Source organism: Bubalus kerabau, chromosome 9 (genome assembly GCF_029407905.1).
Source record: "Bubalus kerabau isolate K-KA32 ecotype Philippines breed swamp buffalo chromosome 9, PCC_UOA_SB_1v2, whole genome shotgun sequence".
Classification (NCBI taxonomy): domain Eukaryota; kingdom Metazoa; phylum Chordata; class Mammalia; order Artiodactyla; family Bovidae; genus Bubalus; species Bubalus kerabau.
This window is the reverse complement of record NC_073632.1, coordinates 42,104,024-42,230,139: the sequence shown is the minus strand read 5'-3', so window position 1 is coordinate 42,230,139 and position 126,116 is coordinate 42,104,024. Positions and strand designations below refer to the sequence as shown.

The window sequence follows — 126,116 nt, the reverse complement described above, 5'->3', positions numbered from 1 at the left end:
TTAAGTCAAGTGCTCAAATACTGTTCTTAATAAAGAAAGGCAATGCCAAAGAATGCTTAAAATACTGCACAATTGCACTCATCTCAAACGCTAGTAAAGTAACACTTAAAATTCTCCAAGCCAGGCTTCAGCAATACCTGAACCATGAACTTCCAGATGTTCAAGCTGGTTTTAGAAAAGGCAGAGGAACCAGAGATCAAATTGGATCATGGAAAAAGCAAGAGAGTTCCAGAAAAACATCTATTTCTGCTTATTGACTATGCCAAAGCCTTTGACTGTGTGGATCACAATAAACTGTGGAAAATTCTGAAAGAGATGGGCATACCAGATCACCTGACCTGCCTCTTGAGAAACCCGTGTGCAGGTCAGGAAGCAACAGTTAGAACTGGACATGGAACAACAGACTGGTTCCAAATAGGAAAAGGAGTACGTCAAGGCTATATATTGTCACCTTGTTTATTCAACTTATATGCAGAGTACATCATGAGAAATATGGGCTGGAGGAAGCACAAGCTGGAATCAAGATTGCCAGGAGAAATATCAATAACTTCAGATATACAGATGACACCACCCTTATGGCAGAAAGTGAAGAAAAACTAAAGAGGCTAAAAAGCCTGTTGATGAAAGTGAAAGAGGAGAGTGAAAAAGCTGGCTTAAACCTCAACATTCAGAAAACGAAGATCATGGCATCCTGTCCCATCGCTTGATGGGAAATAGAAGGGGAAACAGTGGAAACAGTGTCAGACTTTATTTTTCTGGGCTCCAAAATCACTACAGATGGTGACTGCAGCCATGAAATTAAAAGATGCTTACTCCTTGGAAGGAAAGTTATGATCAACCTTGATAGCATATTCAAAAGCAGAGACATTACTTTGCCAACAAAGGTCCGTCTAGTCAAGGCTTTGGTTTTTCCAGTGGTCAGGTATGGATGTGAGAGTTGGACTGTGAGGAAAGCTGAGTGCTGAAGAATTGATGCTTTTGAACTGTGGTGTTGGAGAAGATTCTTGAGAGTCCCTTGGACTGCAAGGAGATCCAACCAGTCCATCCTAAAGGAGATCAGTCCTAGGTGTTCATTGGAAGGACTTATGTTGGAGCTGAAATTCCAATACTTGAGCCACCTGATGTGAAGAGCTGACTCATTGGAAAAGACCTTGATGCTGGGAAAGATTGAGGGCAGGAGGAGAAGAGGACAACAGAGGATGAGATGGTTGGATGGCATCATCGACTCAATGGACATGGGTTTGGGTGGACTCCGGGAGTTGGTGATGGACAGGGAGGCCTGGCGTGCTGCGGTTCATGGGGTCGCAAAGAGTCGGACACGACTGAGTGACTGAACTGAACTGAACTGAATACCTCTGTGGTTAGACTCAGTATTATTAGGAAGATTGTTAGTTTTGATTCATTAGTTACTTGTCCTTCTCTGATGAATTTGAAGTTTTTAAATAGTTTATGTGCCTGAACAGAAATGACAAAATATCAGTAGTGTTTTTCTACTTTTATGTGCTAACTTTTGTGCTGACAGAATTACAATTAAATTCATTGGTTAGAGCTCTGGTAATCTCAGATATTTTAAAATGTCAGGTTTCTACAACTATTGTTATAAATTTTGGGGGGAAATGGCATCTGCAGGTTTTAGCCTAGAGTCATTTATATCCTGGTATCAAAAGAGATTTTAAAATTATATAAATGAATGTGTTTTAATACTAAGAAATACCCTTATTTCCTTTATTTATATAGTTGAATAAACTTTTCTGAGATTTATAAAATAATCACATTATGTTTGTTTTTTAGAATTACTCCTGGTCTCCAAATTTGTAAGATTCTTTTAAAATGTCTCATAATCATCTGGCCACTACCCAAACCCTCCTTTAGTTTTGTACTGTGGAAAGACATTTGACCATCAAATAGATCTTCTGTTTTTATGAGGCATAAAGTGAAAGTGAAGTCGCTCAGTTGTGTCTGACTCTTTGTGACCCCATGGACTGTAGCCTGCCAGGCTCCTTCATCCACAGGGTTTTCCAGGCAAGAATACTGGAGTGGGTTGCCATTTCCTTCTCCAGGAGAGCTTCCCAATCCAGGGATCGAATCTGGGTCTCCCACATTGCAGGTGGATTCTTTACTGTATGAGCCACCAGGGAATCCCTATGAATATATATGGTTCCCTATGAATATATATGGTTCCCTATGAGGACCATGTATCTAAGAAAATGGTACTATCAAAATAGAAATTCTCAAAATAATTTCAGTTTCATGTATCATATAATGAAGTAATGAAAAGAGACTAACAAATGTGTTTGTATCTGAAACTACAAAATAGAGCTATCTGATCACCCTCCTTTTGATGTATATTATCTAGATTATTAATATTATTTTACATATATGTATGTCATTGTATTAAAATCCACACTATTTTCGAACAAAAAGATCCTTAGAGATCTTCTACACCGGAACTTCTCAGACTGGAGTCACCTGCAGAGCTTTAAAACTTGCTTAGAGTAGGCATCCTGTAACAAATCAAAATTTCTGGGATAGGGCCCCAGGCATCAAAGGTTTAAACATTCCCCAAATGATTCAATGTGCAGCCTAGTGTAAGAATAAGTGGTCAAAGCCAGTAATTCTCAAACACACTGTGCCTGAGAACCACCTGTAGAGTTTGTTAAAACATGGACTTCTGGTCCTTACTCCCAGAATCCGGGCTTGGCGCTGACATTTTAAAAAATCCCATGGTTCCCAGAGGAGAGGGGATAAATGGGCAGGAGAGATAAATTGGAAGATTGGGATTGACATATATACACTGTACATATAAAATAGATAACTAATAAAGATTTACTGTATAGTACAGGGAACTCTACTCAATGCTCTATATAGGAAAATATGCTAAATAAGAGTGGATACCCACTCCAGTGTTCTTGCCTGGAGAATCCCAGGGATGGGAGAGCCTGGTGGGCTGCCATCTGTAGGGTCACACAGAGTTGGACACGACTGAAGTGACTTAGCAGCAGCAGCAGACATATGTATAAGAGATTCACTTTGCTATACACCAAAACTAACACAACATTGTAAATCAACTATACCTCAATAAAATAATTAAAAAAATTTTTTTAAGTCCCAAGTTCCATGTACTGAACTGTATTCCCCACCACCTTATATATTGAAGCCCTGACCCTATATGACTATATTTGGAGATAGGACTTTTAGGAAGTAAAGTTCCATGAAGTCGTAAGTGTGGGGTGATAATCCAGTAGGACTTGTCTTAAAAGAAGAGGAAGAGAGAGAAAGTTCTATTTCTCTACACTTGCATGCGCCAAGGAAAGGCAATGTTGAGGTTATAGCAAGAAGACAGGAAGAGAGCTCTCACCAGAAACTGAATCAGCTGGCACCTTGATCTTGGACTCGCCAGTCTTCAGAACTTTGAGAAATAAATTTCTGTCATTTAAGCCACCCAGTCTCTGGTATTTTGTTGTGGCAGCCCAAGCTGACTAATATACCACGTAATGCTGATGCCAGCAGTCCATGGGCCACATTTTGAGTCCTGCTAGCCTAGGCTGCATTCCCCAGAACTTGTTTTAATTTGCCTGAGGGTACTGCAGGGTGTCATTATTTTTTAACATTTGCTGGGTGATTCTAGTGTATAGATAGAATTGAAAACCACAGATCAAGCCCAGTTTCTTCAACTTATAGCTAAGGACACTGAGACTCAAAGAGGTTGAGTGATTTTGCCCAAGTTTTAAATGCTGAATTTTAAATTGCTGAAATTTTCCAAATTTATAGGGGAAAAAAAGAAAATTTATTCTGGGGTCACACTGCTGGCATCTGAAAGATTTAGTCCTAGAACCCAGTACTCTCAGTTTCTAGTATTAACCCATTCATTTTTCCCCAAACAACATTAACATTTGTTTAATTCAGGCAGATCCACTTTCCTTTTCCATGATAATACAATCCAAGAATGTTGTAGTCTATACTCTGAGTCTGCTTAATAACAGTTGCTGTTTGTTGCAACATGCTTAATGACTGAATAGAAGGTGAGATCATACACACACACACACACACACACACACACACGTATATGGGCTTCCCTTAGTGGATCAAGCAGTAGAGAATCTGCTAGTAATGCAGGTGCCATAGGAGTTGAAGCTTTGATCCCTGGCTCAGGAAGATACCCTGGAGGAGGAAATGACATCCCACTCCAGTATTCTTGCCTAGAGAATACCATGGACAGAGGATCCTGGTGGGTACAGTCCATGGGGTTGCAAAAGAATCAGACATGACTAAAGTGACTTAGCAAGCACGCATACATGTATATGAATATACATGTGGTTGACCTTCACACAATAATATTAATTTGCTCATCGTGAACAGAAACACTGGTACTGTCCTTCTTGTATAATAGCAAGAAACTTAGAAAATTGACTTGTGCAATAGAAAGATGAAAATTTAAGGCTTCTGAATGCCTTAAAAATCCCAGGTATAATGTGAATAAATTGCCAAGATGAGTAAAAGTTTACTGAAGATTTCACCCCAATGACAAAAGTTTGGTTTGGTAACAATTGCAAGTATGTGGTACTGAGCTTACTTTGCCTAAATCTCAGTGGAAAATTATATCATGAGTAACCTATAGCATCAAATTTAATGATGATAAATGTGCTATTTGGAGTAGACATTTGATTTTTCCCTAAAATAAAGCTTATTTCTCCTTATACATTGACATTCTCTTAGTGGAAAAAATGAATCTTGACATTTTAAAATAAATTGTCATAGTTCATGTGAAATATGAGGACCTCGAAAAAAAGAAGTTAATTGTGCTTTTTTGGTCAATGATGCAGCATGCAGAAGTGGGAGAAATGAAGCTTGGCTAGAAACCAGGAGGACTGACGTCTCTTCCCATCCCTATCAGTAATTAGCACCAGGAACTGTAACAATGACCACTTACGTTAACCTCAGTTTCTTTGTAAGATGAAAGGGTGGGTATTATTCCAAGTTTCTTTTTACCTTCATTGTATAGATCATAAGCACCTCTAAGGAACAGTGCTTTTCTGTCAAACTTTACTTGGGTTTTTAAATTTTGTTTCCATTTGTCCACAAAGAGTAAAAATGGCCACTCAAAATTTGCACCATTCTAAAATAAAAACTTACACAGAAGAAGAAACAATCTGTATTCTTTGGAGTCAGGTTAGAAAAAGATGTTGAAAAATACCATTGGATCACATCAGTTCAGTTCAGTCACTCAGTCGTGTCCGACTCTTTGCGACCCCATGAACTGTAGCACACCAGGCCTCCCTGTCCATCACCAACTCCCGGAGTTCACTCAAACTCAAGTCCATTGAGTCGGTGATGTCATCCAGCCATCTCGTCCTCTGTCGTCCCCTTCTCCTCCTGCCCCCAATCCCTCCCAGCATCAGAGTCTTTTCCAATGAGTCAACTCTTCGCATGAGGTGGCCAAAGTACTGAAATTTCAGCTTTAGCATCATTCCTTTCAAAGAACACCCAGGACTGATCTCCTTTAGAGTGGATCACATACTTAGCTTTAATATCAGTAAACTGTTAATTATTCCTCATCTAAAAGATGCAATACATGAAAAGCAGACAAGAATTTCATTACTTCATACAGTTAATCTCACCAGTAGAAGAAAAAGCCTGAATAGCCTGGCTATTGGAATTCAGTATTTATAATACTTGGGCAGCAGAGATGTGAAATGAACATTACAATCTGAAAGCAACTTCACTAGTTCAACCAATATTGAAATCAAGTATCACTTCCCCAAATTGCATATCCAACAAATGTATTTAGAAATAAACATATTAGTGAACTGATATAAATGAAACTGATCTTCACAATATTTTATATAATTATTAAACCAGGAGAAGCATGACAAATAAACAAACTTATTTTTTAAATCTAATGCTTCGTTTGATTCAAGTGCCCATTACCCCTGTAGAACAGTGGTTCTCAAGCTTTCTCTACACTGGAGTCATAGGGCTTTAAACACTGAGTTATTATGCTTTGATTGGTACAGGCTACAGTCTGGCATCACAAGTTCTAAAAGCGCCCCCAACCGGGTAGTTCTAAAGTACAGCCAAGTTGGGGAACCATTGTTGTGGAGTATTGGTTCTAACTTTGGCTGCATTCTGGAACCATCTGTCATCTTCAAAAGAATATGGAATGCCTGGACTTCGTCCTAGAAAGAATAAATCAGAATTCTGAGAGTAAATCTGAGCATTGGTGTGTTTTAGGTCCTCCCCTAAAACAAATATTCAGTTCAGTTCAGTTCAGTCGCTTAGTCCTGTCCGACTCTTTGCAACCCCATGAATTGCAGCACACCAGGCCTCCCTGTCCATCACCAACTCCCAGAGTTCACTCAAACTCACGTCCATCGAGTCGGTGATGCCATCCAGCCATCTCATCCTCCATCATCCCCTTTTCCTCCTGCTCCCAATCCCTCCCAGCATCAGAGTCTTTTCCAATGAGTCAACTTCACATGAGGTGGCCAAAGTACTAGAGTCTCAGCTTTAGCTTCATTCCTTCCAAAGAACACCCAGGACTGCTTTCTTTTAGAGTGGACTGGTTGGATGTCTTTGCAGTTCAAGGGACTGTCAAGAGTCTTCTCCAACACCACAGTTCAAAAGCATCAATTCTTCGGCACTCAGCTTTCTTCACAGTCCAACTCTCACATCCATACATGACTACTGGAAAAACCATAGCCTTGACTAGACAGACCTTTGTTGGGAAAGTAATGTCTCTGCTTTTGAATATGCTATCTAGGTTGGTCATAACTTTCCTTCCAAGGAGTAAGCGTCTTTTAATTTCATGGCTGCAATCACCATCTGCAGTGATTTTGGAGCCCAGAAAAATAAAGTCTGACACTGTTTCCACTCTTTCCTCATCTATTTGCCATGAAGTGATGGGACCAGATGCCATGATCTTCGTTTTCTGAATGCTGAGCTTTAAGCCAACTTTTTCACTCTCCTCTTTCACTTTCATCAAGAGGCTTTTTAGTTCCTCTTCACTTTCTGCCATAAGGGTGGTGTCATCTGCATATCTGAGGTTATTGATATTTCTCCCGGCAATCTTGATTCCAGCTTGTGCTTCTTCCAGTCCAGCGTTTCTCATGATGTACTCTGCATATAAGTTAAATAAGCAGGGTGACAATATACAGCCTTGACGTACTCCTTTTCCTATTTGGAACCAGTCTGTTGTTCCATGTCCAGTTCTAACTGTTGCTTCCTGACCTGCATATAGGTTTCTCAAGAGGCAGGTCAGGTGAAACAAATATTAGGTGATGTTAATATTCAGCCTTGGGGTGAGTTACTATTACAGAACACTGCCTAAGTATTCCCCATGGCCTCCCAAATATGTAAGCATTAAGTCCTATAAGGTTTGTCTTCCACGTTAGTGGAAACCTGGCATAAACTCAGCTACTTTCAGCAGGGCTGTGAGGGGGTGGGTGCATGAAGACAGAAGTAAGGCTATTTCTTGAAATAACAGACCATAACAGTACACAGACATTGGGCAATCAAATTCCTGGACCATGAACCTGTCCTCAGAACTTTCTTAACATAACTCTTCACTAATTGTACTTCTCTAGAAAAAGTCAGAGTTTGGTAAAAAGAGGAGAATTAAGTACTACCTGAGCACCTGAATCGCCCAAATTAAAAAGTCTCAGTAAATATTTATTTTCTAATCTTCTCAGTGATACCCACATTGCTTTATGCTCTCAAAAGCCATGTTCAACAGCATGCTAATGCAGTGTCAGCAGTGGCAGGCATCTGAGAATGAGAACTTGAATGTTGACATGGCATACAGACTAAATTTGCAGAACACATGAAGGTGGGAGGTAGAATTATTCAATTACCTCGATGATACCTCACATGTCAAGGTAAAAGGGCCTCACTTAACATGTGATTCTATTAAATTTTATTGTGCAAAGTGCTGAAAAAACTATAATGGGAATAGGCTGGGAAGAAGTGCTTTGGAGAAGACATGAAAAAGTCTTTTCTGCTTCCGAGTTTTAGTAGGTTACAACATAGGAGTCAATAGGGTGACATTGCTCCCATAATAGTTCCTAGGATTTACTTGGGAAAATACAGTAATTAGAACAAAGCCATTAAACCTTTGTGTTATTTGAATGAAACCTTGAATTTCATTTTTGGGGGTCAGATTTTGAAACGAGCAATGGCAAAGTAAACCACCTTCCAAGGGCTTTCAGAAAAGAGGAGGAAAAGCTGATGGAGTTGGTAGATATCCAGGCAAACTGAAGCACTCTCCCATGGAATTAAGGCTACAAGCATCCTGGAAGACTCCAGAGGGTAGGATTACAGATCTTTTGAGTCCTACTATATGGGGGACTGTTTGCAAGAGATAGATGTTACTCAGAAGCAGATTTCCAGGTCAATTTACAGCAAAACTGGGGGCAAAGGGGAATAAATGACAGTGGGTACTGTCTCCTTTGAAGATTTCTTAATCCTGGTTGCACATTCTGATCTCCAGGGAAGAGATTTTAAAATGCTGATGCTTACATGTTAGCCTTAGAGATTCTGATTTATTGGTCTGGTGTGGGGTCCCCATTAAAAACTATTTTATCACATCTCCCCCGCTGATTTAACGTTTCGGGTTGGAGAATCACTGAGTTAGATGACTACTTATGGGGAGGTTAAATAAATCAAACCAGATGCTTTTTCTAAGGTCTCTTCCAAGTTTGGGAAGGTAAGTAGAAACAACACTTATGGGTTACATACTACAGCTAGACCCTTTCACAATTAATCTTCTCTAATAGCTGAATCAATACATGTAATTCGCTTAGCACAGCATCTGGCATGTAGCAACTCTCAAATATTTGATATTCTTCAATGGAGGTATTATACCTCTGTTACAGTTAGGAAAACCAAGGCTCTGGGGTTAGCTTTCCAAGGACCCTTGTAGTAAACTGCAAATGAGGATTATCATTATTATTTATTTTTGGCTTCGCTGAGTCTTTGCTGCTGCACCTGGGCTTGCTCTAGTTGCTGTGAGTAGGAGGCTACTCTTCTTTGCAGTGTGCAGGCTTCTCACTGGGGTGGTTTCTCTTGCTGCGCAGCATGGGCTTTAGAGCACCGGCTCAATAGTCAGTTGCACTGGGTAGTTGTGGAGTTCAGTTGCCCTGTGGCATCAAGGATCTTCCTGGACCAGGGATCGAACCTGTGTCCCCTACATTGGCAGGCATATTCTTAACCACTGGACCACCAGGGAAGCCGCTCAAATGAGGAGTTAAACCAGATTAAACTAGTTTTAAGTTCTAGAGCTCCTTATCTCCTCCACCATCCGCCCCTAAAACCTCTGGAAATTTATGCAAATCAGTGGTGTACTTGAGTGAACATTTAATATATTTAACAAAACCACTTCCTCTTGACCATTTTGTAAGGAATCTCTCTTCAAATGCAATTTCTGGAAAAAAAAACAGCAGAAAAGTCGACATCCACATTTTTTTCTTTTTTTCTAATGTGGCCTGAGGAAATCTGTAGGTCTTGAGAGCTTCTAAGGACCGGGAAAATGGACAGAGGTGGTCCTTTAGAAGTCATAACAGCGGAGAGGCAAGGGAGTAAAGCACTCCTCTCAGGTAAAACCTCTCTAGTGCTAACGAGTGGATGAAGATCTGTCACTTCTGTACCTTGTAGCTTCGGTAGTTTAATTACATGCTAATACTGATGGAGGCGAAGTTATTAGCCCTGGGATGATGGCTCTGGTCTTATCTGACACCTTTCTGAGGTCAGATTGAACCAGGTTGTGTGCAATGGCTGCTTCAAGAAAATGTAGGAAAATTCTCTAAAGACTGTGACTACTAAGGTTGCAGATCGTCCATCTGAAAAACTCGGATGACAGTGTCTCTCTCTCTCTCTTTCTTGTCCACCCAGGATAGGGGATAGGGTAAATTAAATTTCTTCCTGTCAGCTGTATATTTCGAATGTTCTGTTCCTGACCCTTGACCTTTGATTATAATCTGTTTCGTTTGTAGAGTCCCCTGCTTTTGATTTACTGTATTTTGTTCGAACGGTTAAAGCGAGAACTGCTTCTAAATAGATGATTTCCTCCTTTCTCTCTGAAGAGAGTAAAAACCGAATCCGGGAGAAACGGAGTAACAATTTTGGAAAAGGAGTGGGGAGCGGGGAACAGTCTCCGGTGGTAAAGTTCTCTCCACGTTTTCCTCTCCCGGAGCTGTTTTGAAGCATCCATCAGCTCCTCCCCTCGGGCCTCCAAAAGTACCCCGCGGTTGGGGGGATTCTAGAGTCGAACCCAAAGCGTGTGGGGTCCTTAGAAACTAGAGCAAGTTGAAGCCAAAGAGGCCTGGCAGGGTAGGGGTACGTGCATTCGGGCCCGAGTGGAGGGGAAGGCCGACAGCCGCGAGTCCTCGGAGAGGAGGAGGAGGGCGAGAAAGCGGGGCGGGCCGGAGGTTGGGGTCCCTCAGCGGGAAGGGGTCCCCGTTTCCCCCTCCCATCCTCGCCGCCCGGGGCTCTGGTGACGTTGCGGTTTCCTCCTCCCTCTAGCGAGCCTCAGCGCCCGCCGCGTCCCGCCCTCCTCCCCTTTCGCCCACACCCACCCGCCCGCGCCAGCCCGGCTCGCAGTAGCGCCGCCCGAGGCTGCAGCGGCGCATCCTGTGGCGCGGCGCCCACCCGCACCCATGGCGCGGCTGGAGCGCTGAGGGTTCGGCTCCGAGGGCGCCGGGGGCCCGGGCGCCTTGGAGAGAAGGGGGCCGGGAAGGGGTTCCGGAGCCTGGGCCCAAACTGGAGAGGCGACGCCCGAGAGGACGAAACCGCGGCGGGGAGCGGTAAGCGGAGGGGCGCGCGAGTGGTGGGCAGCGGCGCGCTGCGGACGTAGCTCTGGACCCCGCGCCGCGCAACTTTCTTCCGGAGTCTCGGGCGGGTCGTCGGCCAGAGTGGCCGGGAGCCGGCGGGAGGCAAGCGCAAAGCCACGTCCCCCGCCGGGAGCCGAGCGCCGCGACCTGCGCGCCCAAGTCCAGCTCAACTGGGGGGCGCGCGAGGCGTGAAGCCGAAGCCGTGAGTTTCCCCGGCGGCAGGGCAGCTTTGAGTCCCTTTCCAACCCTTGGGCGCCCAGCGCAGAGCTGGGCGCACGGTAAAAACTCGGAGATCACTTTTCTGTGCGTCGGGTCCGGCCGGCCCAGTCGCGATTTCCCGGACGGCCGGGGGCTCCGGCTTCCCTCTGCCCGGTAGGTTGGCACAGTTTCGCGCCCTCCTTTCCCTCCGTCTCCCTGTTAATTGGGGTGGTGGTGGTCGGGTGTGCCGATCCTGGCGCTGGCAGCCAGCCTCTGCGACTGTGGAAGCCAGGCAAGCACGTCCCGAGCCTCCCTAGACGCCGGATTCCAAAGCCGCCAGGCTCCACCGACACTTGGAGAAATTGTTGGTAAACCTCACTCCCAGGCAGCCCCTGGTGGTGGGGTGGGGGGTGGGACGTGCTTGACTCACAGGCTGGGAAGCTCTGTGAGCAATGCCACATGGGCTCTGTCGCGGATGGAATCTAAGCTGTTTGTGACCTCAGAATTTTCTCATTTTCATCGCTCGGTTGTGGCATCAACCTCTGCTCAGGCTGGCGGGCATTGAAGGCTGAAACCGAATCGATTGCTTAGAAGTAGGAGGTGAACCTCATTTACTTGGAATTCCTTAGATCAGAAAATGACACTTTTAGTTTCTAGGGATCTCCGTGTTATAGGGTTCTTTTAAACATTTTTTCATTAGTCATGCTTTAGAGAGTCATGGTTTAGTTGACATTAAATTTGAGAACGGACGTTCTCACTGAGAAATAGTTTCAAAACATTTTTTTCCCCCAGTATTTTATTTTTCACATAATAGACCTTAACCTTTCAGGAATTTCCTTTTCCTCAGTTTTTTTTTTTTTTAATTTCGCAATAAATGATAACTTGTATAAAATGAAATAGGATATGCAATATTTTGTAGAATATTCTGACTACTTCTAAAATGAGATCCCCAAATTGTTTGTGGATTCATGGAAGAAATTTGTGTTTATGTACTACATGGTTACCATACAGATAGATATGTGTCCTTTTGTAAAGTGTGCAGGTAAGATGTGTTCTATAAAAATAGAGAAGAGAAAATGTGGACAAAAGGGAGATTTGCAACAGAAAACAGTATAGACCCCTTGTCACTGAAGGACTTATTAGCACCTTCCTGGGCCTGCTGGGTAGAAGGTTTTTAAAGTTCCTCTCTCTGAGGTTTGGGGCCTGGTTATGGAATGACTGGGTAAGAAGTTAGCCACATGAAGTCAGGACCATCATAATACCTAACATTTGTGTGTCTATCTACTTTAGTATTTATAAAGTTAGTCCACAAACTAGCTAATAACATGTTTTCAATGAGATTTGTTGACCAGTCCAGTATCCCACAATGCTGCCTTGAGGGGCTCTGATGGTCATCCAGGAGCAAAGGTTCTTAACTTCACTGAGGTTGTACTGCCCTTCCCAAGACCTCATTATAAAGGTTTCTTTTAATCTCTGAAAAAGTATTTTAAGATCATAGATGAAAATACATTCTGCAATTAAGCAATAAGATGTTTGTTTATACATTTCTTAATATTTGTAGTTGAATATTTTGGTATTTATTTCTACTTGCCTTGGATGACACTCTGTCCCATGAAAGAAATCACATGATTTCCACTCAATATTACAATTTCAACAAATGATTGGAAAGGAATAAAGGAAGATACAGCATTTAGATTGGGGTTTTACTGTATCAATAATGTTTGTTTCCCAAAGGGGTAAAGAAACTAGTAAAAAATTAGCATTCTGTAGTTGCAGTGTGTATTAAATATTACTTGCATGCATACTAAATCGCTTCAGTCATACCCAGCTCTTTGCAACCACATGGACTGTATCCATCCAGGCTCCTCTGTCCATGGAATTCTCTAGGCAAGAATACTGGAGTAGATGGCCATGCCCTCCTCCAGGGATCTTCCCCACCCAGGGATTGAACCCATGTCTCTCATGTCTTCTGCATTGGTGGGGGTTCTTTACCATTAGCGCCATGTGAGAAGCCCAGATATCATTAGCATGTTTGTACATGTTCTTATCCTTTTTTCACCTTCTTCCCCCATAAATTAAAAAAAAAAACAAAACAACTTTTTTTATGCTAGAATATGTTTATGGCAGGCCTTTGAGGAGATCAAGACCCTCCTGTAGAGGGAAGGTCATCATTGTAGTGGATCCTTTTATTCCGTTTACTGAGAAGGGCTGGATCTTTACTACTATGAAGGAGTGGGTAAGGTGGAGATTCCATGTCCAGCAATCCTTCTGAAAGAATGGCTCCAAGTAGAGGACAGGACAGTTCTTTTGACTATATATTATAAAATGCCTTAGGATTTTCTCATCTTGGAATTACATTATCTTCACCCATGGTAATTTGTGGGCTTTCCAGGTGGCCCTAGTGGTAAAGAACCTGCCTGCCATTGCAGGAGACATTAGAGACATGCGTTCAATCCCTAGGTAGGGAAGATTCCCTGGAAGAGGGCGTGTCAGTCTACTCCAGTATTCTTGCCTGGAGAATCCCGTGGACAGAGGAGCCTGGTGGGCTACAGTCCATGGGGTCACAGAGTCAGATGTGACTGAAGTGACTTAGCACGTATGCTTGTTGATTTGTAGAAAAAAAACTTGTTGGGGGTCACCAAATTACCAGTGGGTATTTGGATGACACAGTGTAATCTAAACCAAGAGTCAGTGCCTGACATGGGAATTCGGCAAGTGTATAAGTTCAGAGTACCAAAAAGAAATTACTTCCCAGTGAAATTCATCTGATGAATTAAGGGCAGAATGGAAGTAGAGTTTAAAGTCCTAGATTTCAGTGGCACTGATCCATGCTTCTATTTGATGATGGCAGTAATTAGAAATGGATGAATTTCAAAAAGTCTTACTGATTCTAATGCCCAACTCTAATAGAAATTATATATTTTAAAAGTGAAACCTTGCATTAAGTGGATAATATTTTTAATTGAAGTGATTTTTCTTTAAAGAAAATCTTTCTATATATTTTAATAAATAAATGTAGTCCCAGGTTCTTACCCATCTAACTTTAGTGTTTCACAGCTCCTACTTGCATGTAGAAGAGTGGTTTGATTAGGGGCTGGTGGAGAGATATTACTGAAAAGAATCATACTAGAAAAAAAGGTAGTGTTGTGGACAGGATAAAAAGGAGCCTAATAAACTCTTGCTTATGAATTCCTGTGCATTAGACAATGGAAGGAAAACAAGAGTCCCTGGTAGATCATACAGCTATGTGAATGCTTCTATTTAAAACTGCCTAGGGCTTCCCCATGGCTCAGTGGTGAAAAACCTTCCTGCAATGCAAGATGCACAGGAAGGGTGGGTTTGATCCCTGGGTTGGGAAGATCCCTTGGAGGAGGAAATGGCTACCCAGTCCAGGATTCTTGCCTGGAGAATCCCATGGACAAAGGAGCCTGGTAGGCTACAGTCCATAGGGTGGCAAAGAGTCAGACATGACTGAGCGTGAGCGTGAGAAAGTAATTCAATATTTTTCCAAAGAATTCTAATATTTTCATTTTTTAGCCTAGTGGAAGTGAAGAGTGATATAGAGCAGGTGTCTTATCCTTATTTTAGAGCTGTAGAAATGGAAATACCATGAAAAGAAGAGACTTGTCTGTCATTTACAAGTAATGACTGGGGAGCCTGGTGGGCTGCCATCTATGGGGTCGCACAGAGTCGGACACGACTGAAGTGACTTAGCAGCAGCAGTAGCAGTGGCCTATTTTAAATATGAGATTAACCTAAATGGCATATTTTATTCTACTTTTCTCCTTTATGATTCCACATCCATGTTATTAAAGACTCTTACATTTCATTTTCTTACAGATCTAATTTATTATCCCATTTACTACTCATTACTGTCCATGATTTGTCAGCTCCCTGGAATGCTTGCTTATGTGTTTTCCAGGCTTCTGTAAACTGGCTGCTTTGGGGCCCTCTTCCCACAGCACGCTCCTCTCACTCTGCTTATCTCTTATCATCCTCATCAGGGTTCCATCCTGGGGCCCCTTCTGATTCCCACAGAGCCCTGTGCTCATTGCTCAGCTCTCATTTGCTGGCTTCAGGTTTTTGGGTGTTTTACCAGTTGTGTTGCTTCCGTCTGCATGTCTCAGCAAGCTCCAGCATATCAAGGGTATGGATTTCAGATCCTCTGTCAGATGCCCAGAAGAGTATAAACCTGCAGGAGGCAGAGTGTTTAGAGAGTCTGTTAAATACCACAGAAAAGAAAAGGGAATGATTTTACTTTGGAAAAAGAAGACATGATGGTTGCAACAATCTGTTTTGTTTTTTTTTTTTTAATTTTTAAAAATTAATTTGTTTGGAGTACAATTGCTTTTTTTAAAATTAATTTTTATTGGAGAATGATTGCTTTCCCACCCCCACCCCACCCTATCATGCTACACAGCATGTGGGATCTTAGTTCCCAGACCAGGGATGGAACCTGCACCCCTTGGCTTTGGAAGCGTGGTGTCTTAACCACTGGACCACCAGGCAAGTTCCATCTGTTTATTTCTTGAATGGAGTTCTGTCCTTAATTCCAGATAACACTATGAATTTTAATGTGCTTTAAGATTACCACTGGATTTCCTTCTATTTGTTCCAACTCCCTTAGGGTAGTCCATAAACATGATCTTGGTAAGTGTTGTCATCGAATGTTAGTAAACAATTTCTGAAAGAACAGAATTTCCCTCTTTAGTAATATGTAGAAGCTATAAACATCCTGGTAATAGCATGATTTGTTTGGGCATTTTATATTTGAGAATAGTTATAACCATTAGGTAAGTGTAGTCCTGTTTTTAAAAATATAACAAAACACATGTGTGTAGTTAACTCTCAGTTATGCATATGTCGTGTATCCATTGTAGACTGCATCCATCTGCTTTGCTCTAGACAGAATTTGCAACTCAGTGTATATATGTGTACACATGCGAAAAATATTTTTGGTATTATTTATGGAATTAACAGGGCCTCTCTACTTAATTAGTGGAAAATATTAGGATTATCATAGTAAAATTCCCTGTGTGTTTAGTGTACATGATCATTCAGTAGAAATTGAGTAGGTCCACAGTCATTTAACTCCAGTACTCTTGCCTGGAAAATCCCATGGATGGAGGAGCCTGGTAGGCTGCAGTCCATGGGGTCGCTAAGAGTCAGACATGACTGAGCGACTTCACTTTCACTTTTCACTTTCATGCATTGGAGAAGGAAATGGCAGCCCACTCCAGTGTTCTTGCCTGGAGAATCCCAGGGACAGGGGAGCCTGTGGGGCTGCCGTCTATGGGGTCACACAGAGTTGGGCACGACTGAAGTGACTTAGCAGCAGCACAGTCATTTAAATCTTTCCATTTGAAATACTCATTTCATATACAGATGCCATAGGGTTGTAAATTTGTTGATTAAAGTAAGGTTTTTGCATTTTTCTCATGTGTAACAAACTTAGCTACTAAGCAAAAGGGATTTAATGCGTGCAGATGTTATACCACAACAAAGCTGAGTCAGCATTTCATAACTCTTAAAAAGAATTTGTAAAGGAAATGGGCTCACCAAGCTGTGGGTCTATAATATTTTTATTGATGAAGTACACAGGCAATGTACTGGCTTTACTGTTGGAGTCTAATGACTATTGTGAGAAAAATGGGGATATTTGTTAGCAATTCTTGAAGTGGGAGTTAACAGCATTAGTGTAAAATGTAGTGCTTTGCAGATTGTGTTGTGAACCTAGAGATTACTAATTTTAAAAAAATAGACTGGGAGCACGGTTGGTGAACCAGGGGATGCCAGTGATGTCCTAGATGAAGCGACAGTCCTCCCTAGCAGAAAGATCAAATGGATCATGGTAATTGGCTGAGGCCCATGGGCCTCTTGAAGAAGTCTGTTCTGTTCTGGAAACCAAAAGTGCCCTTTTTTATCTTTGCATACATTTTACCGTCACATCGTCTTCTTCAGACTGTGTGGTCTCTACTTCTTAGGGATTGGAAATCCATGCTGAAGTCACTTTTCATTAGAATTTGCTCATCTGCATTTGTATGAGATGGATGTAGGGATCTTTGGCAGGTTGGCGGGGGAGAGGAGATTGTCATCCCTCTAAAATACCTATTATGAAAAAAAAACAGGACAGAATGCAAAGGAAACAGAGGTGGCAGGAAAAAAGGAGCAGAGAAGAGCTGTGAACAATGCTCATTTATTTAGAATAAACATATTTTAAAAAGTGAAAAAAAAAGAAATAAAAGGCTACAGATTAACACCTTCATTTAGAGTAGTTCTGTACCTTGGAGTATTGAAAGGGTTATTGCATTTCTAAAGTAAGCTTACATCCAGAAAGTTGCGTCAGTGACAAAGGAACTCAAGAATTGCATGATAAAAATCATCAAGTAGCTTAAAAATGTTTCCTGCCAGGGTGCACTCAACACCCTGACACCGGGCAGAGTGGTAGTGAAGCCCGGCAGGCTGCAGGATGACACTGCTTACCTTCTTACAGTTGTGACTGTCGGCTTTTCTTCTTGACACAGTGCTATTTTTGTTGTCTTGACTATATCTGAGGACAGACTCTAAGTAAAGGATTTCTGGAATTCCACAGATTCTGGTAAAGAGCTCTTCTTGGGGCCTTGGCAGTTGGATGACAGCATCCTAGGAGGCTCGCATGGGGCCGGGTTCACCAGCGCCTTGGATAATCGGGTAGGGGCCAGCTGGATTTAAGAATCACCTGCAGTGTTTACACTTCTCCCAAGGGGGAAATGGGCCTGGCAGGAAGGAAAAAGGGGCCTGAAAGGGAATGTTGAACAGCTGTTTTCCATCTTCCCTGAAGAAAAAGAAGAGGAAATCGACTTACAGCAGGCATCAAGAGGGATTTATGCTAAATACAGGGAAGTTTTTCTGAATGTTTTAACCTTTAGAATGGATTTATGAAGGAGGCCTTTGAGTTCTTCTCTGTTTAGAAAGGTTTAAGTGAGGTTGTCCAGGAGGGATGTTAGCATTTGTCTTCTGGGGTTCTAATTTTATGACTGCTGCTCATCTGGATTTGAAAATCTTGGAAATTAAAAGTGACTTAATTATGTGAATGTAGACGATATGGTGAGTTTTAGTGTTTGAAATACAAGTCATCTATAGTTTCTACTTAGCACTTTTGTTTGTTAGAGCAAAGTATTAATATTTGCTCACTGGTTAAATATTGATCATGCATAAGATTGCTTCAGCGTTTCATTCAGATACACATTACAGTGTCTGAAAGCCCTTCTCCTCTATGTCTAATCTATTTTCTCCTCAAACGGATCACTTTTCCTCTACATTTCTTTTTTATTTTAGAAAATCTTTTTTAAAAAGGGCTTGGCAGCAGATTGTGGTGTTCCATTTGGACTTTCAGTAATATCTTTTACATTTCTCTACCCCATTTTTATAGTAGAACTAGACTGGCAACAGTGGTCACATGAATGTATGGGGCATTCATTAGCCATGTGGTCAAAACATAGAGGTTGCCCATGTCAGAAAGAGCTCAGAAACTCCACTTGTATTCCAGACTTCTTAACAGCAGTGTTTTTGGTTAAAAGGAATGGCATGTATAGAAACAGAACGTGAGCTTTGTTTCAGTTTTGTTCAGGAAAATAGACTCTAGTAGAATTAATTTGTGGTTGCAGGCCAGTGGTCGTGTTTTTTCACAGTAATAAAATTAGGCAGGACTTAAGATGTAATCATCTTAAAAGCATGTTCATACTGATGCTGCTAAAGGTGTTAGAAAGCAGACTTAGCCAATATTGGGTCAGTGGGTTTGGGGGATGCCAAGAACAGGAGCCCAACAATGTCAGTGTCTTGGGCAGCTGAAATGGAATGTTTCCACTTAGTTTTACAGCCCATAGTTTTAAAGCAATTTTGAAATGTTTTTCACATTTACCTTTCTCAGAGGAAACGGATTTCTTAGAATCACTGAAAAGCCTGCAGAGTTAACCAGTTAAAGTGTCTTTTGCTGTCTCCCTTAGATATGAGGTTGATTTCTTCTTTTTTCCTCTATTTTGAATGTAAGTCTTTCACAAGTTAGAGCACGTTGGTTCTAATGAGAACCCAGGTGAAATAGAGAGCAGAATAATAATTGATCTATTACTTTTATGCAATAGTTCAGTTTATCATTTCTTAAACTCTAGCGTAAAAATTTAAGATCCACTTCTTTTCTCTTACAGAAACCAGTATTGTTTCCATAAGAGATCCTGTTAATCACATGCTCTGTTAGGGTTCTAAGCTTTTCAGCATCAATAGTTTTTAGATTTACTGTGACTTGCATAGAGTTATTCTAAATAAAATTCAAATTAACAAATGGTATTTGAGTATCTGCTGCAGGAACTTGAAAAATTCAGTTTCACCTCAACTTGTAATCTGGCAAGTTTTAGGGTAAGTTGGGCCACTTTCAATATCTCTTTCTTGGGGAAGAAATGTGTTGGCAGTATTTATACTACTAAATTGCCATAAAATGATAAATCCTGTGCCTAAAGAAGTTGAATGGAGCTAGCAGTGTTCGGGTGGTTATGTAACAGACCCTTCTTTGTGCGCTTACACCTTTTTTTCTTGTTGGTGAAGCCACTGAAGTTTGGTTCAGTGATTGCAAGTTTTAGAAAAGATAAATCTGTGTTACCAGGAATGAATGCTTTGATATATAACTTTTTCCAGTGTACTTTTGAACCTGAGAGTCAGATGAAAGAACGTTCTACTTTAGCGATAGAAATACTGAAAGGATTTAGTCATTCAGCAAGTACTTGCCAGGTACTTCATGTTTGAGGGGATGTCTGGTTGGAGCCGAAGCAGGGCAGCATGCAAAAAAGAAAAAAAAACATGGTTTTCAGCCTTCAGGAGCTGTAAAGTCTGGTTGGAGAAGGATAACTGAGTATGAAACTTTATGAGAACAATTAAGTGTTGAACAGACAAATCCTTGCAACAGGATTGCAGGAAGAAAAATGTCTGTGAGGGTTACGTGGGCAAAGAATACTCAGCAAGGAGGGGAGAATGAACTGGGCCTCAGAGGATTTTATGCCAAAAGGGGGAGGAGAGAAAGCCTTGCACGCATAGCCACCAGCTAAGCAAAGGCACAGGAAGAGGAGTGAGCTAAGGACTGGGGTAGCCGCCAGGTCAAGGAGAGCTTCTTAGAAAAATCATGCGAATTCCATCTCCTTTCATGACAGTCTCTCTCCTATCTTCTGTACCTTCTTCATGAATTCTTTCCTTGTTTTCCACAAATATTTTTGAAGGCCTGTGTTGCACATAATCATTTGTGCATGACACCATAGGGAAGACAAAGAAGATCTAAGGGGATCTAAGATCCCCGCCTCCCAGCGGCTTATACCTGAGCAGGTGTGATCTGTCTCAGAGCCCTTTTGGATTCAGAGAGGACTGAAACAATAAATGTGAGAAAAGGAGAAAACAAGTATCTTCAAGTAACTCAGTGTGCATGTTATTAGTACTGAGTGTATTAATTAGTGGACATAGTTAAAGATAGTTATAGATAGATAGCTATAGACATTCTTCTGATCCCTTTTTAAGACCCAGTTCAGATGCCCCTCAGTGTATCCATCCTTCTTCAACTCAGTTGGAAGTATTGATTTCTATAAATTTCAGTAGTACTTTGTAATTCTCATATAATTCTTTTTCTTTTGGCCTGTAGGATCTTAGCTCCCCAACCAGGGATCAGACCCATGCCCCCTGCAGTGGCAGCTCGGAGTCCTAACTACTGGACTGTCAGGGAATTTTCTTACTTCCTTTTTCTTTAGTGGTTTGTGTAGATATTTTCTTTGTTTTACCATTTTATAAAAGGGCAGATGCACTTTCTTGGTTGGCATCATCCCTGAATTCCCAAAGAGTATTGAGCAATGCGTGCATGGGGCCATTGGGGAGGCCACTTGTGGATAGAGTTGCTAGGGAATGCTTCGTAGATAGTACTGTGCTCTTTGAGAAAGATATGAGGTTGATGTGGACCAGGTAGAGAGAACCCTCAGAGAGAGTAACGGTGGGAATCGAGGATAAAATATGAGTCGTGCTCAAGCAAGGATGAGCAGTTAAGCGTGAAGGGAGAGTTTGTCTGGGGAGGAAGTGAATGCTAATGTTGAAGAGACGGGCCAGAACTAGACTGTGGAAGCTCTTGGAGGAGAAAATTGTTATTTCTGCTGTGGGAAATAGAGGCTCTTGAGTAGGAAAGTGGTTATGATGATGGTGATTTATTTAATTTGGAAGGACCTTGATAGTTTACAAAGATAGTTATTTCATGGGTAATACTGTCAGACTGCATGGGTTTATATCTTGGCCCCTTCACTTTCTGTGTGACCTTGACTGGTAAAGAATCTGCCCGCAATGTGGGAGACCTGGGTTCAATCTCTGGGTTGGGAAAATCCCTTGGAGAAGGGAAAGGCTGCCCACTCCACTATTCTAGCCTGGAAAATTCCATGGACTATACAGTCCATGGGGTTGCAAAGAGTCCGACACTACTGAGTGACTTACACTTTGACTTTTCTTTTCCTTACTATTCTGCTGTGCCTCAGTTTCCTCAGCTGTGAAAAGGGGACGATATTAGTATCTGTGTTACGGCATTGTGGTGAAGATTAAATGAGTTAACCCATGTGAACTACCTAGCATAGTTCCTAGTATTTGGTAAGCACTATATATGTTTATTGTTTATAGCAGCCTTTGGTGTAGATATAATAAAAATTACGATCCCTACTTTAGGAATGGAATGAGGCCTGGAGTGCTGCAGTGCCGGGGTCCAGCCCCAGCTGATCCAGGGTATTCGAAGGAGAGACGGCATAGGCGAGGGTCAGGAAACAACTGCTTAATTAAACGTTAATTAAGGAATAGAATAAGGATAGCTCAGTAGGAAAATTCAGTGGAGAAAAGAGGCTGAGTAGCTTGGTTTACGCGGGGGACCAATAAAACTTCAAGACAAGAAGCTTGCACCACTTACGTAGGCCGCAGGCGTCCTTCCGTTCTCCCGAAGGAGAGGAGACACTGAGGCCTCCCCGGTCGGATCTTAGAAGCCCAGGCATAATTAGTAAGCATGGTGGGTTCCGCGCTCCAGATGGAGACTCAACCTGAGTGAGAGAGAGAGAGAGACATGGGGAGACCAGTCTTTCGAGGAACTGATCCCAATTCTTTATTTTCCATGGTCTACTTTTATACACTGAGATGTTATGCAAAAGTCACGCGGGGTCAGCAGTCCTGACTTTTATCAAAGTCAGGTGCTTCATACAAATGTATACAGAGGTCTTAGGGGTGTTACATCATCTTCTGGCCAGGGGGCCTGCTGACAATTTACGACCCTCTCCTTGTGACAGCGGTCAGTCAACCAGGACACTTATTTCTCCAGGGGTGATTATTCTTAAAACAGACGCCACCCAAATAAAGTTACATTCCTATAGGGTGAGGGTGTAGTGGGTTTTAGTTAAGGAAAGAATTTACTTAGCCTAAGGTCTAACGTGATTTATATCAAAGGTTAATACTTATTTCTTCTATATATTCATTAATGTGTATAAGGGCAGGGGATATGGAGACTTAGCAACAAACATTGGCTCAACAAATGAAAAAACCCTTCACCAATACAATTTCTAATCAGCCCATTATACTAATAATTTTCTAACTTCTCTAAGGAACCTGTTTTTAGAAGGTTTAAAGCATCTCGTGCCTCTCACGGTTGGGAGGCTGTGAGCAATCACATGTGGCCGGACAAGCCTGTCAGGCAGGCTAGAGAACCTTCAGAGGAGTTTGTAGGTTAAAACACTCCTATCACGCCCAGGAATTATTATTAACTGGAGCTCTAAGTTAACTCCTTCTCCGAAAGAGGTGGTGGGGGACAGCCCCCCGTAAAGCCAGAGGTGTAGGTGAGAGCACAAAGTAGTAAAGTAGGCAGGCTCTGGTTATGGGGGTAGATGCTCGAGGATTTCCAGGGGGACTCCTGAGGCTCGATCCCGCCTTTGCGTATGTCGAGCCTCCTTCCTCATGACCTTTGCCATGGGCGGAGTGCCTCACGCCGGCCCCCAACACTGCAGTCCATGGGGTTGCAAAGAGCTGGACACAACTTAGTGAACAGCAACAATTTTAGGAATGAGATTGTAGGACTAGGACTGTGTATAGTTTATTAGGGCTGCTATAACAAAGTGCCTCCACTTGAGTGGCTCACACAACAGAAATCTATTGTCTCCCAGTTCTGTGAGGCTAGAAGTCCCAAATGCAAGCATCAGCAGGATCGGTTCCTTCCAAGGCCGAGAGAACCAGCTCCATGCCTTTCTCCCGGCTTCTGGTGGTTTCCGTCAGTCTTCAATGTTCCTTGGCTTGTGGACACTTCACCCTCGTCTCACGCTGCATCTTGTCATGGCATTCTCCCTGTTTATGCATTTCTGTCATCAAACTGCCCCTTTTTATAATGATAACCATCGTATTGGATTAGGAGCCCATCCTACTCCAGTGAGACATCATCTTAACTTAATTATAATTGTTATATCTTAATTATATCTGTGGTTTATTTGGACCCTGTTTCCAAATAAGGTCATATTTTGAGGGTATTAAAACTCCAACACAGGAATTTTTGTAGGACCCAATTCAACCCATTACTGATTTCCAGTTAGGTCTTTTGAGTCTACCATACTATGCCATGGCATGCCTAAAGGACTGTAGAAAGAGGAGGCCTCTGTGGTTTTACACGGGAAATAAGTAACGAGCTCTCCATGGCTCGCCTGTCTCCTCTTTGTCTGGACTTGCGTTTCCTGAACAGCAGTGGACACATCGTGCATGATTGGCCGTGGATATTTGTGTGCTCCTTAAGTCCTGAAAAGATCTCTTTGCCTTTCTTCTATCTTTCCAAGATGGCACTCTCCATGACTTCTTTCCATTAGGATTAGAGATAAAGATATTAAGGTAAGTTTAGGGACATTATACTTACACCAGATAATTTCAATTTTCTCTGTAAATTTGGATGATGTGTCACTGTCCCCAAATATAGGCAATAAAGGAAGAATTGAATACTTTTGAGAAGAGGCAAAAATCTAATGTTTCAGAATAAGGATTTTGCTGAGGAGTTAATTGAAAATGAGTAAGTGAGTAGATATGCAGCTGTGAGGTAAGATAGAAATTGATGCCTCTGGGCTTCCCAGGTGGTGCCAATGGTAAAGAATCTGCCTGCCAGTGCAGGAGATGTAGGAGATGTGGGTTGATCCCTGGGTTGGGAAGATCCCCTGGAGAAGGGAATGGTAACCCACAGCAGTATTCTTGCCTGGACAGTCCCATGGACAGAGGAGCCTTGGGGACTACAGTCCATTGGGTTGCAAAGAATCGGACACGACCACAGATGCATGCACACAGGTTTTTAGTAGGGTTGAGTTTCCCAAGTCACTGAGAGGTTGAGAGCTATTCCAAAACAATAGAAATGACCCATGAAGATTAAAAAGAGTAGAGACAAATAACAATTGCAAGAGATGAACACACCAGGAGAGTCATCGCTGGCGAGTCACTGAGAAAACTAAGGTGGCTCCAGGAACGGAAGAGGCTGGTTCCCATCTTGCTTGTGGGTTGGGGAGAATGGCTTTCAGCCTCCATGGAGAGCACAATACAGGATGTATCACTGAAAGAGTCAAAATTACTTCACAGAATCTTTAATTTGGAGCATCTTAGGTGTCATCTCTGCCCCCTGTCCCATTTAACTCAGGAATTGACCTGGCAGATGGTCATCTAGTCTCCATATTCATGTAGGACAGGACATGAGAAGAAGGTCTAAGAAATAAAATCAGTACAAGAGGAGTTTTCTCCAGCATAGATGAAGAGAATTCCTTCAGGTTTGACTAAAAGAAATAGCTAGGTAGAATCTGGCCATGAGCAGAGATGGGGTGAAATGAGTAGGGTGGATATGAGAGGTGTATTCCTAGTTTAAGAGATACAAAGAATGGGGCTACCACTACCAGAGTAGAATGCTAAAGTCAGGAAAAAACGCAGTAAATTCACCGATATGAGGTTATAGACACCAAGTTAAATGTTCATGACCTGGAACATACAGACACAAACATTAAATATGTGGCAGTTTCAGGCTCTGAGTTGGGCTATTTCTTGCTGGAAAATGTGTTTTGGCCTGTGAATCTGTCACCATCAATTCAGAAATTATTGTCTTATTCGTCACAGCATGCATGGTCTCCACTATCTAGTAACATATCTCCGCAAAAATTGTTTCTTGACTAATAATGTTTTATAGACCGAACTATAAAAACTGTTACAAGAAGTTTTTAACACAAAATAATAGGAATAATGTAGGTGTGAAAGGAAGAATAATTCATTAGAAAGCACCCTTATTCTTTTGACATCTCTGCATAAAAGAAATGTTAGCAGTACAGAGGATTTTTAAAAAAAATTTTCCAGTAGCTTCGACATATATACACTATCATGTGTAAAATAGATAGCCAGCGGGAAGCTGCTGTATAGCACAGGGAGCTCAGCCTGGTGCTCTGTGATGACCTAGAGGGGTGGGGTGGAAGACTCAAGACTCAAGACTCAATGAGCATTATAATTAATGCTCATTCACGTTGTTGTAGGGCAGAAAGCAACACACATTACAGAGCAATTATCCTCCAATTTAAAATAAAATATCCAAATAATAGCAATAATAAAACCTTTATAACAAACCATTACGTTATGATGAAAGTCTTTGGGAATGTGGTTAAAAGAAGGGACATGAAGGAAATTACTTTAAATTTCCAAACAGAAGATCCTCAGTGAAAGTCTTAGCATATGCAGTCATCATGCATGAAGCGAGGCCTGGCTGGTCTGAGCTTGAGGAGAAAGGGGAGGGGCAGGAATGTCTAATCCCATGCAAAAGGGGTTGAAAGTTTTGAGGTGACATTTAGGAGAAAACTCTGAGGAAACCCATGAAAACCACTTGTGGAATGCTGGGAAACAGCAGGGAATCCTCCAGGAGTGGACTGTGGTCAGAGGCGGGCCAGGCACGTTTACCAGGACATGGTGGGCTTGTGGGTACGGGAGCCAACCACAGTCAAGGGTATACGTGGGGCTTTGCCTGAGTGAGGGTTGAAAGGGCACTGGGCAGAGGGCAGCTCTCAGTCAACTCTGTCATTAATAATCACACTCAGCAGTCTTTTAAGGTTCAGGCATTGTAATACATTTTACCTCCAAAAGTTATACTCAAAAGATCTTTATTTCTTCTTTTTATGTAGTTGTATTTATATAGTTATCTAACGGTATGTTTAGTTATCTCTGAGTATTTAGAGCTTTGCATCTTAAACACGTTTATTAAATTCATCAATTCCATAAATATTTTCTGTTTCTTAAGTGCTGGGCATGCTTAGGTGGTGGGGATATAGCAAAAAGCAACAAAGTGCCCTCATGGAGCTCACATTCTAGAGGGGGAAGCCAGGCACACACAAAAAATAAGTAGGTTGTATAGTAATTAGAGAGTTATAAGTGCCATGAAGGAAAATAAAACCCAGAAGGGAGTTTAGGGAGTGATGGTGGTTAAATGTGGTAAGGATATAACTTAGATGAGATGGTCACATCTGGCCTCACTGAGAAAGTGATATTTGAGCAAATACTTAAAGGAAGTGAGGAAGCAAGCCATGTAGACATCTGGGGGAGGAACAAGCACACGGGCACTGGGGATGGAGCGCCCACATGTGTATGAGGATAGCAAGGAGGCCATGTGACTGGGAGGGGAAAGAGGGGGAGAGTTGTAGGATGTGGAGACTCCACATAATGACTTGAGAACTACTGGTGATACCTTGGGACTTCCCAGGTGATGCAGTGGTAGGGAATCCACCTGCCAATGGAGGAGACCCAGTAGATGCAAGTTCAATCCCTGGGTCGGGCAGATCCCCTGTAGGAGGAAATGACAACCTACTCCAGTATTCTTGTCTGGCAAATCCCACAGCCATAGGAGCCTGGCAGACAACAATCCACGGGTTCTTGAAGAGTCAGACATGACTTGCACAACTGAGCAGGCATGCATGTTGGTACTTTGGTGCTGACTCTGAATGAGATGGGAAACCTTTGGAGGGTTTTAAACAGAGTGGTGACATAATCTGAGTTATGGTTGAACAGGTCAGCTCTGGGTCCTGTGTCGAGAATGACCACTGTAGGTGAGGGCGAAGACAGGGAGATTAGTTTGGAAGCTATTGCAGTGATTTGGGCAAGACATGATGTGGCTTAGGCTGTTATGGTGGTGACGAAAGTGGCTGGATTCTGGATGTATTTTGAGAATGGAACCAACAGAATTTGCTGATGGTTTGAATATGGAGACAAAGTGGGGAAGGGAAAGAAGGGAGTTTGGGCCTGAATTTCTGGCAGGATTGATTGCCAGTAACTGAGACTGAGATGGGGAAGTCTGAGACAGCAGTGCCTGCGTCTTTGGGTTAATTACATCTCTGTATCTTTGTTCTACAAACCAAGTCTGTGGTATTCTGAGTTTTGATTATGATTCATAGGAGGACATTTGGAAAGTACTCAGAGATTTTAATGCCAAGGAACTATGATCCGTGAGACAAAAATGAGAATGAGAACAAAAGTACACATAAAAATGTTTGAGAATGTGAAGACGGCAAAAAAAAAAAAAAAAGTAGAAGATTAAAAAATGGAAGAATGCTTAAATATAAGTAAGAGATGAAAAAGAACTGTGCATAGTGTTAAAAGCATCACTGCATACATGCCATCCAATAAATGACATTTTAATTTTAAACAAATGAACTGGAATTGTATGTTTAGTGCCAGCAAATTACTTCCTAGCGAAAATCTTCTAAGCTTTTCCACCTAACATTATGTATTTCATTTTTAGACAATATCTAAAGCTTTTAAGTTGTTTAATCCTAAGTCCAGTATTCTGCTGTGTCCTGTACTTCAATAGCAACATCCTTGGACACAATCATATTGGGGGGTTTAAAGTAGAACAATATCAGAAGTTGAGTAAGGAGAAAGAGTTGGTGAAAAGTATCATGACATTTTCTTATGTAATGGGACAAAGTGCTATAGCAAGACTTTCAGAATTCTAACAGAAATTTAGATCATTGAACTGAAAAGGAGGTCAGGGAGTTCCCTAGGACCACGGTGGGGCTCGGTGATTCACTAGAAGGACTCAAAAAGCTGTTACAATTGTGGTTATAGTTTAACACAGCTGAAGGATAGAGACTGAAATCAGCGAAGAGAAAAGGTGCACGGGCTGAAGTCTGGGAGGAGCTGGGCACAGGCTTCCACTGTCCTCTGCTAATGAAGTTCCACTCCTGGCACGAATATGTGACAACACTCACAAAGAGTTGCCAGCCAGGGGAGCTCACTTGAGCCTTGGCGTTCAGGGATTTTTACTGGGGTTCAGTCGTGGAAGCTTGTAACGCCTGCATGACTGACTGTAGCTATTCAGATTCTGGTCCCCCAGAGCAAAGACAGTTCATTGTGAATCCCATTGTTAGTATAAACTGTCCCATCTTAATAGTACCACATGGCCCAAGGCCTCAGGCACCCCAAAATCCTCATCACATAGAATATAATGAGAGCTCAGAACTCATCTCCCATGAACCAGACATGGGCCAGTCCTTTCTTAGAAATGTGTAGGATTTGAGTTAACCCTTTCCTGCATAGCTAGGTAGGGCTTTGAACATGGTATTAGTGCTTCCTAGAGTCATTATCATTAAAGGGTAAATTTATGATATAAGGACATATTCAGTATGCATAGTTTTAGGTAAATAGGTAAATGAATGAACCAGAGTAGATTATGTATGAGAAGTTAAATGTATTTTGTGGTACTTTGCCTGAAAAATATATAATTGTTGTCATGACTTATCCCACAGAAGTTTGCAGATACTGGGCTAGAAAAATAGAGGCATTGACCTCCAAGTATGTGGTATTGATTGGAGTCAGGAAAGAGGTAGAAAGGAGAGAGGGTAGTCTGGAAGTTGATGTTGAGGCAGAAGAATTAACTCATGCAACTCATGCAGCTATGGAAGCTGATTGCCTGCAAGCTAGAACCCGGGAAAGGTTGATGGTATAAGTTCCAATCTAAGGGCAAGAGGAGATGATGTCCGTGCTCATCAGTAAGGCAGAGAGAAAGGGAGGGAGTGGGAGGGAAGAAGGGATTTCTCCCTTCCTCTGCCTTTTTGTTCTATTCAGATCCTCAGTGAATTGAACAAGACTCACCTGCATTTGAAACAGCAATCTGCTTTACTCAGTCTACCACTTCTAATGCTAATCTCTTCAGGAAACCTTTCACAGACACAACCAGAAATAACATTTCATCAAATATCTGAGCACTGTATGGCTGCAGTCAGGTTGACACATAAAAGTAACCATCACAGGTGCTAAGAAAAGAAGTCATATAGCTCAAAAATCAAAGGAGGAGATTTGGTTACAGAATTAAAGATACTTATGTCCACAAATTCAAAGAATTACATTGCTAACTGAAAATTAATATATAATGCCATTTATGACTTCCCTGGTGGCTCAGACAGTAAAGCGTCTGCCTACAATGTGGGAGACCTGGGTTCAATCCCTGGGTTGGGAAGATCTCCTGGAGAAGGAAATGGCAGCCCACTCCAATACTATTGCTGGAAAATCCCGTGGACGGAGGAGCCTGGTAGGCTATACAGTCCATGGGGTTGCAAAGAGTCGGACACGACTGAGCAACTTCACTTTCTTTCACTTTCATGGGAAGTAGAAAATGTATTTCGATCAAACATAAGACTTAAAAATTTTAAATTCAGAAGTAAGTTTTTCATCTTTAAACTTCAAGACTGTTGTTTCTATGTTTAGGATATTTTTCTGACTGGGTGAGCACATATACAATCAGAATTATTTATCAGGAAGCTTTATCTCTCTGTATAAAATTTGGTTGCCGAAGAAATAGTATTAAATGTAGAAACTTCTTTTCTCCTCACATGTGTTCAGTTACTTGGAATGTGTAGCCTCAAAGTTATAAATGTGCCATGGAGCAGGAAGAAAGACCAACTTCTTGGCATCAAATACTTTATATTTGTCAAAATAGCTGATATTTGTAGGCTTTTGAAGACTCTACAAGGTTATGAATACATGGTGCATTGTACCTGTTTTAAAAATAACCTGTGAGTGATGGTTTGTGAGCACTTCCTCCTGGTGTCATGGCGCGCCTTCTCTCATGTGGACTGACCTTGGTGTTCTTATTGGCAAGACGGTGACAAGTGCTAGCGTTTATGGAACACTTTCTAAATCCCAGTGACCCTTCTAGTGCTTGAAGCTAATTTAAGATCACAGAAAGCCTGTGAGGAATCTATTATTCTACCCATTTTACAGAGGAGGAAACAGGAACGTCGCTAAGGATGTGGTGGTGCTGGGATTCAAACTCTTAAGTCTGGCTCCCGCTTGTGCCCTCAATCACTAATCCGGTTCTGAGGTGAATGATGAGAACTAGCATTTCGGGGGAACCCTTACCAGAAAGTGTTAATTACTTTATAGGTGTTATGTCGTTTAATCTCCCAACCAGCCTGTGAGACAAATACCATTGTCCTCTTCATTTTAAGTAAGGGATTTGGTTTAGCTTGTCCACAGTCACACTGGTGAAAAAAGCCACTCTGACCCCTGGGCCAGCCTTCTTAACTGCCTCACCAGTCTGCCCTTATGAATCTGTGGCAGGAAGAAAATTTTTCCTTTACTTTTCATGGACATTTCCTGGTTTAAATTAACTGTTACTTGAAACTGTATGAGGTTATATTTAGCTCTTGGCTTCATTATCTTTATTCATCTTCTTTACATGCTTTATGCTTTTAGTCAGTTATGCCAGAAAATAGTGTTTTCATGTTTAAAGCTATTGCTGAGAAAGTCACAGCTAGTTTTTGAGACTCTTCTAGAAAAATCTTTGATTACAAAAAATTTTCAAAACAAAAAAGATTGCTAATTTTCTTTGGGGCCAGGTACAATAAGTTAAATAAATTGCTTTGGACTAAGGGAGAAATTTTACATTGTAGCCTCATACCTAATATAGTTTCTAGGTTTATAGCTGCTCAATACATAGCTGAATTAATGAATAAATACAAGAAAGTCTTACTCCCAGTATAGGTAGGGAATTGGTATTCCAATTCTGGAAAACAATACAGTGGAAAACTTAAAATACATAAGCTACCACTTTTTAAAAGATTCGGAATGCCAAAAAAGAAATACACTTAATTATACTAAGATCTGCTGAAGAAGGGATAGGCTACCCACTTCAGTATTCTTAGGCTTCCCTGGTGACTCATCTGGTAAAGAATCCACCTGCAATGCGGGAGACCTGGGTTCGATTCCTGAGTTGGGAAGATCCCCTGGAGAAGGGAAAGGCTACCTACTCCAGTATTCTGGCCTGGAGAATTCCATGGACTGTATAATCCATGGGGTCACAAAGAGTTGGACACGACTGAGTGACTTTCATTTTCATACTCAGCATTAGATTGTTCTGAAAATAATGTAAGAATAAAAAATTCTGAAAATAGGTTATTGTCGTCCAATGTCATCATTAAGAAAATCCATTAAAACTGCAGCAAGTACCAATCAGAAGATATCCAACTGTTACACTGCTAGATAAACTAGAATTTACTTATAGCTTGTCTTAGAAAGTATAAAACCATTTCATTTTCTCTTTGAGCATTTTTGCAGGCAAAATTCAGTACTCTAGTAGTCTCATCAGTGACGATGTAGATACTTCTCTCCCCCTACTCTCTGTCCTGTTCTCTCTTTGCCTCCATGAAAATTTTACTTCCTCTCTGCTTTCTGTAGGACAACCACTCTCTCAAAAGCAGAATCTTAATGGTTTTTAGTTTTGTAGGAATGTGTAGCAGGCAAAACTCTCCGCTTGAATTATACCGTCTGTTTGATAGCTACTAAATTACTCAAACAAAAGTCTGCGGTGCATGCGAGATGGAGATTTCAGATTTGACACCAGAAAATATGTATGACCATTTAAAAATATAATCTAGCTTAATTCTTCTTCTTATATAAAGAAGTTATACAGTTACTATTGTTGATGTTGCAAAGATGTGAACTTCGGAGAAAATGTGGAATGAGAAAAGGTGGAATCTTCTAAACAACCCTCCTAGAGACACATGGAAATTTTCTTTGACTGTGCAGGGCTGCTCTTAACTTACAGACTTAACCTAAAGCTTCTCCAGCGTTGAGTGTGAAGGGGGTGAACACCATTATTATACACAGTGTGGTTTTGCTGTGTGGGTTCAGGGTTATGATTACTCCCTCAGTAGTTTGTGTAAATTCTTGGGGTTCCGCATGTTATAATTTCATATTGTGGACCTTTGTTTGGAAATGACTTTTTGGGGAGATATATTTCATTTCACCCTTAAATAAGGAAACAGTAAGCCGTCAGGAAAAAAAAGAACTTTCATTTTGATTAAGAGTGCTTGGTTTTTAAATTTTTCTTTTTTGGCTGAGTCCATAGGCTTTACACATCAGGGAGTATAATTTTAGGGAATGATTGTATGGTACCAAAACCATATGTTTTCTTAGCATTTGATATATTTAAGAATAATGTTAGATTTATTTCACTACAAAAGTCTACCAAGGACCTATAAGGTTTTATTTTGATATTGAGGAAAAATAATTTTTAAAATTATCCTAATGATGCATTTAATAAAATTTAAATAGAAAAGCGAGGAGAACTTTAAATATATATATATATATATATTCTACTTAAAACATATGGAAACGGTGCAGTAGTATGTGTGAGACCACGGCAAGATGTTTCTCAAATACTTGGAAATAGGTTTCTTTGAGAGTCAAACCCTAAAATAGATCAGAGAAGGAAATATACAGCTCTGCTGGGAGATATTAGTGCTCTCAGACCATTGGTTTGCCTAAAACCTGACTGGAGGCCTAAACAGGAAGGCAACTTGGGTTTCATTGGAAGCGTGAAGAAGGAGGAGCTGTAGCTGCAAACTTCTGCAAGGTCTACGTGTTTACCAGGGCATAAGGTACAATGTCAGGGGCGTTCAGTTGTCTGGTTTACTAGACTGTTTTAGTCCTTCATCAATAAGGGCACCTCCAGTTCTAGTGTGGGAGGGTCAGCTATCCTTGACATATATTTGGTTGGCCAAAAAGTTTGTTCGGCTTATAGGCCAACCCAAACGAATTTTTTGGCCAACACAGTATTAACTGTTGGGCCTGTCCATTGGGTTGGGCAAACTAGAATGGTTACTGTTGAGCTGAGCTTAGTGGAGGTGGTACAGGAGCTCTGGGGAGGGGTTGGTGGTGCACTTTTACTCTTCTTTCCTAAATAACATTCAGTTCAGTTCAGTCGCTCAGTCGTGTCCAACTCTTTGTGACCCCATGAATTGCAGCACACCAGGCCTCCCTGTCCATCACCAACTCCCGGAGTTCACTCAGACTCACGTCCATCGAGTCAGTGATGCCATCCAGCCATCTCATCCTCTGTCGTCCCCTTCTCCTCCTGCCCCCAATCCCTCCCAGCATCAGAGTCTTTTCCAATGAGTCAACTCTTTGCATGAGGTGGCCAAAGTACTGGAGTTTCAGCTTTAGCATCATTCCTTCCAATGAACACCCAGGACCAATCTCCTTCAGAATGGACTGGTTGGATCTCCTTGCAGTCCAGGGGACTCTCAAGAGTCTTCTCCAACACCACAGTTCAAAAGCATCAATTCTTCAGCGCTCAGCTTTCTTCACAGTCCAACTCTCACATCCATACGTGACCACAGGAAAAACCATAGCCTTGACTAGACGGACCTTTGTTGGCAAAGTAATGTCTCTGCTTTTCAATGTGCTATCTAGGTTGGTCATAACTTTCCTTCCAAGGAGTAAGCGTCTTTTAATTTCATGACTGCAATCACCCTATTACAATTCATTTTTTAGCATTTATTTTTAGTGGTATCCCAGGGGCATTTGTGACAGGGGCTGACAACGCAGACTCCATTCAAGTGCAGTTATGGTGGTATTCTTGACCGTTTGAATTGCTCCAAGCCCAGGGCCCTTCCCACTGCCTTGGTTCTGATTCCTTATACACCAGGCAATTATCTAATACTTCTGCTTCCTGTGTATTTTTCTAATGAAGCCAGAAAATATTTCCCAGTCTTCTTGATCGTTGTATTTCTGAAAATGAATGCACTGACATTCTGGTTTTATATATGCTGAGGGAGGAGGAATTTAGTTTTATTATCATAACATCAGCTGCCATCTCCTAGGATGATCAGCTGAGATGATAGTCTGAGCCAAGATCAGACCCTGGACTGAGGTGAAATCATTAACTCTGGCAATGGCAGTAGATATCCTCCAAGTACTCTTGTACTCCTTCCATGATATAAACCTGTTACTAGGAAATAGCTCCCCAACCAGAGATTGTTTTTCCCAGCACTTACTGTATCATTGTGCCTTTCTTTCCAAAGAATACAGTAATAAGCAGTCACTTTTTGTACACCGAGAATAATTAACTGGCCTTGGAAAGCAATCAAACTCAGTTAATAGTTCATTTAATGTTTATGCTTTTCTTTGGGGGCAAAACCCCCAACAAATTTTTGAAAAATGTCAAGGATTATACGCTTTCCTTTCCAATGAGCGTTGAGCTTACTATGAATGATGCCTTAAAGAATCGGGAGCCTTGAGTTCTAGTTTCAGCTAAGTCTCTTAACATGTGGCATGACCTTGCCCTAGTCAGTTGACATCTCTAGTTCTCATTCTTTTACTTATGATATTTAATTTTTTTCAAATAAAATATTTTATGGGTCAGTTCAGTTCAGTCGCTCAGTCGTGTCTGATTCTTTGCGACCCCATGAATTGCAGCACGCTAGGCCTCCCTGTCCATCACCAACTCCCAGAGTTCACTCAGACTCACGTCCATTGAGTCAGTGATGCCATCCAGCCATCTCATCCTCTGTCGTCCCCTTCTCCTCCTGCCCCCAATCCCTCCCAGTATCAGGGTCTTTTCCAATGAGTCAACTCTTTGCATGAGGTGGCCAAAGTACTGGAGTTTCAGCTTTAGTATCATTAGGTTAATATAATTCTGCATGTCTGAAACGTCTTCCTTTTTGTTAAAAATAACAAATATTTATGGAGCTCTTATTTCATGTCAGGTTCTATGCTGAGTGCATTATATAATATTTATTTGCCTCAGGAAGTTGGGACCATTTTATGAATGAGAGAATGGGGCTTCTGAGAGCTGAAGTCAGTTGATCAAAACCAGTAGACAACAGAGCTGGAACTTATACACAAGTCTGCCCAACTCCACGCCCATAATGTTAATTAGTGCTGTGCTCCTTAGACTTGGCACATATTTTAAGGGGTTTTTAAATCCATCTTAATTTGGGACATGGTTTACTTTCTATAGGGTGATTTCTTACTTCCATCTTTATACTTTCTATATTTCTGAAACCAGAGGAACTGAAAGAACTTTTGTACTACTGTGTGTTTCGTTTATAAATCACCCCAGACTGTTTGGAAACCCACTTCATTTTTGAAACCCAACGTGCTGGTATAGTTTTCAATTCTTTTCCTTCTCGGCATATGCTTTCTGTGCTTTCTTTGTGTAAGGACGACAAAAATGGAAACTTTTAATGTTATTGAATGTTAAACATTTGGCTAAAGGAGAGAACTTTGGTTTACGCCTTAGGAGATTCAGGTTTATTTCTGTCTCTAGATATATATGCTGAGATATTGTGAGAGTAACTCGTAGTACTGTTTTGCCACGTTACGTTATTAAATATGTGAAGAGCATTTCACACAAAATTGCTTTGTGTCAGCAGTCATAGTATCTGCAGTGGATTGTTGGAACCAGAGTTAAAGCAAAATAACTTTAGGCTTATTGTTGCTCCGTTGTGGACCTACTTAAGATAATTGGAATTCGGGCAGTTTGTTAAATCCTTTTTACGTTATTTGACTTGGCCTTAGCATAATGCCAGTTGGACTGCTGCAGATATATGTGGTGCATACAAGCAGATAAATGATTATATTTCTGTCTGAATTATCTCAACTGTACTGTATTCATTGATTAGGTCTAAAATTAGGAATGTTTTGCTCTCTGAGCTGTGTCGAGTGAGATGAAAGAATGGGAAGGAAAACTGAATTAGGAGAGAGAGTTGGTGGAAGAGAAGAGGAAAGAAAGGCTGTTGGGGGAAATGAGGCTAAAAAGGGTCATTCAGAACCATTCTGAGAACTGAATTATGAGTAAACTGTGCACTACACATAGGCAGCCTCTGAGCAGAGCTCACGATTTTGCCATTTTGAGGGTGCCTTGCTCCTGAACTGGGCCAAGGGCAGCTTAAAGATGTAAGGGAACTGGCGGTGTTAAAGAGATGGGGAGAGTCACGGTTGGTCATTTTGGTAAACTCTTTAGCCTTTAATAACCATTGTTTCACTCAGCATTTTCAGCATCTTCCAAACTTTGGTCATTCAGGCACCACCTTCAACAGTTTTTGCCTTATCCATTTGCTTTTCTTTTAAACTTAAATGTATTTTAAACAGGAACTTTATGTGTCTGTTGAAATCTGGTTTGATATGATAGTTATAGCTTTTCCTAATGTGCACTGAAATAAGTACATGAAGTTAGCATAAAGCCTAGACACCAGTGTCCACCTAAAATTACCTTGAGAAATGCTCCTTTCATCTAATTCCAGCTCTTCCCTTGGCAGAGAGGGTACACAGAACACCGAAGGTAGATGGTTAAAGGGAAACCCGAAACCTGGATATAGGGGCTTTTCAATAAAAACCTAGACAGATTTAAGATGGTAGATGAGAACTAGGTCTCCCTTTGGGTTACCAGCCTAAAGACTTTAGTTAAGTTTCATTTCTTTTCTTCTTTCTTTTTTTGGTAAACTACTGAATGTTTTTTAGGCTACAGGAGTGTCTAGGCCTCATGAGTATTTTTCTCTATTTGTTTCCTCGCAGAAACTGTATCTCGAAAATTCTGAACTTGCTTTAGCTTCAAGTAAGGAGGAGTAAGATTTCTCCTTGCTCATTTTAGTGATAAGATCCCCTCTATCACTTCCTAAGCCCAGAAGTTCAGTGTCTGTGAACTGCCTTGTACATGCCGGGCACACACTGCTAACCCCTGTGATGCAAAAAGGAAGCTGTGGTCCCCTCTTTGGTGAGGTCTGGCATAAACAGCTGAAACAGTCCCATGTAATACAGCCATCAGCCAGATACAGGAGATGTTAACTCTTTGGGTAGATCAGCAAAGGCCTTCATAGCTGGTTGCATGTATGCCGTAAGGAGAGCAGCACAGTTTGTGCCCCTGTGAGCGTCATAGTCTTTTCTCCTCCGTCTTCGTAGATGATCATTTAGCAGAATTTCTGTGGGTTGTACCCTGGCCCACATGTATTCCAACAGGAATGTTTTCAATGTGTGGTAACCCAAGCCTTGCTGCCCTGACACCTCCACATGAATTTGAAGCAATAACTAGGGAACCTTCAGTAACAGTTGGCATATTGAGATGGCATCATTCCCAAAACAACATCTTAATGAGGTCTGTGCTTCAGGAGTAACGCTTCTAGTTTAAATATACTCGGGCATGTCCTATGTAACTGGAAGCCATGTGGTAGAAGTGGCTGCGATCACAGCGTGGTTCAGTCCTGCACTGGGAGGGTCTCATTGGAGCAGCTTCTCTAACCTCAGCGACTCCAGACCTGGGTAGGAGGGTGCTGTACATAAGGCAGGAGAAAGAGAATATAACAAATCAAGGACTTCTCAGAGATTAAGACTCTGCCTTCCAATGCAGGGGGGGTGGGTTTGATCCCTGGTTGGGGAACTAAGATCCCACATGCTGCAGGGTGCAGCCAAAAATTTAAAAATACAACTTTTTTTTTTTCTTAGAAAAAGAGAAAGTAAGATAATAAAACATATCAGCCTTAGCCCCTTTTAGGGAATGTGTGTATAGAAGAACCCTCCTGCAAGTGCAGGAGACATGAGAGACCCAGCCAGGTTCAATCCCTGGATCGAGAATATCCCCTGGAGGAGGGCACAGCAAGCCACTTCAATATTCTTGCCTGTAGATTCCCATGGACAGAGGAGCCTGGTGGGCTACAGTCCACGGGGTTGCAAAGAGTCAGACATGACTGAAGCAACTTAGCATGTACAAAATCTGAGATACAGATTCTAGTCTTCACAGAGCTTCCAACCCATCCCTCCATACCCCACGCCACCTGCTTACCCACCTAGAACCTGAGCTGCACATTTAAAAACCAGTAGTTCAGAGAAGATTCTCAGTTCTATCTATGTAGAGGTCAGTTAAAGGAGAAACCTCCAAACCATCCTCACCCTGGGTGCCTAAGACCCTCACAGTGCTAATTGCATCGATGGCCCCATCCAGTTTTAGACCTTTGGGGATTTAATATATGCAGGCTTTTTTTTTAAATTAGCGCACTTGTTCTCTTTAGGAGCAGAAAATAAACGCCAGGGTGAGGGTGGTGGGGAGTGAGCTTTCAGACCAAGCCACGTCTCTTGTGTTACCAGAGACCACACCCCTCCTCAGACATAACCACCGAAGACTGTTTCTTTTGGCAAGCTCTCTGACCTTGAAGGATCCAGCCAGCCGCCTTGAAGATTTGGGTGCTAGACATAATACGGGTAGAGTCCAAGAGTTATTTCTATTTTATATATTGTATGTAGCTTGGCTATATTCATTTTGTATTCATTAAAAGTTCTGTTCTTGAAGTCTAAAATACTTAACACACACACTGCCACTGACTTTTTTTATATATAGGCTAAAGCACATTCAGAAATATAAAGAATACTAGAATTTATGCCAGCATCCGCAAATGATGCTGTGTTGCATCACTTGGACACAGACCAAGTTAAGAGTATGGATTGTTCTCCAATGTGTCTTAAACCCTTGGTTTTCTTTCTTCTGAATGTGATGAGGCAGATTTTCCTTGGAAAAATGGTTTGCGTTCAGCTGGGGAGATTGATTTTTTTCCCCATCAGTTTCTCCCTTTAATAATTGAAAACTACTGTTCATTATTTACATAAAACTGTCTTTTTCTGGTCTGCTTTCCATAACCTTTCCCCTCTGAAGAATTTTAAGAATTCCCTAACTTGCCTCCGGGGGATTTTATGCCTGCTTTATCCCAGATGTGGGACATAGACCAGGCTGAGGGGTTTCTTTTTTTAATGTTCCTACTTTGAAAGACATTCTTTAACTAGTGAGCAAAGCTGCCACTGAAGAAAAGGATTTTCAAGAAAGTTAAGCAGTTTAAGAAAAGATGTGAGCTTGGTTTAAATGTCTGACTTAACTGAATGACACCAAAATCCCGAGTGCGAACTAAAAAAAGTAGACAGTAGTTTCAAATAATAATGGGAAAATGCACACGCATTCTTTCAGCCTTTTAAGTTTGGAATTGTATTTTCTGAATGAAGGCATGTCAGTCTCCAGTCCCAGCAGCCCCATGTCTGATCTTGCCTTGCATGCCTGCTGATGTCATCTCAGGGAACGCACGGGCTTAGCAGATGTTTACCCTACTTCTGTTAGTCCTGTCCCCACCTTCTGCTGACACAAAGAGGATATTCAGCCTTACTCATAATATTTTGTCTGCTCACATTCATATAGATGTATTGATCCTAATCCCTCATTCAGAATGGAGAATGTTAGAAGGAGGGGAGAACTTAAGAGTGCAGGAGGCTGTATTAAGACAGGATTTTCTTATTTTTTTCCTAACGTCCATTCAGATTCCCAGACATTTCACCACCAGCTTTTGGTTATTGTAGCCTTCATAGTAATGTCCAAAAATACCATAAGATTGAAACGCTTTTGTGTGATAAAATGTGAGAAGAATGCCAGCTAGGGTTTTTCTTCTCTACTCTAGCAAATATTACACCATTTTCCCAAGTCCAAAGTTCTGTTTTCCACAATGAATATATCTGATGTATCCTGTGTAATTAAATTATTAGGTTTTGGTTTCTTTCTAGTTCAAATTTTTGTTGCATTTTTGAAATATCTGAAAATTCTTAAGCTTAATTTTCATAATATGCAAGGTGGCTGCCTACCGTATATTTCCTGCTTCACCATGGTCCCCTGGCTGACATAACCTTCTCTCCTTTTTATTCTCCTGTAGGATCTTTCGAAGATGGTTTGGCTGCCTTGGAGATTTGGAGATCTGATGCCACGATGAGGACTCACACACGGGGGGCTCCCAGTGTGTTTTTCATATGTTTGTTTTGCTTCGTGTCAGCCTGCGTCACCGACGAGAATCCAGAAGTCATGATCCCCTTCACCAATGCCAACTATGACAGCCACCCAATGCTGTACTTCTCCAGGGCGGAGGTGGCCGAGCTCCAGCTGAGGGCTGCCAGCTCCCACGAGCACATTGCCGCCCGGCTCACTGAGGCCGTGAACACCATGCTGTCCAGCCCCTTGGAGTACCTCCCTCCTTGGGATCCCAAGGAATACAGCGCCCGCTGGAATGAGATTTACGGCAACAACCTGGGGGCCTTAGCAATGTTCTGTGTGCTGTATCCTGAGAACATGGAAGCCCGAGATATGGCCAAAGACTACATGGAGAGGATGGCAGCTCAGCCTAGTTGGTAGATTTTTGTCTTTTTCTTCTTACTGTACTAACTCTGTGATTTAAGGAATGAATTCATAGGGACATGAAATCTCAGAAGCCAGATTTTCATATACTGTGTATGTTTGTGTGATTGAGGGGGAAAGATTGCTTGTTATTTATGTTGTCAGTGGCTTCTGAATGGTCTCTAGTTTCAAAGACCTAGTAACTTCCAAGTTTAAAGTTAGAAGAAAAATATTTATAGATACAATCTAACCAAAGAAAAAATAATTTGCTGCCTTGAGTAAACAGTATCATCTTGATTGTTGAGATTTCTTTCCCCCTTGTTTAACACACTTGTATTATTATCATCAGGTCTTAGGTTCTGACTGACCCCCAAGTGGTTAAAACCTTTTGCCAGCAAGAGATTTCCTCCAATTAAGATTTCTTTCCATTTTAGGACAATTAGGAGCTCGAAGAGCTAAAAGTAAATGTGATAGGATTAACTGGCAATTGATAAACAAGATCTTATCCAATAACCAGCAAATTGCCCAAACCTGTATGAAAACCAAAGTTGTAGTATAATTATGTGAGGAATTCTAATTATGTAATAATTTACTTTCAGAAGTTCAAAATTTGAGAACAAACTTCCTGTCACTTCTTGATTAGCTTAAATTTATTTGTTTATAATTAATGTGCCTACCTGATTCCAGAAGGTATGGGATGAATTAATTAGAGATTCTGTGGGTATTCTTATTTAAACTGTGTTTTAATACATAGTCAAGGACCAATTACATTAAAACAATTGCAAATATATGAAATATCCTTTTAAAATTACATAGGCTGTTAATTGTCCTAGGTTAGAAAGAGCTCATTTTTAAATGACTAGAAAAATCAGTGAATGCATTTAATGTTGTGGTGAGTTACGTCTCCCATATCATAGGGGTGAAGAATGGTAGCTTGCAAGCTTCCTGAATTCTTCCAATACAATAAATAAATGTAATTCTTCCTAAATTTCTGCAATGTTATAAAGAATGTTGTTTGCTTATAGAGTTTGAAGGATTTCCTGAAACTTCTTATTGAAAAAGATTATAGAAGCATTGGTATTACATTCATATCAGAGCTTATTTTTAAGGCTTATTGTTAGGTATGTATAATCATTTTGAAGCTTACAATATTTTAGATTGAAAAGAAGCTTTTTATTTGGATTGTTTCAAAGCTGATCCATATATGCCATAGTTTCTGTTCTTGATTAACTCATTCTATTCCTGACTCCAAGAAAGAACATAAAAGATGTATGACTTCAGTTTTTATTTGCCAACCATATCTCAGTAAAGCTTGGAAAATTTTTTTAAATAATAAAACAATGATGTATGAAAATTGGATATTTGAACTATAAATTTCTGTTAGCAGATATCACAGTTACTTGACATTGTACAGTTAGTTAAAAATGGCAGCCATATTCATAGTATTTGAGGAAAAAATCTTTTTTGTCTATAAAGGTAAAGTCCTTTTTGTTTTAGATAGATAAGTGAAATTTGACAGATTAAGATACTGATGAAAATGTTCCAGAGAGCCATTCTGGAACATTAATTTGACTTCATGAAAGAGTAGGTAACTGGGAAATGCCACTTTATAATGGAGACTTTATCAGTATAAATACAATCACATTAAGAGACTTGCACAAGACCTGTGCAATTTTATTATAATAAAAAACATTCAGGCATATAAACACTAACTTAAACAAATGCTGTCCTTAGAAAGGATTAAAAGAAGGAAAATAAAACTTAAAAATGATCATTTTCATAGTTTCTACAGGTTCAGAATTACTGGTTGATGGAGATGTGTAGAAATATACTAGAGGACTGGCACTTTTTTTGTGGCAGTATTAATAAAAACAGGTATAACTCTATGCCATTATCCAGTAACTCAAAAGCCAGCCTGTGATTTAATAGAGCTGAACAGTTGAGTTGTTTCTCTTGACCTCCTGGTAGATGAAGGTCAGAAATTGAGAATTTACCTTTATATCTGCTGTGTATTTCCAGAAGTTATCCTAGCATAAAAAGTCAAGCTACTGGAATATTTTTATCTTGAGAAGGACTATTAGTTACTAGGTGGTACTTTTAAATGATTTTATGGAAATTACAAGTTTTAAGAGCTATTGCACCCAATCCCTAGACTCTTAAATTTTTAATAAATTGGAGTTCAATATAATCAGCCCCTTTTTGAAACTTAAAATACTGCTGAATGTTTTCGTAGTTCAACTATATATATTTAAATCAACTAAATCGTATATTCCTGTTATGCCCAGAGAAAGTACTGTAGGTGTTGTCACTGTCTTAGGAGATAGTTCACCTATATTTGGTTTCAGGGGAAAATAAAAGACTTTTATTTATAAAAGAGATCAATATTTAATACTATTTAATTTTTAAAAGCTTCCTGCAATGGCTTCATCAAGCTTAATACATTTGCCATATTCCATGAAGATCCTTCCTACTCTTTATAAAAACCTATGAGTAAATTGTGTCCATTCACTTGTTCAATTAATAAACATTAACAAACATTTATTGAGTATCTGTTATATGTCATGTACCATATAGATGCTGGGGATTCAATGATGAAAAAAAAATAGCTCTGTACCTTTAAAATTTGCACCAAGTATAAGGGCTGCAAACACTGGGTATTTGAAACCTAAGCTAGGACTATATTCTCTGCTCAGAATTAAGTGTAAGGATCACTTAATGCGGGATGGGGGTGGTGGTCATTAGTTTTTATTCATGAATTACTTAAAGATTTGAGGAATAAATAAGATATTGTAAAATATTTTATTAGCACAGTTCCTGTCACACAGTAAGCCTTCTATGAATAAGAATGACAATGATAATTATTGTTACTGGTATTTACTTAGTATTTAGACCTTGTGTAGTTTATAATTTGGTGTATGTAGGCTGTAAGGAAACAATGTTTGTTTGGGATTTATTTGGAGACTTTGCTTATCTTTGTTCAAATTGCTCTCAAAACTAGAACATCTGTTTAATGTATAATATGTTCCTTTTGGCATTGTTCCATTAAAACTTTCAGTGTTGCTCCCTTGGGCCCTTTTTGTTAGCAGATAAGCATCTGATGGTAGCACCAATTGTGACGGCTTAGGGAAAAGGAACAATGATGTGTCTTTTGTCTGGTATTAAAAAGAAGTACATCTGACATACATATGCATACAGATTTATTAATGTAGTTCATTTAATTTGAATATTTTTAAAGTAAAGAGCTAAAAGGTCAAGGCTGTAGATTTACTTAACAGTCTAAGGCCATTGGAAAAGTTAAATGGAAAATATTATCTAGTTCTATACTGATCTTATGTGTTCATCTGATAAAAAGAAAGGGATTTCATAGATGGATAATGAAGTTGGTGATTGAAAAATAACCACATGCAGCACTGTCATCTTTTAACATTATAATTTTGTGTGTCAGTGAGTACACAGGATGAGACGTGTCTAAGTCCTGTATCTGCTTTTGTGGAGATGTCCATATTCTCTTTCAGAAGCTCTCTCTGCTTTGTTCTTCTACCTTTTGAATGTCATGCGTTCTTCAATACATTCTCCGTAATAGTAAAAGTAACAAGGTAATTGAATTGTTCTTAACTTGGTTGTAAAAATCAAATTTTAAAAGATGTTACTTTAACCTATATATAAAATGGCACATTATTTTTAGCATCGCCAATAATGTCTTTGACCTTTTAAATTAAGCCTTTTTTCCTCTGTAGATCTCCTCTTCCAAATGAGAGCTAGGATTTGGGTTACAGTTGGCCCTGTTTTATATAAAAGAGTGATTAGAACTTCATTTTACAACTGCTTTAAGAAATTAAATGAGCTGAGATCATAAATCTAGACCAGTAACAATAGAAAATGTGTTTCTATTACACTTAAAGTCATTTCATTTTTTTATATCATTTAATCACCAGAGCAAGTTCTATATATGTCAGTTGGCACATGGGAAAATTCTCTTTATAAATGGTTGATTTCTGCATTCAGTCCTTACCTAATTAAAAAGGGAACACTGTTTGTTGGGTGCCAAAAAATGAAAAATTTTCCATCAGTTTTTTTTCCTCAAGAACTTAAACTTTAAGGTGAGAAAATAATAAAAACAGATCTTAGTCAAGATTTAAGAGATTTCTAAAGAGTCAGTTTTTGAAGTTTTGGAATAAGCACATATTGCTCAGTTTTCCTAAAATTTTCATATGTATGTATATTTTTATTTACTTATCTTTACTTTTTCCTACTGTACCTTTCTTCCCAAAGATTAAGGAAACAAAATATAATACTCAAATAAGAACTAGCTGAGAAACAAAAGAGGAAAGGAAAAGATTAAGAATATCAGCTGGACTAGCAAGGAGGCAGTTGCTGAAATGCATCTTATGTCCGATGGGTGAATGGGCCACAGGTGGGCCCTAAATTCTTTTAAAAGTAAAGAAAGTAGGTTCAGTTAGTTTTGAAGTATAGTGTCCATGGTATTAAAAATAGATCAGGTACTCCAACTACTACTCTTGACTCAAGGATCAGAAAGAAATTTCTCCTGGAATTTTCATGAAAAACTCTCATGGTAGTTTCATGAACATCCTTCCAGTGCATGTGTGATGAATTGCACAGTGCTATCTTTTTTATACTATACTAGACTAGACTGAGGGCAGGACTGGATCTGTTTTGCTCATACATACCTCTGTCATCTCCTAACAGAGTATCAGGTATATTTTTGCCCAATGAATGAATGCTGTAGTATCCTTGGATGAAGGTTCTTCAAAGTGAAATTGACTAAAACTAGAGTGGAGGTAGAGGGGATGGACGTATGGTTTAGTCCCAAGCTACTCTACTTTTCTTTCCTAGTCTAGCTTAGTCCTTCAGTAGAATTTTGCTCATGCAGAAAAGTGAGATGACGTATACCTGTCAGGTGGCTTCTGTATACATTGTGTGTCTCAGCTGAGCTTATGATAGATGGGTTCTCTGAGCTTGGTATTACACTACTCTGCCTGTTCTTAAGTAATCTTCTATACCTAAAAACAAACAAAAAACTCACTTAAATGATCATCGGAAATCACACCACACCTGAGTCACTTAAGAAAGATATAGATAAGTTGACCATATCACACCTACTATGAAGAAATGAATGTATTGAACATAGATTTAAAATAGAATTGTAACAAAAGATTTGTTGTTCAAGCTCTACTGACATCATATAGTTATCCCATGTGCGTTTCTGAGCAACGGGCTTTTCAAGGCTTTTGTCTAAACATTGTAAAGCCTGGGGAAGGGGCCAAGCATAGCAGTCCTCGGATGCAGAGCTGCACTTGTATCTTGATTCTATTTTATTAGCCTTTAGCAGGTTTGTTTTTTTTTTAACTTCTATGAAACCCCAGTGTCTGTCTTTAAAATGTGGATTGATTCTTCGCATGCAAGCAATGTTGTTCCAAGGGTTAAATGAGATAATGCATGTAAAGTTCTTAGCATTATGTGCCTGATACATATTATACTAAAAAGTTTATTTTTACTATGCAGAAATAGATATGATCATGTAGCTTTATTCTTGACACACAGGACTTCATTTTACCTAATCACTCTGGAGTTGTGTTTTTGAGAAGTACTCATTTTGCATCATTTTCTTCCCTTTCTTTACAGTATTTTTGCTTACTTATCATCAGAAAATAAATCACAGAGAAAAGAAATTACTTCACTCTTGCATGGCTGCCAGTCAGCTACAGGAATTCAGAACTGGTGAGGGAAACAAAGAAAGTTGAACTTTTGGACAGAGGAGTAATTATTTTATTTGCAACAGACGGTGTATTAAATTCTTTGCTTGTACAATGCAAACTTCTGGAGAGTGACATCTGAAGGCCCATTTGCAAAATAAAATACAAAAAAATAATAAAGTAAAAAAATGCCCTTGGCATATCATAGTGAACCAATCAGTTTTATTCCTGTATGTTCCAAAATGAAGGGTGAGCACGTCACTCAGCATGGTGTGCTGGGCTTCAAATGCAGTTCCCTACAGCTGTCTCTCAGGCTTTTTACTTCTCTAAATTGCACAGAAAAGCTGGGGATCAAAGTAGGGGAGGATGTCAAGCCACAGCACCCTAAGTAAAAAGATGGGGTTTTCCTCTCATGACCTTACAGTGGTGAAGACCTGGAGGCGTAGCCCATAGTGCACCTGGAATCCATCCAAGGAAACAAATCCAGTGGACTCAACTGCAGGGTCTCTATTAACCCAGCCCCCAAGTCCCCTGGCTTTTTCTCATTCATGCTTTCCCTCCCTTCTGCCCTTCCTCCTCCTTCCCCTTCTGCCTCTCTTTTTCTTTCTGTTCCATTCATTCAGTGATCTAAAGAAAGACACTGCTTTTACCCTGCTATAAATCCTTGCAAACAGAAGTCTGAAACTGATGACAACAAGGCTTTTATGATGATCAGATTCTTTAATATTTACAGAAACACATTTTAGGAACCTGGCCATTGGGAATTCCTTTCTGGTATACCATTTAATAAACAGGTTTTTGCCAGCATCATTCCAGGTGAGGGCAGTGGGCAAGGACTGGTGTTGCGAGACCTGTGGCAGAAGGAAGCAGGTGAGGAAATGCTCAGGGAGAGGCCAAATCAGATGTTAAGGTTAGCTAAGCATCTCAGTGCTGGTTTTCATACACAACAAGGAGACTCTTCTCCATTCAGATGAAGTGAGGTTAAAATAGTTTAATAATGCTTCTTTCTAACAACAAATGTGAGACATTTTATATCATCTCTGTTGTTGTTCAGCTGCTAAGTCATGTCTGACTTTGTGATCCCATGAACTGCAGCACACCAGGCTTCCCTGTCCTTCACTATCTCCTGGAGTTGGCTCAAACTCATGTCCATTGAGTCGATGGTGCCATTCAACCATCTTATCCTTTGTCTCTCCTTTCTCCTCTTGCCCTCAATCTTTCCCAGGATCAGGGTCTTTTCCAGTGAGTCAGCTCTTAGCATCAGGCAGCCAAAGTATTGGAGCTTCAGCTTCAGTATCAGTCCTTCCAATAAATATTCAGGATTGATTTCCTTTAGAATTGACTGGTTTGATCTCCTTGCTGTTGAAGGGACTCTCAAGAGTCTTCTCCAAGCACCACAGTTTGAAAGCATCAATTCTTTGGCGCCCAGCCTTCTTATGGTCCAACTCTCACATCTGTACATAACTACTGAAAAAAACGTATCTTTGACTATATGGACCTTTGTCAGTAAAGTGATGTCTCTGCTTTTTAATATGCTGTCTAGGTTTCATAGCTTTTCTTGCAAGGAGCAAGCATCTTTTAATTTTACGGCTGCAGTCATAGTCTACAGTGAAAGAAAATCTGTCACTGTTTCCACTTTTTCCCCATCTATTTTCCATGAGGTGATGGGATTGGATGCCATGATCTTAGTTTTTTGACTGTTGAGTTTTAAGCCAGCTTTTTTACTTTCTTCTTTTCACCCTCATTAAGAGGCTCTTTAGTTCCTCTTTGCTTTCTGCTGTTAAGAGTGGTATCATCTGCATATCTGAGGTTGTTATTTCTCCTGGCAATCTTGATTTCAGCTTGTGATTCATCCACCCCGGCATTTCACATGATGTGCTCTGCACATAAGTTAAATAAGCAGGGTGACAATATACAGCCTTGACGTACTCCTTTCCCAATCTTGAACCAGTCCATTGTTCCCTGTCCCGATCTAACTTTTGCTTCTTGTCCTGCATGTGTGCGTGCTAAGTCGCTTCAGTTGTGTCCAACTCTTTGCGACCCCATGGGCTGCAGCCTACGCAGCTCCTCTGTCCATGGGATATTCCAGGCAAGAATACTGAAGTGGATTGCCATGCCCTGCTCCACATGATCTTCCCGACCCAGGGATCAAACCCAGGTCTCATGCTTTGCAGGCAGATTCTTTACCACTGAGCCACTGGGGAAGCCCTTTGTGTCTTGCATACACCTCTAAACATAGCCAGTTGAAAAGAAATCCGAAGTTAGTTTTCCTGTGGGGTCTGTTTGTTGTTTGAGTGTATTGTTTGTTGTTTGAGTGTAACATTCAGTATTGATGCAACCCTCAACTGTCTCCACGATGAGTAACACTCTCTCCTACCTCCTGCTCTTTTAGTGTCACTTGTTGCTTTTTTAATAAAAAAAAATCACTGTGGGCTTTTAGAGTTGTCCTAGGGAGCTGTGCTTAAGGCCAGAGGAATCCTCATCCTTCTTCTGAAGGGGTTCTAAATCTGGGCTGCTTGCCTCATATATACAACAAAGATGCACATGCGGTAAGTGCCACACCATCTTTACAATCTGGCTCTCACATTTATCTAACGCTAAAACTTGCCAAGTATGTTGTTTAAATTGTATGCATTCCTTGCCCTGTATCTTGAGAGATTTGAGTTAGCAAGTGCTACATATATATATATATATATACACACACACACACACACACACACACACACACACATATATATGTATGTATGTATTCTATTTCAATATTGCTTTATAATCTTTTTTTTTAAGTTGCCTTTATTAAGTGAAATAGTACTAGTACCACTTATGTAGGGCCTTGTCAACATTAAGTTCTTACTAGTAGTGTATGAAGAGATATTTATAACTACTGGAGAAGAGCAGTGACATGAGTATGTCTGTGCAGTCTTTTGTAAGGCTGGCTGGTTCTTTTCACCATAGTTATCTTCAGAATGGCTCTTTCCTTCTTCATCTCCTTCTGCCGTATCTGTCAAGAGAGCATGTTTTAGCTGTGTTTAACACAGTCTCTTTCCTCCATCCTTCCTTTTTCATTGCAATGTCAACATGCTGGTTTAGGATAGCAGGAAAAACCATAGTCAGGAGACAGATCATTACGTTTCTCACGTAAGCCTGCAGTTTAGAAGCTTTGTGTGTGGATGGCTTTGAGGAGAGGAATCAGGCGGAGGGGAACTAGGTGGAAGCTTAGGGAGGAAGTGAAGATCACAGCTAAGCCAGAGAGAATAGGAACAAGAAGGAATGAATTTAAGGGACATTTAAGACAGAAAATCTACAAAGAGATTGATTGGATATGGGACACTGTTCCTCAAGCTATGGTTCCTTCATCAGAATCATACAGGTGTTCTTAAAAACAGAGCTTCCCGGAACTGGCACAGACTCAAGGAAACACGATCATTTGGAGTAGGTCAAAGAACTTTTCCTTTTAACAAGTTCCCCCTATGGTTCTAAGGTACCTACAAATTAAATAGTGAAGGGAAGGGAGGTAGAAAGCTTGGGACTTGGTTTTTGTTTTGGGCAAATGGGTGCACAGTGATGCAGACAGGAGATGGAATGTAGAGTGGGTGTGTGGGAGAGAAAAGATAGTTCACATTTAAAAATATATATTTATGTTTTGGCTGCACCGGGTCTTCATTGCCACGTGCGAGCTTTTCTCTGGTTGTGGTGAGTGGGGCTGCTCTCTAGTTGCCGTGCGTGGGCTTCTCACCGCGGTGGCCTCTCTTGTGAAGCACGGGTTCTAAGGTGTGCTGGATTCAGTAGTTGCAGCGTGTGGGCTCAGTAGCTGTGGTGCTTAGACGCAGTTGCTCCTTGGCACGTGGGATCTTCCCAGACCAAGGATCAAACCCGTGTCCCCTGCATTGGCAGCCAGATTCCCAACCACTGAACTACCAGGGAAGTCCCTAGTTCACTTTTTTGCATGACTTTTCCCTCCACTTTAATGGTCTCACTTTGTTGGTATCACCAGCTATGTGGAGAGATGAATTCAAAGCCCTCTGTCCTTGTAATTATTACAAGTGCTCATAGATTCTCTTGGCAAATACTTTGGTATATATTTATTAGTGTAATTTTATTTTATTTTTTTTATTTTTGGAAGGATTTCTAACTACGGTTTTATTTCCTTTTCATTGTAGTACCACTATATTACCTATTTAGAGGAGCAGTATTAACAAGTGAAATATTTTCTTACTTTTAAAATATATTCATGAGAAAAATAGCATTTTAGGTATTAGTTTAAAATTGACTAACATGATTATTGAAAAGAAACAACTGAAATGGAAAAATCTTACAACAATCAGTGGAAGGATTCAAAGAAAGCTAATATACATATTTTTGGCCTATTTCATTCCATTTTTTTCTCTAACTTTGTTCTAAATACACTTGTTTCTCAAAATGCTACTAGAGAAAAACAATTCCAGCAAAATATCTATTAAAGTGTAAATTATATCGCTTTTAGAGATAGACAATTAAGATTAATGACACAGGAATTGTGAATTGAAGGTATATAAATATGTTTCATCAGGATACATACACAGAACCAATTTGACACTTTCTATGAACAGCTGATGTTAATTCAGTTAAGTACACTGAGAAAAACTGTTTGTTGTTGTTGTTTTGTTTGTTTTTATTGAAACTTTTATAATTAACTCTACAAGGTTTTTGAAAATTAAGCATTTCACATCTAGGTTTGATGTTAAACAAAAAATCAATATTCTTTGAACTTAACATGTTATTTATATATTCAACTTTTAAAGACTATGTTTCCACAAGTGGTTAGGACATTACTTAAGTAGTAGCCTTTTATCAGTGAATATGTATCTTCAAATTTTTTTTTACATTGATAGAGGCCTTAATGATTATAACATTTCTTCACCACTTACTATTAATTACTTTTTAGAATACCCAAAGTAGAATTACTCTGTGAAAATGTATGAAATTTTGACAATAAACGTACTAATTTTCCAAGTGCTTTTCAAAATAATGTGTTTGTTTATTCTGTCACAGCAAAGAATAATAATGCATGCCTTGTAGCATTCTTAGTTATATAAAGATTTTCATCTTGTTTTAATCATGCTTTTGAAATATAATACATATATACAAATATACATATATATACAATCAACTTGACATTGTTTCTGGCTTAAATATTTTTTCCAAGTTGATTAATTAGTGTTAAAGAATATTTCTATTTTTAAGATGGTCCTGAGGATTTTTTGACAAATTATTTTGGATTCCTGATTTTTAAGTTACGTGTTTACGTTCTTTGTCTATTTTTTTTTTTAATTTTATTTTTAGACTTTACATAACTGTATTAGTTTTGCCAAATATCAAAATGAATCCGCCACAGGTATACATGTGTTCCCCATCCTGAACCCTCCTCCCTCCTCCCTCCCCATTCCATCCCTCTGGGTCGTCCCAGTGCACCAGCCCCAATTCCTGGCCATATCTGTTCATTTTTACACATTCATCACCTACCACTTTCTCTGTTCTATGGCTGCCACAGAACAGAAAAAGTGCCACACTCCTTACCTCTAGCCGTTTTTCTCCGTCCTCCCCTTTATTCAGCGCTTCACTCTCACTACCCTGAGCACATTTTGCTGTTGGTGGTGGTGGTGTCATTGTTGGATATGGGTGAGCTCTTCAGGAAGAATTATCTTTAGGCGGTTAAAAAAGATCAGCCTGTCATCATTCCCGTAAAACATGCCCCCATACACAGCTTTCGGATTCTTGAAATCTTTTTATTTCCTAGAATGTTGTGATTTTAGTGCTTTAAGCTTTTCACTGGCAGGCATTGATGTGCATCCTCAGTGATTCACTGAGCCGTGTGCACTGACATTTTCAACTCTGCCTCAATCTGGGTGGTAATAAATTTACAGACCAGCCCTGAGCTGAGCTTTCTGCCTGCAGGGATCCAGACTCATCCACCCCTTTCCTTCCTCCTTTTCCCCAACTCGGTGTAGACGTCAGGATCCTGTTTAACTTCTCCTTCTTCCATAACATTTTCTCTAGCCCCTCATCCATCTCAGTTCTCATAGGTATTATTTTTCATGTGAACTTGTTGGTTTTACAGTAGTAACAGGGTTACTTACCTCGTTCTCTGATGAGGAGTGGGTGTCTTCAAGATGCAGCTTAAAGAAACTTCATAAAAACCGTTTGAACTCCAGTTTCTACCCTGCCCTGGCCAGTGTAATTCAGGTGTGCCAGGGAACCCATGCAGAACTCTCACAGGATGTTTCGCCTGCACTGTAATTGTGTAGATTCTGCCATTTGTCTGCCTCTGGCACATATGCTTATTGAGAGTAGCACCATCATCATGTTTTACTTCTCTGTCCTGAGAGCTGAATATGCTACAGGGGCCACAAGGACACTAATAATAACTTAAATGGAATGAATGAATGATCATACTTTGATGAGTAGTCCAGGCTTACCATGAGCAGGAGTCCAGGATCTGTTTTCAGTTTCGAATCTGATTTGGTGCCTTGTGCACTGTGGATGGTCATACTTATTTGGCCTCACTCTCACTCTGAGGACCTGCCTGCTGTTCATCTGTAATCAGAGGTGTTGCACCTTTGGCCCACTCAGAGGCTGGTATCGGGTATGTCAGGATTTGACATCTCTGTGTCTAGTTCCCCAGGGAGTCTCAGATTCCCTGCTCTTTGAAGCACTTCTCCTGCACCTGGTATTCTCTCCTGCCTAATCTCTTGAATTTTGGTGTCCATCATCTTAACTTCCACATAATATTCATGGGTACTCCTGGTCAGGTAACCCCAGTAGAATTTTGTTTTTATTTTAAAGCCACCTGCTTCAGTATTTGGAATGAATGGTAGTGATGTTAGGTGGTGGGAGTGATACTTAATTAGAATTAAGATCACGGACCATGGAGTCAGACTTCCATGTTCTAATCCCATTTGTGAACCATATGACATGGAACATGTTACTTGATTTCTTAATGACTCAGTTTCCTCATCTGTAAATTGGTGATAAACATTATATAACACTTACTTCATAGTGTTTAGAGGGTTAAATGAATTAATGAAACAGTAACTGGCATAAGGTGTTAGCTATTATTTTTATCTTTATTGCTTTGCTTTTATTTCGTGTTCTCATACTTTGATGTCAGTAAAGGTAGTTTTCATTTATAAACAAATGTATGCATATAATTCATTTTATGCAAGGTTATTGTGTACTTACTCTGTTCTAGATGTTGCACCTAGGTATCGGGATATAAAAATTTGACACAAGTTATACATCTTGCCTAGAATTGTTGATCTAAGGAAAATATGAACTAATAGACAATATTAATGCAGACGATAAGGCTGTGATTGAGAAAGTACAGTGTGCAGTGGAAGACAGAGAGGTAATTAATACTTCAGCATGCCCAGCATTGGAGTGTTGGGAAGGCTTTCCTCCAGAGGCCTGAAGGACAAATAGGAATCAGCCAACCACCGTTATGGCAGAAAATGAAGAGGAACTAAAGAGCCTCTTGATGAAGGTGAAAGAGGAGAGTGAAAAAGTTGGCTTAAAGCTCAACATTCAGAAAACGAAGATCATGGCACCTGGTCCCATCACTTCATGGGAAATAGATGGGGAAACAGTGAAAACAGTGTCAGACTTTATTTTTTGGGCTCCAAAATCACTGCAGATGGTGACTGCAGCCATGAAATTAAAAGACGCTTACTCCTTGGAAGGAAAGTTATGACCAACCTAGACAGTATATTAAAAAGCAGAGACATTACTTTGCCAACAAAGGTCCGTCTAGTCAAGGCTATGGTTTTTCCAGTGGTCATGTATGAATGTGAGAGTTGGACTGTGAAGAAGGCTGAGCACCGAAGAATTGATGCTTTTGAACAGTGGTGTTGGAGAAGACTCTTGAGAGTCCCTTGGACTGCAAGGAGATCCAACCAGTCCATTCTAAAGGAGATCAGCCCTGGGTGTTCTTTGGGAGGAATGATGCTAAAGCTGAAATTCCAGTACTTTGGCCACCTCATGCGAAGAGTTGACTCATTGGAAAAGACTCTGATGCTAGGAGGAGAAGGGGACGACAGAGGATGAGATGGCTGGATGGCATCACCAACTCGATGGACATGAGTTTGAGTGAACTCCAGGAGTTGGCGATGGACAGGGAAGCCTGGCATGCTGCAATTCATGAGGTCACAAAGAGTCAGACACGACTGAGGAACTGAACTCGACTGGACTGAACTGAACTGAACTGAAGTGAAAAGGAAAGAGCATGTTTCAAAGTTATAAGCAGAAGTAACTGATTGATGTTCAGAGACTGTGACATAAGGAAGCATGGTGCTTTTGAGGAACTGAAAATTTAATGTAGGGTGGACACAAACAAGCATCGAGGCTTAAGTGGACAGCCAGATGCTGTAAGACCTTGTCCACCCTGTGAAGGAGTTTGGACTTTTTCTTACAAGAACTGTGAGGCCACTGAAGGGTTTTAACAGGGTAACAACGTGGTCAGATCTGTGTGTGGGGGTGTGTGTGTGTGATTTTTTCATTGTAAAATAAAAGTAGAATAGCATAGGAACAAATGCGTGGCTTAGTAAAGTATTTTAAAGCCTACGCCCTGGTAACCACAGCCCAGCTCCAGAAATAGAACTTTGCCAGCCACCCTGGGAAGCCCCTCATTGGCCCCCTAGTCACAGCTCCCTCTGCCTCCTACAAAGACTCCCCTGACTTCTAGGGTCATCAATCACACCTTATGTTTCTTTATAGTTCATTCAAGTGTGCATCCCTAGGCATAAGTTTAGTCTTGTTCATTTTTAAAAATGTTTTTTAAGTCTTTATCTGCAGTTTCCCCTTCATCCCTTTATTTTTGTTACAATTTATCTGTGGAAGAACTTGGACCCTTTGACCTGTTCAGCGTCCTGCAGTCTGGATATTGTTGATTGCAGCCTCAAGATGCAGTGTAGTGAGTTCCTCCACCCACAGCTGGGTGCCGAAGCTTGATCCAACTCCTGTTTTGATCACTTGAACTCAAGCATAGGTGGTGGCTGTTCTCTCATCAGGAGACACAAGCAGGCTGCCAGTTTCTCCATGTGAAGGATTTGTGTTGTAGGAAGAATCTCTGATCACACAGGAAGAGTAGATTGCAGAGGTCAAACCAGGAAGACCAGTTAGGCGTTTAGTGTTTATCCAGATGACAGCCTGGATTAGGGGTTCTGAGAAGGGAAAGAAATGATGGGTTCCAGAAAGGTCTAGGGCTTCGCATGTATGTGTTGTGTGTGCTAAGTTGCTTCAGTCAGGTCTGACTCTTTGTGACCCTATGGATGATAGCACACCAGGCTCCTCTGTCCAGGGTATTCTCCAGGCAAGAATACTGGAGTGGGTTGCTGTGCCCTCCTCCAGATGATCTTCCCGACCCAGGGATCAAACCCATATCTCTTGCGTCTCCTGCATTGGCAGGCAGGTTCTTTACCACTAGCGCCACCTGGGAAGCCCCTTAGCATGTATAAGACTTGACAATTATATTTGAGGACAAGAAGGACAAGAAATGTTCTTTATGGGATGCTGAGAGGATGGTGGGACCTTTCAGTGAGATAGCAACACTTGGAACTCTTGGAGAATACTAATAGAGGGTTTGGTTTGGGATCAGCAAAGTTTGAAGAGCCTATGCGCCCAAGAGGAGATGTTGAGTTCATGTCTCTCCAGCATTATTTTTAGCTGCCTCCTGTTTGCTGGATGTATACTGTGACTTTAAAAAATGTCATTAGGAAAAAAAAATGATTTTATCCAATAAAAAATTTGCTTCTAAATACAATGGACTTAGTTTCTGTTGATGATAGGAAAATTTAGAAGGAAAGTTCAGAGCAGGTCAGATTTAATTAAAGTAGGCTTACCACAATAAATAAATGAATAACAACAAGAAGAATGAGAAAACAAGGTAACATGCTAAAAGAACATTACAGCCACTTGGGTGTCCTCAAATCACTTTCTGGATGTGAGGCCAAGATGAAACATCATGCAGGCGGCACTCCAGGAGGAAAGTATCCACTTGAGTGAATCATGCTATTTTTCTGAAGTTGAGGGGAAAAAAGAAAAAAAGATTCTTGATGAGGTATGGATGGCAATTTGGGCTTCTAACTCTTTAATGTGCAGCTTTTGGTTTGTTTCTGTGATTCAATTACAGGGAATTCACTCTTCTTAGAAAAAATCTAGGGAAAGGGAGAGATGAGAATAAATCCACACATACTGCTTAAATTTTACATTAACTTTAATATCTTCCCACCCTAGACTTTGAGCTATTATTTTGAAAAACCATATGAAGTTTACTATTTTACTTTCTTTGGAGAACCTGTTGACATGGGAAGGATTTGACACAATTTATTAAAGCCCGTTTGACTCTTCCGCTCTTTGCTTTTCTGTCATAGCCTGTTGCTTGGTTAAAGCAGATGTGGTTACATTCAGCCTTTGGGGAGGCTAATGAGTTACGGTGCCCAGTTGTTTCTGACTGTGCGACCCCATGGACTGGAGCTCACCAGGCCGCTCTGTCTATGGGATTATCCAGCAAGAATACTGGAGTGGGTTGCCATTTCACTTTTATTTTCACTATAACACTTTTATTTTCAGTATAACACATAACTCTGGATAACTCTGGATCTAAAACTTGGAGATGTGTTTAGTGCCCATGGCATGTTGAAGTGGCTTACAAGTTTGGCTCATAATATAATCTAAATTTACTTTACCTATTAATTCTGTTTTATGGCAAATAGCACATCTTCCAAATTTTTTATGATTCACAAAGAAAAATCCTAAACTGGCTTTTCCCACTTTGTTGCCAGATGACTTTTTAAGAAGGACTCTTTAAAATTGTGTCCCCGGGACATGAATAAAAAAAACATTATTGGACAGGGTGCTGTTCATAAGTATTATTTCATTATCTCTCTTAAAAATAAATGACTTCAAACCCAAACAGATTGTTTGAGGGGATGAGAAATGTTTTTTTGTTGTTTTTCTACATGGTGACAGATTATTTTTCGTTCTTGAATTGACTGTGTGGACCCGTTTGCTGTTTTACACCTGTCTCCCTTGTATACCATCTTCTGCCCTCTTTGAACATTCTGAGCTTCTCTAGTGGTTTGGGTTCCTTTCCAGTGAACTCTTAGTGGGTTTTCCCTTTTGGCTAGCTCCAGATCCTCTCTGGAAAGTCCTCGGGGCAACCTGGTCTTGACCTCGATCCACGCACGGAAGCCAGCCCTGAGCCTGGGTCCTCTCTGCCTACAGGAGGCATCTGATATGGCACATTTATCCTCTAAGACAGTGACTTTCAAACCTTTTTTGACTCTGACCTACAGTAAGAAGTAAAATTGACATCATAACCCTGTATACACATAAATGTATGTAATATTACATATGTACACTACATATGTGAATGTGTAAGCAGAACCAGGCCTGCGTTTAAGTTATGCTCTGCACTCTATTTTCTATTTCATGCCATTAAATTCCACTAAAAATATGCTGGTCACAGCCCCTTATATTCATTCCACAATCTGTTAATAGCTTGTGATTTATAATTTGAAATCTCCCTCTAACATGCTGATAGACACATTCCCTTTCAGAGAATCCCTTCTTAGTATCCCTCTTCTTGAAGATCTCCAGTGAGGGCACTGCTTCACTCTTTGAGGTGGCTTCTTTATTCCATAATTCTAGTGTTCAGAATATTTGTTCCTAAGATATATTATTAAGCATCTTTTTTTCATTAGGAAACAGTGCAAGTCTGTGATTAATGATTACATTTCAGGTTTCCAGGGCTGAGTGGAATAAATTCTGCAGCACATTACTTCCAATTGGCACCTAGCATAAAATCAACCACAGTTCATTCACTGTTTTAAAAAGGCAACTTCAGCAAAACCTTGAAAAAGCATATTGTAAAAGAGAAAAATTCTGATAAAGCATAAAAAAAGTAGTGATCTTGGGTAAATATTAACCTTATTGAGGAAACCATAATAGAAAGTAAAATATTGTTTCATGTATCCTAGCACCTTAGGGTCAGCCTCATTTTGAGTTTGATATTTTGCTGCCATCAGGGTGGCAAGACTTAGCAATTTGAGTACCATTTTTGCCATTGTTAAAGTATCCCTCACTTTTTTTTAATGTGTTTTTTTAATTAATTTTTATTGGAGTGTAATTGCTTTACAGTGTTGTGTTCGTTTCTGATGTATAGCTAAGTGAATCGGCTATATGTATACATATATGCCCTCTTTTTTGGATTTCTTTCCCATTTATGTCCCCACAGACCTTTGAACAGAGTTCCCTTTGCTATACAGTAGGTTCTCATTAGTTACCTATTTTATACATAATATCAATAGTGTTTATATGCCAATCCCAATCTCTCAATTCATCCCACCCTCCCCTTCCCCCTTAAAGTATCTCTCTCAGTTTTTAAACTCAATGTCACAGGTAATTATTTGCCCTTTGGCATGTGGTGAAGTCAGAATGTAAGAGCATTGCTTTAAAATAAGTAGGAGTCACCACGTGTTCAGACAGCAGCGGGAAGGTGGAAGATGGTGCATGCAGATGGCGGTGATGACAAGTCAGATTCTGTAAGGTCGGTGCCTTATTCTTAGGGCAGCTGTAACAAAGTACCACAGACTAGGTGGCTGAAAACAAAGAGAAGTTGATTTTCTCACAGTTCTGTAGACCAGACGTCTGCAGTCAAGGTGTCAGCAGGGTTGGTTCCTTCTGGAGGTGCTGAAGAACCGTCTTATGCCACTGTCCCAGCTTCAGGTGGGCAACCCTTGGTATCCTTTGGCTTGTAGATGCGTCACTCATCATGTCTCACACATACCATCTACCATGAACACGTACAGACTTCTTGTCCCTCCAGCTTTCCAAGGTAGATATGTTGTGATTTTAATTGAATGAATATTGTGTTTGCATATTTAATTGAATGAATATTGTGTTTGCATAATGAAGTAAAAGCTGTTGACAGCTGAGCCATATCTTATACTGTGATTACATTCAATATGTGTACAACTTTTTGTTTTCTCTAGGATTATCTACAGCCTTTTTGCTTTATTTGCTTAGTTTCCTATGCATTTATCACCAGTTGCCAACCAGACTCTCACGCAGTTATGTAAATCTCTTAATCCATTCCAACAAGATATTTTTAATAAGGCGTTCTTAACAATTCGTCTTCTTGAAGAGGAAACTGCCACAGCGTTTGACTGATTATAATCTAGATCTGCTGTGTAGCTGTTGACTTACTCTTCTTTCCTCTTGTGTGGTAGATTCCCTGTGCCATGAATCTCATGTTGTCTTCTCCTTGGTATATATCCTAATTTGGGTGGAGAAATTAAATTCTCCACTGGTTTCCAGAGGAAGTATTCATGAGAGGTAAATTTTGAAACCTTGGTTGTCTTTTTACGTTGTGTATCTAATAAAAATTATTATTAAAAAATGTTTACTTATTTGACTGTACCAGGTCTTAGTTGCCGCACACGGAATCTCTTAGTTGCAGGATACAAACTCTTAGTTGTGGCATGTGGGATCTAGTTCCCTGACCAGGGATAAACCCGGCCCCCTGTATTGGGAGTGCAGCATCTTAGCCACTAGACCACCAGGGAAGTCCCTAATAATTATTATTATATGGTTATTTTTTAATGCAGTCTTCTTTTAACTTTTATACTAGAGTTATAAGTGATTTACCCACCACTGTTACACTATTACTCTGCATTTAAGTGTATATTTACTTTTACCATTGAATTTTATACTTTCATGTGTTTTCATGTTACTAATTGGTGTCCTTTGATTTCAGTTGGAAGAACTCCCTTTAGCATTTCTTGTAAGGCCAGTTAGTAGTGATAAACTTCTTCAGCATATGTTTATCTGGAAAACTTTTTATCTTTCCTTCAATTCTGAGAGACAGTTTTACTTGGTTATTTTTGATCCACAGTTGTTTTTTTTTTTCTTTCAACACTGTGAGTGTATCATCTCACTGTGTAAAACTCTGCTGATAGTATTATGGGAGTTCCCTTGTGTATAATAAGTTGCTCTTGTCTTTCTATTTTTAAAATTTAATTATGTTATGTGTCTTGCCATGGGTCTCTTTAGAAGCATCTTTTTTGATACTCTGGGCTACCTTTATCTGGGTGTCTGTTTCTTTCCCCTCAGGCTAGGGAAGTTTTCAGTCATATCTTTGCATAAACTTCTCTTTCTTCTTCCCTCTTCTTACCCCTATAATGTGTATACTGGTCTTCTTAATGGTGTCCCAAAAGTCCCTTCCCATGGACTGCAAGGAGATCCAACCAGTCCATCCTAAAGGAAATCAGTCCTGAATATTCATTGAACGGACTGATGTTGAACATGAAACTCCAATACTTTGGCCACCTGATGCAAAGAACTGACTCATTTGAAAAGACCCTAATGCTGGGAAAGATTGAAGGCAGGAGGAGAAGGGGATAACAGAGGATGAGATGGTTGGATGGCATCACTGACTTAATGGACATGAATTTGAGTAAACTCTGGGAGTTGGTGATAAACAGGGAGGCCTGGCGTGCTGCAGTCCATGGGGTCGCAAAGAGTCAGACGTGATTGAACTGAGCTGAACTGATAAATCCCTTATGCTGTCTTCACTGGGGTTTTTTGTTGTTCTTTTCCCTTTTTTCTCCTCTGACTGGATGAATTCCACTGTCCTCTCTTTAAGTTCACTGATCCTTTTTTTCCCCACTTAATGTAGTCTGCAGTTGAATCCTTTTGAATTTAGTTCAGTGCTATGACTACAGTGCTTGGTGCTTTTTAATATTTTCTATCTCTTTTGAAGTGCTCTTTGTTCATGCATTGCTCTGCTAACTTTGAGCATGTTTATGACTGTTGTTTTGATTCTATCAGGTAATCACTCATCTCCATTTTGTTAAGATTGATTTCTAGAGATTTATCTTATTCTTTTGTTTGGAACATATTTGATTTCTAGAGATTTATCTTGTTCTTTTGTTTGGAACATATTGTCTTATTTGTTCTTTTTATATTGAATCAAATCCCAAGTGTATCATTTCATTTCAGTGTTTATTTCTGACTTATGTTTAATTTTAAACATCTGAAATATTTACATGGTTCAAAATTTACCATGTTAGGATCATATTACAAATAATGCCATGATAAATAACCTTATGCATATATGGTTTTCAGTTTGTGATATTACTGTGTCAAAATACAAAATCCATATAAAATTTGTTGCCAAACTCTACCCCATAGGATTTATACTATTCTGCATCCCTGACAGCATTTTTAAGAGTGTTTCTATTTCTCCACAGCTTTTACTGGACTGTTTATCATACTTGATTTTTTTTCACTGATTAGATTAGTTGTTGCAGATTTAATGTAAGTGGAGATGAAAATTTTGAATGGGAGATGTTTGTCTTTTTGTTGTTGCTAACTGTCTTGTTTGTCATTTGCTCATTTTTCCAATGAGTTTTTTTTTCTTATTTTTAGGAGCCTCTGGTATATTAGGATAAGTCTAACTGTATTTAAGATACGTGATTAAAATATTTTCCCCAGTTTATTCGTGTTCATTTGTGGTCTTTTTTTTCCTATGCAAAAGGTTTTTGGGTTATTTTTGATTCATTTCATTTATATATGGCCAAAATTGTCACTCTTTTCTTCTATTGCTCCTTGTTTTTGAATCTTAGTTGGAAAGGCTTTCCCTTCTGGTCACAAGGGAATTCATAAATATTTTGCTTTAAGAGTTATATTTATTACTTTACATTTAGATGCCTGATTGATTTAGAATTTATTTTCTTATGTTCTGTGAGGTTTGAATTCAGTTTTCTTTTTTCTTCAAATGACTATCTAATTGTTCCAATGTAACCTGTTAAAAGGTAATTCATTTCACTTTTGATTTTGGATCACATGCCTTTATCATATACCAAGTTTCCATATGTTTTTGCATCTATTTCTGAATTTTCTGTTTTGTTCCATTGGTTTGTATATCTGTTCATATGTTAGTACCACTCTGTTCTGATGATTGAAGTTTTGAAGTGTGTTTTCTTCTCTGGCAGAGCTAGTCACCCTCCATCATTGTTATTCTCATTGACTTCCCTGGCTCTTCTTGCATGTTTAATTTTTTCTTAAAATTAAATTGTCTACTTTTGGCATTTTTTTCTCACATAATCACTGGATGCTTGCATAGTCATTGACTAAAGTGATGACATCTATGAACTGTTGAACTGAGACATTTAGAAATGTTTTACATATATAAATATAAAGCATGCTAAACATATAAAATACCAAGCTACTTTTTAAATGGCCAGAAGTCATTTTATTAAGCTCTTCTGAACAATACAGGAAAATCTGTGTTATTCTCTCCTACACCTTTTCAAGTTTCAGAAATTTCTCCATTATAACTGATTCTTTCATAATTCATTATTAGAATTTGATAGGTAAGCCTGTTTTAAACTCTACTCCTTTGAGCTCTGCCATTCTTACAGAACAGAGGTCTTGTTATCAAATTTGAATCATACTTACAGTGTTTCTCCTACTTACCTTTTTAGGCTAGGCAATAGCCCAAAACACACTTGGCCAGCAAAAATGGATTACAATTATGAATGCTGTTTGGTTCCATTTATGTAGATTATACTTGGGATAGCATAAATTGAGTATTTGGATAGAAAGACTTTGTGTCAGTGCATTAAACATTGGAATAATGACATGGCAGTGCCATTTCCCGTTTAACAACACTCTTCTATGTTTTATTTATATTAACTTGGTATGTTTTGACATTCAGACTAATTCATTTTCTCTGTAAACCATATAGAATACTTTTTAAGTAAAAAAGAATATTCTTTTTAGTTTCTGCTTTTGCATAATTGACTCCTCAGTATTCTTGAGTAGGGCCAGACTGACCTACACTTTTTAATTTTAGAATTTAATATTTGCAATATTAAATGTATAGCTTTAAAATGAAGTTAAGTGGTAGTGCTCTATATTGAATCCAGTGATTTCATGAATATAGAAATGAAGATTGTGGAAGAAAATGGCCTTTTTTAGTTCTGAGTTGATACATCGTTTTCCCCGAAGATGTCTTTCAGTTCAGTTCAGTCGTTCAGTCATGTCTGACTCTTCGCGACCCCATGAATCGCAGCACGCCAGGCCTCCCTGTCCATCACCAACTCCTGGAGTTCACTCAGACTCACATCCATCAAGTCAGTGATACCATCCAGCCATCTCATCCTCTGTTGTCCCCTTCTCCTCCTGCCCCCAATCCCTCCCAGCATCAGAGTCTTTTCCAGTGAGTAAGCTCTTCGCATGCGGTGGCCAAAGTACTGGAGTTTCAGCTTCAGCATCATTTCCTCCAAAGAAATCCCAGGGCTGATCTCCTTCAGAATGGACTGGTTGGATCTCCTTGCAGTCCAAGGGACTCTCAAGAGTCTTCTCCAATACCACAGTTCAAAAGCATCAATTCTTCAGCGCTCAGCCTTCTTCACAGTCCAACTCTCACATCCATACATGACCACTGGAAAAACCATAGCCTTGACTAGACGGACCTTTGTTGGCAAAGTAATGTCTCTGCTTTTGAATATGCTATCTAGGCTGGTCATAACTTTCCTTCCAAGGAGTAAGTGTCTTCTAATTTCATGGAAGATGTCTTTATATAGTCAATTCTAGTTCTGTCCTTCTGCTATCCTAGCGGTTGTTCTAAAGTGGGCTTCGCAGGTGGGTCAGCAGATAAAGAATCCGCCTGCCAATGCAGGAGACACAGAAGATGCAGTTTCAATCCCTGGGTCAGGAAGATCCCCTGGGGAACTAGACACAGAGATGTCAAATCCTTCTCCAGGGGATCTTCCTGACCCAGGGATTGAAACTGCATCTTCTGTGTCTCCTGCATTGGCAGGCGGATTCTTTATCTGCTGACCCACCTGGGAAGCCTATGCCAGTATTCTTGCCTGCCTGGCAAATGGCAGTACATAGAGTTACAGAGTTGGACATGACTGAACGACTAAGTACACATACAGGGTGCAAAGTAGAAGTTCAAAAAGGAAAACTCATTGTCTATTTGTGTCTCTAGTCTTGGCTAGCTTAAGGAGTTGAAGATTCTCAGCATGCAGGTTCAAGCCAAACAGCCCCTGGACCAGCCGCACCTGGAACAGTACATTAGGAGCCCCAGGCTCACCAGAGGTCTGCAGGGAGAAGAATTGTTTCAGGAATATTTTGTGGTTGGAATCACATGTTCCTTGGGTGGACCCTGAAGAACCATGTAAGCACATTGTCATTTCTCATGTCTGCCCCTTTCCCCACATCTTGTACCTTCTTTCTGTCTTGAAGATGGTGGGGCTTTGGAATCCTGTGTTATATTTCAGCATAAGTTCCCTTCTGCCTAGTTTAGCTCTTGGTAGGTTTGCCGACTAGCTCTTTCTTCTGGCTGGGTTCTTATGCAAAATTGGTGACTTTCTTTAAAAGCACAGTACTTCCCACTAAGAAGAAGTAAAAATTCTAGATTCAGATAGTCCTGGATTCCGTTCATGACTCATCATTTACCTTAACTATGTGATATTCAATGAATAATTTTCCTGTCCAAACACCACTTTTACAATCCATGAAATGGGGATATTGTATCTAATGTCAGTTTTGAAGATTAAATGAAATAAGTATGTAAAGGGTGTGGCACACACTACGTGCTTAATTAACATGAAGTATAAATTTCTCTTTCCTCCCAGCTATACTTAATTTTGCTTCATGTTGCAAATACCGCCCCTTAGTCTCCTGATCAAACACTTGGAATATGGACTACACGCCAGGCCAGAGTTGAGTTGAACATGCCCCTTAGGTAGCTTGCTCCTGCTCAGAGGCCCCCAGATCAAGTTTCTCTGTATTCCAGGCTTACTTGGCTCTTGTTGGCCATTCACAATTCACAATTCTCAGGGTCCCACTGTGCTTCACAGACACGGCCAGGTTAGAAATCCACTTCCTTTGGCTAAATGTTGTAGGAATTACTTACAAAATGTAACATATTACTGACATTTAACATTTATGGCTAGTTTTTATGTTTAACTTCGCGGAAAAAAAGATGAATCACAACTGCCATTAGTCATACTTTTAAAAACCTTGGTAACACAGGACTCTCCTAACTTACAGGAGTTTGTTTCCAAGCATACAGAGACATTTGGTTGAAAAATGGAATGACTGTCTGTCTGGTGACTGTCTTTAGGACAGTTTTGAATGAATTGATATATATTTAAAAATAGAACTGGCCTTATATTAGTGTGTTTTGTTGGTGTGACCAAGTACGTGCTGTAGGCAAAGGTGTGGCTTATGTGCATTAGACATAACTTCAGTGGAGCTGGCAAATGTGAAATTGGTGCTGCTCTGCTCTGTAAAGTTATATTTGGGAATTTCTGAAGAGTTCATCACTGTGTTCTACATTCAAATTCTTAATTCCTTTAAATCTTACTTCATTTTCTCTTAAATTTATATTTACATAAACGTCTACTGTCTAAAATAAAACAGATTTTTAAATATGAGTCTTCTACTTTATGAATTTACTATATAAATATTTTATAGATTATAAAACTATGTATTATCTTAAAATGAAAAAAAAAGAAGGATTATTTTGAGTTCCGCTTTTCGGAAAGGTTTAATAAACAGTGGAACCTCATTCAGACATACCTGTGAAAACACATAAACTTACCTATACCATGAATCAATCAAATCATGACCTTCAAAATGTAGTTACATATGAAAAGCCTGGTATAAAATTGTCAAGCTGTAAAAAGTGCTCGAAAACAGAGCTAATAATCAAAATATTATAAAGGGAGTTACATTATCCCATTGTTTCTAGTATTTTAAAAAATAAATTATTGATGCATTTAAATAAATATCAGTGATTTCTTGACAGCTCTTAGGTTTTTGAATATAGAACCTCTATTACTCCAAATATTCACTTTAACAGTATTTGTCAATGAAATAGTATAAAAATTTAAATGATATTATACAAAGTATTCTGCAAACATTATAGTGCCTGAGGTTAATCTTAGATATCTAAGTATTAATCTTTTCACAGATAATAATTTTCTACAGACTATGTTTCAGACTACGTTTCTACTAAGACTATATGAAAAAGTTTTTAATATAATTATTTGATCATTTAAAACTCAAATCTATGCAAATGAAAGTAGATGCCAACATTGTTACTATGGTGACTGTTTTATCATTTCATCAAGTAGGCTGTCAAGCTTTTAAGTAATAGGCTCCTTAGACTGCCTATTTTTGTACTCTTTACATAGTAGTTCAAATGCGTTTTTGATAATAGAAGCAATCTGTCTCCATAAAATTATCATAAAAATTCTGATTAATGAAGCTACTAATTTTGGAAAGGTTACTATATCTCTTCCTTTTACAGTCATAACTTGATTTATGGTAACAGCACATCATGATAAATCCTATGCCTTTCCCTATCAATACTGTGTGTTCCAACCTGGGCAATTCATAGTTTCTATGTTCTCATCATTCTTTTTCACATAAATTCACTTAAATTCACCTTTGGAAATATTCTAGGCAGCAGATTTTTAAAATGTTGGACTCAGAATTCTTTTACATTCTTAAAAATTAATGACACTGAACATCAAAGAGCTTTGTTTATGTGGGCTATGCCCATTAAAATTTACCATACTAGAAACTAAATCTAAGAAATTTTAAAAAATATTTATTCATTCATTTGAAAAAAAGAAGCAATTTCATATTAACATAGGTAACATATTTTTAGGAAAAAATAGCCAGGTTTTTGGAAACAAAATATTCAGTGTGAAAGAGGTCATTGTTTTACATGGTTGCAAATCTTAAATATCTGCTTCTGTATTCAGTTGGTTACAATGTAGTATTTAGGTTGAAATACATGAAGAAAATCCAGCTTCATACAGACATGTGACTAAAAAGGGAGGGTTATTTGAGGAGTCTTTTCAGATAATTATGGATAGCTTTGGAGAACGAAATGGCAATCCACTCCAGCACTCTTGCCTGGAAAATCCCATGGACAGAGGAGCCTGATAGGCTACAGTCCATGGGGTCGCAAAGAGTCGGACACGACTGAGCGACTTCACTTTCACTTTCTTTGATACCATACTAGAACTTGACATATGGTAGTTTTGTATAAGTTAGTTTTATGTGGAATCTGTATTTTAAAAGTTAGTTTCAATGTGGATTCTGAAATTATGTTAGTTAATGAGCTCCTTATATATTTTAACTGGTAAAAAGTCCACTGCTATGTTTTGCACTTAAAATGAATCTTTTATCTTTGCATGGTTTTGTAATGTCATGCCTATTTATTTGAATGTTTATTCTCTGAGTTATTCCCATCTCTGAAATGTTGACACGTTTGTATATGCATGCTAAGCTGCTTCAGTCGTGTCCAACTCTGCAACCCTGTGGACCATATCCTGCCAGGCTCCTCTGTCCATGGAATTCTCCAGGCAAGAACACTGGAGTGGGTTGCCATTTCTTTCTCCAGGGGATCTTCCCAACCCAGGGATTGAACCTGCGTCTTTTACATCTCCTGCACATTTGTTATCACTGACCTTATCAGAAAAGTCTTATTAAAATATTGTTAAACTTTTAAGTTCATGGTAACAAGTTTTCCAAAATTCTTTTTTTTTTTTTTGATTGATTGAAAGCTCAAATTTTGTCACTGTCAGCAAAACATTTTCCTTGAACTGGAAGGCTTCCTTGTTTCAAGAGAACTTCCACTTAAATACCCAAGTCTAAAAAACTGAAATTTGTCAGTGAGTCATTCTTTCATGTAAAAATGATATTTCATAAAAAAACAAAGGAGCTGGTTGCTCTCTCAACTCAATGCACAATTTCTTCTCCTCATGACAGTTATGTACTTTACTACCTACAGTGCTTTATACATACTTTCCATTTCATCACTCAGGATATTAGAAAGATATGTACTAAAAAGGTTGATATTTTATAAAATCAATCATTTTTACCACTTTATGAAGGATATTCTTAAATGAAACTGGGTTTATTAAAGATATTCTTAAGTGTAATTGTTTTTCTTTAAAACTTAGAGTGCATGGCAGTGTGCAGAATCTTACAAGGATTACTAGAGCAGTTCAGTGCCCCTACCTGGATTCTTGCTGAGCTTTCTTGCCAACATTTTTAACCCACTAGTGCTTCTGCACCATCAGTGTGAATATCAATATATAACATCTTTATACTATTATGTGAATAATTTTTATTCATGAATCCCCTGAAAGAGTCTCAAGAGACCCCAGGGGTTCATGGGCCTTGGTTTAAGAACAGCTGTCTAAACAGGTCAAAGTACAGCTTATAAAAAGAGGAATATAGTAAAAATGTTCCTAACTAACCTCTTAACTTCTTTAATTTTCTTAACCAACCACCGCTTAACTGAATTGCCAATGAAATTAACCTCCATGCCTTGTGTAACTGGCAGCAGCCCTCACAGATTGCTGAATGTCAAGGCTGCTGGGCCACCTTCTACTGTGTCTATTCATTTCTGTTGCCACCAGTAGGATTATGTGCTTAGCAAGTATCAGTTGTATTTGTTCTCAAATCAGTTTATGCCACTTTCACTAATACGTTATTGTTGTTCAGTCATGTCTGACTCTTTGCGACCCCATGGACTGCAGCACGCCAGGCTACCCTGTCCTTCACCATCTCCACAAGCTTGCTCAGACTCATGTCCATTGGTGATGCCATCCAACCATCTCATCCTCTGTCGTCCCCTTCTCCTCCTGCCTTCAGTCTTTCCCAGCTTCAGGTTATTTTCTTCCCATCAGGTGGCCTAAAGTATTGGAATTTCAGCTTCAGCATCAGTGCTTCCAATGAATATTCAGGACTGATTTCCTTTAGAATGGACTGGTTTGATCTTGCAGTCCAAGGGACTCTCAAGAGTCTTCTTCAGCATCACAGTTTAAAGCATCAATTCTTTGACACTCAGCTTTCTTTATGGTCCAACTCTCAAGTCCATACATGACTACTGGAAAAACCATAGCTTTGACTAGACAGATCTTTGTTGGGAAAGCAATGTCTCTGCTTTTTCATATGCTGCCTAGGTTGGTCATAGCTTTTCTTCCAAGGAGCAAGTGTCTTTTAATTTCATGGCTGTAGTTACCGTCTGCAGTGATTTTGGAGCCCAAGAAAATAAAGTCTCTCACTGTTTCCATTGTTTCCCCATCTATTTGTAATGAAGAGACGGGACCTGATGCCATGATCTTAGTTTTTTGAATGTTGAATTTTAAGCCAACTTTTTCACTCTCCTCTTTCACCTTCACCAAGAAGCTCTAATCCTCTTCACTCTTTGTCATACTTGGCTGTCCAGTGGCTCAGACAGTAAAGCGTCTGCCTACAATGAGGGAGATCCAGTTCGATCTCTGGGTTGGGAAGATCCCCTGGAGAAGGAAATTGCAACCCACTCCAGTACTCTTGCCTGGAAAATCCCATGGATGGAGGATTTGGTGTGGTGTCATCTGCATATAGCTTACTGATATTTCTCACAGTAATCTTGATTCCGGCTTGTGCTTCCTCCAGCCTGACATTTCACATGATGTACTCTGCATATAACTTAAATAAGCAGGGTGACAATATAGCATTGATGTACTCTTTTCGGAATTTGGAACCAGTCCGTTGTTCGTGTCCGATTCTAACCTGCATTCAGGTTTCACAGGAGGCAGTTAAGATGGTCTAGTATAAGAATTTTCCACCATTTGTTGTGATCCACACAGTCAAAGGCTTTAGCATAGTCAGTGAAGCTGAAGTAGATGTTTTTCTGGAATTCTCTTGCATTTTCTATGATCCAGTGGGATGTTGGCAATTTGATCTCTGGTTCCTTTGCCTTTTCTAAATTCAGCTTGAACATCTGGAAGTTCTTGGTTCACATATTGTTGAAACCTAGTTTGAAGAATTTTGAGCATTACTTTGCATGTGTGTGAAATGAGTGAATTGTGTGGTAGTGTAAGCATTCTTCGGCATTGCCTTTCTTTGGGATTGCAATGAAAACTGACCCTTCCAGTCCTGTGGCCACTGCTGAGTTTTCCAAATTTGCTGGCATATTGAGTGCAGCACTTTCACAGCATCATCTTTGAGGATTTGAAAGAGCTCAACTGGAATTCTGTCACCTTCACTAGCTTTGTTTGTAATGATGCTTCCTAAGGCCCACTTGACTTCGAATTCTAGGATTCTGGCTCTAGGTGAGTGATTACACCATCATGGTTATCTGGGTCATGAAGATCTTTTTTGTACAGTTCTTCTGTGTATTCTTGCCACCTCTTCTTAATATCTTCTGCTTCGGTTAGGTCCATACCATTTCTGTCCTTTATTCTGCCCATTGTTGCATGAAATGTTCCATTGGTATCACTAATTTTCTTGAAAAGATCTCTAGACTTTCTCATTCTATTGTTTTCCTCTATTTCTTTGCACTGATCATTGAGGAAGGTTTCCTCTTCTCTCCTTGCTATTCTTTGGAACTCTCTGCATTCAGATGGGTAGATCTTTCCTAATACATATAATCACTAATACATTTAATTGTACAGTTTTAATAATCTACAAATAGAATAAGTGTAAGTTAAAAAAAATGTTTCTAAATGCTTAAATGCTTTGGAATGACTTACTATAAAAAACTTCCATCATAATTTAATATGGATGAGATTAGAGAAAGTTTAGGGAAAAACTCAAAATTCTGGAAGGATTCTATATTCCTTCACAAATGTCTTTAATTTCTTCCTATATTAGAGAAACCAAGGCTGAAAATTGTGTTGTTATGTGTTCTTTGCAGGGAAAAATAATGACACTGATCCATAGACCCACATTCAAAGAGAAGACTTTTGGCTCACCTTCAAAAGATTGGTGGATATGTACATATAGATATTTTAAAGTGAGATAAAATTCATAAATTAATATCTATCTTTTTTCATGATTCACCTCTTAATGTGATTCTTTAGTATAAACCGACAAACTGATGGTTAGGATGACACTGAGTAAGATAGATTTTTACTGCCATTCATGAGCTAGAAGCAAATTTCCTTTGGTTTCCATGATGGTAAACTATGCTCTCATCCATAATTACTCTCTGCATCTGCATAAGAATTAGTAAAGAATTTAAATAATCTCTTAGGTCAGATTTCATAAGGATATAGTGATGCATCTGATGGTACCAGGAACTTTTTTTAAAGATTTTTTTTTTATTACATAATTTAAAGTTTTTTTTAATGAAGCATTGACTTACAATGAGGAACTTAAAAAAAAATTTCAGTGTACTAGTGTTTTGTTGAATTGGAAACTGCTTAGAATAAGCAGCTGTATGTGGGAGCTTGGAAATTGTTTTTTATCGATAAAAGTAAGTTGACTGGTAAGTTCATGGGTGTATCAGACATGTCAGCCTGCAGTAGGTGGTCGCAGCTCGTTGCTGTCAGCTTTATCACAGCTGGGCGCGTGTGCTGTCATTTATAGATGACATGGTTGCAGAGACGCAGGGCTGGGGGGAAAATGCTTTGGGTTCTCTGTCCGGCTCCACGGTCACCATGAATCAGTGAAGACTGTGTTTCTAACTCCCTGGCAGTGAGCTTGCAGTGTGAGTTGTTTTCTTTCCTAGAAATAGGGAATTAATTCATCCTCTTCACAGTCTGTTTACAACCAGTACACACACTGGCAAGCGGACTGGCAGGGTGGCTTTCTCCGTGGCCAACTGGTTAAGAAGCTCATCCACTTCAGTCATGTTAGCGCCAGGCTGTATCATTAGCATAGCTAACCAAACACTGAGAGTATTGTTAAATACCGAGCGATTTTTCCAAACTGCTGATTTCTTAATCATCACATATTCACTGTCAACAGTGTGGCCCACAGGCTTGTTCCTTCTTTTTTTCTTGCTTCCCCGAAAGATTTATTAAAAGTCTCCTGTGTGCCAGTCAGTGTTATGGGATTGGGGATCCAGCAGTGAATACAGCAGAGGAGAAAATATAATTCTGCCTTTTAGAACTTCAGTTCTGGTAGAGGATACGTACACATAAACCTGGGCTTCCCTGGTGGCTCAGACAGTAAAGAATCTGCCTGCAACGCGGGAGACCTAGGTTCAATCCCTGGGTTGGGAAGATCCCTTGATGAAGAAAATGGCGACCCACTCCAGTATTCTTGCTGAAGAATTCCATGGACAGAGGAGCCTGGCGGGCTACAGTCCATGAAGGTCACAGAGAGTTGGACACGACTGAGCACACACGTGTCTATTGCATGTTACTTGCTCAGTCGTGTCCAGCTCTTTGTGATCCCATGGAGTATAACCCACCAGGCTCCTCTGTCTATAGAACTGTCCAGGCAAGAGTACTGGAGTAGGTTGCCATTTCCTTCTCCAAGGGATCTTCCCAACCCAGGGATCAAACCTATGTCTCTGGCTTCTCCTGTACTGACAGGTGTGTTCTTCACCACTGCGCCACCTGAGAAACCCACACATAGACAGATGTACTTAAATGCCAGGAGGACAAAGAAATGAAGAAGGTGAATGAAATGCTGTGGGCTGAGGAGTAACACTGACAGAGTGGGCAGAGAAGGCCTCTCTAAGATGATCAGGTCTTTAGTATTGGGTTGGCCAAAAGGTTTGTTCGGGGTTTTCCATTATGGAAATGGAAATGATCCTATTGGCCAACCTGATATAAAGTCCTAGAGGAGAAACACAATCTAGAAGAAGTAGTCTCTCAGAACTTAAGTTTTCTTAATCTATGTCTGTGGGGTTTGTGTGAGAGAAGTATTACATCTAAATTTTCACTGTGCCTGAAATTTTAGCGTCTCTTCTAAATCATGTATCTGGATAACCAACTCTAGCAATCTGAGAACCTGTGTCTTTTTCACAGATATTTTCCTATCATACAGTTACTGTATACATCTCAAAATATTATGTATATTCATCACTACTTACAAATTACCATAGTTACTATCCTAGCCATTACATCTTGAATTTTAATATCTTAATAAAGGAGCACATATATCACAGTTTTAAAAAATATCTGTACTGATCATTATATTTCAAAATAATACATTTCCTGGTACCCCTGTGTATTGTATGTTAGGAGTTTTAAAACATATTGAGAAAGAAGCTGAGGCTTTACTAGTTTGCCAAAAAGAGGCTCTGGCATAGAAATGTTAAGCTTTCGTTTAATCCCTAGTTGAGAGCTGTCTTCCACCTCCCACAAGTACAGTACACCCTTCATTTGTTTCCCTCTTTGAGAGATCACTCAAATACATCCTGAACAGATAGGGAGGGTTTCCTGGATCATTCCATAGAACCGTGATTGTGAAAGATCCTTTTTAGCTTCCTGTTTTCTGTAGGCCACATACTATTAATGTATTGGGTTGGCCAAAAAAGTTTATTCAGGTTTTTTTTTTTTGCCAACCCAATTTTGCAGAATTACATAGCAAGTCAAGCAGACATGTCTTTTTCCTTCCTAGAAAAGGAAATTTTAATACTTCACGGATTAGCTTTTAGACTTCCCTAAAAAAGTGCTTGAAGATCCTTGAAATCGATGGAGTTCACTCTGAGAAAAAAATGAGATGCAGAAATCTGAATTGGAATCGGCTCACTTTACTCACTTACACCAGCTTTCTAGCCACTCTCCTCAACATAACGTTGACCAAGTGCATCTGCCTAGATTGAGAGGACCTAGACTATATACCATGGTACCTTCACCTGGATCAGCCTATGGGAAGTAAGATGGGATATATAAACGCTTTTAACTGTTTTAGCATGACCGTCGTAGAACAGAGCCAAGAACCCTACTGCAGGTAGAAAGGGGAGGGCGAGCACTAGTTATGGGTTAGTCCAGAGAATTTTGCTCGGCCACTACATATTATGTACTTTCAATCCTTTGAGAATATAAATATACTCTTCTATCTCTCATCAAGAGTTAAAAAAAAAACCTAAAAATTAACATTTTAATGTTGCCTGAAACTGGAAAGAGAAAATGTTAAGTCTGTGATTTTCACATTAGACAGTCTTTTATGCTTGTGTCTTATGTGGAGGGAAATCTGTTTTTTATGTCATGAAACCTTCTGGACTGTACCTTCACTTGTGTCCTTTGTTGTTCTGAGAAGTAGATTCTTGAAAAGTGTGGTGAGAGCTCTGAGCCATGTGGCCCTCATTTGCATGGTCTCTTTTCCTTTATAGGTTGGTGAAAGATGCTCCTTGGGATGAAGTCCCGCTTGCTCACTCCCTGGTTGGTTTTGCCACTGCCTATGACTTCTTGTACAACTACCTGAGCAAGACACAACAGGAGAAGTTTCTTGAAGTGATTGCCAATGCCTCGGGGTATATGTATGAGACTTCATACAGGAGAGGATGGGGATTTCAATACCTGCACAATCATCAGCCCACCAACTGCATGGCCTTGCTCACAGGAAGCCTGGTTCTGATGAATCAAGGTATGTACGGCCGAGGAATGCCTTGAACTGACATCAGTCACAGTTACCACATTGTGAACCAAACATTTCTATAACTAGTCTAAGTACATGGTCACACTTGGCTCCTAACTAAGCCCAGACGATGATAATATTACCTCGGGCACCGCGTGGAGAGTTGAGAGACCTCTCTTTCCTCATTTCTGCTTGTTACATGAGCCTGTTTATTACTTTAGTATGCTCTCTTATTGTCCCAAGTCATATCCTTACACACAGGATCAGTGGTGAATATTCCTTTTTCCAGTTTTTGACAGTGAAGGCAACCAGCCTGGATAGAGTTTATAAAAGCTAAACAGGTGGTTTATTATTTGAACTGAATATTCCTCACACACAGGTTGTGTGTCAATATATTGCTTCTTTTCTTCCCCTCTAAAGACTTTAAAAGAGTCTATCTAAGGACTTCCCTGGTGGTCCAGTGGTTTAGACTTTGCCTTCCAATGCAGGGCATCCTGGTTCAATCCCTAGTTGAGGAGGTAAGATCCCACACACCTTGGGGCCACAAAACCAAATATAAAACAGAAACAGTATTGTAACAGATTCAATAAAGACTTTAAAAATGGTCCACATCAAGAAAAATCTTTAAAAATAAAATCAGTTAATCTAGATCATTCAGGTCAAATTAACAGTTGACTTTTATGGACCATATAGCTGCTTTGCCTTATTGTATTATATAATTGCTAATATCACATTTTCTTTTTTTATAATTATATTTATTTATTTTTAATTGAAGAATAATTGCTTTATAATAATTGTGTTGGTTTCTGCCATCACATTTTCTTTGTTCTTGTAATTCTGACTTAATTACAGCTCCTGTTGAGAGACATCTTTAAATAACTAAATAAGGTTGTGTATAAGAAAAATGACCCTTGGTTCACAGTGAATTATTAGAATATTAAATATATACTAATAACTGGAAAATCTAAAATAGTTTAACTCAAAAAAAATTTTTTTAATTAAAAAAATTAAAAGAGTTTAACTCTTGATTATTTTCCCCATAAGACTTAGTAAGCATTTTGTAGATTATCCAGTATCAGATTTTACCCAAGCCTAAGTTTCTCCCTTGTCATATCAACCATCACTTTTAATTAGGTCTTAGAGGAAAGGAAACTAAAATTAATGGAGCATGTGGCATGTGCTAATCCTTGCCCATATTTTATTTAATTCTCACATCAACTATATAAGGTAGCTGGGCTTTGGACCCAATTCTAGCCAAATTCAAACTTCATTGTCTTTCCACTATATTTTGTTGCCTTTCTGAAAATAAAAATTCGATTTATAGTAACTTAAGGAAAGCCTTGACTAAGAGTGTAAATTTTTGCCCCCCACTCTCACGAATACAAACCAAATTTTAAAAGTCAAAAAGCCAGCCATGTGAACACCTACCATCAGACCATTTATAAATCCTCAGGCCTGTGGAAAGATAGCATCATGAATTGGTGGAAGGAACCCTAGAGTGAGCTGGATGGTAGTCCAGGGCCTTGGATTTTAGTCTAGTACAGTTTAATTCCCTTAGATAAATTTTTAGTTCTTTACCAGCAGGAATAGAGCTTATTTCTTCATTCTCCACAGTAGATAAAATTGTTCCAGATGATAAACAGGCATCTAAAATACTGGCTCGAATTGGATCACAATTTGTATTTGGCCTTGGCAGGAGTTTTCACAGGCATTTGTTTTCTGAGTAAAGTCATGGTTTGCTCTGGGATGCAGTCTTCCAGGGCTTTTCCACAAGCAGGGCCCACACTGAGGAGCAGAGGGAGCAGAGAAAGGAGTGGGATCCCTGGTCCTTCACGTCTCTGTTAGTCATCAGGCTTACAGCCCTGGCTTTCTCAGCTGCCTCGCTCTCACTCTAGGAGCTACCTTGGCCACACTGCACCGGTAATTCCATGTGCTCAGAGCAGCCTTGTAGATCCTGACTGTGGTAGCTTTGACAGGTATAGCTCCCACTGAATTCACATGACATCTCAGCAGTGGAAGAATTAGGATTTGGTGGCTCAGTTGGTAAGGAATCCACCTACAGTGCAGGAGACCTGGATTCAATCCCTGGGTGGAGACCTCCTGGAGAAGGGAGTGCTACCCACTCCAGTATGCTTGCCTGGGGTATTCCACAGATAGAAGTCTGGCGGGCTATGGTTCATTTGGTGACAAAGAGTTGGACGCGACTTAAATGAACTAACACTTTCACTTTCTGTTCTGCTAACCCAGTCTGAGGCTTGGTACAGAGGGCCCACAGGATCACATGTATTCAGTTTACAAATCAACTGGAAAGAAGACAGAAATGAAATGTTTAAATGATTACACCATACTTGTAATAAGACCAGGGAATGAGATAAAGAGTATCATGAAGTTATGATTAAATATCAAATGAGTGTATTAAGTTTGCATTCAGCAGAACAAGTTTAGGTGATGGTTCATAGAACTTTGAAGGATAGATAGGATATGGATAAGTGAAAATAAGGAGAAATCCAGGCAAGATATATGGGTGTTGGAAAAAACACAGGACAGAACATTAGTAACAACAATATTGGTACCTCGTGTGGATAGATTTGAAATTTACAAAGGTAGACATTACCTCATCTCTCCTGGATAAAGTTTTTTAGAAGGAAAAAATAAGGAAAATCAGGTAATGAAATATGAGGAGCAGTGGAATAGCAGTCCTGATTTTAAACATCATTCACATTTGTGTCTGGCTGGAGATGGAGGATACAGATGAGGAAAAGATTAAGATGATTGGGATTTAAACCCTAATAATTAGAAAATGGAAATTAAAACCTATCCAGAAGGCTGGTATGTCAGGTGTGGAGCTGGATGGGAGAAGGGGCCAGTTCACAGCAGAGCCTGAGAATGGTGCTGCCCCCATGAGATGAGATCTGGAACTTACTTAGGCTGGGACTGGCTTTAGGCTTGGACACAGCTGGTGTTACCTGGGCCTCTGGAAGCCCCCATACTCAGCACATCTAGTAGGCCAAGGTAGAAAGTTCAGCATGGATGACCATGCACATGTCTATGGGAAAGAAATAACAAGTCTACTCACATTAGGAGACTGGGAGCTTAATTTGATCCTTAGGGGTTGTGTATTTTAAATACAAGCAAACAAAACAAACTTTAAATCTAAAGACCTAGGTTCAGATCAAAGCTCTGTTCACTTTTAGTCGTATGCCAGAGAACAAGTCAACCTTTCTGTAATTTTGGAGAAATAGTGCATAATTGAGTTGTTAAAAGGATTAAGTAAGGTTATTAAGGTTATGTTTGGTGCTATGTAACTTCTAAATGCTACAAAACGTGAGGAATTGTTATTGTTGCCTAAATGCTGGTTTCACAAAAAAGATAGAAAAATAGCATTTCTGAGTCAAAAGCATTTTATAAAATATTTTAGACCTTTAACTCTCAGTTGGGGAAAATGAAAACGGTGGCAGGTGAAGAAGTACTTGAACAAAATCATGTAGCTCATTTTTGGCAGACGTGGGACTCGCAGGTGACTTTTGTCACCTTTAGATCACCACTCCAGCGCTCTCTCCACCCCTCTGTGCTGCCTTGTCCGATGCTGTGACATCTAAAAGCACATAAAGGACGAGATGCTGTCTTCTAAGAACAGGATAAGTTGGAGACTGTTCATTTAGCATTTCTAGAATTTGCAGCTTATTACAGATTCTGTAAAATAATGGCAACAGTTGTTGTGAAGTGGAAAACTTCAAAAATATTATCAGTTGGTGATTTAGAGAAATTGAATAAAAGTCTCAATATACATGATCTTTTCTTGCAGGCATGAAGTATGTCAATTTGTAACAAGTGCAATTTGCATAAAATAGTTAGATAACTAAGAGGGTTTAATTTGGCCACATTTTTGTTTCTGCTTTGTTACATCCTTAGTCATTGTTTTCATGTGTTTTCATCCTTTAGGGTACCTTCAGGAAGCTTACTTATGGACCAAACAAGTTCTGACCATCATGGAGAAGTCTCTGGTCTTGCTCCGAGAGGTGACAGATGGCTCCCTCTATGAAGGAGTTGCATATGGCAGCTACACCACTAGATCACTCTTCCAGTACATGTTTCTTGTTCAAAGGCACTTTGACATCAACCACTTTGGCCACCCGTGGCTTAAACAACACTTTGCATTTATGTATAGAACCATTCTGCCAGGTACAGTAAAGACTTAGAAGTGAAAAAAACTTTATTATAATTTTTTCTGATTATGAAGATGGGCTAGATTAAGAAATGTGGGATTTGAGCCATATTGAGGTTAAAGGGATTTTTTTTTTAATCAAAGAATTTAAGAGTTGTATATAGCCAAGAATATTCTGGATGTTAATGTGAGGATTTCTGATTTAAATATTATAAAACGTGGAGTATAACAGATCAAATATAATTTGTAGTCCCATGGTACTTTTATTTTTGTGTGTATACAAACTTGGGTACATATACAAACTCTTTTTCATGAACCTAAAAATATAAATATTTATGGTTACATGTTATTTTCCTTTATATGTAAACCCTAATTAATCCTATTTATTATTTTTTTTTTAGTTTAAAATTTTTTCTTCTAAACTATACAGACATAATTCAAAATAGCGATTACACTTGGTGGTTTAGTATTCTCTTTTAATATTTATGGGTTTGATCGCTGGGTCGGGAAGACCCCCTAGAGAAGAGAATGGCTATCCACTCCAGTATTCTTGCCTGCGGATTCCATGGACAGAGGAGCCTGGTGGGCAATAGTCCATATTGAAATAAATGGTATAAAATATAGAAAGCTAACCAAAAAAATGAATTTCTATGAAACCCCTAATTTCTTGTTGTTATGTCGTAAGCTTTTAGTAAGCATTTTAAGAGAACTGGCTTTGAAGAGAGAAGCCTTTTATTCTCACTAAATTTATTTCTAGGGCAGACTATAACTCTGCTTACTTCTAAACAGGAGTAAATTTTCATCAGGGTGGATTTTGCCCCAGTGAAATGCAATTTTTAGTTGAGTGATTCTAGACCTACAGCAAACAATCCAGGTTTTAAATCTTTTTGCTCTGGCTGTATACACATGGATTGGATAGAACCTCCATTATTGCATTAGTTATCAAAAAATACTACAGAGCCCCCAGAAGAACCATGTTATGATTTGGTTTAGACTCACATTCAGAACCCTATTGTTTTATTGCTTATCCTTGCACATTCAGGAGAAGCCTCTTGTTTCTTTGTTTATCTTGGTAAGCACAGGCCATCTAAAGCAAGGGCCTTTAAGGAGCCTCAAAGCTTTGTAATTTGATCTGAGATCTAATAATCTGCCACACTGGGGCTTTGACTTGCTGTGAACTGTGTATATGGCCACTTCCTAAGATGGAAAAGACAATATAATCACCTTTAAATGGAGAATTCATGTTTGTTTCAGTTAGTGAAACAACCTTTATTGAACATTGATGTGCCAGGCACTATCATAGGCAAGGGATTCAAAGAGTAATAAGACATACCATCTGCTTTTAAGGTACTCACAGATTAGCAGAAGATTCAGAAAGTCACAATTTATAGTAAGATTTACTTGCTGCCAAGTCACTTCAATCGTGTCCGACTCTGTGCAACCCCATAGACGGCAGCCCACCAGGCTCCCCCATCCCTGGGATTCTCCAGGCAAGAACACTGGAGTGGGTTGCCATTTCCTTCTCCAATGCATGAAAGTGAAAAGTAAAGTGAAGTCGCTCAGTCGTGTCCGACTCTTAGCGACCCCATAGACTGCAGCCCACCAGGCTCCTCCGTCCATGGGATTCTCCAGGCAAGAGTACTGGAGTGGGGTGCCATTGCCTTCTCCAAGATTTACTTGGACAAGCATTTACTAAACTGGCAGGAGCAAAAACATTATCTATAAATTATGTAAATACGATCATGCAGGGATTTTTAGAAGGGATTTTGTGTTAAGTCAATCTGTTCTCAACAACATTTTTTTTCCTCTATACTATCTATTGTAGTAACAAGTATTTCTGTCTGACCCAGAGTTTTCTTCCATTATTCTTTTTCAAGGATGCCTGGAGTATTCAGTTCTTACTTGCTTCTGTTTTTCTGACCTATTCCAATATGATCTTGACATTTGTTTTCTCTTTTCTTCAACTTCTGACAGTACATGTGGGCAGGATCTTCTCTGGGAATGGTTTTGTTTTCTTCCTATAGATACTCAGTTTCTCCCCTAAACCTTCTAATTTCTACTGTTGTTGTTGTCCATTTGCTAAGTCATGTCTGACTCTTTGCGACTCCATGGACTGCAGCAAGCCAGGATTCCCTGTCCTTCATTATCTCCTGGAGTTTGCTTAGGTTCATGTCCATTGAGTCGGTGATGCCATCCAACCATGTCATCCCCTGCCACTGTCTTCTCCTTTTGCCCTCAGTCTTTCCCAGCATTGTGGTCTTTTCCCATGAGTTGGCTCATGGCATCAGGTGCCAAAGTATTGGAGCTTCAACTTCAACAGCAATCCTTCCAGTGAATATTCAGGGTTGATTTCCTTTAGGATTATCAACTGGTTTGATCTACTTGCAGTCCAAGAGACTCTCAAGAGTCTTCTCTACTTCTACTGTATTGAATGCCAAATTGAAACACTTTATGTTATTATCTTGGCCTGGGATGTGGGATGTGTTGGTGGAAAAGCTAGTGCTCATTCCAGGTTCAGGGACTCACCATGCACAAGAGGATAGATAGCCCATGTATCCATACAAGTATAATTGCATATGGCATGGACACTGGAAAATGAGGAAGCTGAGCAACACATAAGCATTCCATTACCAGTGGCAAGTTGCCATGTAACAAACTTATACACAAGGTTTGTGGAAGACCTTTGGAAGGATTTTGATTAATTGGGGTAGAGCAAAGGGATCATGGTTCTGTTTCTTATTTTTATCCTAGAAGACAATTGATTCCAATTTGCAACAAGGATTCAGAATGATTGGGGCTTTATGGAAGTATGTAGATTTAAATTTATCTTAATTCTGTCAAACATCTTTCCTCAGGGTTTCAAAGAACTGTGGCTATTGCAGACTCAAATTATAACTGGTTTTATGGTCCGGAAAGCCAATTAGTGTTCCTGGATAAATTTGTCATGCGTAACGGCAGTGGCAACTGGTTGGCTGACCAGATCAGAAGGAACCGTGTGGTGGAAGGTCCAGGGACGCCATCCAAAGGGCAACGCTGGTGTACTCTTCACACGGAATTTCTCTGGTATGCTACATTGTACTGGCTTGAAAGAGAAACTGTACCCAGGGGCACTGTGTGTTAAATTTTTTTGCATTAAAAAAGAAAAACTCATCTCTTCATGCCACCTACACACTTGCAGCTTCTGTTCAGTTCATATTTCAGTATTGAGACTCTGTTAGAAACATTTCCTTCCATTTAAGATCTAATTACTGTTTGCTGTTTTTGCTTTTCTTGTATTAGAGATATCCTTGGCTCACACTGTTTCATAGATATGCATGTTTTGATTTACATCGTTTTTGAAATCATCTAAAGAGAAAACCCACAAAATTTAGACCTAGTTTTTCTGCTAATCACACCGAAAGAAAAAAAAAGATAGTAAAATGTTTTGTTTTGGTAAATGGAGCATTATAATCTTCTAATAGCAAAGCTGTTACTAAATTTTCAAAACTATTTAAAAGTGTTTGACAGTATTTGACAGTTTTACTTTGATAATAAAAGAACCATGTAATTTTTTTTGCCTTAATCTTTTAAGCCTAGAAAGAGCAGCCAGGGTCTCCTTTTTTAAAGTACTGCCAAATACATTGTTGGCATCCAATAAATTAAAGTTAAAATAAAAGGTACAGAGAATTGGTTAATCGTTAATCCCTGATGTCTTTTCAAGCTATTGAAATTTGCATTCAACTACAAAGTAAGCTTGCATGGTTTGATTGCTTCTTTTCATTAAAAAAAAAAAATAAACGAGGAAGAAAAATGTTAGTAGAGTGATAACTGTCATAGTTTAACCATCATTTTTAAAAACAATCTTCACAGATGAACTACATATATTAATATGTAGCCATTCCTGACTCCATTTAGGGGTATGAAGTAATTACTTAATAGTGTCTTCTGCTGCTGCTGCTGCTGCTAAGTCGCTTCAGTCGTGTCCGACTCTGTGCGACCCCATAGACGGCAGCCCACCAGGCGCCCCCGTCCCTGGGATTCTCCAGGCAAGAACACTGGAGTGGGTTGCCATTTCCTTCTCCAATGCATGAACTTGAAAAGTGAAAGTGAAGTCGCTCAGTCGTGTCCGACTCTTAGCGACCCCATGGATTGCAGCGTACCAGGCTCCTCCATCCATGGGATTTTCCCAGGCAAGAGTACTGGAGTGGGGTGCCATTGCCTTCTCCAAATAGTGTCTTCACTTACCCATAAATTAAAAACCAAGAGAATTCTATAAAGTTGCTTCTAGGAGTCAGATCAATGGTAAGTCTAACTTGGTTCAGAATGTGCCTTTATGGAAATATGAAAACTGACTAAGGGATTTCCCTGGTGGTCTTAGTGGTTGAGGAAGTAAGATCCCGCATGCCGTGTGGCCAAAAAAAAAAAAAAAAAAAAGAGAGAGAAAGAAAGAAATGGTAAATACCTGAAAAAATGACCAAAACCTGAGAGAAGGATGACCAGTTTGCTTATATCTGGATTTGTTAAACCACGGTAATTAAGCCAACCCTCTACTCAAAGTAGAGATTTTTGATGTCCTGAAACAAACTCCAAAACAATAGACAAAACAGCCCAAATCAACTATCAATAAGCCGAACTCGGCCACAGCTGACCAATTCGCTTTAGAGCCCTAAGAGCTAGTGCAGGTCTGCCTTTCTTCCCTTGAGCAGCAGATCATGTGAACCTGTCAAGGCTATTGTCTGAAGTCGCCAAAAGCAAAAAGTCATCTTCATTATTATTTTTACAGCCTTTCTGAATCAAGACCTGTATTCTTAATCACGGGTTAATTAAGTAATGTTAATTATTGTCTTACTTTGATAATAAACCTGTATCATAAATTAAGATAAGAAATTTACTATTAAAAAAGCATGCAGATTAAAACAAAACAAAACCTTTGGATTTTTGTCTGGATTGAACAATGGGAGGAACAAGCATAAATCCCCCTACTATTAGATTGGTTCCTGAATTTCATGCATTTATATTCTTAGGTATTGCATTGGCAGTAAATTTTATCTAATATGTGGAATTGGACTGTATTTAAATTTATTTTTTTAGAGGGAGGTAAGTACCAAATTTGAATTTCAGTTTTTTGCAGAACAGTACTTGCTTATCACTAAGTGATTTTGCTGTGCTGTGCTTAGTCACTCAGTCGTGTTCGACGCTGTGACTCCCTGGACTGCAACACGCCAGGCTCCTCTGTCAATGGGGATTCTCCAGGCAACAATACTGGAGTGGGTTGCCATGCCCTCCTCCAGCAGGTCTTCCCAACCCAGGGATCGAACCCAGGTCTCCCACATTGCAGACAGATTCTTTACCGACTAAGCCACCATGGAAATCCAAGAATACCGGAGTGGGTAGCCTATTCCTTCTCTGGGGGATCGTCCCAACTCAGGAATCGAACCGGGGTCTCCTGCATTGCAGGCGAATTCTTTTACCAGCTGAGCTACCAGAGAAGCCCACTCAAGGATTGCTAGAGTCTAAATATTTTTTTAAAGATTTTTTTTTTTTTGATGTGGCCCATTTTTAAAGTGTGTATTGAATTTGTTACAGTATGGCTTCTGTTTTACGTTTTGCTTTCTTGTCCACGAGGCATATGGGATCTTTGCTGTCCAACCAGGGATTGAACCTGAGCCCCCTGCATAGGAAGGTGAGGTCTTAACCACTGGACCACCAGGGAAGTCCCGAGAGTCTAAATCTTAGTGTGTGGTTTCCTAGAATAGGAGCCCCTCAACTAGAGGTTTGGATGAGCTGCTTAATTCTCTGAGCCCCAGCCTTATTTGGGTGGCAGTTCTGAAATCATTAAGTGAGGAAGGTCCATGTAGAGATGATCAGCAGCGGTCATTTCAGGCTCACACCCTTCACAGATGTAAAGGTACACTCGTCTCCCATTCACCAAGGACATTCCTGTACTCGTGCTGATTGTGCATGGGTGTTTCAGAAAAGTCCATAATGCAATCTACGCCGCCAGTGCTCTGGGTAGCATTTGTGTGTTGTTTCCTCTAGCCACGTTGCCATGTGGCGTCACTGTTCTGATATGTCCTTTCACTTCCATCAGAAAATCATGTAATTTTTAAAAATTAATTCTTTCAGGTACGATGCCAGCTTGAAATCTGTCCCCCCTCCCGATTTTGGCACCCCGACATTGCATTATTTCGAAGATTGGGGCGTTGTGACTTACGGAAGTGCACTGCCTGCAGAAATCAATAGATCTTTCCTTTCCTTCAAGTCAGGAAAACTTGGGGGACGTGCAATATATGACATTGTCCACAGAAACAAATACAAAGACTGGATCAAAGGCTGGAGGAATTTTAACGCAGGGCATGAACATCCTGATCAAAACTCGTTTACCTTCGCTCCCAACGGTGTGCCTTTCATTACTGAGGCTCTCTACGGGCCGAAGTACACCTTCTTCAACAATGTTTTGATGTTTTCCCCAGCTGCCTCCAAGAGCTGCTTTTCTCCCTGGGAGGGCCAGGTCACAGAAGACTGTTCATCAAAATGGTCTAAATATAAGCACGACCCAGCAGCTAGCTGTCAGGGGAGAGTGGTTGCCGCAGTGGAGAAAAATGGGGTAGTTTTCATCCGAGGAGAGGGTGTGGGTGCTTATAACCCCCAGCTTCACCTGAGGAACGTTCAGAGAAATCTGATCCTCCTGCATCCGCAGCTTCTCCTCCTTGTAGATCAGATACACCTGGGAGAGGACAGCCCCTTGGAGAGGGCAGCAAGCTTCTTCCACAATGTGGATTTTCCTTTCGAGGAGACGGTGGTAGATGGGGTCCACGGAGCTCTCATCAGGCAGCGAGATGGCCTCTATAAAATGTACTGGATGGATGATACTGGCTACAGTGAGAAAGGAACCTTTGCCTCAGTGACATACCCTCGCGGCTATCCCTACAACGGGACAAACTACGTGAATGTCACCACGCACCTCCGAAGTCCCATCACCAGGGCAGCTTACCTCTTCATAGGGCCATCCGTCGATGTTCAGAGCTTCAGCATCCACGGAGATGCTCAGCAACTGGATGTGTTCGTGGCCACCAGCGAACATGCCTACGCCACTTACCTGTGGACAGGAGAGACTGCAGGGCAGTCTGCCTTTGCGCAGGTCATTGCTGACCGGCAGAAAATTCTGTTTGACCGGAGTTCAGCCATCAGGAGCAGCGTTGTCCCGGAGGTGAAGGACTACGCTGCTCTGGTGGAACAGAACTTGCAGCATTTTAAGCCTGTGTTCCAGCTGCTGGAGAAGCAGATCCTGTCCCGCGTCCGGAACACAGCCAGCTTTAGGAAGACTGCCGAGCGCCTGCTGAGATTTTCAGATAAGAGACAGACCGAGGAGGCCATCGACAGGATTTTTGCCATATCACAGCAGCAGCAGCAGCAGCAGAGCAAGTCCAAGAAGAACCGAAGGGGAGGCAAGCGCTATAAATTTGTGGATGCTGTCCCTGATATTTTTGCACAGATTGAAGTCAATGAAAGAAAGGTTCGTCAGAAAGCTCAGATCTTAGCACAGAAAGAACTGCCCGTAGATGAAGATGAAGAAATGAAAGACCTTTTAGATTTTGCAGACATAACATACGAGAAACACAGAAACGGTGATGTGATGAATGGCCGGTTTGGCCAGGCTCGGATGGCGGCAACGACTCACAGCAGAGCCCCAGCGCTGTCCGCCTCGTACACCAGACTGTTTCTGATTCTCAACATTGCTATTTTCTTTGTCATGTTGGCAATGCAACTGACTTATTTCCAGAGGGCCCAGAGTCTTCATGGCCAAAGATGTCTCTATGCAGTCCTTCTAATAGATAGCTGTATATTATTATGGTTGTATTCTTCTTGTTCCCAATCACAATGTTAGTATTGAAACTATAAGTGGCTTGATTGTTTTGTGGTCACAAGTCTATGCAAAAAGAAGAGAAAAATTCATTGCCCTAGTTTATTACTGGATTTTTTTTTTCAGATTCTTTTAACAAATTAAGGGGAAAGTACTTCCACATAAGAAACCAGGGACATGGAGAACTCAGTATGCATAGAGGCAAAGAATTAGGAATAAGGGTAACTTGGTTGTCACACAGTGTTTCTGGAAATGTTTGGCTTGGCTGATTTAGGAATCCATATAATACTACTCTTAAAAGAACAAAAAGTCTGGTTTTAAGTACTGTTTCTTTTTAAGAGAAAGAGATAGAATTGGATTTTATTAATATTAATTTAATGCTATTAGCACTCTCCAGATACTATTTTATGGAAAGACCCAGGCACACAATTCTGAAAAATACAGAAAGCTTTTTAATGTTGTAATCATGTTGAAAATAAACGTTGGTAGGTCCTGGTTATGATGGCGTCGACTTCCTTGGAGAAAAATTCATGTGAATAACAGTGTCTGCATATTGGGTTATTGTTCAGATAACATGGTAAAATGATGGCAAAAGATTGTTAAAAACTTGAGATATATCTCCAGCAGAAAACATATATTAGTGAATGAACATTTCCTTGATGATGTTGGTTTCTGCATACACATAATTGACTGCTTTTACACATCCATTGGTTGTTCAGTAAGTAAAACAATTACAGATAACTTAACTTCCTATTTTCCTTCTATGGACAACTGTTACAGACCCAATGACTAACTTCAAAATAAAATATTTTATATTTGACTGTTGATTTCGATACCAAAGAAGATGGGGAAGCTAAAATTTGAATGTAATTCTCATTTTTTTAATAGAAAACTTTCTCTAAGTTTATTTTGCTAAATAAACATCATAATTGTGATTTTTCTGCAGTGTCTTTCTTTTTTCCCTTCCATTTCCATTCCACTCAACATGTATTCAACAGTTTTGAAATCTTTGAAGAAAACTGTTTATTTGAACTTGCGTTAATTAAGCATAAGTTGGAATAAGCAAAATAAGTTGCTTATTTTCTTTTTTGTTGTTTAAACATATTTTAAACAGTTAGACAAAAGCCAAACTCTGATATTTAGGTAATATCAAACTTTAAAAAACTATTTTTAAAATTTTATTTAATTCGATAAGAGCAAGGGCTGCTCTCTGGTTGCAATGTGCGGGCTTCTCATTGTGGTGGCTTCTCTTGTTGCAGAGCACAGGCTCTGGGGCACTCAGGCTTCTGCAGTTGTGGTGCATGGGCTTCGTTGCCCCAAAGCATGTGGGATCTTCCCAGACCTGGGATTGAACCAGTGTCCCCTGCATGGCAAGATGTATTCTTAACCAGTGGACAACCAGGGAAGCCCTGTACCAAACTTTTAAAACATAAAATTTTCGGATTTTGATTAAGTCCTCAGGAGGTAATAGCAGTACAGAATACTGGATATGTATTCCACAGATTGATATTTCAGCATAAGAAAATGATATACTTAAAAGGAACTTGAGTGGATTGTCTTACATTTAGCATATTTTGAGTTTTCTATATTCATCCCTCAAAAACAGAATATGTTTGGCTCAAGTTTATAATAATACATTCACTGATACAAAGCTAAGGTAATAATGACCACCTTTTCGTTGTACATGTCCTTTTGGTTCATGGAAATACTGATAAGTAACAGAAAACAAGAACGTGGAGAAACTTATGAGCCCCTTTTCTGTTTTAATTTTGAATCTTCTTACACTAAAAAAACCCCCACAAGTCTGACTTTTCACTGTGCTTCACTCATACTGGAAATCTAGAAAATGACTTCTGAGGAAGTATTTTTTTTTTCTTTCATGGAAGAAATCTCTGGGGAGGATGTCATTACACACTGTTTGAAAGAATAATGTTTTCAAAAGAATAATGCTTCCGTTTGTCCTGCATGGATGCTGTTACGGGGTTTTAAACTTGCTTTATGTGACAGATTCTCCGTTTACTTAACCTCATTCGACATTCCTCTCTTCTACTCTTTCTCATTCAGAAAGGATGAATTGTCTGAAATGATCAAAAGCAAATTTTGAAAAAGGGTAAATTGCTCTTTGAGGCTACCAAGCAAACCTGATCTCAGACCCAAAAACTCAGGCATACTTTCTCATAGAGATGAAAAGTGCTTTCCTTTTGTTTTCACTAGTTTAGGGCAGGCAGTGAATTTGTCCCCATAGCATGATCCAGTGTAATACATTAGCTCACTTAAAAAGCAACTTTTAAAAATGCAGTAATTGCATATCTTTAAAACAAAATTAATTACAGGATTTGTTTTCCTTCTAGTGGATCTTGTATTTAATTGAAAAGATATTTCCACAGTCAGTGACTTAAGTGGTGAAGCAAGAAAAAAAATGCTAAGACAGATCACAGCTCTTCATAATGAGACATGCTTTATATCAGGGATACTGCATAGATGGGGAAAGAGCGGAAACAGTGTCAGACTATCTTTTTAGGCTCCAAAATCACTGCAGATGGTGACTGCAGCCGTGAAATTAAAAGACGCTTACTCCTTGGAAGGAAAGTTATGACCAACCTAGATAGCATATTCAAAAGCAGAGACATTACTTTGCCAACAAAGGTCCGTCTAGTCAAGGCTGTGGTTTTTCCAGTGGTCATGTATGGATGCGAGAGTTGGACTGTGAAGAAAGCTGAGCACTGAAGAATTGATGCTTTTGAACTGTGGTGTTGGAGAAGACTCCTGAGAGTTCCTTGGACTGTAAGGAGATCCAACTAAAGGAGATCAGCCCTGGGTGTTCTTTGGAAGGACTGATGCTAAAGCTGAAACTCCAGCACTTTGGCCACCTCATGCGAAGAGTTGACTCATTGGAAAAGACTCTGATGCTGGGAGGGATTGGGGGCAGCAGGAAAGGGACGACAGAGGATGAGATGGCTGGATGGCATCACTGACTCGATGGACTTGAGTTTGAGTGAACTCTGGGAGTTGGTGATGGACAGGGAGGCCTGGCGTGCTGCGATTCATGGGGTCGCAAAGAGTCAGACACGACTGAGCGACTGAACTGGACTGGAACTGGACTGCATATTTGAATAAAACTAAAGAACTCTTTGTATCTTCCAGAAAAAGAAGCAATGTTAAATCTCTCTTGAAACAGTAATTAATTATGGAATCTGTTTCAGCACTGCTCACTGAAAGGAGTATTTCAGGTTTACTGGATAACATGGGAACTTTGTTCAGAGGATTGGCAGGACTTTGAGTCCTCACCCTAAAGAAAATTTGGGCATCTTGAGCCTACAGAGCTTGTCTGTGTAGTGGAAGAGGCCTGTTTCCTGGTTGGTAACTGATTAGGTTCTTAACAGCCATAATGATGGATGAGACCTATTTGCTGAGAGAAGTCTTTTGAGATCCTTGTTATAACTGTTAATAAAGTCAACTGGAAGACATTCTTAAACTGTTTTAATAACTGGAATCTATTATCACCTAGAATATTGAATTTAATTCTGCCACAAAGATTTTAGTCATAGTTTTTAAGAAGTACCAACTGTTCCAATGTTACTAGAAAATAGTTTTAACATACACACTTTAATTTCTTAAGAAGAAAAATTTATATTACAACTTAACCTGCTTTAAAAAAATTTTTGACAGTTCACAAACCACCACAAAAGAAATGGAAATTTCCCCAAATTTTTGAGAGCAAACAAGTGATGAAAGGCTTGTATTTTTGTTAATAAAAAGCAAACAAGTGATGAAATGTTTGTATTTTGTTAATAAAAAGTAAATGCATGTTGATCGTTAGAAATATAAATCAAGGTTAACTGGACACTTCTGAGAGTTAAAAGAGAAGCAAACAAGATTCCGAAACTGTTCTAGGAAAATCAGGACATATGGTCATCTGTGTCTTAGAGTAATTCAGGAAATAAAAGGGGCGGGGGATGTATATGAACATCTGAGTTCAGTGCTTAAAAAAGAAGCTTGAGATGATCTTGTCAACTACAAATTGCCACTTGGCATTGGCTTACCTACTTATCTGCCTCTACAAGGATTAAATCATGTGCTACTGCAGCTGCTGATTTTCAACAATCCCTGAAAGGAGTTCAGGGTGGAGAGCAGAAAAGAGGCACTCCATACTCGGAAAAAATTGGCAAGGCAAGTCTTCAGATAGATATTTTCAGGAGCTGATTTTATGAACCCAATTCTTACATCTCCCCATATCTAGAAAAGCACTAAAATCTTTTGTGGTGATGACTGTTCCTCATGATTAGCTAAGCTTCATGAGAGTAGCAGAAATCTGGAAAAATATGTGCTTGATGGCAAGTATCCCCCTTCATCAAAAATCACATATATACTGATCTTCCCCCCTGCCTCTTGGGAAAAGTTTCTCAGAGTTCTCTGGGGTGCCATCTCCCTGACTGTGGTCCTCACATTGCCCCCAATAAAACAACTCACAACTCTCAACATTTAACATTTTTTTAAGGTCACCAATCTGATTGAGCCTCCAGGTGCAGAAACAAACTCAAGCAAAGGGAGGTTTTATCTACTTATTCCTGTACTTACATCACTTCTGTTAGCAAATCACTCTCTTTTTCTTCTTTATGTTTGCGTTGAGAAGAGTTCAGTTTCTGCAGCTTATTTAGCTTATTGGCGTAGATAACTTGTTTTTCCAGCAATGTTTCAGCTAGATATGTGCTTTACACTATATAGCATTAGTGAAGTACTGACAAGTTCTCAGGAAATGACAAAGAAATCATGCATTCCAATACATGGTCTAAATATTAAAATTGCAGTCATCAATTATTTTAATAGGTTCAAACCCTATTAAGCAAGACGTGATTACCATGCAAAAGATAAAAGTTGATGAATTTACATTATGACTTTCCTGTTCTTCTTGGCAGTGCAGTTTCTTTTGGGGGGTTTCCTTTCTGTTTTTGTTTTCTGTAAGTTATAAGCACACATCATTGGAAAAGTAAAATAGCACTAGAAGGCTTGTATTTTGAAAAGCCTCCTGCCCTCTCCTTTTTCACTTTAGATTCCTGCTTCCTGGAAGTAACCAGTTTCAGACCATCTTAGCTGTTGGGCTCATTACATCCTTGTTTGTGTTCAAGTCTAAAATTTCCTACCAATGTAAGGAGGATTTAGCTCTTTCACTCATCTCCCTTTTCTTCACACTTGTTTCACGCACCACCTTTCTTCTCACAGAGCTATCATAACTTTTGGCCCATTCTCTGAGGAATTTATTTTACTGACAGTATTTGTATATTGCTGCTGCTACTGCTGCTAAGTTGCTTCAGTCGTGTCCGACTCTGTGCAACCCCATGGATAACAGCCCACCAGGCTCCGCTGTTCCTGGGATTCTCCAGGCAAGAACACTGGAGTAGGTTGCCATTTCCTTCTCCAATGCATGAAAGGGAAAAGTGAAAGTGAAGTTGCTTAGCCGTGTCCGACTCTTAGTGACCCCATGGACTGTAGCCCGCCAGGCTTCTCCATCCATGGGATTTTCCAGGCAAGAGTACTGGAGTGGGGTGCCATCGCCTTCTCCAATTTGTATATTAAAACTATGTAAATATGACTTAAGGGCTGGCCATGTTCTTACTTCCTTTCATATACAACTTTGGTTTTCCCAGAGTTAATGATTATTTCTTTTTTTTCTTCTTGCTTAGTCATCAAGCAACGTCATTTTATCCCCAGACTTTCCAATGTAAACATGCATCTTATTCTGTTCAATCACATCTAAGTCATCTGGCAGTTTTTTTTGTTCCTGGGACCATCCTTGAATGACGGTTGTCATCAAATATTTCTCCATGATTCTGAGGATTCTCTGCACCTCTTTTCTGTGTATATCTTTTGTTTCCTGGGCCCCAAGTTTCCTTTTGCTTTATTAATATCTTTTTGAGATATTAATATCTCAAAATATTATCTCAGGTAGGATAGATATCATATCTTACCTGAGATTCCTGAGAAAGGAGGCATGGGGAATAAAGTTTTGTCTCCTTCCATTTCTGAACAATTATTTATTCTCTCCTTCACTTGATTGATCACTTTGCCAACAATTTATTCTGGGAATAACTTAGAGTTGTGAAGGCATGGCTCCATGACTTTCCAATTTCTGTTGTTGCCATTGCAAAGTCTGTTACTGAGTTTTCTCTTGGACAGAAGTTATAGCTAGAGAGAAAGTCTCTCACCTCCTCCCTGGTTAGTTCAGTGGAGAGATGTTGGAGGAGGGAGTCACTTAATAGGCCTAACTGTTGTGTTCTCAAAGTCAAGTGGAGAAAGGGGCTAGAGTCTCGGTGTTCGTTAAGTAGACAAGTATTCTCTAAGCACTTGCCTCCCCTCGGTTGTGCTGTGTCTTTAAATCACAGTCCTCTTCTCAGTCCCTCTAGGGAGCCGAAGCCTCATCTTCCGCTGGCATCCAGGTGAACTCTGCCTGCTGTGGTTCCATTTTCCACTCCCTTGCATTCCAGCACCCACAGGCACCAATTCCTGAGCATACTTGCTCTTTTACTGTTTCTGTCAACTCAAATCCCATTTTCTTGTTTATGTGGATTTCAGCCTCCTAGTGACCATTCACCCATCTACTCTCAGCTCCTACCATCTTGTTCTATTCGTCACTCATTCACTCTGAAAATATTTTTGAGTACCCACTAAGTATGAGGCACCGTTCTAGTGCTTATAATACTCCATCTGTGAGTAAAATAAAGAAACATCCTGCCTTCTTGGTGCTTACCTTCTAGGAATGGGTCTGACAAGTTTGCATAATTCATAAGTAAATTTTATAATCTATTAAAAGCTAATAGGTGCTGTGAGGGGAAGGGAAAGACGGGATAAGGAAATCGGAGAAGGGAAGGGTGTCATGGATAGTCAGAATTGTCTTTATTGATGTCCTCATTCCTAGTCTCTTTCATTTTTAAAATCCCTTAGGTGGATTGCATAGAGTTTCAGTAAGGATTATAAATTTGTTCGTATCCAGTATGTGTAACTAGAAGCCCCATATCACCTTTCAGATGAGTTGACAGCAAAAATGACAGCGACATGTGTTTATTGAGTACCTACAACATGCCAGGTACTGTTTGAGGAAGTGGAGGTTTGGTAGAGAACAACCACAAAATAAAACATGGTCCTCATGCAGTTGATGATATGAGTGAGTGGGTGGGTGGGAGGAGCAAAGAGCAACAATCAGGACAAAAACATTCTGCCAAGTAGTGCTGAGTATTGTGGTGAACAGTCTAGATAGGAGATAATCAACTCCCTTGACTAAGTCTAGAGAGGGAATATTTAAGGCCCAGCTCATAGGCAAAACATCTGACCAAAGAAGTGTCTGTTCTGTGGGAGCATGTTGATAAAACATGAGGAATCAAGGGGCCCTGAGGATATTTGTCTCTGAGTCTCATTTACTATAGAAGAGCAGGCTGCCTGCTTTGGCTCTGCCCCAATCATCTGACTGTCCCTTAATAAACAGAAAATTGTCCAAATTTTCCTGCCATTTCTATTTTCAGCCTGCTTGTCTAAGGAACTTCACCTAGACTGATGTGGCTGGAGTGCAGGGTGAGTAATAATAGAAGGTGATGGGAAACAAGACTGAGAAGGTAAAAACAGGGTTATGGAGGAGATGCTCCTTTCTTCTCTTTCCATTTAATTTAAAAAAATAACACCAATTGGGACTTCTGTGGCGGCCCAGTGGTTGACTCCACACTTCCAACACAGGGGGTGAGGATTTGATCTTCGGCTGGATCCCACATGCCCACTGCACAGCCTAAAAATATTTTTTTCATTAAAAAAATTAACACCAATTGTACAAGCATTTTGAATAATCTAGGCAGTTGCAGTACCTTCTAAATGAGAAAAGTTGAAGTACTTCTTCTACATGTCTAATTGGGAAGTCTTCGTTACAGAAGAATCATATGATTTCAATGGCGAATCTCAAAGGAAACATCAATGATCTGGGATGGGCTTTTGAGGCTTTGGTTTAAGGCGGACTTTGAGGCACAAGTTTCTAAAAACACTTCAATCAGCCCGTCACTTTCCACATCAAACAATGAAAAGTGATTTTAGTGTATATTTATGAATTATTTTCTGAGCAAGAGTTCACAGTAGTTTAGGTACCTTCTTTTCCTTTCAAAGAAGTGGTAATAGCAGGATACTGGAAATACCTTTCTGTCTGAGGGGAACATCTTGTAAATTTCCCTTACTTTCCATTTTTTTCCCCATTTTTCAGCATTTATTATTTACCACTTTTAAAATTTTGTCCGGGATGAGAGACAACAGGTGAAAGAAAAGAAATTCCCATGTATTGCCTTCCTGTGAGATATTCTTGATTTCTTAGCTCTCTCACCTCACTCTTTGAGGAATTTATTTTACTGACAGAAGAACAGATCCATGACATTTGTTAGGGTTCTGAGGAGAATTCTTAGAGCCCTGTGTATATTTAAAGCTGTCCTTAATACAAAAAAAAAAAAATTTGAAGAGAGGAAAATATGATTATTTTGAAAGATGAATTCACAGAACTTTTTGTCAAAGTTGAAAATAAGTTGCAATAATAATTTAAAACATTGCTGTTATTGAATACTGCCCTTGAGTCGCACTTAAGAGACATAAAGAGATCACTAAAATTGCTACTCCATCTGTCTTCCTCGCTGGACTACACTCAGACTACACTCTCTTGCTTATTGTATATACATTGTTCTAACACAGTACCTGGCACATACATGGTACCTAGAAGATACCTGATGAATTGATTGACTGAAGACATGAATGGAGCACAGAAGACTGCAGCCTCCCAAGACCTTAACATACAAAGCTCCAGCTCTTACCGTGAGCTGATATCATTAACCTCCCACACAATAGATCCTGGAGCTGTTTCAACATAGTCATCTCTGGGTTACGTAGTGGCCCTAAAAATCAATCTTCAGGACAGGGTACATGACAAAGACAGATGTGAACAAGATACACTTGCAGCTGCTCTATGGCCATTACATATATGGTGGTCCCACATGGGATTGAAAGCCCAGATGTCAAAGCACAACTTAAAATAACACACCATTAGTGTGGGATGTTGTAAACCACCAGTAATCAGCAGACTCTTGCTAAGCTTCAGCTATTGTCTGTGAGAATGCCTTTTGAGTTCATGTCATTGTGCAATCTAGGAAGCGAGGCTATGCCAGCACAGCTGACTTCCTAGAGAACATAAGACAATGTGACGTGGGCACCAGGAATGTGGGCAGGTGGTGTGGCTGCGAGGGTGGGTTATTCATCTGGCTTTACAGCCACACCTACACCGTGGAGAGTCACACCTTGGCACCTCGGGGTACACCGACTTCCTGAAAAAGACTCTGGCAAGGGAAGGATCTTGTCTAAGTTATTGCATGTTTTCCTCTATTTCTAAATGAGTTTCTGTGTTGCCTAGTGGATGTTTTGAGAACCTTATAGATGATGAGAGGACCTTTGTGAATTCACTGCTGAGGAGAGGTCATTTCTTATTTAAAAAAATAATTTAGATGCCAGAGGAAGAAATCAGGAATGAAAGAGTATTTGATAGTTCTGTAAAACAAATTTTGTGGGTTTTTTTAAATAGGATATAAAGAGCCCACACGCTAGGTTTATTTTATAAAATGTTGTAAGATTCTTGAAAACGTTGCCTAGTCCATGTTTATACCACTATTATATTAAAGCATATGGATGCCAGTGATGATAATAGGCAAGAACTCTGCACACATCTGCATGCTGATTCTGTAAGGATGGAAGGAAGACGCTAGCTACAGCCCCGTCTTATAAAGTAGGAAGCTAGGCCCAGAGAGGTTAAGGAATGTGACCAGAGCCATACAGCTTGCAATTTTCATGGGCTAGTGCATGAAGTTCAATATAAAACAATGTTTTACTATTTGCCGTTAATTATTTAGAATGTTCAAAGTGCCACATTATAATTGTTTATTAATTGAGTTGTCAGTATAGTTATATCAAACATATTTTGATATACGAATTTTTTACCTTTAATCTTGTGAAACTGAAAAGAGTAAGCAAATTTTTTTTGTCAAAGTAGATTTTTTTACAATAAGACAGACTAAAGGACATGCCTATAATTTATTTTAAAAAATAAGTTGGTAATACTTCCACATCCAATGTCATTATTACTTCATCACTCTGCCCTCATTTTAGAAAAGAGAAAACTGGGACTCAAATCATCAAATAATAATGAAGAACATCCCCATAATTTAGAAATCACTACAACTCTGTCATAGTTCAGGACCCTGCAGGATGGTTTACAGAGAGTATAAACTATACAATCAGCTCAAAATCAGACTTCTGTTTTATTTCTAGTCTCATCCTGCACTCGAACTGTGAGTTATTTTTCTTCCAAAGTAGAAGAGTTTCATAAACATAAAACAAATTATTTACCAATTTTTTCACTTCCATCTTTAATTTAGTATTGTTTCCTGGATTTTTACTTTAGTCATAGATGCTTGCGGTTTTTCAGGTGGTTGAAGTCAATAAAGTCATTGTAAAACTAGTGCTTTTGGTTGGCTGGCCTCGACAAAATAAGCCACCTTTTCCTAAAGATGAAAAAGATTTGGCTGAAATAACTATTGACAATAGTTATTGTCAATAGTGGAGATATAGAAGAAGCTAAAAAATATTTCTTTCACAAACAATACATCTCTTAGACTTCCAATCCTTTGTCACACTGATTTTTTTTTAAACCCCAGCCTTATATAGAAGAATAAAAATGGAACTTTTGTCTTCTGTTTTGACAGATTCTCAGAATTCTCTGTTTTTCACTTTTGATTAAATTTTGTCACTTCTTGATTGAGTGTTTGTATTTCTGGAGACCATGACTGTTTCTTTAAAAGGCTAGAATTGTGTGTTATAGAATGTTAGAGTTAAAAGGGACCCCAAAGATGGTCTAGTCCAGCCCTCCCATTTTATTGTTGAGGAAACACCTTGCCTGGCATATCTTCACTTTAGTGCAGGTGAGGGCACTAAATCATCATTGCTTATTTTGACTTTTCTACTGCTAGTTGGACCATCCCCACGTTAGGGAATAAGGTTTATGATGCCATCAATATGACTGTTGGATTGTTCTTCCCCTAATAATCTCAAGTGAGTTATAGACTTAAATTTTTAATTATATTATCTCTTTGAATAAAGACGGCTGATAGCTTGCTTACTACATATCTGATTCTTCCTTTGGTTCTTCTTTAGAAGAGTTAGTGAAAGTTGCTCAGTCGTGTCTGACTCTTTGTGACCCCATAGACATCCATGGAATTCTCCAGGCCAGAATACTGGAGTGGGTAGCCTTTCCCTTCTCCAGGGGATCTTCCCAACCCAGGGATCGAACCCAGGTCTCCCACATTCTTTACCAGCTGAGCCACAAGGGAAGCCCTTTAGATGAGTTAAAAGTGAAGTCGCTCAGTCGTGTCCGACTCTTTGCGGCCCCATGAACTGTAGCCTACCAGGCTCCTCTGTCCATGGGATTTTCCAGGCAGTAGTACTGGAGTGGATTGCCATTTCCTTCTCCACTTAGATGAGTTAAGTCAAGTGTAAATGCCCGTAGAGCACAATAAAACTATTATGTGGTGAATTAGCGCCCTCTAGCACAAGTCTGAGTCACCACTGTTAAATAGTCTTTTACAAAGTGTAATTTGTGAAACTAAAATGTTCTAAATGCTGTGCCAGGTTCTTTACACTATCTCATTTTATTTTTTAATACAAGCATTGTATGACAAAGGTTGAGACAGCTCTGTAAGGAGACAGAGCAAATATGCAATGTGGTGAGGGCTACCTCAGGTGTGAGGGGAGAGTTGTAGACAGGGAATGACTGACTTTATTGAAGGATGCAGTGATGATTAAGAGGAGGAATTCTGGGAGTTCTCAGGTTAGTAGGGGAGGCAGACTCTGGAAGGGACTGTTGTAATAATCACATTAGTTAAGAATGATTGCAGAACTATATTATATACAGCGGGAGCAAAGAAACATTATCACTAAACTCTTGAGGTTCTGGAGGTAGTTTCAATGAAGAGATGACATCAGGCTGAGTGTTAAAGAAGAGGAGTTTGTCAGGTGAAGAACTGCCAAATTCCATTTAAGGCAGCAAGTGAGAAGGCAGGGAATTAAAGAAGACCGTGACACGTAAGTACAGGAATGCGGGGCCCAGTGCTGTCAGAAACGGAGGTACATGGGATGAAGAGGGGCAGAGATGGCTGGGCCAAGACCTGGAAGAGCCTCTGTGCTAACACGGGCAGCATACAACTTGTCATCCTGACCTGGGAGCACTGTGCGTTTTCAACTGGAAAATAACATAATTACATTTCTTTCTTTCCTTGACTTACAAGTTGAGAAATATAATCTATGGTCAGAAGACTACTAAAACAAACATACCTTATAAACATAATCATAAAGCAGACATTTTTGTAAGCCTTATCCTGGTAAAGGAATATAACCTTGGAAACACCATACCCCATTTCCCAACCCTAGTCATAATCCCACTCAAGCCCTCAAGACAACAACCACTTTTCTTGTGATTCTTTTTTTTTTTTTTTTTTTTTTTAAGACCTTACTTCCCTGATGGCTTTCAGGGAATGGTTTTTGTTTGTTTTTTCTTTTAAATACGGTATTTTAAATTTTATTTATTAATTTATTTTTGGCTGTGTTGGGTCTTCAGTGCTGCAGGGGCTTTCCTCTAGCTGCTGCGAGCGGGGGCTACTCTCTGGTTGTGGTGTGCAGTCTTCTCATTGCAGTAGCTTCTCTTACTGTGGCGCTTGCTCTAGAGTGTTCGGACTTCAGTAGCTGCAGTCTCTGGGCTCAGTAGTTGTGGTTACCAGGCTCCAGAGCACAGGCTCAAACACTACGGCACAAGGGCTTAGTTGCTTCAAGGCATGTGGGATCTTTCAGGGCCAGGGATTGACCCCTTGTCTTCTGCATTGGCAGGCAGATTCTTTACCACTGTGCCACCAGGAAAGTCCCTCCTTGTGATTCTTAATCATTTCTTTTTAGTTTTGTCACTTATATATACATCTTCAGAAAGTTAAGCTTCTGTTTCTGAACTTTTTATAAATGGAATCATACTGAATATATTCCTTGTGTTTGATTTCTATTGTTCAACATTATGTTTTTAAGATTCATCCTTGTTGATTGTTGCTATAGGACTATTTTTCTACATTGCCATATAGTATTCTCATTTGAATATTTCACAGTTTATCTCGTCTGCTGTTGTTCGATATTTGTTCTTTGATTTTTTAACCAGTTTTTGCATAATATGAACAGTAGTACTATGATTTTTTTTTACCCTATTCACAAGTGCATAACAGTTTCCAGAGTATATTAAGATTCCTTTTTCAGGAAGTTAGCTCTACCAGGACTGTGTGGCAGAAACTAGAATGGGATGAGGTATAAGGGCCTGTCCACTTTCAAGGATGATGAAGAGGTCCAGTTTGAGAAATGGTCCTCAGGAAGAATGGAGCTGCACAGGAAATGGAGGGGCACCCACAGCTGACCCTGAGTTTTCTAGCTTGAAAGACTGATAGCCTTAAAATTCTGGAGGAGAAATAAGTCTTAGGGAAAAGTGAGCTCTGTTTTGGGATGGAGTCGATTGCTGGGCATCTAAGTGAAAATATCCACTAGGCAATCAGAAATGCCTATCCAGAACTTAGGAAAAGAAGGGGCAGGGGATGAAGATTTTGGAAATGGTAACATACAGTTGGGATTGTCACAGTCAGGTGAAGGGAGAGTAAGGATAATGGACAACACTTTTTGAGCATTTGCTAGGTGCCAGGCATGTTCTGGGCTTCCCTGGTGGCTCAGAGGGTGAAGTGTCTGCCTGCAATGCGGGAGACCTGGGTTTGATCCCTGGGTTGGGAAGATCCCCTGGAGAAGGATTTGGCATCCCACTCCAGTATTCTTGCCTGGCGATTCCCATGGACAGAGGAGCCTGGCAGGCTACAGTCCATGGGGTTGCAAAGAGTCGGACATGACTGAGCAACTTCACTTTCACTTCAGGCACTGTTCTAAGAATGTTAGTTGTAACAACTCACTTCATCTACCCAACATCCCAGTCAGGCAGGTAATGTTATTGTTTTCATTTTACAGATGAGAGATACGTAGTTAGTGTTAGCACCAAGAGGGGATTACACAGACACTTTGTGTAGAAAGGAGTGAACTTCAGTGAGGACTAATATCCTGGTTGGGAGTCACCGAGTTAGGAGGAGAGCCAGAAGAGTATAATTAATAGTCAGACTTAACTTAATTAGGGAAGTACTGCAGGTGCCTGTCACTGCTGGGAGAGGTCAAGGTAGTGTGCCAAAGCAGAGTCAAAAACAGTCAAGCTCTGAGTCCAGGTGTCAAGGAAACCTACTCCGATTTCGTTCATTGCTTCCAAGAAAGGAATTAAAACCCCTTTAAGGAACCTAACAATAGAATAGAGAAGAAAATAGTTATTTCCCTTTGGTTGCTGTCTACAGCTAAATTACAAAGAAAAATCCCTCCTTTAAGTAATTCACTTATGCATGCATATGGGAGGGGCTTCCCAGGTGGCATAGTGGTAAAGAACCCGCTTACCAGGAGATGCAGAGGACCCGGGTTCTCTCCTTGGGTCAGGAAGTTCCCCTGGAGGAGGAAATGGCAACCCACTCCAGTATTCTTGCCTGGAGAATTCCATGGACAGGGGAGACTGGCAGGCTACAGTCCACAGGGTTGCAAAGAGTTGGACACGACAGTTACCGAACATAAGCATGACCATAGGTATGAGAAAATGGTGCAGAAATGGGGCAGATAGTGGGAAAGTTGACCACTACATCCCACAGAACTCTGCTGAGTAAACAAACTGAGCTGGGCAGGAAGGAGGGCAGCAGGAAGTCATGGGGAAGTCATGGGAAAATCCCTGCTCCGCCAAGACCTGCAGCCCTACCAGCCCTCACTGTGGTTTGGAGACTCTGAGGAGAGAGGGTGGGAGTGGGTGTTCAGGCAGCCCTACAGCTGTATCGGGACCTTCCCTGGTATGGCCTTGTCTTCTTCCTGGTATTGCCCTGCTTCTATCTGGATAGACTTATGTACTGTCTGTCAGAATGTTGGCAATTCAAGAATCTTTATGTTATTCTGAGCTGAATGACATACACAGAAGGAATCAAGTTCTGAACTGAATAAAACAGGCATGGTGCTGACTTTGCAGTGAGAGCAGAGACCATCAAAGTCTGCTTCTCATTCATTCATTCACCGATTCACCCATTAGTACCACAGATATTTATTGAACACTGATAATGTTCTGGGTACAATGCTAAGACCTGTGTAACCAAAGAGGGATTAAATCAAGCATGGTCCTTGCCCTCATGAAATGGATAATCTAGTTGGGGATTTGAAAGACATAGCAAGCAGCAAATAGGAGGTTACAAAACTGTCATATGTAACAAGGAAACGAATATGAGGCTAAAAGTAGTCAAGGGATGGGTGAGGGAATCGAGAGTCTAGTCATAGAAGATCTGGTAGACGTGTCCCATGGTCAGTTCTCTTCGCCTCTAAGGCCTGGGAGAAGACCATACTTACTCTTTCCCTTGCAGTTAGCTAAAGCTTTGTGTCTGGTTCTGATCAGATGTTGCTACCAGAACAGGGCATTTCCATAATAAAAATCATCTTTTCTCATCCTCACTATTTGTCCCATTTCTCCACCTTCCTCTCATATTCACACATAAGTGAATTACTTAAGGGAGGGATTCTCTTTGTAGCTTAGCTGGGGGCAGAAACCAAAGGGAAAGAACTATTTTTCTTTATTTAATAATTAGATTCTTTAAAGAAGTTTCAGTAGTCATGTATGGATGTGAGAGTTGGACTATAAAGAAAGCTGAGCGCCGAGGAATTGATGCTTTTGAACTGTGGTGTTGGAGAAGACTCTTGCGAGTCCCTTGGACTGCAAGGAGATCCATCCTAAAGGAGATCAGCCCAGGGTGTTCATTGGAAGGACTGATGTTGAAGCTGAAACTCCAATACTTTGGCCACTTGATGCGAAGGGCTGACTCATTTGAAAAGACCCTGATGCTGGGAAAGATTGAGGGCAAGAGGAGAAGGAGACAACAGAGGATGAGATGGCTGGATAGCATCACTGACTCAATGGACGTGAGTTTGGATAAACTCTGGGAGTTGGTGATGGACAGGAAGGCCTGGCGTTCTGCGGTTTATGTGGTCTCAAAGAGTCGGACACGACTGAGCAACTGAACTGAACTGAAAGAAGTTTCAGTTCCTTTCCTAAAACATGTGGCAATAACTTAGCAGTCCAGTGGTGGACAGACAGAATGGAAACTGATAATGAAGGCTAGAGAGATGGCAATGCTTCTTATATGGTTGTTGATAAAACTGACTCCTGTATTAACTCGGAAAGAAGATTATGTAGCTTAAAAAATGTGACTCTGGGGGAAAAGACGGGAAAACAAAGTTTCTAGTGTGTTGGTTGCTACTGGATATGTTTTGGCAAGGCTTTATAACCTCAAAAAAGAAACTGGCTGATTTGTAAGCAGAAATTAACAGGAATAGAGATATTTCACAAAACTGAAGTTTGAAAAATTGGAAAACCTGATTGGTAACAGTCTCCATGTACTAAGAGAAAAACTGAGCAAACCTCAGAAGACAAAGTCCATTAAAATAGGTCTGGGGAAAGGCCAAATTGAATGGTCTCCACATCTATTGATAACACCTCTCAGTAAATTAAGGAACTCCAAGGCAAAGACAAAATTAAGATATTCAACAGGATAAAGAGCTGAGACAAACATCCAAGTATAATTTTTCTCTAAAAACATAGTCTCATGTTTATTCAGGGTACCTGTAACAGCAAGAAAGAGACAGCTTGTATCTATATCTATAGTCTCTACCTTTGTCTATATCTAGAGAGAGAATGGAACAAGAAAGCAAAAAATATAGTAGATGTGAAAAACATGTTTTGAAAACAACTATGAGTATAGGTATTGAAAAATATATATAGTTTACTGAATTAAAAATAAAGAAGCTTATGAAAATTTGAGAGACATTTGAGCCAGAGGAACACGATCCCTACTGGACCTGTGGTCTTCCAACATTTTACAAGTAGTGCATGAACTAAGAAAACTACTCAGCTATCAAGGGCAAATGCCCATTAAGTATTTAGCTGAAGATGATAACAGACAACCTTTCAGAGAGTCAAGTCTTGAGAATCAAATAGCATTTTGCAGTTCCCAGGGTAGGGACCTTTATGGTGTTTGGTGGTGCTTTAGTCATCAAGTCCCAAGTCGTGTCTGACTCTCACTTCCTCATGGACTGTAGCCTGCCAGGCTCCTCTGTCCATGGGATTCTCCAGGCAAGAATACTGGGGTGGGTTGCCATTTCCTTCTCCAGGGGATCTTCCTGACCCAGGGATCGAAGCCGAGTCTCCTGCATTGCAGGTGGATTCTTCACCGACTGAGCTACCAGAGAAGCCCTAGTTTTTGCCCAGAGGTAATTAAGAATTAAAAATTCACCAACAGTTCAGTTGGTGGCTGCTGCTCACTTCCATTTTGCCCTTTCAGAATGGAGTGTTCCCTGCTGTCCTGGCCTTCTTCCTTCACTAGGCATTGTCTATGGGAAACAGATTAATCTATTTAGTTCACAGTCTGAGGACCAAAGGGGTCACATGAAGACCTGATGTAGAGATTGTCACACACTACCCAGAGATTCTGGGTTGTGAACTCCATGTCATGACTGGTTTGGACTTTCAATTTTTGGGGGGTGGGGGTGGGGAAAAAGGTTAGTGAGTTTCAGCCACCCGCCCGCCTCCTTTCCTCTCCACCCACCTTTCCCGCCTGCCTTGTCTCTGTCCCAACAGTGGGCACAAAGAAGACTCTACAGAGTACAGTTGGAGCCTTGTCTGAATGAGCAGATGGCTCTTTCCTTTCTGTATTCCCCAGGGCCGGACAGACGCCACCCAATCCCATCTTCATCAGGTCTTTTCCTTTTATCCTCCTACTGGTTTCTGACATTTTTCAATTCTCAAATACTCAGTTCTTCATCTTCCATATTCTCTAATCACAGTCAGTTTCTCACTAGGATTTATTACTTTGGGCAATAAGAGGTAAGTTATTAGGATTCCAGGTTCAGGGATCAGCCCTTAATATAAGCCTTGTGTGCAAAGAGAGAAAGACTGAAAAAGCCTCTTCCCAGAGTTGTTCCTTAGACCTTCTCATTACATTAAGACATTTTATATTAGTATTTTTTAATTGTTGAAATAACATATGCAAGTTAAGAAATGAGACACTATATATATCTTTCATTTTTTTCTTTATTTTTACACAAATGGATTGATTGTATGACAAGCAGGGTTTTTGCTTGCCTTTTTCAATTACCATGTCTACTCTGTCTTTTCAACCATATCAGCACATACAGATCTGTCTCAATCGTATGAATCTGCTCTGTATTCTATTATATAGATGCCCATAATTTATATAAATAATCCTCTATAACTGAACCTCACCTTGATTGTGAATGTTTTAAATATGCAGCATATTTCACATGGTTTATCCTTTTAGGGAAGATCTTTCACAACAGTTTAAGTTCTCCAATGAGTTGTTAAATAATTTTTTGAGATTTTGCAATATGACATTTATACTTTGAAGAAGCACAAATTTCCCCCTATTGAGTTACTTGCATTGTCTTTATCCTAATCCTTTAATCTTATTTGTTACTCATTATTATTATCTTTGAAAATGCAAACCTTGGGTCATATTTCATAAACTAGCAAGCCAAATCTGAGTTCAGGGGAGCTGAGCTTGTGGTAAAGCAAAGTATAAATGACCATTGGCAGTGAACTGTATGCCAGGTTAAAATCACCTCTAAAATAGCTATCTGAGGAAAGGCAGTTGAATCTATGTTTACCAGGATTCCTAATAGTTGGAGGTCTTAAGAACCTTGGAAAGAAAACCAGGACTTTAATAGCTTTTTATGGTATCAGATGATGGTGATGATGCTGACATCAAAGACTGGCTACATCTGGGTCCTCAGAATTAAAATAATCATCTACCATAAGAAAAAAAATTGGAGGGATCACAGAATACTTAAAATTTCGTGATAGGTTTAGGAAATTCATGTTAAGAAAAGGGGAAACTATCCATTAAAGGGTATTTGAAATGTCATGGGATTGCTACTTAACAAATGACAGTCCTGTACTAAGGAAGAGATCTAATCTTTCCTTCTTTCTGTTTCATAACTTCCAGAGGAAGAACTTTAATAGACATTCAAAAATCATATAATAACACATCCCAAATTTTCAAATACATTTCTTAACATAAAAAATAGATTCCACATGCAGAAATGTATAGTCTAAGAATGTCAGACTTTCTAAATTTACTTGTTATTTTGGTTTTTAAAAATAATTTCCTTTATTTATGTATTTTTGGCTGTGTTGGGTCTTTTTTGCTGTGTGGGCTTTTCTCTAGTTGTGGTTCTCACCGCAGTTGTTTCTCTTGTTGCTGAGCACAGGCTCTAGGGTGTGAGGGCTTCAGTAGCTGTGGTTCCCAGGCTCTAGGGTGCAGGCTCAGCCGTTGTGGTGCACGAGCTTAGTTGCTCCATGGCAAGTGGGATCTTCCTGGAACAGAGATCGAACCCATGTCTCCTGCATTGTCAGGTGGATTCTTTACCAAGGAGCCACCAGGGAAGCCCCTACTTGTCATTTTGGCATCTAAAGTTGTATGTTGTACATTGCAGACCTTAATTTGATCTTACTGTTGTGGGTCTTGTGGCCAGGACTGACACTTTGCTGGAATCTAGCAGTTGTATTCCAAGCAGGACCATACGATTAATTAAAGTTCTCATGAGCGCTACAGAGAATGTCTGGGATCCAGCTCACCTGAGGATGACTGCGAAGAACTTTCAGATGCACAGTGTGAATGTGCATTTTCTTTCAAGAGTTTCTCTTGCTTTGTTTTCTGAGAAATGTTTTGTGGTCTCTGAAACCCATTTCTGACACTGGTAATGATAGTACTGAGAAAAAAGTACTACAGTTAACAAAACACAACAAAACTCATAACCACTGGTTTTTCACTGTGTTTAACATGAGAATCTCTCACTCATTTTCTTAAAAGTTAAATTGGTACTAAATTATAGATTTTCAAAATTATAAAGGTCTTTCATGGCTTCCCAAGTGGCTCAGTGGTAAAGAATCCACCTGCCAATGAAGGAGACTCAGGAGATGGGGGTTTGATCCCTGGATTGGGAAGATCCCTTGGAGGAGGAAATGGCAACCCACTCCAATATTCTTGCCTGAGAAATCCCACGGACAGAGGAGCCTGGCAGGCTACAGTCTACAGGGTCACAAAGAGTTGGACACAACTGAGCAAACATACAACAACAACAAAGGTCTTTCAGATATTATTCAGTGTAGTCTTAGAGAAAATTCTTGCATCTTCTTGACTTACTATTTACTTGCACTAAGGGCTGCACTTCTAAGCAATGTCCTCTCAGAATAGAGCTGGGGATAAAGGGCTGGACAATCTTCAATAGACCCAGAACTGGAACTAGCCACTGTTGCAAAGGTGGTGGGGTGCATATCTGGGTCCTAGACTCAAATGCAGGGGCTGGGAGGAAATTCAGGCTGGCAGGCAGTAGCTGGACTCTAATAGTTATGAAAGTGCAAGTTGCTCATTGTGTCTGACTGTTTGCAACCCCATGGACTATACAGTCCATGGAATTCTCTAGGCCAGAATACTGGAGTGGGTAGCCTTTCCCCTCTCCAGGGGATATTCCCAACCCAGGGATCGAACCCAGGTCACCCACATTGTAGGAGGATTCTTTACCAGCTGAGCCATAAGGGAAGCCCAAGAATACTGGAGTGGGTAGCCTATCCTTTCTCCCGCAGATCTTTCCGACCTAGGAATAGAACCCAGGTCTCTTACGTGGCAGGCAGATTCTTTGCCAACTGAGCTAATAGTTATGGAAACTTGTAATAAGTACAGAATGATCGTCTTACCTGGGAGATCTGTGATTGAGGGAGCGCAGTGGTGGCAACCCCAGGAGGTGGGGTCTGGAGACACAAGCTGACAGGATAATAGGTGAGGATGCAGGTCAGTCGGTACGTTTTAGGGCAGGATTGTAAACTGCATACTCTGGTCTACAAAGCCCCCGAATGACCTTCCACCTGCAGCTCTGCCTTCCTTCTCACCCTCCGTGCCCTCATCACTCTGACTGTCTTTCTAACCACAGAATACTAAGCTTCTTTACACACAGAGCGTTTGGCATTCCCATTTCTGCTTAAATGTCCTCCCCCCATAGAGGCTTTCTTAGGACACTCTGCAGCACATGAGTCCATTTTAATTACCTGCATCACTTGAGGACTTTCACCCTAATTATCTATATCCTCTCCACTAGAACACAAGCTCAGCGAAAGCAGGGTTTCTGTTCCTCTTGTTCCTTGTTTTGTACAATAATACCAGCTACTTTACAGGTACTAGCATATACTGGGTGCTTATTAAATATTGAAATGAGTGATTGCATCAGCAAATGAACTAATTAATACATTGGTTAACAAATTACTCAACTTGAAATAGGGGACTGACAAGATAAAAGTTTCTGTAACTAAAAATATTTGAAACCAAATCCTTGACAGGAACTGGTAAGAAGAGGAAGGCTGTCTCCAGATGCAAAAGTCTTAGTAAATGAAGGGAATGAAAACAGACAGCAGGACTAGGTGATGGGAGAGGTCATGCTAAATAGCTTGAGTCTTGATGGAGAATAAGACTTCTAATAAGAATATTAAACATGGTGGAAAAATCCAGGTTTGGATGTTCCAAATAGGAAAAGGAGTACATCAAGGCTGTATATTGTCACCCTGCTTATTTAACTTATATGCAGAGTACATCATGAGAAACGCTGGGCTGGAAGAAGCACAAGCTGGAATCAAGATTGCCGGGAGAAATATCAATAACCTCAGATATGCAGATGACACCACCCTTATGGCAGAAAGTGAAGAGGAACTAAAAAGCCTCTTGATGAAAGTGAAAGTGGAGAGTGAAAAAGTTGGCTTAAAGCTCAACATTCAGAAAACAAAGATCATGGCATCCGGTCCCACCACTTCATGGGAAATCAATGGGGAAACAGTGGAAACAGTGGCTGACTTTATTTTTTGGGCTCCAAAATCACTGCAGATGGTGACTGCAGCCATGAAATTAAAAGACGCTTACTCCTTGGAAGGAAAGTTATGACCAGCCTAGATAGCATATTCAAAAGCAGAGACATTACTTTGCCAACAAAGGTCCATCTAGTCAAGGCTATGGTTTTTCCAGTAGTCATGTATGGATGTGAGAGTTGGACTGTGAAGAAGGCTAAGCACCGAAGAATTGATGCTTTTGAACTGTGGTGTTGGAGAAGACTCTTGAGAGTCCCTTGGACTGCAAGGAGATCCAACCGGTTCACTCTGAAGGAGATCAGCCCTGGCATTTCTTTGGAAGGAATGATGCTAAAGCTGAAACTCCAGTACTTTGGCCACTTCATGCAAAGAGTTGACTCATTGGAAAAGACTCTGATGCTGGGAGGGATTGGGGACAGGAGGAGAAGGGGACGACAGAGGATGAGATGGCTGGATGGTATCACTGACTTGATGGATGTGAGTCTGGGTGAACTCTGGGAGTTGGTGATGGACAGGGAGGCCTGGCATGCTGCGATTCATGGGGTTGCAAAGAGTCGGACATGACTGAGCGACTGAACTGAACTGAACTGAATGGGAGAATGCCAGCCGTCCCTCTTGTTTTGAGAAGTGGGAAAATAAATATATCTCATTCAAGAGAATGGGAAGGTATGTTTTAGTTCTGTTACTATGGATAAAGCCATCTACACAAAAGTGTTGACAGAGTGGTATTTGTTCATGACAGTATGTGAAAATCGTGGAAGGGGAGACAACATCTCAGAGGAGTGTGCTGGTGGTGAAGACTCCATCAGTAAGAGGAGTGTTGAGTAACCCAAAGGATAAGGCAAGGAAGCTTTTCTGCAGATGTGGGATTACAGAGATGATAGTCATAGCAGAAGTGATTTGCTGCAAACATGCAACTTAGATGCAAGTTTACACAGAACCTGGAAGTACCTGGTCTAACCTCAGAGAAGAGGCCCCTTCTGCCCGGCATGACACAAAGGACATTTATCTGGGGACAGCTTCTTAACACTCACACAGAGAGAATAGTTTTTCATCACAGTGCTGGGGAATGGTGGTTTTGGGCCAGGCACTGGTGGTGGGAGATAGCTAAAAAGGCAAGTTGGACTAAGAATAGGGTGTTTCCTGCCTTCTCTGCAACAATTCACTCAGCTCTGTAGGCTACTTATTCTTCCCAGAAAAAATAAGGCAAACCTAGTGGATGGGCTTGAGCAGCAAGCAGTTCACTCTGACCGGCCCACCCAGACTCTATATCCATGCACCCCCCACCCTTGAGTTGAGGGCACAGCGATTTTCTGAAGGTAGTCACTGAATACAATCCTTGGTCTAAAATGGAGCATTCATTTGGATTCTTAAATACTACACAGCTATTTGTTGTCTCTTCCTAAAGTTGCAATGCAAAAGGTAATCTCTCACACCGGACATCCATTAATAGGCACACCCTGCATATCAAAGCACTTTATGGATGCTACTCACTTGTCTCAACAATCTCACACCGTCAGCACTATATTCTGTTTTTACGAATGAGGATGGTGAATCTTAGAGAAGATAACGTATTAAACACACACGCACACACACAAAATGCACCTGACTTCAAAACCCATGTTCTTTCGAGTACACCTCACCTCACTCTAGAGCCACATAGAGCAAGGCTCAGTTTCACAGAAGTGGTTTTAGCTTGTCAGAGGGATGCTGCTCTGAGCAAACTGAAAGTGGAGGAAAACAGCACGTTAGTTAGAGGTAGTTGTCGTTTGAAGTGTTTTTGGTTCAACTAGTGTTTTTTGAACAGCCAGTACCCCGCTCCTCTGCTGATCAATTTGGTGGCCCCTGGGTAAGGATTTGATACACTTCTATGTACTGCCAGTGTTAGGACGTACCTGAGTGGGGAGAAAAAGAGGTAGAAGTCAATATAGTATATTCAGGCTAATGTCCTGTAGGAGATCAGGTTGAGGAGAGAAAAGTGGCAGTTCTGTTCAGAAGGGAGACAGGAAGGGGGCAGAATATCATGGATATACTGGAATTTGAGCGGGGCTTTGTTGCAATTCAGTTTATATAAGAGAAACTGGAAATTTGCCCTTGAATAATGTTTCCTGTAAATCATTGAGGTTTGTGGGGGTTTGTTGTTGTTGCTGGTAATTGCTGGGTCTGATTGGGAGTTGGTTTAGGAGCCAGGGTGGCTGCAATAGAGGAAAAGCTAGTGTTTCCCCCAGTTTACTCAAGTAAAGTATTCTTTCCATAAAGGGATCGTTAAGGGAAAGGAAAGTCCCTGGTTCCTTGTCAGTGTGGAGGAAACAAAAGCTACAGTGGAACAGGCCCTATCTTCTTCCTCAATTGAGGGATAAAGGTCACCAATGCGCCTGCTTCTGGAAAGGGGTGGGCATGGGGAGGTCGGCGGCCTGTGTGCTTGGATCTGCCACAATTAGTTGGGTTGAAATAAGAAAGTGAAAGCTCAAGACACCCTGAGAAACCCTCTTCCCTTTTTTGGAAGGTGCTACTTGGGGCACGGGCAAACGCCAGATCCCCCAAAACCTTTCAGGAGCTGGGCGGCGAAGAGGCAGAAGCAGCCGAGCCTTGTCCACGGCTCCCTAGGGTAGGAGATCCATGGAGAAGTTTCGGGAGGTGTTGAACTTGCACCTCAAACAGGGTAACGCTCTGGGCTACTGCCTGGTGAGCCTACTGACAGCGGGCGGGGAGCGCATCTTCTCCACCACGGTGTTCCAGTGCCCGTGCAGCGTCGCCTGGAACCTGCCCTACGGTCTGGTCTTTCTGCTGGTGCCGGCGCTGGCTCTCTTCCTCCTGGGCTACGTGCTGAGCGCGCGCACCTGGCGCCTGCTGACCGGCTGCTGCGCGCGGAGCTGCGGCTCGGGGCTGCGCGGGGCCCTGGTGTGCGCGCAGATCAGCGCCACCGCCGCGGTGGCGCCGCTCACCTGGGTGGCCGTGGCGCTGCTCGGGGGCGCCTTCTATGAGTGCGCCGCCAGCGGGAGCGAGGTCCTGGCGGGGTACCTGTGCGTGGGCCGCGACCCGCGCTGCGCCGCCCAGCTGCCGCTGGTGCCCTGCCAGCAGGCCCTGGCGCCCGACGTGAAGCAGCTGCAGAAGGAGCTGCAGAAGGAGCTCACGGCGCACTCGCAGGTCGGGCGCCCGCGCAGGATGCGGTGCGGGGGTCGGAGAGGGACTGGCTTCTGCGGGGCGGACGGGAGGTAGAAATGCGTCCCCTTTCTCCTGACACCGAAGGCAAGCTAACTAGAATGGCTGTTGGCTTCAAATGAGCTGATAGGCAAATCTATCATCTATCTTCCCAGGGCTTCCCAGGTGGCGCTAGTGGTAAAGTGCCAACGCAGGAGACCCAAGAGATGAGGGTTCCATCCCTGGAGAAGGAAATGGCAACCCTCTCTTGTATTCTTACCTGGAGAATCCCATGGACAGAGGAACCTGGCGGGTTACAGTCCATAAGGTCGCAAAGAGTCAGACACGACTGAAATGACTTACCACAGCACATCATCTATCTTTCTTTTTTTTTCTTTCTCTCTCTCTCCCTACCCCTTCCCTCCCTCCTTCCGTCTCTTCCCCTCTTTCTTTCATCTCGGTGCTATTTCTTTCTTTTTTCCCCTTTAATTGGAGTGTAGTTGACTTAAAATATTGTGTTAGTTTCAGTCTTACATATGCGTGTGTCTTCAGAGTCTCTTCCCTTATGAAAGTGAAAATGAAGTGGTTCAGTCGTGTCCGACTCTTTGAGACCTAGTGGACTGTAGGCTACCAGGCTCCTCTGTCCATGGAATTTTCCAGGCAAGAGTATTGGAGTGGGTAGCCATTTCTCCCGTGTCTCCTGCATTGTGGGCAGACACTTTACCATCTGAGCCCCCTGGAAAGCCCATTATAGGTTTTTATAAAAAATTGAGTATTACTAATGAAAGGAGGAAGGCACTCAGGCACTCTGTTGTGTCAGGGATCTGCTCTGTGCCCCACACCCGACACCTTGCTGGGTCCTTGATCTCTATTATTATTCTCTTTTGTCTTAACAGTGGGTACACTGAGTCCAGGTCTGCCTGACTTTAAAGCCATCACCCCACACTGCTTCTGGGCTTGTAAAGCTCAGAAGTTCTTGGAAATGAATACTTGTTTCACTGGATTTTCTGAAATTCCACATTTTGAGTTCCAGGGGTTCCACATATAAGCTCCTCCGTGGATCCTTAACATGACTTGGAAAATGACTGTCTTGTCAAGCAAGCAATTCTACTGAGGGGTGGGGGGAGGGGTTAATGCCACTTCTTTCTCTTAAGGGAATAAGACCTAACTGTTGCTTGTTCATCATCTTAACTCTGAGTAGTTTAAATTTTACCTGTTGATTAAAAAAATTTTTTTTAAGTCACTAAATCACTGTTTTGTTGTGTTTACCTAAGGTGTTAGGCTGGGTCCTGATAGCAGTTGTTATCAGCCTCCTCCTGATTTGTACATCAATCACTCGATGCCTGTCTCCAGTTAGTTACCTGCAGCTGAAATTTTGGAAAATCTATTTGCAACAGGAGCAACAGATTCTTAAAAGTCAAGCCACAGAACATGCAACGCAACTGGCGAAAGAAAATATCAAATGTTTCTTTGAGTGCTCACATCCACAGGAATACAACACTCCAAGCATTAAAGACTGGCAACAGATTTCATCGCTATATACTTTCAATCCAAAGGAGCAGTACTACAGCACTTTGCACAAATATGTGAACAAAAAACAGAAGAATCAAAGTAGCACATCTTCTGAAGAAGATGCAATGGTTCCTGTTCTTGGCTTTGTAGATTCATCTGATATGAACAGCACTACAGACTTATGAACTTGTTAATGAATGGGAAAAGAAAGCTCTTCTGAATTATTGATTCCTTTAAAAAAAATAAATGTGGGTATTGTTTATGACTCCTCTGTTTGGTCTTCCAAGTTATGGAAACATAGAATATTAAATAAAATAGAAATTTAGAATTTTATCTTTTTATTATTTTATTTAAAAAGTAAGCAAGGTTAAATGGTTCACTCAGTGTGACAGTTCAGTTCAGATCAGTCTCTCAATCGTGTCCGACTCTTTGCAACCCCATGAACCACAGCATGCCAGACCTCCCTGTCCATCACCAACTCCCAGAGTTTACCCAAACTCATGTCCATTGAGTTGGTGATGCCATCCAATCATCTCATCCTCTTTCATCCCCTTCTCCTCTTGCCCTCAGTCTTTCCCAGCATCAGGGTCAGCTCTTTGCATCTGCTGGTCAAAGTATTGGAGTTTCAGCTTCAGCATCAGTCCTTCCAATGAACACTCAGGACTGATCTTCTTTAGGATGGACTGGTTGGATCTCCTTGCAGTCCAAGGGACTCTCAAGAGTCTTCTCCAACACCACAGTTCAAAAGCATTAATTCTTCGGCGCTCAGCTTTCTTTGCCCAACTCACAGCCATACATGACCACTGGAAAAACCATAGCCTTGACTAGACGGACCTTTGTTGACAAAGTAATGTCTCTGCTTTTTAATATGCTGTCTAGGTTGGTCATAACTTTCCTTCCAAAGAGTAAGCGTCTTTTAATTTCATAGCTGCAGTCACCATCTGCAGTGATTTTGGAGCCCCCCAAAATAAAGTCAGCCACTGTTTCCCCATCTATTTGCCATGAAGTGATGGGACCAGATGCCATGATCTTAGTTTTCTGAATGTTGAACTTTAAGCCAACGTTTTTACTCTCCTCTTTTACTTTCATCAAGAGACCCTGGAGCTAAATCAGAATATTTATATCCCTAGCCTATATGCTATAATACTGCTTTAAAATAAAACAATTTAGTAGCAAAAACAGCAAACTAACAATTGAACATCATACCTTTCTTTAAGGTATCTGATGTTAATTTCAAGTTCACTTTCGTGCAGACAACACATTGTTTGGGTATTTAAAATACTGGCATTTAAAAAGCAAAAGTAATTGAGCATGGCTCATATTTAGCCCTTCTCCCTCTTTTGGCAGAGCCTTGCTTCTTCTTCTATTTGCCTCTTGTAGCATAGAGGCTGTTATTTAGTACTGGTCAGCAGAACAGGATATTCCGGTTTTGCGAGTTATATATTGCAAGAAAGTTGGCAGCAGAAACTGCACGATCCATTTTTTTTCCAATTCCCTACTGAATAATTTTGAAAATCATATGTCTACTTTCATTTTTGCTTCATTTAAAAATTTCTTTAGTATATTCTTCTCTTCAATATTTTTTCTGGCCTATCATTTATTCTCATGTATAATACTATATTCAGTTGTATCATATGATCTCCATTTTATTGACTTATGCTCCATTTTCTCTTGCATGGTCTTTAATATTATTGTGAAAGTATATATGCTTAAGATAAAAATGATAATAATAGAGAACTGTGTGAAAGAAAAAGTGAAATGACCTCATTCCATTGCCATATGTTCTTCCCAGAAAAAGCTGTGCATTCTGTGTGTATATGAGCTTTATCTCTTACAATAAATGTGATTCTGCAGCTTTTTCAAATAAAATATCATTGTTCCATGTGTATATATACATAGCAATTTACCTCCTGAAAAATTACTGCGTAGTATTCTACTGAGTAGTAGGAAATGATTTCTTTTTTGTTAAAAAAGAATATGCACACTCATGCACACATTCATACAGTATACAAAGATAAGCACAGGGCTTCCTTAGTGGCTTGGTGGTGGAGACTCTGACTGCCAATGCAGGAGACACGGGTTTGATCCCTGATCCAAGAAGATTCCAGTGCTGCAGAACAACTAATCCTGTACACTACAACTATTGAGCCTATGCTCTAGAGCCTGGGAGCCATAACTACTGAAGCCCGCACACCCTAGAGCCCAAGCTCCACTACAGGAAAAGCCACCACAATAAGAAGCCCACACACCACAATTAGAGAATAGTCCCCGCTCATTGCAATGAGAGAAAAGTCAATGCAGCAACAAAGACTCAGCACAGCCAAAAATAAATAAATATATATTTTTTTAAGATAAGCACCAAATTGTCAAAATCAGTCAAATCTGAGGAATAATAATGAGTCAGAGGATTCTTTTAAACCTTATGCATTTTTGATCTTTGGATTTTTAAATAATAAATATTAACTGTATGATTTCAGTTCAGTTCAGTTCAGTCGCTCAGTCGTGTCCGACTCTTTGCAACCCCATGAATCGCAGCACGCCAGGCCTCCCTGTCCATCACCAACTCCCGGAGTTCACTCACACTCACGTCCATCGAATCAGTGATGCCATCCAGCCATCTCATCCTCTGTCGTCCCCTTCTCCTCCTGCCCCCAATCCCTCCCAGCACCAGAGTCTTTTCCAATGAGTCAACTCTTCGCATGAAGTGGCCAAAATATTGGAGTTTCAGCTTTAGCATCATTCCTTCCAAAGAAATCCCAGGGCTGGTCTCCTTCAGAATGGACTGGTTGGATCTCCTTGCAGTCCAGGGGACTCTCAAGAGTCTTCTCCAACACCACAGTTCAAAAGCATCAATTCTTCGGCACTCAGCTTTCTTCACAGTCCAACTCTCACTTCCATACATGACCACAGGAAAAACCATAGCCTTGACTAGACGAAACTTTGATGGCAAAGTAATGTCTCTGATTTTGAATATGCTATCTAGGTTGGTCATAACTTTCCTTCCGAGGAGTAAACATCTTTTAATTTCATGGCTGAGTCACCATCTGCAGTGATTTTGGAGCCCAAAAAATAAAGTCTGACACTGTTTCCACTGTTTCCGCATCTATTTCCCATGAAGTGATGGGACCGGATGCCATGATCTTTGTTTTCTGAATGTTGAGCTTTAAGCCAACTTTTTCACTCTCCTTTTTCACCTTCATCAAAAGGCTTTTTAATTCTTCTTCACTTTCTGCCATAAGGGTGGTGTCATCTGCATATCTGAGGTTATTGATATTTCTCCTGGCAATCTTGATTCCAGCTTGTGTTTCTTCCAGCCGAGCATTTCTCATGATGTACTCTGCATATAAGTTAAATAAGCAGGGTGACAATATACAGCCTTGACGCACTCCTTTTCCTATTTGGAACCAGTCTGTTGTTCCATGTCCAGTTCTAACTATTGCTTCCTGACCTGCATACAAATTTCTCAAGAGGCAGGTCAGGGGGTCTGGTATTCCCTTCTCTTTCAGAATTTTCCACAGTTTATTGTGATCCACACAGTCAAAGGCTTTGGCATAGTCAATAAAGCAGAAATAGATGTTTTTCTGGAACTCTCTTGCTTTTTCCATAATCCAGCAGATGTTGGCAATTTGATCTCTGGTTCCTCTGCCTTTTCTAAAACCAGCTTGAAGAACTGGAATTTCACAATTCACGTATTGCTGAAGCCTGGCTCGGAGAATTTTGAGCATTACTTTACTAGCGTGTGAGATGAGTGCAATTGTGCGGTAGTTTGAGCATTCTTTGGCATTGCCTTTCTTTGGGATTGGAATAAAAACGGATCTTTTCCAGTCCTGTGGCCACTGCTGAGTTTTCCAAATTTGCTGGCATATTGAGTGCAGCACTTTCACAGCATCATCTTTCAGGATTTGAAATAGCCCAACTGAAATTCCATCCATTAGCTTTGTTCATTTGTAGTGATGCTTTCTAAGGCCCACTTGACTTCACATTCCAGGATGTCTGGCTCTAGGTCAGTGATCACACCATCGTGATTATCTGGGTCGTGAAGATCTTTTTTGTACAGTTCGTCTGTGTATTCTTGCCACCTCTTCTTAATATCTTCTGCTTCTGTTAGGTCCATACCATTTCTGTCCTTTATTGAGCCCATCTTTGCATGAAATGTTCCCTTGGTATCTCTAATTTTCTTGAAGAGATCTCTAGTCTTTCCCATTCTGTTGTTTTCCTCTATTTCTTTGCATTGATCGCTGAGGAAGGCTTTCTTATCTCTTCTTGCTATTCTTTGGAACTCTGCATTCAGATGCTTGTATCGTTCCTTTTCTCCTTTGCTTTTCGCTTCTCTTCTTTTCACAGCTATTTGTAAGGCCTCCCCAGACAGCCATTTTGCATTTTTGCATTTCTTTTCCATGGGGATGGTCTTGATCCCTGTCTTCTGTACAATGTCACGAACCTCATTCCATAGTTCATCAGGCACTCTATCTATCAGATCTAGGCCCTTAAATCTATTTCTCACTTCCACTGTATAATCATAAGAGATTTGATTTAGGTCAATGGCACCCGACTCCAGTACTCTTGCCTGGAAAATCCCATGGACGGAGGAGCCTGGAAGGCTACAGTCCATGGGGTAGCTGAGGGTCGGACATGACTGAGCGACTTCACTTTCACTTTTCACTTTCATGCACTGGAGAAGGAAATGGCAACCCACTCCCATGTTCTTGCCTGGAGAATCCCAGGGACGGAGGAGCCTGGTGGACTGCCGTCTATGGGGTCGCACAGAGTTGGACACGACTGAAGTGACTTAGCAGTAGCAGAATGGTCTAGTGGTTTTTCCTACTTTCTTCAATTTCTGTCTGAATTTGGAAATAAGGAGTTCATGATCTGAGCCACAGTCAGCTCCTGGTCTTGTTTTTGCTGACTGTATAGAGCTTCTCCATTTTTGGCTGCAAAGAATATAATCAATCTGATTTTGGTGTTGACCATCTGGTGATGTCCATGTGTAGAGTCTTCTCTTGTGTTGTTGGAAGAGGGTGTTTCCTATGACCAGTGCATTTTTTTGGCAAAACTCTTTTAGTCTTTGCCCTGCTTCATTCTGTATTCCAAGGCCAAATTTGCCTGTTACTCCAGGTGTTTCTTGACTTTCTACTTTTGGATTCCAGTCCCCTATAATGAAAAGGACATCTTTTTTGGGTGTTAGTTCTAAAGGGTCTTGTAGGTCTTCATAGAACCGTTCAACTTCAGCTTCTTCAGTGTTACTGGTTGGGGCATAGACTTGGATTACTGTGATATTGAATGGTTTGCCTTGGAAACGAACAGAGATCATTCTGTCGTTTTTGAGATTGCATCCAAGTACTGCATTTCGAACTCTTTTGTTGACCATGATGGCTACTCCATTTCTTCTGAAGGATTCCTGCCTGCAGTAGTAGATATAATGGTCATCTGAGTTAAATTCACCCATTCCAGTCCATGTTAGTTCGCTGATTCCTAGAATGTCCATGTTCACTCTTGCCATCTCTTGTTTGACCACTTCTAATTTGCCTTGATTCATGGACTTGACATTCCAGGTTCCTATGTAATATTGCTCTTTACAGTATCGAAACTTGCTTCTGTCACATCCACAGCTGGGTATTGTTTTTGCTTTGGCTCCATCCCTTCATTCTTTCTGGAGTTATTTCTCCACTGATCTCCAGTAGCATATTGGGCACCTACTGACCTGGGGAGTTCCTCTTTCAGTATCCTATCATTTTGCCTTTTCATACTGTTCATGGGGTTCTCAAGGCAAGAATACTGAAGTGGTTTGCCATTCCCTCCTCCAGTGGACCACATTCTGTCAGACCTCTCCACCATGACCCACCCGAACTGTATGATTAGAAAAGATTAAAAAGAACCCTTATTACTGGCGCAGGGCTTTATAGTCAATAAAGAAGTTTTGCATCTTTCACTTCATTTTATTTTCAAGAGTTTGTGGAATACCCATGAAACACATCACTCACACTTGGTCGTTTAGTCCTAGGTTGTGTCTGAATCTTTCGTGACCCCATGGACTCTAGCCCACCAGGCTCATCTGTCCTTGGGATTCTTGAGGCAAGAATACTGGAATGGGTTGCATTTTCCTTCTCTAGCAGATCTTCCTGACCAGGGTTTAAACCCGCATCTCCTGCATTAGCTGGTGCATTCTTTACCAGTGAGCCACCAGGGAAGCCCCTCACTCACACTTACAAGTAAGAAATTGAAGGTTAGAGAGGTCACATTACTAGTCCAAGGTCGCATGATAGAACTGAAGCTAGGGGCCTGATCCTCTCTGGATCATATGGTTCAAAGTGGCTGCTTGGCTGTGTTTATTACTGGGTTAGATTCCCACCCCCCACCCCCATTTTAAGCCCATGAGCCCTGGTGGGCAGAAATGATACAGATATCCTTAGTGAACCCCGGGAGTTTTCATCTCATCCAGAAAGTTGGTGACTCTGGATAGCTAAGGCCACTTTGAACAAACATCATGCGATCAGGACACAGCAGTTATTTCATGGTGGGAATACAGTCACCCCTATTTCACTGGGTACATCACTCCTCTGACCCTGGCCCCAAACAGGCTGTGTCATGGACTCAAGAAGCATTTCTATACTCAATGTATACTCTTTTGCTGGCTCACCAGATGATCCTTCATAATCATGATGGCTTTATGCTGCTCTAAAGCCTTAACCTCAGAAGAGATGCAGACACAGCTGCTATTAGAATTTGCCGAAAAACAACCATGTTGTTCTAAGAGATGATTCCACAATATATTGAGTACTGGTAAGATGATACAACTTATAGAGCATAAGATGAGGCGTGTTCTTTTTGCTCTGGCCAAAGCCATGGACAGTAACGTCAATGCTCAGTGAACTGTTTAAAGAGGCAAGTCTCCAGGAAAGCTTCTGAGAGTCGAATTAGCCTCGGAATTAGTCTCTGGTTGAAAAACATCTGGGAACATCTAATTTTGAAGCCTCTTATCTACCAGGTGACCTGTTATGAATAGGTCACCAGGATAGAAGATGGAGAAACGCTCCCATCTGAGTCAGCCCAGCAACAGTCACCACTGCCGATTTTGCCAGCAGCAAACTCCCACTGAGCGCCTACGTGTGTCCAGAGCTGGGCCTGCCCTGAAATCTAAGCTTTAGTTGTCTTGTTTCGTCCTTTTCATTACCTAATACGAACTTATGAATTTCAATGTAAGTACTGTGGAATTGATTATAGATGCTTCTCTAAGCAAAGATACATATATTGCAAAAGGGATATGGGGACCTCCCTGGTGGTCCAGTGGTTAGGACTCTGTGCTTCCACTGCAGAGGGCACAGGTTTGATCCCTGGTCAGGGAACTCAGATCTTGCCCAAAGCCCTGTAAAATTAGACCATGAGGTCAGAGTGGTAAGGAAGCAGGGGCAGATCATGGAAGACTTTGGGGCCAGTGTAAGGACTTAGGTGTTTACTCTGAATGAACTGAGTAACTACCTTACACTTTCCCTATAACAACAAATAAATAATCTGATGACTATTTCAGACCATTGAATCCTTGGGGATAATCAACAGAAGGCAAGAGCATGCTGACTCTAAAAAAGAAGTGATGCTTTCTTTTTGACTATAGATGACCATAACCCTGGAACTAAGGAAATGATGACTAAGACCTAATGATAGTATGGAATTAAAGTCAGATAAGAAGTATGTGAGTGTATGTGTGTGTGTATGTGAGTATGTGTGCACATGAGTTCTCTTACCAAGTACAGTTTTGATAGTTTGTTTTGTTAGGAGGATATTAACTCGAGAAAACTTGGTTTGGTAAAATAACTAATACTGGTGAGAAATGAAGCTGTATATTCAGAAGTCACAGATTGTTTTTAAAACTCTGAAGCTCACATTTCAGTGATTCCCCTTGTCAAGTTTTGGGCTCCACTTAACCAGTGCCTTCATGTTCATCATCAACATTTTAATAGGTTGATTTTCATTCAAGAAATATCAAAACATACACTGAGAATAACTACTGTATGTGGGAGTCTTTATGATACCATGATTAAGAGCTCAGTCACTGGAGGCAAAATACAACAGACTGGGTGGTGGATAAATAATAAAAACTTATTTGTCACAGCTCTGGAGTCTGGGAAGTCCAGGATTAAGGCACCATCAATTCAGTGTCTGGAGAGAGCTCACTTCCAGGTTCACAAATGGCTTATTTTCTTGCTGTGTCCTACACAGTGGAAGGGGCAAGAGAGCTGGGGTCTCTCATAAGGGCACTAATCCCATTCATGAGGGCTCTGCCGTCAGCTCCCAAAGGCTCAACCTCCAAACACCATCACATGGGGGCTTAGGTTTCAACATATGAATTTTAGAGGGACACAAGCATTCAGTCTATAATACTGTGTTGATGTTCTAGCTCAGCCTCTACTAAGGAAATGACCTTAAACATCTCTCCAAATCTCAGTTTCAGCATTTTTAAAAAATGTAGAATAATCATAAGTATTTACCTAAATGGTTTTTGTGAGGGTTAACTGAGATAATGCCTAGAAGATGTTCAATAAACATAACTTATTTTTATTATTATAAGGCAGTTGGCTAACTGGTTTGGAGAAAAGGAGAAAAATAAGATAACATTTAGTCTCAAGAAATTGGTAAGCAAATAAGTAAACAGTTAACCATAATAGGCTTCCCTAGTGGCTTAGACAGTAAAGAATCCGCCTGCAATGCAGGAGACCCGGTTTGGATCCCTGGGCCAGGAAGATCCCCTGGAGAAGGAAATGGCAACCCACTCCAGCATTCTTGCCTGGAGAATCCCATGGACAGAGGAGCCTGGTGGGTTACAGTTCATGGGTTTGCAAAGAGTTGGAGACGACTGAGCAACTAACACCCTCCTCCATCCTAACCATAAAAGGAGTAAGAATAAGATATATGATAATAGAAACATAAGCAAAGTGTTTTGAGAAAAAATAAAATAAATTCTGCCTAGAAATATTTAAAGAAATCGTGAAAAAGGATAGTTTAAGGCTTCATAGTGAGTTGGATTCCATTCATAAGGGAGGGACTGAAAAGTCAAGCCTACCAAAAGTGTAATAATCTCCCAGGTCACCCGGAGCCTCCCAGTGAAGCTTCCCTGCATTACATTCCTACTGAGGAGTGTTGCTTAAGAACATGGCAATCTGTGGCGGATTCATGTTGATGTATGGCAAAACCAATACAATATTGTAAAGTAAAATAAATAAATAAATAAATGCCATGATAGGCTTCTAAAGAAAGAGAAAAAAAAAAAAAAAAAGAACATGCAATCAGTATTAAGTCCTAAGGCATGCTCACCCTACCCTACCCTTACCCCTTGAAGTGATATTTCACGGTTTCTCCACCACAGCTTGGTCTTCTGCAGCATTCTTTTCTTGAACTCAACCTCTTTTGAGGGGTGGTGATTGTGTGTTTCAATGTAATGTTTCATTCTGTGTGTGTAGAATTTTATTTATTTTTAAACAGTGGCAGCTTAAGAATCTACCTAATTTAAACCAATACTGTTATGGAGACTAACTCAGAATTCTCCCCAGCATGTTCACAGTGCCTGGTCACCTTTTCTCATGTATTAAACAGTGATTGTCACAAAGAACCCAATATTCATGTGTGCATGTGTGCTGTCGTGTCCGACTCTGCGACCCCATGGACTGTAACCCACCGGGCTCCTCTGTCCATGGAATTTTCCAGGCAAGAATACTAGAGTGGGTTGCCATTTCCTTCTCTAGGGGATCTTCCTGACCTAGGGATCAAACCTGCGTGTCTTGTGTCTCCTGCACTGGCAGGTGGATTCTTTACTGATGCACCCCAATGTTTTATTTTGACATTCATTGTGGGTCAAGACACACCAGTTTAGCATATGAATTTTGAAGGGTCACAGATAGCAGTCCATAGCATCATCATTCAAAGCATTTAAAATCTACTTGCCCTCCACTCCATCCCACCTGTCTACTGCTACTTTTTAATATTCTCCAATATATAATCTCAGATTTAATCAGTCTTCTGACATCATACCACACACATTAAACAGTGTGAAAGTGAAAGGCTCAGCCTTTCCTCTTCACTCAACTGATTCTCTTTTCAGTCACTGTCCCAATGTCTTGACTGGGATTTGATTCTATCCCACTTACAAGTTAATAGTCAACCTGTTACTGTATCATGCAGGCTGGCAGAAGAGATAAAATTTCTGGGCCAATGAACAAAAACTCTTAATCACAGCAGAGCAGACAGTGTGAGTGTTGTGTTTGCATTGGTTCCCTTTGCATCCTATGTTCTCGGGAGAACAACACAGAAAACTAAGATGGTTACCTGCACAAACTGTGCACGATGTCGTAGGAGAGAACACTGAACTTGGGTCATCACTGTTTCATAGCAAGAAGTAATCAAACCTGCTTTTTGTCCAAGAGAGAGATTATTCTCTCAAGGCAGGTTGTGCAAACACAACCCTAAGAGATGACCTAGTAAAAAGCAGTCAGAGCCTTGCATTCTGGGCATACTAGTAAGACATGCAAGAGCACAAGAATTCATGGAGGGCTATCTCCCATCACACAATATCTTCCAACTTTCAAGCCCTGTTTCAAATCGTACCTCCCCCTCAATGCATTCCCCAACTACATCAGTCCACACAACTTCTTCCTTCTCTGAACTCTCGCAATGACACCTCTCAAACTCAGTGTAGCACTTGATCATATACCTGTTTTGTTTCACATTAAAATTGTGTGTTTTCTCTTCCAAGAATGATTTTATGCCTTCTGAAGACTTAAAAAAGAGATTATCTTGTAAATGTCACAAAACAACAACAAAATTGATTAAAACCAAGTGAGAATAATTAAATATATTTATTCTTTCGTTAAGAAGAAAAAATAGTTTAAGTATCACAAATACTTCTTGAAATTTTAAGATACAAAACCCATGACCATGAAAATATATCAATAACCAGAGATTGCATTTTGGTCAATACACTACCATTTCTTGACTTGAAAACCATGTGTTTGTAAATTATGTAATTTTTTTTAATGTTATTTTTTGGTCTTTTGTGTATGGTACTCCATTTCTTAAAGGCAGATTATAGCAAAGGAAAACAGTTACAAAAATATATTTAATTTTTTTTTTTTTTTTGCATATAGGAATGAAACAAAACTTAAAAGACAAAAGTTTTTCCTCATGGAGTATCCACTAACAACTTGAGTTACTGATGTTCCACAGACCACAGTTTGGGACCCAGTACCTCCGATAATCAGAGGCAGATGGAAAATCAACTGTTGTTTGGACTGCCTCACAGTATTCTCAAATCATATAGTCTATCCAAAAATAGCAACTTGAATGAACTCAAGTCCGAGACATGGTCAAGTTATGGGGCAACATTTCAACAGCCAAGCAAGTAGATGGATACATAGGGGATTCATTAAACTGTAGTTTATTTCATGGAGACCAGATCATCATGTGTATAGGCATCTTTAAAGATACTTAAAAGCACTAGGAGAGAGGGCAGTGCATAAAATAAAGAACAGATGTTGTTCCTCTTAAAAATCAAAACAATCCTAACCCCTTTCTCAGCTCCCAGCTCTGCTCAAGATTTCTTGATGAGACAACTGTTCCAATTCAATTTCTATGCAATCTAAGAAGACTAACTTTAACAAGCCTACATTATTTAACTTTAAATCTGCTTGCCACTGTTCATACCAACAGAATCCCACAATCCTGCCAGCTTCTAACCACTGACACATTTATTCCCACTAGGTGCTGCCTAACTCTCTCTGCAGACGTGTGCTAAAGCTCTCTCTATAAAATGGGCATTATATTTTCCAAAAATCTACATCTTTACTCTGTATCCTCTATATCCCCACTCCAATTTGAGATTCAGTAATTTATACTTGTTTAAAGAATGCTTAATAAATGCAATCATCAGCAGTGAAAGGCAATCCAAAGAGGTACTTCTGGTTAACATGGTTGGTTTGAAAGTATGTATTCAACCACGATCAAAATGAAAAGTTTTTTTTTTTTTTTTCATGTCATAAAGCAACCAGAGAAAAGGAGAGGAAAAAGCAGTAGATTTTTTGGAAGTTGGAAAGCAGATGGTAAGTGGTGATTGTCCTAACAGACCTGGGTGAAATCTGAATCCCGAGCCAGAACAGGAGAAAGATAAGAAGCAATATGATTCGTGCCATGGAATCTGTAAAAATGCATGAGGAATCAACAGCACCGGTCATCTCGAAATGGGGCTGGCAGCAGAGTTAAAAGTATGATTGACTGAAACCTGGTTTAAGAATTGATCCCTCAGATCACTGCCTCCATTCCAAGCAGCTGGACAGCTATTTTTCCCTAACTTAGCAAACATGGGGGTTTTAATTGCCAGATAGAGGGTTTCTTTTCTTTTTTTTTTAATGTGGTATTTTCATCTTTATTCAGTTCAAAATTTGTCTTCTTGGCTGTGCAGCATGCAGGATCTTAGTTCCTCAACTAGGGACCGAACCCTCGCCCCCTGCAGTAGAAACACAGAGTCCCAACCACTGGACCAAGGGAAGTTCCTAGATACAGTTTTTTTTTTCAACATTTCTGAACTCAGACAACCGGCTAGTTGAAGGCAGGAGTACTGTACTGAACAAAGTGGAATAAAAGTTAAAACATACGTACTGAATTTTATTTTCCCTTGCTTGGCTCCCAGAATGCTGGCATTTAGGCCTATATTCTCCAGGCAGTAGATCAGAAGAATAGCAAATTGAACTACCCAAGAGAAGAGATCTC

At 40.3% G+C, this 126,116-nt stretch overlaps 2 protein-coding genes and 1 non-coding gene across 11 annotated transcripts; all 3 read left to right on the top strand.

The window, feature by feature from the left end:
* The first annotated feature begins 10,571 nt into the window (after positions 1-10,571).
* On the top strand, positions 10,572-87,536 carry DSE (dermatan sulfate epimerase). 8 transcript variants are annotated; one of them, XM_055535115.1, is made up of 7 exons: positions 10,597-10,796; positions 38,497-38,558; positions 40,043-40,511; positions 74,344-74,597; positions 78,531-78,770; positions 81,609-81,816; positions 84,859-87,536. In XM_055535115.1, the coding sequence occupies exons 3-7, from the start codon at positions 40,096-40,098 to the stop codon at positions 86,618-86,620; spliced, it is 2,880 nt and encodes a 959-aa protein (XP_055391090.1). In that variant the 5' UTR covers positions 10,597-10,796; positions 38,497-38,558; positions 40,043-40,095; the 3' UTR covers positions 86,621-87,536. The 8 variants fall into 8 exon arrangements, with proteins under 8 accessions (XP_055391091.1, XP_055391090.1, XP_055391094.1 ...); XM_055535113.1 differs by lacking the exons at positions 10,597-10,796; positions 38,497-38,558 and adding exons at positions 17,793-18,107; positions 19,205-19,412; XM_055535116.1 differs by lacking the exon at positions 38,497-38,558 and having other exon boundaries at positions 10,572-10,796.
* A 10,963-nt stretch (positions 87,537-98,499) lies between these two features.
* On the top strand, positions 98,500-113,817 carry CALHM6 (calcium homeostasis modulator family member 6). 2 transcript variants are annotated; one of them, XR_008718296.1, is made up of 2 exons: positions 98,500-98,737; positions 113,129-113,256. XR_008718296.1 is itself a non-coding variant. In XM_055591468.1 (2 exons), exons 1-2 carry the CDS (start codon positions 111,333-111,335, stop codon positions 113,549-113,551), a joined length of 951 nt encoding a protein of 316 aa, XP_055447443.1. In that variant the 5' UTR covers positions 111,159-111,332; the 3' UTR covers positions 113,552-113,817. The 2 variants fall into 2 exon arrangements, 1 of the variants encoding a protein (XP_055447443.1); XM_055591468.1 differs by lacking the exon at positions 98,500-98,737 and adding an exon at positions 111,159-111,860 and having other exon boundaries at positions 113,129-113,817.
* A 6,819-nt stretch (positions 113,818-120,636) lies between these two features.
* On the top strand, positions 120,637-120,709 carry TRNAG-UCC (transfer RNA glycine (anticodon UCC)). The gene has a single exon. It is a non-coding gene; the product is annotated as a tRNA-Gly (tRNA).
* The last annotated feature ends 5,407 nt before the right edge of the window (positions 120,710-126,116 follow it).

Excerpts from the sequence above, each read along its gene's own strand:
- DSE (XM_055535116.1), top strand. The coding sequence starts at position 40,096 with ATGAGGACTCACACACGGGGGGCTCCCAGTGTGTTTTTCATATGTTTG. Across the intron at positions 40,512-74,343 it reads ATGGCAGCTCAGCCTAGTTG|GTTGGTGAAAGATGCTCCTT; the intron begins GTAGATTTTTGT and ends TTTCCTTTATAG. Across the intron at positions 81,817-84,858 it reads CTTCACACGGAATTTCTCTG|GTACGATGCCAGCTTGAAAT; the intron begins GTATGCTACATT and ends TAATTCTTTCAG.
- CALHM6 (XM_055591468.1), top strand. The coding sequence starts at position 111,333 with ATGGAGAAGTTTCGGGAGGTGTTGAACTTGCACCTCAAACAGGGTAAC. Across the intron at positions 111,861-113,128 it reads AGCTCACGGCGCACTCGCAG|GTGTTAGGCTGGGTCCTGAT; the intron begins GTCGGGCGCCCG and ends TGTTTACCTAAG.